This window comes from Apteryx mantelli, chromosome 1 (assembly GCF_036417845.1).
Source record: "Apteryx mantelli isolate bAptMan1 chromosome 1, bAptMan1.hap1, whole genome shotgun sequence".
Classification (NCBI taxonomy): domain Eukaryota; kingdom Metazoa; phylum Chordata; class Aves; order Apterygiformes; family Apterygidae; genus Apteryx; species Apteryx mantelli.
Window position 1 is genome coordinate 24,210,615 of NC_089978.1, and position 144,179 is coordinate 24,354,793.

The following is a 144,179-nucleotide window of genomic DNA, read 5'->3' on the forward strand; positions in this document are numbered from 1 at the left end:
ACTGAAGAGTCTGGTCCCGTCCTCTCGACACCCTCCCTTCAGATACTTGTACACGTTGATAAGATCTCCTCTCAGCCTTCTCTTCTCCAGGCTAAACAGGCCCAGCTCTCTCAGCCTTTCCTCACAAGAGAGATGCTCCAGTCCCCTAATCATCTTTGCAGCCCTTGGCTGGACTTGCTCCAGTAGTGCCACATCCCTCTTGTACCGGGGAGCCCAGAACTGGATGCAGTACTCCAGATGTGGCCTCACCAGGGCTGAGTAGAGGGGGAGAATCACCTCCCTCGACCTGCTGGCAACACTCTTCCTCATGCACCCCAGGATACCGTTGGCCTTCTTGGCCACATATTGCTGGCTCATGGTCAACTTGGTGTCCACCAGCACTCCCAGGTCCTTCTCCGCAGAGCTGCTTTCCAGCAGGTCAACCCCCAACCTGTCCTGGTGCATGGGGTTATTCCTCCCTAGGTGCAGGACCCTGCCCTCGCCTTTGTTGAACTTCATGAGGTTCCTCTCCGCCCACCTCTCCAGCCTGTCCAGGTCTCTCTGAATGGCAGCACAGCCCTCTGGGGTATCACCACTCCTCCCAGTTTGGTATCGTCAGCAAACTTGCTGAGGGTGCACTCTGTCCCTTCATCCAGATCATTGATGAAGAAGTTGAACAAGACTGCACCCAGGACTGACCCCCTGGGGGACACCGCTAGCTACAGGCCGCCAACTAGACTCTGTGCCGCTGATCACAACCCTCTGAGCTCTGCCATTCAGCCAGTTCTCAGTCCACCTCACTGTCCACTCATCTAACCCACACTTCCTGAGCTTCCCTATGAGGATGTTATGGGAGACAGTGTCAAAAGCCTTGCTGAAGTCAAGGTAGACATCATCCACTGCTCTCCCCTCATCTACCCAGCCAGTCATTCCATCAGAGAAGGCTATCAGATTGGTTAAGCATGATTTCCCCTTGGTGAAGCCATGCTGACTACTCCTGATCACCTTCTTGTCCTCCACGTGCTTGGAGATGGCCTCCAGGATGAGCTGCTCCATCACCTTTCCAGGGATGCAGGTGAGGCTGACTGGCCTGTAGTTCCCTGGGTCCTCCTCCTTGCCCTTTTTGAAGACTGGGGTGACACTGGCTTTCTTCCAGTCCTCAGGCACCTCTCCTGTTCTCCATGACCTTTCAAAGATGATGGAGAGTGGCTTAGCAATGACATCCGCCAGCTCCCTCAGCACTTGTGGGTGCATCCCATGGGGGCCCATGGATTTGTGGGTGTCAGGTTTGCTTAAATGATCTCTAACCCACTCCTCCTCCACCAAGGGAAAGTCTTCCTTTCTCCAGACTTTCTCTCTTGCCTCCAGGATCTGGGGTTCCTGAGGGCTGGCCTGAGCAGTAAAGACTGAAGCAAAGGCGGCATTCAGTAACTCTGCCTTCTCTGCATCCTTCGTCACCAAGGGCACCCACCCCATTCAGCAAAGGGCCCACATTTTCCCTAGTCTTCCTCTTGCTGCTGATGTATTTGAAGAAGCCCTTCTTGCTGTCCTTGACAACTCTCGCCAGATTTAATTCCAAATGGGCCTTAGCCTTCCTCGTCGCATCCCTGCATACTCTGACAACATTCCTATATTCCTCCCAAGTGGCCTGTCCCCCTTTCCACTTTCTGTATACTTCCTTCTTCTGGTTGAGTTTTGCCAGGAGCTCCTTGCTCATCCATGCAGGTCTCCTGCCTCCTTTGCTTGACTTCCTACTCATAGGGATGCACCGCTCTTGAGCCTGGAGGAAGTGATGTTTGAATATTAACCAGCTCTCTTGAACGCCCCTTCCTTCTAGGGCCCTAACCCGTGGGATTCCTCCAAGTAGGTCCCTGAAGAGGCCAAAGTTTGCTCTCCTGAAGCCCAGGGTTGCAATCCTACTTGGTGCCCTGCTGCCTCCTCGCAGGATCCTGAACTCCACCATCTCATGGTCACTGCAGCCAAGGCAGCCCCCGACCTTCACATCTCCAACCAGTCCTTCTTTGTTTGTTAGTACGAGGTCCAGCAGCACACCTCTCCTTGTTGGCTCCTCCACCACCTGTGTCAAGAAGTTGTCACCAATGCTCTGCAGGAACCTCCGGGACTGTTTGTGCCTAGCTGTGTTGTCTTTCCAGCAGATATCAGGGTGGTTGAAGTCCCCCATGAGAACCAGGGCCTGGGATCGTGAGGCTACTTCCAGCTGTCTGTAGAAGGCCTCATCGACTTCCTCTTCCTGATCAGGTGGCCTGTAGTAAACACTCACAACAGTGTCACCCATGCTAGCCTGCCCTTTAATCCTTACCCATAAGCTCTCGACTCGCTCTTCATCCACCCCTAGGCACAGCTCAATACATTCCAGTTGCTCTCTCACATAAAGAGCAACTCCACCACCTCGCTTTCCTGGTCTGTCTTTCCTAAAAGGCACGTAGCCATCCATGACAGCACTCCAGTCATGCGAGCTATCCCACCATGGCTCTGTAATGGCAATGAGATCATGGCCCTGCGACCGCACACACATCTCTAGTTCTTCCTGTTTGTTCCCCAAGCTGCGTGCATTGGTGTACAGGCATTTCAGGGAGGTGATCGAGCATGCAGGTTTCCCAGGAGGGACACAAGAGGATCCTCCATAGCCACATCCCATGCGCACTTCCCTGGCTGCATTCACCTGCTGGAGGCGTCCTGACTTGAGCTGTCTTTCGCCAACTACCCTGTCACTATAACTCTCCCCTTCCCCCGTCCTTCCTAGTTTAAAGCCCTCCTTACCAGGTTGGCCAACCTGTTGGCAAAGACCCACGTGCCCCGCCTCGTGAGGTGGATCCCATCTCTCCCCAGCAGTTGTCGATCTTCAAACAGGGTCCCATGGTCGTAGAAACCAAAACCCTGTTGCCAACACCAGCGGCGCAGCCAGTCGTTAACTTGGAAAGTCCATCTCCTCCTCCTCTCATCCATCCCCCTCACTGGCAGGATTGAGGAGAAGATGACCTGGGCTCCCAGACCCTTGACCACCATCCCCAGAGCTCTGAAATCCTGCTTGATGGTCTCCAGTTTGCCCTTGGTGGTGTTAGCGCCCACATGGAAGAGCAGCAGTGGGTAATAGTCTGAAGCGTGGACAAGCCTTGGCAGTCTTTCCATGACGTCTCTCACATGAGCTCCTGGCAGGCCACAAACCTCTCTAGACATGAGGTCAGGTCGGCAGATAGATGCCTCCGTCCCCTGCAGCAGGGAGTCCCCCACAACAATCACCCGCCGCTTCTTCTGGGGGTTCCGGCAAGGCACAGGGTCTGTTGTCCCAGGTACTTCCCTTGCAGCCATGCCCATCTCCTCATCCTGGAGGGCACTAAACCTGTTCTTCAGCTGCAAGTCTTCAGGAGGAGTAGGAGCCTTTCTCCTCCCACGAGCAGTGACCAGTTTCCAGCCTTCTTCTACGATGTTATGATGTACCGTTTCACACGGCACAGAGCCCTCTGGCAACTCCACTGCTGTGAGGGGTTGGGACTCCCGAAGCTGCACAGTCTCCGAGAATACCCTGTCTGTCTCCTGCTCTGCTTCTCGGATGCTGCGCAGCCTACTGACCTCCTCCCGTAACTCCCTTACCTGATGACACAGCTCGCCAACAGCAGCACACCTCCTGCAGGAGGGCTGGCTGCCAGCCCAGGCCTCCCGGAGAGGCCCCAAGCACTCCCTGCAGCCTGAGACCTGGAGAGCTGCATCTACTGTCAGAGGGTCGGTCTGGGTCCCAGCCTCTGACACAGCAACTCCAACAGCCGCTGGGGAACGCGCTGTGCGGCGTGTCTCAACCATACTTGAGGAAGCGTACACCACAGGGAACAGGAACGAAGGTACCTTCGTGCGCCCTTCTGCGCAAACTGCTGTGCAAACAGCTGCATCTGCTCACTGCACTCTAGGCCTGGCTCTTATATAGGCCTCTCCCCAGCACTGGCTAAGAGGGTGCTTGATCTGCCCTAATCAAGGGCCACCTGGACCAAAGGCCCCAGCTCCCTCTGGTCAGGGGCAACCAAGAGAGCTCGTAAGCAGCAGCCACTCCTAGCCAGAGCTTTTCCCAGGAGAAGTCAAGGCCTCCTGCAGTTGTCCTTGCCTAGCTTCCCCTTTCCTGTTCACAGCAATCACCTTCTAGTTTCTCGGGGGTCCTCAGAAAGCCCACAACTTCCAACAAGATCCTTAAGTTCTAGTCAGAGCCCAAACACTGCTGCGCAAACTGCTGCGTCTGTTCACTGCCTCTGTTAGCTGCGCTCATTTGTGCACGGGTTTCAGTATCACTGTCAGACCTGCTTGCAATTTAGCATTTTCAATACAACCTGGCTTGCAAAGAGGCTCAAACTGTCATGGGAAAACACTGGTGGCAGCTATATGTAAAATGCTGTCTGTGCTACCAACATACCTACCACTGCTGCTTGTATCAGTGAAGGAGCCTTTTCTTGTCATCCTTTTAGTATTTCCACCTTCGAATAACAGAATCCTCTACCTTTATATTCTGGTAACTTGTAACACATCAATCAATTAACTGAAACATTGGTTAACCACAAGGACCTGAGACATCCCAGGGCTAGCATGCCCATCTAACAGCTAGACTATTATTCCAGGTTCCCTTTGATGGTTGCCTGGAGAAGTTATCCTTCTTTTCCCGGTACTTCAGTGCAGCTATTGATTTTCTAGAAGTATTCACTAGATGAGAGGGTCATATTCGTTACAGTCAAAGAAGAAGAAGAAAGTTAGCTTTGCTAACACCAACGCACAATCTTCAAACTCCTGGGGAGCGATGAAGAGACCCATCCCCGGTCTCTGCAGCATGGAGTTCACCCCGAGCTCCTCTTCCCTCCCAGCTGGTGGCAGTGAGCCGAGGGGCTGTTTGTCTTTCGCTTGCGTTAGTCAGACATATGCGCGGGGCTGACGTAACGTGGTTACTGAACCCGCTGATGTAAACCATACTGGGAGGATCCTCACAACATGGCAAGTGAAGATTTATGACTGGAAGTCCAAGAAACTGCCTACTCCAAACAAGCAGACTGTGAAAGAGTGGGTGAATAATTCATAATATTACATGGAAAGATATTCATGGACGCAACCGCAAAATCTTTTCCATGGGTTTATCATCAGCTCTAAATATAAATGACTGCCTACTCAGTTCTTTTTGCCTTTGATTGCAGCTGTAATATTTGCGGGCTTTTAATACATACGTTTAGTCTCAAAACAGGAACTGCAATTTAATGGGTTAGATGAGCACCTAAAGAAATATGAACTATGGCCAGATTTGGCTGCTTCTGATCTCTGCTCAGTGCAGCCAAGTGGGAAGCAGAGACAGCTTTCAGCTTGGTGTTTCCCCAGGCAGTAAGGCTGCAACAACACAGTTCAAACCTGGGATACAGTAGAGCGGTCTTGGAGATGGATGGATCCATGTTATTTCACTTGGATACAGATGCTGACCTTTATTTCAGCTACATCTTCCATGGCAGAGTGCTGGGAGATAAAGTCAGGTTTAAATTCCTGGGATATTTGCTTATACCAAGCGTATGCCTAGTTTAGGCTGTTTTTAAGCGTGTTAGGCACTAGCAGAGCATTATAAGGCAGACTGACTAGAATTAAGGCCCTAGCACTGTTACCAGAGCTAACATTTTAATTTCATATCTGGAATCAAAATAACCTGTGATTATTTACCCCTGCCCCACCTGTGGCCATCCTCCCTGCACTGATTTTTAAGGGCCGTTAGTGGAAGCTTCTCAGAAAAGACCCAATGTAAATGTAATGAAGGGCTGTAAATAGTCCGTAAAAATGAGCACTGATGTGTGTTTTGATAGAGCTACTGGTGGAAGATTTTTTTTTTTTTAAAGGGAAAATATGAACTGGGACAGAAATAAAATGAGATTCAATCTAGAAAAGCACAGTCTCCCCTTTACAGGGGCAAGTGTTGTAATAAAATTCCAAACTGTTTGAAGAGCTTGGGAGGGCAGAAATGTTAAGGAGACATCCCTGGGATTTGGGGCTGAGTCACTGACACTTGGCAGGGAGCTGATTTTTCCATCTTTAACTCTCAGATATGGTTTTCACTCCCCAGTATCTCAACACAAATGAAAATTATGAAAACTTTAAAATGAAAACTTTAAAATAAATAACCAGTGGACAGATTAATTTTATGTCTCCCTCCTTTACTTGTCTGCCAGCATGCAAGAAGCTTGGAGAAACACGGTGGCCTTTGGGACTCCTGCCCCTTGCTCAGGTTCGGTTCAAAAGTTGGTGGAGAAGCAGCAAGGAGGGAAGGCGGATGGGCAGCCTGGGAGCACGAGATTTGGTCCCTTAGGACACCCAGCAGCAGCAGGGAGTGTAAGGCAGAAAATCCAGGGAAAGCTTTTTCAATGTTCAGTCCATCAGATCATGAATCCTCTCTGCAGAGAGGATAAACCGCTTGACACAGCGCGTGGAGACGCTTCCTGAGGACAGCAGGAGCGCAGCAGGAGTGCAGTCGAGATCTGCATTTCTGAACCAGCAGGACACAGCAATTAGTCATTGGGGTCCAACGTCCCACCAACACTGTCACTATCTAAAGGAAAAAGCAGTCTGCTTGGCTCTTCAAACTCCCAGAGTAAGCATCGCTTGCCAGTCTGCCTGCACTCACTGATCTGGATTTTGTTCTCGCTTTTATAGGAGGTGTCAGGGAACAGGTAAATGCATTTGCCTCTAGTTACAGACCTGCAAAGCTGGGCAATGCAGTCCTCCACGGGCCACAGCTGGCCACGGTGGGGATGGGGATGGGGGGTCCTGAGCCCCTGCCATGGACACTGACCCTGGGGGGCGATGGGCCCTTGGACCTCCTGTTATTTGGTGCATCGCGGGTCACCCTTGCGGGCTGGATGCTTCCATATTGCCCCGCCACGCTGGCTCAGGTGGCTCTGCGCTGCTCAGTGCCTGCCTTTTCCCTTCGGTGGCATGGAAGATGACAATGTGATCTAGAAAACAGAGGAAGATTTTCTAAACAGAAGCAGACATTTTCCCTCCCCCCAAAATTTTAACAATGAACATGGACTATATTTACTCTTTGAAACCTCCCAGGCGCTATACTTGGCTTGTCAAGACCACTATACAGTATAAATATGAGTCCCCAGATAACATCCACTCCACAAGAAATTTTAAAATCAGCATGTTGAGGATTTCTGACTTGGAGAAAATTTCCAACATTTGTGTATTTGTTCCGAGCTGGAATAGAAAGGAAATAAAAATCCAAATATCAAAATCTCTTCTGAGCTGGTAACATCCATTTTGACCAATGCAACAACCACCAAAGCAAAACAAAAGGTTGCTTTAGCTAGCACCAGTGCCCAGCATCTTCATCCCACCTACAAATTAGAAAGTGCAGTGTGCTTGTCTCTGCTTGAATACCAGGTAATTAGCACATCGCTACAGTAATGCTGCACAGGCACCAGCTGGAGTGATAAATTACAGCTCAAGAGCTGATTTCCCAAACAAGCCATGGCACGCACACAGCCCAGGCTAGCGCTGGAGTCCGTCCAAGCAAGGAAGCAATGCTACTGACATCGGCTGTGGGGAAATAACAAGTACAATTTTCAGTAACTGTTTATAAAAAAGATAGCAATATATTTTTGTGTTTCCGTGTAATTGGAATGTGTCCTCTTAACTTCACCAGAGACTGGTCTCAGATGTACAACAGCTTAAAATTAATGGGACTTGCTGTAAGTTTAGGTGATTTTAACCAAATGTTACTTTATTCATTCATCAAGGGAGATTTGTCAGGGGAAGAATACCACATTTTGAATTATCACTGCAGAGAGAGGTGCTGACAACTGCGCTCAGATTTTTACTACCTAATTAGCAGCATGCTGGAACTGCACCTCCTCTCATTACTTGCTATTATAGACTCATTTCATTTTGTAAAGAATTAGCGCAATGTTTATAGAACCCTTCCTTGTGAGTTTGCTTCTGGGGCTTTTTGCACTGCTGTCCTCCTGTTGGCTGCGAAGCTGTTCACCCTGGAGCTCCCTGGCGGAGGGCAAGAGCCAACATTTTGTTCCCACAAGGAAGCAGGGGGCAGGGAGAAGCACCCTCCCGTGGCCACCTCCGGGGCTAGCCGGCTTGAGGGAGCGCTCGCAGAGCCGGGCTGGGGAGGCAGCTGGCCGCTTTGTCCCTTACGTGAGGCTCAGCTTGTCCTTCCCATCCTGTGAACAATCACTGCTCAGCAGGTGACTGGGAAAAAATCCACCTCTCTTCATTGAAAAACCAGTATGTACAACTGGAGCACTGTTTGGATTTTAACGATTAACTACCCATCACAAGCACAAAGATGCATGCTTTTCAGGGATCCGTCCTGCATCCGTTCATTACTTGTAGTCTGACAAACAGAAATTCTCAGAATTGGTTGCATACTTTTTGTTAGGCAGAAAGTGGTCCTTTAACAAGCACTTTTTATCATTGTGGAAGTGATGAGACAGGCCTGCTGTTAAAACCAGGAGCAGCAGTGAGACAGCCATACACATAAGAGATATTGCTACACCCAGAGTTTGTTGTATCGTGACTTTTCCTCCTTGCCTTAGCTGGCAGCTGGTGAGTTTCATGGGTGACATGATGAAATAGCCATTGCGAGGGTTTCTGCAAGCTGCTTACCCTCTGGCACGCTTCCCACCAGGGCAGCACCTGGAGCCCGTCAGCTGGAGCTGCAGCAGGGTGGACGGGGTGTTCTGGCTGCCAGAGCCGCTTTTCCGGGAGCCCTCTGGAAGACTCTGGGCCTCCACCACAACTGCAGAATTACAGAAGCAGAAAAATCCAGTGTTCCTGCCATGCAAGACAAAACATTACAATGGCAACAGTGTCCCATGAAGTCAAGAATTAAGAATCCTGTAGATTCCTCATTCCCATAGATCCTCCCAGAGAAGGAAGAAAATAAAAGAATCAGGAATAGTATTGAACTAATATCACAACACAAAACATGCTGTTTCCATCACTGTCACGGGAAACACTTGTAGGAATCTGACAACAATTAGGAGCTTGACAGTAATGAATTCCTCCCATTTGAATGCCTAACATCCTCCATATATAATGATTGTTATGACTGCCATTCCACAGCATAGAGGGCCCCAGCCCCTCTGGGCTTGTGCTATATAAACAGATACTAATAATGTGGTTCCCCCTACAATCTACAGATAAGATCACAACTCACTGGGAAATATAAACAGACAGGAGAGATGCAAATTGAAAATGAGAAAATGATGATCAGTATAATAAGCAGCACATCAGATGCCCCTGAATCCCTTGGCTCTGTTTAGGCATTATTTTACAGGTGAGTTTCAGGGATAATTTTGCTTAGGAAGAAGATAATGAAGTGATCTTGCTGATGTGTTTAGTTTACACATGATTAGTTTTTAAGCAGAGCACTCATACTATGCATAAAAGGAGATGTAGGAAAAAGTACAGTGAATTTGCTAGGAAAATTAAGGTGATATTGTTGTTGAAGCAGGAGCACACAGAGAGACAAGCAGACCACTGATAAACAGAAAGACTTATAAATAAAGCAAGTAGCTTTTGTATAGCACAAAAAAAAAACATTGCACAGGAGAAAGGACTTCCAGGTAGGAAAACAGAGTAAGTGGTAGTATCCTCTACGCTAAGCAACTTCTGCTCAGCTCAGGCTGCAGGGTAACTCCATGTTACAGAGAATAGCTTAAGTCTGTGAAACAACTGCAGCTATCAAAGGTGGGAATCATAGTCACAAAACAAATGGTGGGCTAAGAGGCAGTCTTCAATCTGTAATAGAAAGCTGAGAGTCCATCTTTCCTGTGTTTTTGATAAACATCCTGCTGCTGAGCCCAGGCAAGGAGAGGCCAAGCACTTTCTTATTTGAGAGCAGAGCGAACAAGTATCGGACTGACACTAGGGGAGACGCAGAGGGAACAAGAACAGACCAGGACTTGGACATGATGGGAAGAATTGGGGCTGGGATTTGAGGCAGAGGATGAGGGAGGAGCAGAGAGTGCAACTGCATGGGTGAAAAGACCTATCTTTAGAGGCAGGAAACGTTAGGAGATGAGGAATAGGTTGTAAGAAAATTGACTCACACACGTAAAGCAACCGGGACCAGAGTCAGGGAGAGGAAGGTGAAGCTGAGCAAGGGGAGGAGAGACCAGGCAGATGGGAGAGGAGGACACTGCTGGCTAAGACTGACCAGACACAAGAATACCATGAGAAGGCTGAAAACACAGTGAGAGGGAAAGGTGCTGAGTTCAAACAAGGAGCCTAGTGAGAAATACTAGGAAGAGGGACCTTCAGTGAAGAGTCATGTGTGATACCACTTAGATGTATCACACAGGAGTAGCTGGATGAAATGTATAGCTGTGATATACAAGAGGTCACATTAAGTAATAATAGTTCTTCAGCTTTAAAGCATTGAAAATGGGATCTGGGCTCTTCCCAGGGGTGCATAGTGGGAGAATGAGAGACAACAGACACAAATTGAAGCAAGAGAGGTTCAGACTGGGTATAAGGAGAAACTTCTTCTCAGCAAGGACAGTGAAGGACATGCAGTGGTTGCCCAGAGAGACTGTTCAGTCTCTGCCATGGGGGTTTTCAAGACCCAACTGGAAAAAGCCCTGAGCAACCTGACCTGATCTCAGAGCTGACCATTTTGTGCAGGAAGTTGGACTGGAGACCTCCTGAGGTCCCTTTACACCTGAATTATCCTATGAGTATATGGAAACACAGTTTTGGAAAGGGAATAGTTTCCACACTATCATCGACTGTCTCTGCTTAATTCCCCAGGGCTAAAAGCAAACAAGCAATGGCATAAGAAAGCAATTGAAAAAATGGACTATGGGAAAAGGGGGGACTGGAGCAAAGAAGGGTTAAGTAGAAAATTTTCTCCTCCAGCTTGGGGAATCAGGAGCTTGTTCCCAGAGTAATGTATTTTCTTCAGAAAATCCCTATAAAGCCCACTTGCCACCTTACATGGTTCATTCCTTTTCATACCAAACTGTTCAGAGGATAACCATCCTATTGCTTGCTCTATTAGCTCAAATGTCAGGCTTTTTGAGTTTTCCCCCGCATTGTCTTTTTTTAAAATCCAGAAATGAATGAATGTTATTAGCCACATGAATGTTATAAACCCAATGAATGTTATTAAGCTTGTAAAGTCAAGCATGCAAAGGGTAGAAATGGGAGGAATGCAACCTTAATCCTGTCTCTTCATGCATATGCAATAACATCCACTGAAGCCACTGTGGCATGTGAACACCTTGAACAATCACAGCCTCAAGATATTTACATTTAAACCCTCATGACTACTGAGTAGCTGGAGTAGCTAAGGGCTCTACTTTTGCAGAGAAGGTAGCCCTTGAAAGTCAGGGCCCTACAACACCCAGACTCTGCACTGCTGAGCTGAGAGCTTAGATCTCAGCAGACTGGAGCACTGTAAGTCTTGGCATCTCCTGCCACTGAAGAGTCCACATAACAAAGTTGCTCCAGAGTCCTAAACTCTGGGCTTCCCCTAAATCTGTTAGATGAGCTGGCAGGCAAGTAAACAGGTTGCTCTCTTAGCTCTGCAGCTGTTTCACCACAAATTGGTGAATAAGATTCCCACATAATGCTTCAGTTTTCACAAATCATCAATTTCTGACACAATCATCTCTGCTGGAAAATCATCTTTGCTGGAAAATTCCCACCCAATTGTAGCTGCAATATTATATGTATTAATAGGAGGTGTCCCTCTTCCAAAAGTGTCAAACCTCACTCCTGTAAATTTTACCCTAGCCATTGCTAGTTTGGGTACCTTCATTACTGTAAGTTTCAATCAGAGAGAGAAAGATTAAATTTGAGAAACTTTAGGCACATTCCATGAGAGCTCTGAAGATCATGAGTAGCACTTTGGGTTTGAGCCAGTATCTTACGGGAAGCTAGCACCGGGATCAGAGTGCTGGGGCGTTGTGTTTACTGTGACTAGTGCTGCTTGGTAGGTGGCCTGCTGCATGATCAGCAAGCTGGAGCTTCTTCAAAGCTCCCTCCTGCAATTCCATTGTTTGCCCAAGCAAATTGCTGGATTTTGCTTTTGACACCAAAAGAGAACAACATGTTTCAACAGAATTAGATTCCCTCTTTTCTCATAGCTGCTTGTGCAGCTCTGTTTTTAAAATGTATGTATCACTGGCATGAACTTAACTACTTTTCCTCACAACAGCACCATGAAACAAAACATCCCTAACACAGAATTAGCTTTTAGTGAAATTCCAGGTGACAATCAAATACATAGCAACATATTATATGTGGAGTTGTCTTGGAAGGAGTGGTTTAACTAGAGTGTTTAAATTCTACAGCACAGTGCAGTGTTCTTCCTGTAAGATATGTATAGTTGTATGTGGAGCCCAAGTAACAGGGCCAAAGTAACTAAGGTGACAGCATAGTCTCTTAGTTTCTTTACTCTACATTGCTTGGTAGTAACTAATGGTTAGTTCCAGGGTAAACCATGAATTGCCTTTTCATGAAATCATGATTTTGGATAAATGTTCCATATCAATAGCATTTAATTTTGCCTTGTTCTTGAATAATATGGGCAACATTAATCATTGTTTCACAGTTTATATAAAACTGAGTACACATATTGTGTACAGTGGCCAGTATTTGCCTTTGTTTACCAGTTCTAATCCAGCAACAGAAACAGTAGATTTAGTTCTTATTCTCAGGGCTCTTCGAAAAGAGCATAAGATAGACATTAGGGAAAAGTCAATATTTGCATCTGGTAACCAAAGTATAATTTACCAAAAAAAAAAAGGTTCCATTCAGACAGCCATTTTATAGCTCAGAATTGCACTTGATTAATCAACATCATCAATGTTTATTGCAGTATTTTTATCAAATGCATATACAATTTCACAGAATTTCATGTATATGTTTATATAATTATCATTTTTAAATTTAGTTAAGGGGGCTTCTCAAATACCATGTATTCTTATCAAAAACAAAGAGCCTAAGGTCAACAAGACAACAAACCAAAATAAGCATGTTTCTCCAAGTGTTATTAATTCAGTCCCAAAGATTTAAAATTCTGTATGTAATAAAAGAGCTCTTAGTGAACTGGGAATGAACTAATCATAACTACATTTGGCTGCATTGTTCAACTCAGTTCCAGCTTGAAACTCATTCATTTGAATATAAAGGAATCCAAATTTATTGTGGAATCTTTTCTGCAAGCCCTGAACACTCTCTGAAAGAGCCTAGATTAAGTTCTTGTGAAAGATTTGTGCAATTCAGCTGAACACAGTGCAGTTATTAGCAAAGACTATTCAAAGACTGTTTTAAAAGACTATTTAAAGAAGATAGAACTTTTCTCCCACACTAAGTATGTGAGAGCTGTTGATGTTGGTATTTTTGTATGAATAGCATTAATCATTCACATACACAAATTTGTGCTAACATAGGTTTGAATATGCTTTGCTATTGTGCCACACTTAGCAATGGTCAAAGCTTTAGGAATATTGTATTATTAGCTCCAATGATTTTAAGAAAACTAAAATAGCATTTAAATGTTAAATTGTTCAATGCTAAAAAAAATATTCAGAAGGGTAGGTTTTTAATTGATATTGAGACAGTTTCAGGCACTTGAGTTTCAAAAGTTTTTGTTTTTAAATACATAGTCTGCCTTCCAGTATCAAAGTAACATTCTGAAAACATCCATGCTTAGAGATAATGTAGAGTTTAAGCATTTGCATGCCTACATTCAGCCTATATTTGCATGAAAATGTCAAAATGTTTTTCATTCCTCTTCATGCTTTAGGAGAAACATCAAAGAACTGAGGAATTTGTAGAAAAAAACCCCTCAAGTTGGCCATTAGCAAAAGTCAGTCATCTACATGTAATTATGTAGACATCCACAACAGACCAATCTACCAAATAAATGGAATACTAATGTGACAGCTGACTTCTAATCTCCAAATTTTCTTTACTATAATTAAAAAAAAATAAACAGCAGCAATGGAAAACCAATGTTGATATAAGCAGTCTTAGAACTTGAACTAACCAAACTTAATAATTTGCAAGTAATATTTCAGTAAACTATTAATCACAGAACTTTAGAACAATTTTTAGGAAAGGTTGTGAATATAATATATATATATATAAATAAGAAACTGTTCAACAATAAACTGTGCCACTAGGAGGTCATATCCTTTGATAAGTATATAGACATGAATCTGCTTTTCACAAGGCTGACTGGAATTATTTTTTCCTTCTCTATAATACCTGGAAAATTCTCAGGCATGTAATGATCTCTTCCCCCCCACCCCTTGCTTGCCTTTTTTTCTTATTACTTTGAATGAAAAACATCTCCAGCCTCAAAATTCACATAGACCTTGCTTGCAGAATGGGAAGAATGCCTCACTACTTTTCATTCCACCAGAAAATTAATTTGTATTGAATCAGCATCTCCAGGATGATGCTTAGGAAGAGTTGTTGCTTCTTAAGGATACAAACGCTCTTAAGGACTATTTTAAAGGTTTGTTCTCTCAAATATTCAAGATCACAAACTTTCAGCATTCCTTGCTTCTGCAGGAATTACTTTTGCACTATCCTATCTGTGGTCCAGATCCACAAAGGTATTTAAAGTACGTAACTCCTATTAAATTTAATGATAAATTGGATTTTTGTAATCGCTCTGTATGCTGACCCCTGCGATCTTGTCCAGCCCTTGAGGGAACTAAACAGAAAACACAGTGCTTCTCTTAGTACTTACGTAAATAGCCATGAAACATCAGGAAGCGCTTTCCATCCATGCACTGCCAACAATGGAAATTGGAGTCAGACCATGGCTTAATGAGCTAATCTCCATGAGCAGATGCTAAATGCCCCTCAGTTAGAAACCACCAAGCAGAGCAAGTTAGAACAGGGATTACTTGAATATAAAGAATGCTGGGGATATGCAGAAGTCCTAGAAGCTGCTGTACCTGCTGCACAGAAACAGAAGAGCAGACAATCTACTTGTGTAGCCTTTTTCCCAGTCTTACATCCAATATTGCAAGGAATGCTTTCTAAGATAGAATTCTGTGTACTTCATGTATGGGCAAAGTGCCAGCCTGAGCAGTGGTTGGAATGCTAGACTGCAGTGGAGTGAGTGGCAGGTAGGCAGGAGTCCTCCAAGGAAGATTTGTGACAGCTCTCAAACACACAAGTTTTCATGAAAGCAAATACTGAAACAGGATTGGATCGTTCAGGACTCTGGAGAGTAATACTCAGTGTTTTCAGAAAGCCAAGATTTCTTTTTTTTTTCCAGGATAAATGGCAATTGTTTTTTCACATTATCCCTTCTCAGACAATTTCTAAAATTGAAGTTGACATTTGTGCAGTTAAAGAGGCAAATATTCACGTGCTCTAAGTATCATCACAGGTATATTCTCTGTGAAAGTCTTGGTTGAACAAACAGCTGGGTCTTCCAATGAATTTGAATATATTTGACATACAGCATAAGCATTTGGATATACAACTTTTTGGACATGCAGGCCCCTAATAAAGACCATCTCTAACAGCCTGCACAAAGAGCGGTCTGGTAGGATGCTCACTGGGTCCTGCTAGAAATACATTGTAATTATCAAAGGTAGTGATACCTCCTTGATATCTGGATCATAATGGGTCTTAACATAACCTGTTATTCATTCTAATAGATCTCTGTGTCAAATGGTCCTGTCTCCACACTGAACTTTAAGCAAACTGAAAAATAATCTGAAGGATCTCTTTTATAAAATAAATGCTTCCTTGTTCAAATATTTTCCTAGTTCTGTAACAATCTTAGGGAGAAACCTAGAATGGCTTTCTGAGTTGCTTTAAAAAGAGGAAGAAAGGGGTGCAGTGAGGTTGCATTTGTTCAATGCTGTGACTGCAAAAAAGTCTTTTTGATATTGAAGAAGAGCAGGAAAACTTTCACTACACTGGCATGAGAAGACAAAAAGCTCCAGATCTTTTCAGTGCAAAAATCTTACACGTTTATCTTATCTCTGAAACACAGTTCAGTAATTTAGCAAACATTGCCTGTAGCTGTGTATCAGCAGTCTCCCTTGACATGAAAGATGCACAGAGAAGACTGACATGCAATAACATTAGGGTAATCAGTTTCTAAAAACAAATAAATGTGTACACATGGAAGTATGTAACTGGAGCTGAGCATCATTAGCAGTATCTTATATGAGCTGATTAAAGCAGCTACTACCATAAAGCACCATTTGTGAAATAGAGTTGAAATAACAATCAAAGCTCAAAGCAGTTGATACACACTTGTGTTATGATGACAATCATACTCCAAACAGCTGGTAAGATCCTTGACAGCAGTGAGATTTCTAGACATCCATGGATTTTGAATCACTTAATAATATAGCATGCTAGTAAAATATTTGGAGATCTTAATTTTTTTCTAATTTAAAAACAGTAACAGAAAATACAAAAATAAGTATTCCTAGTGAATAGCTGAAAATGCTCTGTAGATTAGACCATTAAAAGATTATATTTCATTTGACTGACATGTATGCATGGAAGTTAGTCTAAATTGTTCCTGGAAGAGCATTTAGTAATGCAGTCATATCAACCTGATAGATTTATATACAAGAGGGAGGTTTTGAATATAAACTTAAATAACAAATTAAACACACACATACTTATAAAGATATGTCTCTCTAATAAGCAATAAAAGCCTAGAGTATGGCAGGCCATTTTGAACAGATCCTAAATTCCTCAAACACCAGAAATCTGCATTAAATGTAACAGTTTATCTTTCAGAAAATGCTGCTTTTATAACTAGTTTGTTACTAAATAATTGGAAAGTTGCTTCTCTTTCTTCTCTGAAAAATCTATGCTGTATATTTTCTCCCTTGGATTACCTAACCTGTGGAATGCAGATCAAGGACGAAATTTATGATCCCTCTGTAATTAAGGCTCCCTAATGTTGCCAACAGAGAGCTCTACACAAAAAGCTAGGTAGACAGTACCTCTGTCCTTTTCTGAGCCGTTAAAACCTCTCATGCAGGCAGCAATCACAAGATATTAGAGGGAAAGAATATAATTTATTTGTACATTTGGGAAGAAACTGGAAGATATTACTCAGCTCTTTTCAAAACTGGTGATGTCTGCAAACAATCCTCCGTATATATCCAACACATTCTTATAGAAGTTCCCCAAAAGGGATTCATCAACTGCAACAGCAGATTTTTAGGTTTAGACTAAAAATTATCTCACTTCAGGAAAAAAAATAATTGGGAAGAAGCAGTTTTCCAGATGTTTCTGAATACCAAACTAAGTTTATTTTTGCCTCACCCCACTCCATCATTAAAACTGAAAACAATAGCTTTCAGAGATCTTTGTATTTAAAAGATGAAGCATGTGTTTGTTTGCATGGTAGCTGACCTGCGTAGTTCAGTTATAACAATCAATCAGCAGCAAAGCTGCAGCAAAATGAACAACTCTTGAATACAGATTATGTAGAATATGAATTGAGTACTTTGGAGGCTGAAGAGACCAGTGTATTATACATCTCACATGATACCGTGAGAGGTTAGACTTTAAAGCCTTACAAGAAAATTACAGAAAAGAAAATGTGCACATTGTATAATCGGGGGGGGGGGGGGGGGGGAAGACTGAATTTATAAAACACAAAACCTTAAGAACAACCCAGACAAACAGGGGAGGAACATCTTGGACTGTAAAGCCACTCTTTCAGAGTGAACAAACCATATCTAGATTATTCTGCAATGTGACACTGCAACCCATGGATTAATGTTTACTAAAACTAAGTTTTCTCCTCTTACAGATAAAGTTAACTGAAGAGATACAGGTACTGCTGCTGTAATCTATTAATACACCTAAAGGGACGAAAGCTAGTTTCAAATAACTATTCTCAGGCAACTTAAAAAACAAACAAACAAAACCCCCCACTTTTTTGGTATCCTCAGTTATCCATGCATTTTTGACAACTTTTAAAATTTCCCACTGCCAGGCTTTCAGCCCAAGCTGAATTCTGTCATTGAACAAAGCCAAGAGTCAAATAGAAAAAAAAGGATGTCACCTCTTCATGTGTATAAATAGACAACATTTTGTGTATATAAAAAAAATCATCCTTGTTCTTTTATAATCCATGTTGTGTAGGCATAGTATGCTCAGAGATAACTATTGATTTTGAATGAGCAGTTGGCAAGAAAATTACAAGGATCTGTTTATTACATTAACTGTACACAGTTAGTAAGATTTTTCTTGTAAGGGAAATTTCTGCAGAGAAAAGAAAGAAGGAATGCATCTAAGTAATTTCTGTTAAATGAAGACTGAGGATTTCAAGATTTCACATATTAAAATTTCATTTAGTTAAACGGATGAGCTTAATAACAAGTCTGTATACGATCATCTTAAACCTACAGCTAAGAGACTGGAGCAAATAGCACAAGATAAAATTTCTTTAATAAGGGAATTATGGAAGTAACTAGAGGCCCCAGACATTTCAGGTTTTAAACTTTACAAATATCACCACGAAAAAGTAACCAAGCAATATGAACTTTCATCTGTATATGCACCCAACAGTGAATATGCAATAGTGCTTGTGTAAACAGCCACAGCCACATGGGAAACAAGGCAGGATGTCCTGTCTGGCTTCTAGTTGCTGCTCCAGAAGGATGCAGGTCTTCTGCAGATCTCATGTCATATCTGCCAGTCTTATGTGGATGTCTGAGGGTGTGGTAGAACATCTGAAAGGGCATCAAATCCCTATGTACTGACATCTGAATGTCACCTATTGATATTCAAATCTGATTTATGACTGGCTTTTGAAAACACAATTTAATTTTAACCTTCGTCCATGTACCTAAACACTACCTGAAGTCACTACTTCCATGCAATCAAAGGCCATGGATGTGGTCTTCCCAACTACAAATACGGCAGGATATAAACTGTTTGTAAAACCAAAAGAACGTATATTAATTACAAACAGTAGTGTATACTTCAAGTAAAGAATGACTTGCTACTGAATTGTAAATGGATACTGTAACCAGCTGCATCTTTTTCTTCTGATGCTGGACTCCAACTCTTTGGCCAGTCTCTCTCCTATGTAAATGCCGTAAACACTCTCATCTTCCTTTCCTTCCCTTCTCCCTCCCACAAAGTGGGGATCCAAAAAATCCCTTACGTAATTCAGATACATATCTTATAGAAAGGTACCTTTTTTGAGGAAATGAAAGTCAAGAAAGAATGGTATTTGAAAACACTCCCTCTACCTCAAAAACTAACAACTTAAAATCTAATTCCAGAGAAGTACAGTACATCGAAAACATGAATGCCACAGAACGATTCTCATAACAAAAGATCTAGAAAAATATGTGATGCAGCATGTACAAACACACCTGTCCCTCCATGGCTCAGGGTAGTTGTCTTAGTGCAGGAAATTCTAGATACTTTTTGTAGGTTTGAAAACACTGTAAAGCACAAAAAGCAGCTGACTGACCATCAGGGATCTACAAAGGATACAGTACTTACCTTTAGAGAACATACTTTATTTAATAGAAGTTTTTGCTCCAATATACAAAATAGGGGACTCTAGTCCCAATTAACATTTACATAGTTACACAGCAAATCATTTCCACCATTTACAACAACTGACAACCCTCCCACACTTCGCATTGCATTACAACCAAGAAATAATTCTGTAACACTTTACATACCAATCAGTTATATTTTGTACTTCCCTGCTTTTTTTCCCCCCACTCTTTTTTAAAGTAAATTGCAGTTTCTGATATCAGTTTAATCAAGAAGTTATGATTATTTCAGCTGCACTGGAAGTAAAATGAAATATATCATTTGGAATACTATCTCAAAACCCCTATACAAAATTAAAGTCAGTATTTTTATAAAAATACATTGCAGGAGTAAAACAAAATATCTTGTGGCTACCAGTGAAAACAAAAATGTTTTAAATATTATTATGGTATAAAATATTTAGCTACTAAACTTGGCTTTTAACTACACACAAAAAAAAAAACCCAAACCAAAAATCAATGACCAAATATTTGCCAATTAGGAAAAAAGTAATGTGACAACTCTTTTACAATACTGTACCTTTAGTACACAAAGGACTTCATCCTTCTAACATGCACCATTATCCAACTGCTTTACCCTTTAACCCTTTTTTCACTGAAAGCTGAATAAATAAAATAATTTAAAATAATTGGAATCCTTTAAATCCAATCTGTTATATTTGTATGCATCTCCCACAGTATTCAAGCTTTTCTTTAAAATGCTGGTAGTTTAATCATGATACATAATTTTATATAAAAGAATTATAACCAAGCCAGAGCTTTAGAAACTTTGCATTTTATAAAAGCAATTTGTTACAGTATGACAGTTGTTAGATAACCCAATTTATTTAGTGACCCTGTTAAAGATTTGTTCAACTGAATGTATAGGTGAAGTCATTTCCTGAGCTAAAAGATACAGGTAAGTAAATAGTCAGTTATAGCAGCAGACAGGAGACATTCTTTTAAAAATTTTAAACAGTATCAATAAAATAACCTCAGAAAACTACGATAATGTAAAAACTACTAGCTGAAGAGGGGTGATGAGGACATCCAAGGCCTGACTGCCATAATCTGGAATGCGTATCCCATGATTCTCCAGAAATTACATTCAGTTACTGTCAGACAAAGAATATTGGTAAGTGGAAGAATGTCAAATCATAATAGTTCACATTTAGTACATATAAGGTGTTGTATCAAACCTATAGCAAGGTAAACTGTTTAGTTTCAGAAAAATTCACTCTACAGGACCTAAGTATTGTTATTACTTTTAAAGGAATGTGGTATCTTCAGTTTCATGAAATTCCAAGCTTATTTCTTTTTATTACTCAGACATTTTTTTACATTTGAGGCCTTGAGTGTTTTTTGAGATAGTCACCTATGCCACTGGTAACTGAAGTGGATCCATTTTCTGGAGAAGGAATAATATTCTGAAAACTGTTTACTTTGATCGAGGTCATTCTAATTTGCTTAGCATATGAATCATTAACAAATAATTAAAGATCTATAAAGACCATTATACCACCACTGCACCATCATTTTCTTATGATATGCATTCTTAAAGTCTTCTATGTAGTAGTTTGACCACTTTTTTTCCCACTCACTAATGCACAGAGAATATTCTAATTTAATTAAATAAAGTAGCACACTTAGATACCAGTTCCTCCAGAAGGAAATCTCTCTTCTGTGTTATTCATTTTTAAAGACATTGTAGGCATTGCTTTTAGAATTTATATTGGCTGTTTTTTTAACACTTAAAGATAATTAGTTTTAATTCAAATCAATATAAAAAAATTCCAATACTTGTTAGAATAAAGGACAACACACAGGATCCTCAGAAGTTACAATAATTTATAAATAAAAATAAACTATTACAAACCAAATCTTTCCCCATAGGGAGATTAAAAGCCATAATCTTGACTGATTGTTCCCGATCATACATTATAAATAACGTAAGCTTCTTCAGAGAAGCAAAACATACTTGCCTCCCTGACATCAGTTCATATTTTCAGTTAAACTACTACCATCAAGAAGGCAATTGTGTTGGGCCCAAATATATCTTCTTGCTTATACACTAACCCTCCCAACCTCATTCTTTCAAACTTAAGTACAGGAAATGAAGTTCACAAAAAGTCCTTTACCTTTTATACAAGAAGTCTGTATAAAATATCAGATTTCTAATACTCCTATTGCACTAATCTGGCAGTGCAGTTAGAACCTGATTCAAATTCCACTGAAGTCCATGAAAAGTTCTCTAGTGACCTTAATGGGGTTTGAATTAGGACCACAAAGATAATATCAGCTATTGAAAGCTCCTGCAAGAGTGGCTGGTATCTCTCTTTTTGCTTACGGGATGCAGTGGAGATGTGTAGTCAACATGATACCTGAGCAAATAAAATGAAAATGATATGAAGGTTTTAAAAATCTCAAACTCTTTGCTTAGTTGTGTGCAAACTGTGCTACTGCCCCTGGAGCTTCCTGCATTCCTTTCTTCAGTGCTTGCTCCATTCCAAGATAGTCAGAGAAGAAGCGAGGCATAAAAATCTCTCTTCACTACAGTTCCCCCTCAATCCCGAGACTGATAGAAGAGGATGTAACCAGACTCAGAGTTCTTTGAGATGTCTGATGTCAACCCGTAGAATTCTTCAATAGCTTGTGCATCAATTTTCTGTATGCAAAAAACCCAAAATTTAAAGTAAGAATATCTTATATAACACATACATTACATTAAGTTCCACTCTAAAACCTGTTCTCAATATCAAACAAAAATAACTTTCACTTGCTTCAGAAAGTAATAAAATCCAAGTAATTCTTAAATCTTTTATGCTTTGGTTTCCCTCCCTCCCATCAACTGCACAGATGGTATCATATCTCTGTTTTTTAGTATTATGTGAATCTGTTACAAATGCAACTTTAGGTGCAGTACTTGAAAAAAAAAAAAATCACAGAAAAGGAAGTTTTAAAGAAAATACTATCCCACTGAAACTTTAAAATCAGTATGAAGAATGTATGTACAGACTGTCATTACTAAACTAAACAGTGTAAGCCAATAAACTGCAGATAAGAATAAAGAGAAGGCAGGGAAGGAATACTAACTTTTTCTAAGTTTGTCATAAGCAATGTTTGCCTGTGATCATATTAGTCTGAAAAGCCTCCTATAACAAAGTTTTTTGGGGAAAGATGTAAAGCTACTAGAAGGTGAAAAGAGTATGGTCAGGTTTTCACTGTCAACGTCTTTGTAAACAAAAGAAACTGAAAATAAAAGCAAACTCTCTTGTCACATTTTAAATCAAGGGCAATTAGGCTACAGACAACAAAAAGGTGGAAAGATAAAATTTTCCTTCACTTAGGCAAACTTCACATTTAATCTCATTCCCATTCTTCGGAATGAGTCATTCCAACTTGAAGAACCATGTGCCTAGCAGGCAGTGAGATATTTTAGATCTACGAGCAAGAATATTCTTTCCTTCTTTGAAACGGCTAAGAGAAAAAAATACATTACTGCCAAGTATTATTGCTTAGAACTGGAGAGATTGTCCCTAATGTTTGTGAAATGATATGAGATCTACCACAACTCCATTTGCTCTCCTTGTAGGAAAGCAAACTTTTGATACTACAGAAGGCATTTCAATTTACAGTGTATCTTGACAAGATACAAAGGCAATCCTTTTACTTTCCCTTGCATGAAAGGGAGTTCTTAACATGACTTGCAGGAAAGAACCCCTCAATATGCTTACTTGTCCTGCCACTTAACACAGTAAGTCCAACTCCTGTCTCACCTATTTTTCTTCTTTTTAATTATGCAGTTCCTGTGTATTGTAAGGAAAAATATACAAATAAGGTCAGAAAAAGAATCTGGACAGCACAGTCATACCTCTGTCCATGCATAAGCATAGACAAGGGGGAGGCACGAAGGAAGATGACAGAACAAGAAAAAAAACACCTGAGACAACATAAAAGAATAGGAACACCAGCAGTTTCTGCTCTTACTCTCCAAGAATAAAAGGTAACTCATTAAACTGAAAGATGACAAAGTCAAAACTGGTGAAGGGAATACTGCTGTTCCAAGAAACTAGTTAAAAGTCATTTACTACAAGTCCTTGATAAAGATTTAGAAACATTCAAAAGAATTTTTTTGAATAATAAAGAGTATATGGAAGCATGCTTAATGTTAATAAGATTATCAGAGACAAAAGGCTCCCTGTTTCCAGGGTTAGCTTTTAAGTTTCAGGGTGAAATCTCAGAAACCTGAAGCTTCTGCCTATTTTGATATTTGTTTCACCTTCTTGTGAAGCAATCCAGGATATTCAATATAACAATGTGACTAAGCCATTATCTTAAATCATAAGGTCCTAAAAAAAACATGAACAAGTGATTCCTCCAACAAATCATTCCAATTTAACTCAACTTATCTATATCTTTATTTGCCATATGTTCTGGCCACAGGAGTAGCTTACTGAACAAAGGAGAAAGAGGCTGTCCATACACAGAGAAGCTTCTCTCAGGTATAAAAACCAAAACACAATTCAAACTATTGTAGTTTGTAGTATTGTAGTCACACCATAAGGTGAAGCTCTGCACTCACAGTTACCACTCAATTACATAGGGGTTGAACCCTCTTCTCATTAGCATACCAGTCCTTCTACTTTAGGTAATCACACATATATGGGTGATACAAGTGCTCTGGTTAGTAGGGGGAAAAAAGGCCAGGGTTACACAAAGCTTACCTCTACAATATCATCATCAAAAAGCAACCAAAAATCATGACTCTTCACTATTGCAATATAATGTCCTCTATTAGGGCCACTGTAAAATAAAATTTAAAAAAAGGACATAAATCATAACACATACGTATGCACAAAAGTATTTCATTAAAGTGTTTTTTTTCTTGTAGAAAAGCAACATTTAACAATAATTAAAATAGATATCAATACAGTTTCTGTTTGCATGTTTCTTTTCTTCTTTCCCCACTTAAATGATCTTCATAGGAAGGTCTTGCCTATCTCTACATTTAATATTGTGCTTAAAAAAGGGATTATAATTCCAAATGAGGAATAAGCAGCACAGGCATCGAAAATATAAATGAAGATTAAAAAAAAAAAAGAGAGAGAGAAGGAAAATCAAGAAAACATTCTGATGTTACAAAAGGATGGACTAAATTCCAAACCATTTCTTCATGAAGAAAAACATGTAGAGCTGCTGTTCATCTACAGTCTCAATCAGGAATCACTATAGCTGATGCACAAACAAACAAAAAAACTCCACTCTAAAGGAAAACTAAATTAAACTGATAGCTCAGAAGTCTGAAGAATCCTCACAGCAATGAGAAGGGCTTCCAATTAAATTAAAACAGTTCTAATACACAGCACTTTAGATTATGACAGACAAGAAGTCTCTCCACAACTATTACAGGAAAAAACCCTGTATCTTAATGCGTCCTGTATTTTAATCAGATTTCAGTCAAGGAAACAATACACTTTCAGTTGTAAGGTTCAGCTAGTTCTGAAAGTGGACAACTACTAAACAGTTCTGAACTCCCTTAACTGACTAATGGCACTCATACAATTTTTCTTATGTCTAGATTGGGGCAGGAAGGCTACCGTCTGTGAGTGACACGTATGTGTACTTGACCATTTTGAGGGACCTCAAAAAGCTGGAAGAATGAGCTGACAAGAACTTCATGAAGTTCAAGAAATGCAACGTCTTGTACCAGAATAACTTCATGCAACACCACAGGCTGGTAACCAACTGGCTGGGTAGCAGCTCTGAAGAAAAGGGCCTGTGGGCCCAGGTGGTCAGCAAGTTGAGTTGATAGTCAGCAGCACATCACTTTGGTGATGGGGCTGACCGTATACAGGGCTGCACTGTAAGAGCACAGCCAGCAGCAAAGTGATTGTGTCCCTCTACTCAGCACTCTGGGGCCCAGAACTAGACATGGGATTCCAGACATGGGCTTGTCAGTATAAGATATTGATAAACTGGAGGAGGTCCAGCAGAGGGTCACCAAGATAGTCAGGGGACTGTAGCACAACATGGATGAAGAGAGACAGAGGGAGCTCGTTTTGTTCGGCCTAAAGAAGATTAAGTGGGGGATCCAACTGCTGTCTTCCACTACCTAAAGAGGAGGGGTTATAAAGAAAACAGAGCCAGGCAGAGCTCAGAAATGCACATTGAAAGGACAAGAGGAAGAGGTCACAAACTGCAGCAAGGGAGATTCTGACTGGATATAAGGGGGCGGGGGGGGGGGAATCCACAGTGAGAATGTTGATGGTCTGGAACCCATAGCCCAGCGAGGCAGTGAAATCTCCTTCCTTAGCGATTTCTGAAATTTGACTGGACAAAGTCCTGTGCAACCTAATCTAATGTCAAAGTTAGCCCTGCTTTGAGGTTGAAGTAGTTGACCTTCCAATGTAAATTATTCTATGATTCTAGATGTTAAATCATTTCCCCACTTAGGGTGTGTGGTTTTTTTTTTTTTATCTACTCAGTAAGTAGTTTGTACTGCAGCCCTGATTTTAAGACTTAAAACAATAAAAACATTTGTTGAACATAGCAAAATCTAACACAAATCTCCCAGTCATACTTTGAAAGCAAGAAAACAACCTAATCAACAAAATTCATACTTCAGAAAATGTTGCTCAGGTCTGTAAAAGAAAGAAATATTAAAGGAAATGCTTTATAAAGGAACATCTGTTCTACAATGTTTTCCTTCTGAAGAGACTTTTTTTTAAGAGACTTTTAAATGCTGTTAAGAGTTATGAACAATTTTTTATTAATAAAACTTTTTTTTTTTTAAACATAGTTAAGCTCATACAAATATCCTTTATGTGAAATACACTGTTATTACCTTCCACAATGAACTACCACAGCAACAAGGTCATACATTCTGTCAGGATTGGTGGCATCTCCTGAGGTGTTAAATAAACGAAGCTCTAAAGGAAAAACTACTCTATAAGAGAGCTTTGTGTATCGATGCAGCTGATCCATGTATTTAAATCTCTTCAGGTGGAGAGCTAGAATCATAGGCAGCTTTTTTACTTTCATCCTGAAATTAAAAAAAATAATAAAAATCTAGTATTTCCAATATCCAGCGAAAGTGCTGACATTGACAAACAGAAAACTCGTCTACTAAACTCTAAAAAAATTGTGCAAGCCTTAAAAGATGCTCAGATAATCAGCTGTTTAACAAATACTAAGCATGTCCTATGTTGCAAAGCTAACAGCAGTTTGTTTTGTTGCTTAAGCTAAGAGTAGATTTTAACAATTGAGAGAACTGCAAACGTATTTAAAAACTGAGCTAAAAAAAAGAGCCATGATCAACTCATTTAATAACTTAGGAATAACAACCATATAGCACAGAATTCAATTTTTCAGCTTTCCTGAGTTCCCAAAAGCAAAACCTACATTCCACTTCCTATACAGTAGAGGTATTGCAACAAAGTTGTTTCAGTGATCCTGTTCCATTTGAATTTCCCAGTAAACTGGCCAAGTCAAGCATTATAAAATAAGCAACACCATTTTGTTACATGTATTACTGCAAGTTTTTATATCAAATCATTTAATATTGCTAAGGGATACAAATAACATACTGTTACTCACCTTACCTCACGCTACCCAAACAAGATAATGTTAGGCCCTAGCACAGCAGTTTTGTACTTATGTTGGAGCATTATTTAATGGAAGTAATAGCTAGAAAGTGTGAATCTGGCTTTACTGAGGGCTCACTAGCCCCTTTTCCCAATTTGAGACATTGAGATCACTCCTCAGTGCCTACAAGTCCTCACCAGACAAGCACAGCTGGCGTGGCAGTGAATAGTTTTCTGCTCACAGGGTGATAAATTTGCCCATATTAATGGAGCACCCAAGCTAGAGTGCTCTGCTTCTTGGCACAGCTAATTGCCTCAGATCAGTACCGTGCTAAATTTGTCAAACTGCCTTCAGCGCCAAAAGATAGCTCAAAAGCCTCAATACAGCCCAGTGAAGGTTTCAGATGTGTCTACTAAGACCATACAAGATGTCTGTACAGCAATCTTTTTTCAAAAGAGGGGGTTGTGGACAAAATCCTTGGAAACTCACTTTCTTTTCTTTTCTCTCATTAAATTTACAGTGATAGTAACCTGTAGGAAACCCTATTAGACTCAAGTTTTCTCCATGGCTTGCAAAGGAATCATCAAATGAAAAAAAAAAAAAAAAAAATGGAGAAGGGCAGATAGATGACAGAAGAAACTATTTTTAGGGAGAGTTAATATATTTTTGTTATATTACTGAGATATGGGCATTATTTCTGGTCTATTTCCAAAAAAAAAGGCATACATTTGTCAAAGGTTCTTGAGCTCAGAATAGGTAGTACTAATAATATGTTACCTTTGGAATAAGTAACAATTTTTGGAAAGTTTTAAACAACCAATTCCTTTGACTTGAATCTACTATCTCTACAGTTCTGCTGAACCGACTATTTTGCATTAGTGTCTGTCCATGCACTATTCTTTTTAAACATATTCCTTGTTTAAATTCACTGCAAAAATTCAGTTCTCTTACTGTCTCTAACATTTGAAGGTAAACATTTTTTCAAAATGAAAGTCCTCTTCTTATAATGCAATTGTGTTTGACAACAGGAGCTCTTTTGCTGGTGAAGAAATCCACCATACTACTTTTGCTAGTTGAGTAGACACTATCACAGATAAACTTCATATTATAGAAATGGAAGAAAATCATCAATATAGTGCAACTCAGCTTAAGTCCCATATGAAAAACAAAATATAAACAATAAAAGCTGTGTTTTGCCAATACAGCAGCACCTACAGCACAGGTTTATGTCAACACAGCTTACACTGGTCAGGGATCACATTACCTCCCACACAATAAAAGAGCTAAGCCAACAGAAAACAACAGGATAGCCCTGGCTTCACAACCCTCTAATACACACCAATTAGTAAGCTTAGGTAATGTGTCAAGGTAGACTTTGCAAAAAAGATATGCCAAAAGTCATGCATTTAATCTATGGTAAATCAAATAACTGGAATCAGTGGTATAACCAGCACAACATGTCAATGTTCCCATCCCTTCAACTCATCTATAAGCAGTCAAATACTTCCTCAGATAACAAATACAACACAGTACACAAAATCATAGTTGTTCAAAGATGTAAACAAGAATAAAAGCAACATTAGACAGGCAAGAAATGTTTGGGAAAAAAAAGGAGATCAGGCTTCCATGGAGTTTCTGCTGCTTTTCAGGAGCATTGTCAAGCAAAAGTTTAGCACACCTAATTATGCACCTTCAAGAAATCAGAAACTAAGTTAACATAAATGTAACATTACGAGCTTCATTCTGACTGGATCAGAAAAAAAAGCCGTATGAAACTGTCTCTTACAGTAACTGTAAAAATTAATCTGCTTTAATCTGTTTATCAGTTTTTCCTATCTTATCAAATTTCCATGAAATAGGTTTTATTTAATTTAGAGAAAGCCAAATTTAAAAAATCATATGAAATCAGTGATTTTTCATCATTACCCATAATCTTTGATTAGTGACTGTTTTTTTGCACTGTTCTTTTTATCTTGTTTTTGGGCTTAAGACCATTATATTTCTCCTTCTTAAAATAAATTATGATCAAAGGCCTCTCAAAATGCTTTACATGCATTCTTATTACTCCTGCAAGTAGGCTCATTGAATTCAAGCAAGAGGAATGCAACCAAGTTACTCTTTAGTAGAAGAGGAGTGAGGACAATTAAGGGATAAAGAACCCTTTTCCCTGCCCAATACACACACATACATAAGGAAATTCAAGAGTTATTTAAAGGTAGGGGGTTTTTTTCCTCCATGGTTTGATGTACCTTTTATGTGCTTCTTGCTTACTGCGACACTCTTCACAGTAATATTTGTATTCACTGCACAGAGTTTCTGTATTGCTGAAACCCCTGAGTGTAAAAAAATAAGAATAAGAAAAATAAGAAACTAGTATCTATAGCTTTTCTTTTGATTTTTTTTTATTTGAAACATAGAGCCATTTAAAAAAGTTATAAACATATGATTTTTACATTCTAGTCTACATAGGCCAAAAATTTGCTAAGTCAAATGAATGTAAGCTTATTTTTTTACTTCTTGCTTTCATCTTGTAAAAGATGAAAGACAAATTAAGAGAGTTCAGACTTTTGTATCTACCTTAAACAATGAGTGATGGAAGTATTTTGCTCCACATCAACTGAAAGGTCTAAGAAGTCTTCATCTTTGCTGCTTATCTGCAGGAAAAAAGGTCCAACATAGTACAGATAAAACTAGTTATACTGATTTACCTCGGTTTTTCAGCACCACTTACTTTTGAGAGAATGTATCTTTTACCTTAGAATAGCCTTTAAGCAAATTGTGACAAGTGGCTTTTGTATTTAAGAGGTTTGTTAGATCTCTAATTTTGTTTGGAAATCGGAAGATGGAAGTGTATATGTGTCTGTGGGGGGAATATAATGCCACTTATCATTTTGTTGTGATTTCAGCTCTTTAATATTAATGTCAAGTTCCTTCTATACCTCACTCTTTTGAAAGGAATACAGTCACTGGGATTCCTCTTCTCTGTAGTGCTCTCACCCCTGCTCTTCCTCTATGATTCCTTCTTACTGGAAGATACATATTTGCCTACCAAGTGTCCCTAACAGATAGCCAGATATAGGCTTCAAAACATGAGTGCTAGAATCATCATGCTCTTAAACGAGCAACAGAAAGCAAATTTTTTGGTAAATGAGAGCTTGGGACTTGGTCTGTCTTGTGCACAGCTATTTCTTACAAAAAATATTAGAAAATCAATTAAAATACAAAAGAAAACCCTAGAAGCAAAGGAGAACTTCCATCACAAATCCAGAATGGTGATGGGTGAAATCCACATAATAACCATGTTATTAAAAGGTTTAGGAAATACCAAACTGCAACCTTAACTTTTGTCTGCTAGTGTTTCCCCTCCACATCTAAATATACTCGATGTCACTGATGAGAACATCTGCTGCCTTGTATGACTCCTAGGTACAAAAGTGAATGTTTTTAGAAAAGATGCCTGTCTGCAGTTTCTTGACGGAAAGGGCAGAAATGAAACAGCTACAGGAAAATGAATATAAGTTCATCTTTAAGACATGTGAGATTTAAGTTCCCTTTTCAACTTAAAATAAAGACACATTTGAAAATTTGTTCTTTGATTATCAAGAGATAAGAAGCATACAGTTACTAAAGGCAGCATACATGGAGGAAAAAAAAAGTGGTTAGGACAACTATTTTTGAGAATTATCATCACTGGGCAAATCCAAAAACTTATGAGATTACATTGAAAGTTTCTGCTAACATCTGTAATCAGACTAGGGAAAGATATCTCCCGCTCTTCTGCAGCTAATCTGTCAGAGAGTATGTATATGTGTTCAGAAAATATGCCACTAGGCCAGTATACATCACTTCTACAGCATCATTTAAATGCTGAAGCGTAACGGTTAGTCTTCTAAAGGGATCACAGAATATCTATGAAGACATCCAAGATATTTTTAGGATTGAAAAAAGCCACCTGCATCTTCAGCGTGCCATTCTCATTTCCCCAATTGTTTGGGGATGTCCTATTGTTTAGGCACGTGAAGATGAACAATTCTTCAAAATATCCCATTGCAAACCACTTACAGAATTATCATACTTGAATTTGGAACATTAAAAAGTCTGAGTGAAAATCATCTTAGCCTAGGGATTTAGAACAGCTCAAAAAGAATCAGTAGTTCTAGAAAACACTCTGCTGCAGCCTTCAGCTGGAATTAAGGAGTCCTGTGATCAGTGTTATTCAGACATGCAGTTAGATACTTCTTTCTCTCTTAGTATAATCAAAGAAAATTCCATGGAACAGTAAAAATTTCATAGACAGTTTTATCGTACTTAGATTCTGGAAGGGAGGGTGGGGAGCAGAGAGGAGGATAGGGATGTGTTGTGCTTGGTTAAAAAGGAGATTGGTACTGAAACCAGAAGTTCACAACACAAATTCCTTCCATCTTAGTGATAATATTGATGATGCTGCCTTCAAGAGCTTCTCTCAGGTTAGCCAGTCCACTGAATACTTGGGATAATTAAGAACCATTAAAGATTCTATTGAAAGAAGAATAGTTGAATGGACTCTTTGCATCTATGTCGATAATTTAGAAATTGCTATTCTTTATTTTTCAAGGCTCTTCTGATACTAGTGTTTGAAAAGTTAATTTATGTTAACTCAAACAATTTTACTTTAAAAAAAAAAAATCACCTTCCATTCTAGAAAAAAACCCCAAACCCTCTTGTCTAGAAGTTCTGCTTCAAGTAGATACCATTGGAAGTTCCTTAGACTAGAACTGACTCATTTTCAATGCTATAGATTTCAATTATCTACATAATGACAAAAGGAGAGACACAGTCAGAAGACTTCATCACTTGCAGAATCAAGCCTTGATGTGTTCAGACAGCCATATGAGTTCTCCAAATACAGTATGAGCATCTGAATAATAGTGAAGAATTTGGGTGTCCCAGCATTCTGGCTATAGTGGATGATATGTTGTACTGACCTCATGAATATAATCTGCACTTAGACAGCTCAGCTGTAGTTTGATGTACAATGCTACACAGAGCACAAAACCCAGAAGGCTAATACTCACGGAGTCTGTATTTCTTTCAGATTGGAATTTCACTAGCAATGTGAATCAGCTCATTGAAAAAAAAAAAAAAAAAAAGCTTTTGTAACTGTAGGGTCCTATGGGTCCTAAGACAGAAACTATTTTTAAATGAAGATGAAACAAAGGGCATGCTTTATCTTGGGTTTAAAAGAGAGGCGGGGGGGGGGGGGAGATATAGGACATAGTTAAGGCTTCTACGGTACTCTTGTAAGACAGACCACTGAGATTTTTATTCTTATTGCCTTCTCTAAGTTTTTTGAAGTAGAACTGAGATAAAGAAGAACTACATGCCTTGCAGAGTTGCATTAAAACTATAGCAAGACCATCAGCTGAAGATAAACATTCTGAATATCAGTTTGATACTTTTAACCTAAGACCATTTCCCCTTTTTCTTGGTAAAAGTACTCCCCACATTTAGCTATTTCAAGTACTCAGATTTAATCTTAATCAAGTCAATTACATTATTGTCTGGTTTACTATTACTCTTTCCTTAAATCCTGAGGAAAACTCTGTAAAACCAATGAACTGCTGGATAACTTTTTTTATCAGTTAGCCACAAATTCATATTACTTCATTATACTGCCTCTCTATGAAGGAGGGAGAAGGCACCATAACAGGGAATCACATTAACAGCATGTAAAGACAACTTACAATCTTTTTTGTAACTTATGTTATAGTGTAGCTTGACCCAAGACATAAATCTTTGTTAAAGAACCATTTCTGTGTTCTTTATATTCCACTCTCCATATTCAGATTTTAAATGGGGAATGAATCTTTAAACAGTCTATTAACCTTTTAGATCAAAGAAAGACTAATGAGACTGTGTGTCCTGGAAAGAAGGTCTTTTCTATAATCAGGACAGTCAAAAGCACAAGGAAATCTTGCCATGCTGATTTTAATAACATTAAGTAGCTTGGGCCAGTTAAAAGATGATCATTCGCACTTGAAGAAAAGATATATTGTATTTTATCTTTAAGTAAGCATTATTTTCCATATTATTATATTCCAAAATATATTATTATTAAGTAAACATTATATTCTATTTAGGCCAAAAATATACCAAAGTTATTGACTTATCATTAAAAGGAACTAATTCAACCTTTATTACTGTGTAATCCTCTACATGAACTATATTCAAGTACTCCTGAGAGTTTAAGTCATATCTCTAAACACTGAAAGACTCTAAATACCAGCAGCTTCCAGTAAACATTAAAACAATCATATATGCTATGTTTGAAAATAAGACACTCTTCAAAGTAATATTACTCATTTAATGTGTCTAAATGCATATTTAAGTGTAACTGGTTTTTGAATACACAGAAGCTGATACATTGAGTAGACAGAAGCTGATGAGATAGTTTCAAGATTATTAGGGCTTGAAATATAAAGGCCCAAAATATATTAAAAAACCCAATGCGTATTAGAATATTTCGGCTTGGAATATTCTTTAAAATGCAACTGGCCAAGGAGGCACAGCTGTAAACTGACATGGCATATCCTGTTCAGCAACAGCTAACAGAAAACATAATATTGCAAATTAGAGCAATATTAGTAAAACTCTCAAAATTGTGATAGGTCTAATAACTAAAAAAATGCTGGTAAAGAGCAGAGCAGCATTTTGAAGTTGTATTAAGGACTGCACCTAGATCAAAAGCCTGATAGGAATAATTCACTTTGACATAGCAAGGAAAAGTAAGGACTGCAGACTAAGCTAAATTCATGTTTCAAGAAAAAAAAAAAAAAAAAGGTTCAGTTCGAAAACTAAAAAAGAACCAAATGACAGTTGCTATAAAATAATTATTAAGGAGGGGAAAATCTACCAGAAGAAAAAAGAGAGGATAGTTAGAAATCAGCGCCTAAAATGCAGTAGTCTAACTGAAGTCTGCAGTCGTATTACCTATGACATTAAGAAGCTATTTTCTTTGACATAAAAGAGAAGTGAGATTTCTGTAAGATGGAGGAAAAGACATATGAAATATATAGATTTAATCTGATTAATTTGTCATTTCCAACATCACACTGAAATATGTGCATTATCTAATTTCGTTAAGGAAAATAGGTATGAATAGTCATACAAAAAGTACAGTCAGTCATTTAGCTTCTTACAATATCCAAGGCACAGACCATAACACAATTACTGTAATTTTCAGATTGTGCTGCTTTTTATCTTTCTCAAGCAGGTAAAATTCAATTATAAGTTTTTCTGAAATACATGCTTTTTCTTATTGCGGAACTCAAAGAAAATTTTAGGATAGCTCTTTTTCAAAATGGGCGCTTATTTCTTAAATTATAGCAGTACAAGAATTCCTGTGGAGAGAAGTTTAAGAAATAATTACTTTTCCTACACCAAAGTTACATTCTTTGAAAATCCCAATCTAATGTCTCAAAGCTAAAGGTAAATCACAATATCTTGATTTCAATGGCTTTAAATTTAAAAACTAGAAATCTGTGAAAACTGATTCAGAATACCTATTTCCAGAAAGTATGACTAAGTATGATTAAGTCATTAAAACAGTAAGTTTGGGAAAAAAAAAAAAAAAAAAAAAAAAAAAAAAAAAAAACCAACCTCCATATCCCCAAATATCAGGCTTCATTGCTCTTAGAAATATATCAAATTAATCTAAATTTTGAAGTTGTTTATGACCATACTGACAAAATTCAACTAATCATTTTCTTAAAAATTGACCAATAGTTTTTTCCTAGAATTCATGCATTAGCTGCTGAAATTGTCTCAATAACAAAGAAAAAAACACGAATGCTCATACAAACATAAGACTTCCAAAGAAAGAAATCAGTCTAATATGTTAGTTTGTTGAAATAAATGAGTTCTGAAAACATGAAGAATTTGTTTTACAGAGTAGATACAGACTTACAGTTTCACAAGTAAGACATCTAGTTTCATTAGTTAATGTTCCCTGAAAGATTTCATGAACCCAGGTTGGGTCTGGTGGGCTGTTATTTTCATTGTCGATGTTGCCATTAGGTAGGCGACCATTTTGTTTCTCTTGTTTTCTTTCCTCTTGCAAGATATCCGCAATTGTATTTAATAGATAGTTTAAGAACTCATGTGCATCCTGCTGCATGTAGTTATCAAAAAGTTCTATAAGATAAAGAACAGATTTTTTTTTAATTAGTTTGTTAGTGCTCTAATACAAAATAAAAAAAGTAAAAAAAAAAAAAAAACACCTTTCAAAAGTCAGTCTTTACTTCAGGTCTTGAATCATACATGACAATCCAACACCATCCTAAGATGAGTACTTTACAAACTAAGCAAAAAATGCAGAAGGGGAGGGGAAATCAGCTTATATTTACAGCAATATCTCAACTCAAAAGAATTCTCACAGAAGGGTTCACTGGTAAAACTAGGGCATGATTCAACTACCTAAATATAGGTGTACCTATAGTGCCATCTGAAATGTCTAGCTTATTCAGTCCAGCCTCCAAATGCCAGTCCATAACAATTTGGATCTTACTGGTGCCATGTCATATCAGCCAAGCCTAGGTCAATGTCTTGGATAAAACAGGGCATCTCAAATGGCATTAGATGTTTATATTTGCACAAATGCACTGAGGACTTTCAACAGGAAACGTTTCACTTTTTATATGTTCTATCAGAGGAAAAATATGAACAATAAATGCTTTATTTATTTTCACTTTTATGGTTGTAAGTCAACTGCTGCTCTGTCACAAGTACAGTGTCATGACTACTAGCAATGAAAATAAGATTAAAGCAAAGAACTGAAAGATAATGGGATTTTTAAACAACCATCGTCTTACTCAAAGCTCTTTAAGTAAGGCAGTATCTCTAGGAGCCTTGCCAAATTAGTCTAAAGACCTAGCCAAGGCAACAGCAAACAAGCTTCTGATTAGGACTTCAAGTAATAGATCCATCTTTCAAGATCTGAAAAATTGCTTCTGGAGGTTGATATATGTATATCATTCTCATAAGTCTATTCTCTTGTTTATGTTCAAAACGGTACCATCCTGAAAACATCGCCTGTTATAGTCCTTCAAGATAACACCTTGAGAAGTCCTTTGCCTCCAAAGCTTCACTATAGGAGTGGATTAAGAAAACTATAAAGGCTATAAACCAGATTTAGTAATAGCAACTTGTTCTCTCTTCCTGAGCAGGAGCTGGCACAAGGAAATCTAGTTGCCAACTGAAAAAGCACCCCATATCACTGGCTAATACCATGCAAATCTTCTGAACGCGCAATTATAACTTGCAATTTGCTTTTAGTTCAAAAATGTACTAAAAGACTTGTCTTCAGTGAAGGGGTAGTTCCCAGGATTGGAAAGATGAGTGAAAAAGATACTCAGTGAAGCCTAATTTTTTGAAGTGCATATTGGGACTACATGGAAGCTTTACTATCATTCACTCGATGGCATCTGGGGGTATACTTCTTCAAACAGAAGAAAAAATCCTGAGCAACTAGCAAAATAGGGAGAATTCAATGCTTATCTAGATCACTTGGAGAAGTTAAATAATGCAACGAGTCAGCCAAGCCGATAAAACAAGTAGCCTACTTAATGAACTGCTACACTACTTTTGAGTAATAAGAATAGGCTAATTCTGAATCTAGCCAACTGTAACCCCTTTATTTAATTGAGTAAGTACAGGCAAAACAAGAACTGCAAGTCTCTTGAGGTAAAACACTTACTTCAGAAGTTCTTCAGGGCTATGTGCCCAGTCAGTAAACTGACACGAAGTACAACAGAATGAATTCCACACATGACCTTGCTATTGTTCATTTTATGATTAGAAGAGCTTTAAGCAAACATAATGGTATACCTTCAGCTGACTTCAAGCTGGCAGCTGCTTCTTAGCATGCTAAGCTTTAAGACCATTAACGAACATATACTGGACTCAGACTTTGGCAATAAAGAATAGCAGGATTGTAGTGTGGAACACGTAAAGATTATGTTCTCAGCCATCGCTCCAGTCTGGCTGGATTCTGACCAGTGTATAATCTAGAGTTGGTATTGCATACCCATCTGATTTCTTTTTTAATCTAACTCTTACTTACAGCACAAAATTATATACCTTTACGATAAACACTTAATAGCATATATAATATCTATGCTTGACAATGTAGCCATTTACTTCTGTAAGAAGGGTAAGACTATCAGCATTAGAAGAGACCTAAAAAGCCAACAAGAGCTGAACTTTCACATCTGATCTCCAGTCATGAAGATTTCACCTTTTCCTGCCTAGAATTCTAGTGTTATGACATAATTAAGCATTAAAAAGTAACATTTTCTAAAAAGAACTTAATGGCTCCTGTGTTTTACTTTCAACTTTCCATTTGAATTGACCCCAGCACTTGCTGTGGTTAGTAATATTCAATATGATTAATTTGTTCTGTAAGTGCATCAAAATACAATTATATTTACTACATTTACTGAATGACAGTTTTCTAATCTGTGTAGGTAAGAGACTGCACATCAAATTAGAAGTTTTTTAACATTGCCAATGTCATTATTACTATTCATGGTGTGCATTTTATGGGGGTCACTTAAAATTAGGAATATCATTGTAATATTTTATTCTTTGTTTTTACTTACAGAGATGGTCATCCTAACATTTAAATTTTTTTCAGTCTGAATATATGCTCTCAGAGAGATTACAACAGTATGAACATTTCTATTGCAGCAATGGTAAATATGCTACCTTACACTATTTATTTAAAGTTAATGGTTACTTTTTAGTAAGATTTCATGTTATAATTTATTTAAAAAGTACCCAAATCAAGTAGCAGATTACAAGCTTTCATTTGTATTTTAATATAGAATTATTTTCTAAAATACTTTGATCAACAAATACTGCGGATAAACTAAGAAATGGTAAAAATCTGTGGAAATCTCTAGAAACCTGGGATATCCATAACTCTAAGAAAATTAAATAAAACCGCTTACTGCTTCTAAAATGCATTAATTATTAAAAAAATAGTTGGTCAAGTTAAGTACTGCATAAATCCTCATTGAATTTAAAAATTTGTTCATTTTTAAAAGCTAGATTCTTGCACAGATATCTTACTGTCCTTTCCACACACCCAATTTGGGAAACTAGTACCTACATTCAAAGAGTAATTTTTTTAAATACAGAATAAAAGCTTTACAGTGAATTTTGATTATAAAAGTACAATTCTTAAAGAGGCAAAATTAACAAGCAATTTCATAAGTAGCCACTGACAATACACTCAGTTCTATGTGAAAAGAGACAAAGATTCTCTCTCAAAATGGCTCCAGGTTTACGTCCTTACTCTAGGACCAACTTCTTTATATTGCAACACCAAGAACACTTCTTATGCTTAGCAAATACATAGGTGAATTATTCCACTATTTCAACTTCGGAACTAAATCACAATTGATATGATTATTACACGAGAAAGAAAAATATTACCATTTTCTTTTCGTAATCTTGTTATAAATTTCTTGGGAGGTATCACTCCAACTTTCTTCTTCTGGGTGGCTATACTGTGGAAGAGATCAGCTAAGCATGTAAGGAGATTTTCTTTTTTTCTTGGTTGACTCTTGTATGCTAAGACTTTGTCTCGAAATGGGCGACAAAAATAAAGTGCCTGAAGAACTGAATTGCAGTAGCATGTATTCCCAAACTGTAAAATAAGAGAGAGATTTATTAGCTTGCACTGTATTACTGTAGAGATGAAAAATTAAATCCAAAGTATAAGAAAATGCATGAGCAGGGACAAATTTTCTGCAAGTCATTTCTTCTTGACTTTAAGATAGTAAAGAATATTCCTGGTTCACAAAGGACAAGTATACTGTAAGTAGAAGTGAGAAATACCTCGGTAAATTTGAACAATGTTGTTTTTTCTTACTTGTAAATTTAACTTATTAATAATATTTTGCATTAACGTGGATCAAAATGTTCAAATACCAACAATTTTACAGCTCCCAAAATACGTCCAGAATTACCCAGAAAACCTATCCATCTATCACGTCAGCCGTAACAGTAAAGAACAGGCACAGCATGACCTTGTACTGTGAAGAAACTCAGCTATAAATTAAGATAGCTTTTCAGACATTTCAGAAATTGGATTCTCCAAATCTTATTAGTTGTGATCAAAGTCAGAAATAACTGCTTTACCCTGTTCCTAAAGTGTCAATTTCCACTCCAGGGTGACAGGATTCACATTCAAGAACTTTCTTAAATCACTGAAATATCACTAGTTTAGGATTCAAAGCTATGGCATAGGTGGTAGTCTCAAAATTGAGACTGAAAGAAAAAGAATACACAATTTGGACATGCGTATTTTGATGGAGGCAGGCCCCTGAACTGAAATGGGGGAAAAGAGTCAGCTAGAAAAGTATCTGTAACCCTCTTTGTATCAAGACACTCCAGATGTTCCTCTCTCCCAGGCTCCTTCCAGCTGTTAGGCACTCCTTCTCTCCCCTTGATCTTTTGATCACTGACACTGTCTCCAGCTCACCCCAACACTAGAAACTCCCACTCTACGAAGGCATCGAGAGTGGTCAGTGGATAGAGTTCCTCTCACTGCATGCTGCTCTCTTGCAGTGGAGCCTACTACCTAACATTGAAAGTGTCAGAAATTCTTTATAAGGCCCTCAGCAAACAATCTAGCCTTTCAGCTGCACTCACTCAGGCTGCAAATTGAAACACACACCTACTACACACATTCTGTAAAATGCAAAAGTAATGTTCATATTTATCTTTTATATAAAAATGTTAGCATATACTGGTAGCAAATTATAAGGCTATATTGTGATGGGGCCACTGTTATATAGGAAAAAGAGTGCATTTAGGGGTATTTTAAGAGCCAAGTTCTTTCAATAGAAAAAGAGGACTGAAAGCTTTTAAATCTAAAGAATAACAGAGAAGTAACCATTTTTCACTATCTCCCAGTTGAGACAATGACCAACAAGAACACTACACATAATTTAAGTAGAAAACTGGCAAGTAAATAATTGTTTTTCATTTTTTTAGTTAAAGAAATATGAAGAACTGCTCTGTAAATACCCAAGATGCACAGAAAGAATGAGCAATTAAAAAACAAAAAAGAGGAGACATTACAAATTCTTAAGACCACCATATTAAAAAAAGTGAGGAAATTAACACCAATTATTTTTATTTTTTAAGCTAGAGAGAATGCTTATTTTAGCTTCTTTGTGGCCCAATTCTATACTCAAGTAGGTCACTGGTTTTAAGAGGAGAAGACAGTTTTTTTTCTTAAAGGGAAGCAGATAACGTCACACAGTAGTTTATGTCAAAACATTTAATAATATAAGCTGATTATTTATGAGTTTCTAATTAAAAATACCCATAAAAAGAGAATTATATTAAAATGTTAGAAAGTTCTTAAAATCAAATCAAATGGAAAAAGTGCTATAATTTCTGCAGCAAGTGTCAAAAGATAAAAAGGCAGCAAATTAAAAATTTCATAACATTCCAATTTTAAAAGGAAGCAGTCTGAGGACAAATTAATTAGAATGGCAAACATGCAGTGAGAGACAACCAAAATGCAAAGCAACAAAGAAATCAGAACACTGAAAGAAATTGAGATGGTTAAGTTTAATGATTATACGTTAACCTACATGCCTGTAGATAGGAAATAAAAGGAGATTTGGTTCTTAAGAGGTTTTCTCCAACCAAATTCAGAAAGATAGTAATCAATAGAAGATTGTTTGACAACAGACTCATGAAGAAATTTATTACTTCACTTTTTTTTTTATATCTAAGAACATCAATCTTCATAGCTTCAAAACTTAAAATCTTTTTAAAATGTAAGTTTACTATTATTCAGAAATTATAATGACTTTGTAATACAGATAAATGTGGTAAGATCTGCATTTATTACCTTCCTTTCCATCTTTGATTCCAATACAAAAGCACATCCCTAATTTCAAAAATACCTAAGCCCTTGTTCCAAGTCTCCTTGTCCTCCCACCATCTACTGAACACTGCCAATCCGGGCCTTTTTGACCTCTACAACATACATCCCTTTCTAATTCTCCTTCTTTAATCCTTAGCTCTCCTTCCAAACTGAAAAACAGACACCTTTCTTCTCTCCTCACTTTACAATTAGCACTGTCTCAGAAGCACAATACTTGTAAAAAGATGAAAGCGATCCACTACATAATGGGAAGCTTGTAAACATAAACTGTATGCTTTGTAGTGACAATCTGTACACTCCAACCACTCTGAGATATGAAACTGCACAGTATGGAAAGGCCATCAAACTATTTAAAACACAAAGGATATTTAGCTAGCATTACTCAAAATAAAACAGTTGGAAAATGAAATGCTTGTGAAGTCTGTCTCAGAGAAACAGCAGAAAGAAAGCAGTAAGACAGGCCAGTAAGAAACAGCAGTAAGAAAGGCCACCATAGTAATTTTGTATATTAATCTGTCAGTCTGTACAGGATACTGGAACTTCTCTATCTCAATCAGAGAAAGGTAATAGAAACTGTGTACAGTGGAGTCATTTTAACTAATGCTTTCAACTAATTTATTGCTTGCCTCCTTGTTCCTGCGAGGACCATCTTAAAACATACATATTTAAGAAAAAAAAAAGTGTCTTTTTTCTGTTCATATTGTTCTTCTGCTCTAAATTCTGAGAAATCAGATTATTTTCTTTCACAAAAATACTGCATACATTGTTTTCTCCCCCCCCCCCCTTTTTTTAAAGCCCAATATCAAATTTACAACACAAGTCTGCCTGGAAACAAAAGGGGGGGGGGGGGGAAGAGCAAGACGATCAGGAAAGTTGCAACAAACTGAACTCACTGCAAATAGCTTATGGCCTTACAGTTTACCCTTTTGATGCAATACACAACTGGGGGAAAAAAAGTTGTTTGTTGAACCATACATATCTCCAAGAATGATCAAGAGACCTACACAAATGTAGATCTGCTTAGAGCACTGTTTTGGTATACCAGGATGGTTCCTCCTCCATCTGATACATCAGTGATTCTCACAACTGCTGTTTGTTGCAATTCTTCCAAAACACACAGATCCATTGCAGGAGCCTGAATAATCAAACTTTCTGTTCTGGAAGTCTGTTAAACTCTGAAGAGGGGTCACCTTATCAGATTAAAAATGTTTGTTATTTGATACTCATTGGATAAGATTATGAATTTAATTTGTGCAGAATACAGACATTTAGAGTTTGCATTACTGAATTTTAGAGGGAAAGAAGAATGATATGCAGACCTGATTGTCCATGTGCATTCCCATAGTTTCTGCACACCAAATTTCTTGAATTTTCAGCTGGTTCAGAATGAATTCAACTCCTACACCTGACATTCATGGCTGACATTTTTAGTAAAATGGGAACTAAAAGGATACTTCTTTCTACCTGTTTACAAGTTGCCAGGGCTACTTCAGAACTGCAGTAATATAATGCAGTGCTGATGCTGCATTTTCATGATCTGATCCTCATGGTCCCACACTCCTTTCCCTTGCCAGCTGCATAATCCTCCCTCCTACACCTTCTGCCAGCACTGTAGTTTGTCTGACCTGGAACAGAACCATTTCAGCTTACTCAGCTGGTAGAAAACTATTCAACCAAGGCAACGAAAAAGAGGAGAGTCTGGCACCTAAGTAAGCTGAAATGGCTCAGCACAAGGACAAAGGTGGCCAGAGCTGGAGAAAGGAGTGGGAGAGGACTGCATAGCAGCAGTTTGACTAATGAAGCCTGCAACTGTTCCCAAAGAACTTTAGAGGAAAAAAAACATGACAACATGAGCTGTATTTGGAATGGTGAGACTACAGCTTTGGTAAGTATCATCGAACATATACCATATGATTATTAACGTGTAGCTTAAAGATTTGAGCCACGTCTACAGAGGCAATTGATACTTGTTGAATCTCATCAGTAAAACCTCTATTCAGGTAAGAAACCTTTCTTTGACCTGACATCAGGAGTCACTCCTACATGCTCAGGCTCTCCAGATGATGTTAGCAATGCTAACTTTATTTTTCTGTAGTTAGCATTTGGCTTGACATGCAGAGAGAAGGAATCAGCAGCAAGTCTGAAGTACACTTTGACTTGCCCCTGACAGGGAAAATTAGAATTAGGTGAATAAAGTGCTCATGCTTAGCATTTTTAGGGGAGTCGCTACCTCAGATAGACAGTTCACAACGATCTTCAGTTTAGTGGATTCAAATAGCAGTACTTCATGCTAATAACATTTTCATCTTACCATGCATCTTAAATATTTTCTACTGAATTCATGAACGGTATTTGTCCTTTTAACTGTAAGCAGAGTTTTCTATTTAGAGCTTTCACTGACACAATCAAAAAGTCTACTGACCATCTGTTCTTCTGCATGCTTCCCATAATTGTCCTTTCTTAATTCTTCTTTTACCTCTCAAATTGTTCTTTCAGCAAAGCCTCTGAATAATTTCTGGATTCCCCCAAAAAGCTGAAGAGGAGATAAGAGGGTCCTTCTACCCTTTCTTCTTTTACATTATATCTGGATAATCTCCACATTTATGATTCACAGGTCTCTATTACAGAATCATCACCTGTATCTAAAATTCTGTCCCAGACATTACAAATGACTAGCTATCACACAGTTGGAACAGAGCTATTGATTTCCACATCACGTGGCCTTTCTCAGTTATTGTGGACAAAATTAGGACAAACAAAATTGATAAATGAATTAGAAGAAATTAGTAGTAAATGTTAGTTAACCTCTAAAAGCCTCACTTCCTGTAATTGCTATAAAACGATTAAAAAAATTCAATGGAGATGAAATTTGTGATTGCTATCACTTCTCAATCTAACAGTTCATTACTCCTAATTATCATCAGCTCTGTCATTCCTTCTGAATAGGAAACTGGCTATTTGCTAGTAAAGAGACTGCTACCTTTCCCCCTTCCTGGCAGATTTGAATTCTGCAAGTTTATTACACATGTAATGGCATCCAGATAATTAATAGTAAACACAATCAGTATAACAGATTTGAAAACCATTCAAGCAACAGTATGACTGAACTGCCTTAGCCAACCACTGTATTTGAAACACACAGCACTAGTGTGCCACAGACTTAATAGAATCCCATTTCACTTTCAGTTACAATTTGAAGAAGTTTCGTCCATAAAACTTCATTGTTTGAAGCTAAAATAAGAAATATCTATTGTCCTGTTCTACACAGGAAATTAAAAGAGTACCTTGAGATATCTGAGCTGCTGATCTCTTATATACATGGCTGAGGGCAATGACTTCAAAAAAAGACAGAGCTCCCCTCAAATTTCCTACTGCCTCTGGATGGCAGAAAGACAGAATTTGTTGTCTTCATTGTAGAAAGCGTATCTTTTATTGAAACTTTTCTTACGGCTACAAAGTATGTTGGGCTTCAGGATTAGCAGTTCAATAGAATTTTACTGTTTCATTAATTCTTAATATAATATCATACTGTGTGTGCAACTACAATTACAACAGATAGACTGCATAAACTAAAAGATTGGTTTTTTCTATTAAAAAGCTACAAAGTACAAAGAACATAACAGATTTTAAAAAAGTAAATACAGGTTTTGATGAACTGAGGCATATACTCAACAGTGTAAACATTTAGTCCTATAAGATGGCAAAGAAGAAAAATACTAGTGGAAAAATAACAACCCACTCCTGGACAAGTTTAATTGTTGACAAGAACACATTTTACATTCAACATTTCTTTCTTTAAACATACAGCAAGTAGGAGATAGGAAACAGAATACTATTAATATATACCAAAAGCATGGGCCACTTCATACCAAATTCAAAAAAATTTTTTACTTTTTTTTCTCTGTATTTTGGATTAATCTGTGCAATAAATCAAATATTTGAAGACCTTAAAAAGTTAAGGTGGAAATACATCAGTATATTTACCCAGTTTAACATTTGAATTTAAATGGTTAACTTAAATTTGGAATTTCTCTCTAATATGTGATCTGCAGGTTGATCTGGTATTAGTTTGTTTAATGCATGAGTATTTGGGTCATTTTAATAAGCATTTGGAGAGACACAACCACAGAGGAAGAGAAAGGCTTAAGCTAAGCCACTGTTCTAAAAATGTTAAAGCATTATTAAAAGACAGTGCCAAGACAGGAAAAGGCTTTTGCTCATTGCCATAATTCATAGTTCAAATTTTAAAAGTGCCATACTCTCAAGAGAAAGGGAATTGGTCAATGGAATCATCAGACAAGATTCATTTGGGATATCTGACTGTATAAGATTATTATGAGGATGCTGTAAGTTTTCAGGTCTGTCTTTTGTATTTTCCTTTCTCCAGATGCATTTCTATGGCAAAAACAGGGGATACATTCAAATCTAAAACGTGACAGTGGGAGCACAATTGTACCAACCAATATTCTGGGCATGAGTTAATGTTAGCAGTTTTTGTATGTATAAAAGAAATAGTGCAATGATTCTCAATCCATTTGGAAATATGTGCAGAGAGACATGACAAATCCTCTGGACTGAAACAAGAGACTAGGAAAACAGGTTTATCTGTCAGAGTAACGGATTTGAGAAGAGGTAAGAACTGCTTTGAAGGAAATGAGTTTACAAGCTTAAACTCAGCTATGGAACTAACAGCAAGTGTTAACAGTTCAACTACAGTATTTCATCTTTTCAGAGAAACAAAGCCATATTTTGAAGGTATTTCAACCTTTCATGAAAAAGGAAAAAATTACTAATTTAAATTACTAATTTAAGTGCACATTCCAGAAGCCTGTCAGTGCTAAGAATGTAGAGGTAGAGATGTATGTTGTAGTAGCAGAACAGTATTATAATTCATCAGATTCATTAAGATGATGGCTCATGTTAAAATCAACCTGTTTTCAATATGTACTTTCTGAAGCCCCGAAAAAGAAAACTACTTAATAATTGATTTCAGACAGAATCATGAAACTTCTCGTAACAAGAATATTACATTTTAATTTCTGTTATTGCTTGTGAAAAGTAAGTTACACCTGAAAACTTATGATAGAATTGAACAAGATTGTTTTTTCCACACTTCTTTTTCCCCTTCAAGGTCAATATTTTTTTAACATTTCAATACAAATGGCAGACAGGAACGCTTCATATCATCAATGGTCTTCCACAGATTTTTTTTATTTTAGTGTATTTATTTACTTAAATTGGCATATTACCAACTGCAAGCTATATATTCTAAATATTTTTTAAGACTTCTACATTTTAATAGCAAGACAGTGATTTAAAGAAAAATAGGCTATAATAACTATAATGAAATAAAGTATTAAATATAGTCCAATTTCAACAATTATTTCAATATATTGAATACTGAAATATATTTCAATACATTAAATATATTAAAAGAATAAGTCTTTCAGTGTTTTAATTATTCACTCAATGAAAATCTTGTCATTTAGCAAATTCACTTGTGTAATTTTAAAGCAATCAGGTTATGCACTGAAACTTACATTAACCAAACCAAAATAGTGCTCATTGACTGGAAATTGTTCCGGACCAATCTCTTTCTCCAAAGCTGAGGCATTGGCGCCCTAGAAAATTAAAAGCGATAAAATATTAGTGTTGCAGCTATGTACACAGTGAGTTTAACCACTTGAGAAAGATATTCTGAGTTTTTTCCGCAAGGATAAATGACTGCCTCTGAAAATTCTAAAATGCTGAACTACAGCCACGAGTGGCAGCTCGTACACACCGCTGGCCTGTGAAACAGTCACAGCTTACATTCTAGCCACAGTAGACATCTGGGGAAGAGAGACAATGGTCAAGAACAGCTATGTTTTCTACAATGTGTACTGAGATACAGTTATGCATTTCACTTTGTATTTCAATCCTGATTCTTACATTTGCATAGTTTTACAGTTGCCTGGGTCAAATGTTTTTATCCTCCAAACAAGATGTTGTTTTACTTTCTTTTACCTACAGGAAAAAAAAACCCACCATACTGGTCACAGGTACAGAATTCGTTAACACCAAACCAGTATCATCAGATCTCAGACCACAGGACTTAGGGTTTATGAGTTAGGTTCACTTCCTAATACTGAAGCAATCCCTCTAGTCAAGAGGGAGGAAAACAAAAATAAATCAGAGAGTAAAAATGAAGAATGGATTAAACATCTTCCCATTTGTACCCAGAAAAGATGGAAATAGAGTTTGCGTCCCAGCTCAATAATCATACATGGCAGATTAACTAAATATATTCGGTTAGTCCTATTCCTTAACGCAAAGACAAGCTCTTAGGAAGGGAGATAATAGCCAAGAATGCAGAAAAATTGGTTCTTTGAGTTCTCTGTTGATTTACACTCTCTAGTTGTTTAGATTGGTGACAAAATCATTTCACACAGATCTGAAAGTAGACAGGTCACCCAGCAAGTCTTCTTTTCCATATGTCTTAGATACTCATAATACAGAGAAAAACCTAACACACTTCCAACACCAGCAAATTATTTCAACATAATCCAAAACCTCTCAGAGATTTGTTTCTAAGTATGTTCTATTCAAAACTATCTCAAAATAAGTGACACCATTTTTATGTACTTTCATGCAATTACACTGTTTTGGTGTGCTGTATTTATTATTTTCAGAGTGCAGTTCCTTGAGTAACAATTGCACTTATACAGTATTGCAAAGCAGCTGATAGAAGGCCAAATGGTGAGCTCCTCTCTACAATGGTAATTCCCACACTGTGTAGTACATTTTGTAAAAAGTTTAGAGGCAGATTGTTCACAGGAAACAAAGAGATGAGTCTGTTTCACTTGCACTAAAACTATATGATGTTCAAAGTACTCTGTTAAATACCTTGCATTTTGTAAATTTAATGGCAGCACAATGCAGCAAGTGTTGGTGCACATTAGAAATGCTGCAGATTTTGCCCAACAAATCTGTTGTTTTGATCCTCAAAAAGAAGGCAGAGGAAGTAACTTTGGTTACTCTGGTTCCAACATATGACTTTTGTCTGAACTGGTTCAGTAAACACTTGATTTTAAAGGAAGGAAAATGAAAAGGTAGGAAGAGGGAAGTATAGCAACATAATATTTTATCCATCAACAGTTGCCTGTAAACCAGTTTGAACAGAAGCATGACAATTCTTTTGAAAAAAAGCTGAAGTCCTTTTCACAAATAGATTATCAGCATAGCACACACAGCTTCCATAACATAAACAAAGTATTTAAATCCATTTGGGGGACTCTAGCTACATCATTTTTAGACTTGTCTACTAGGTAAAACAATACTTTTCACAGAGGATAATAAATTGCTGTATTTAAGTTTCTCCACAATAACTGGCTGTGAACATGGCCTTACCCAATGGCAAATAACTATTAAAAAAAATTAAGAGATGCACAAGCCCTTGCTCTGGAAAATTCAGAGAACAAAAAGACTTTCTATGAAGTCTCACACTAACTGCTTTTAGAGAGAAGCAATTGTATCCAACCCTAAATCTCCTTTGTTGCATACAACATTCATTGCATACAACATTGAAATATATGTATATATATATCAATACACACAGACACACATACATATATTCCCTATAAAACTAATAAATGAACATGAATATTCCAGTCTAAAGTCAGGTCCAAGTGAAGCTAAAATAGCCCATACTATACAGCAAAGAATCTTAAGAACAGACAGGGCTCCCTCCCAACAAGTTCTTCACCTATACCAAAGATATAGCAAATGGCATTGGGCATTAACAGAATAAAGTTAAATCAAAATCACAGAGTGCATTAAAAATAGCAGTCAGGATTTCACAGATTAATTACAGATGGGGAAAGGGGACAAAGTTAAAATTATGACTGTATCAAAATGCATAAAATTAAAATAGAAGCTATATTACGTGGAATCTACCATGATGTGATTGCAATACTGCAGAACTAAGACTGGTTATACAACGTAGCTCAGTAATTCTCAAACTGGAAACACATTGCCAAAGGTCCACTAGGAGATGGCAACTTTAATTAGAACAGAGCCAAAGATAACATAATTCTGCACTTCACATGGTCAGTATAGCTCCACTCCATTCACAACATGGTCCTGGACGCTTTCTCATCAGTTATATTCTCTGCAGTTCTCCAGTATCACATAGCTTTTCTTTTACTGGGGACATGACTGCAGTGCTTACTATTTTAGAAGCTGTTCTCAAATGGCGATGCTGGTGGTAAGGAGAAGGGGAATAAACCCTCATTTAGATCAAAGCACGCCATGACTTCTGAATATTTGATTTTGCAACCTTAAAACAAAACAAAATTGAAATACAGCCATAAGCTCTGTCAAGGTAGGTATTATTTACAAATAAACCAGGAAAAAAAGGAACAGAGAAGGCCTTTTACGCCCTATTGTTATAATCTCCAGTTCATTAAAAATAAATAAATTCAAGAGCAACTTTTTAGAAAATGCTTCCCCCTCCTCCCCCCCCCCCAAAAAAAAAAAAAAAGCCAGGATGGACTAGTTGCTTTATTCTGTCTTTGGAATGAAGGTGATTATGGTGTTAAACTTTTCTGATGTTTCTTTTTTGTACAGATTCGAATACCGTATTTAGATCTCTAGCATAATAATGATTCTGACTGGCCAATAAATAAAACAGGTTAACATACTCCTATAATGTTACTATTTTCTGATTATTCAAGGCTGTTCATTCAAGGCTTAGATTTTCACTTAATTCCAGAGCAAGGCATTATCTATGTTTGACTGTAATTGTTTATGAATATTTTATTAACACAAACCAGCATGGCTGTTTTATACCAATATAAAAGCCCTCTAACTACTTAGACTGTCCTCTACAGCTCTCCTTTTGTCTGTAATAAAAGAAGTCAATCCTCCCCTCGAAGTAACAATTTATACTGTGCATAGTGTGTTAGTTGCAGAGAGTGGGGACATAGTACGCAGCTGGGGCTTGAAAGAGTATGCTAAAACGCATGTTAACATGCGATCCAGAAAAGCTTTTTAAAAGCTAACTAGCCTTTTCTAAGAAATATTTCCCATTCTGCATTACAGTACATATTATCAATACCATTTGAATCTTCCATTATGAAAATATGGATGTAAAGGAAGAACTGTGATACCACCAACTATTATGGTACCATTTGATCTTTTGCGCAAGGGGTCAGCAAAGGTTTGAGGCAGAAGTAGAGTCTATCTCCTACCAGCCAAGATGGACTTACTGGGCTTGGGACCTAGAATTGGGAGACTTCAGTCTATGATGCATGCTGCAGAGTACAGAAGTACTTCTTCTGCCATTTAACTGAGATGTGGGAAGATCCCAGAATGATCCTCTCCCCCTTTGGGGCCCACTGAACAGCCTATACAACAGGTGTTCAGTCCCCACACAGTACCTTGGCTTTGACATTGTGCAGTGGAGAGAAAGGAACATCATTAACTCTGGTTAGTAAACCCCACCTCCAGTTTCTGTGCTTCCACTCAGGAAGGCAGAGGGACCATGCAGATGGTTTATCCCAAAATTTTAGAAGTGGAAAGGAGCAGAGGCACAACAGAGATCAAACAAAAGCTAATATTTAACCTATATACACTGCATTACACTATTCTCCTTCCAGTCCAGAGATAATTATACTGGCATACAGAATATATATTTGTAACAGTTAACACAACATAGCTTTATAAAGTGAAGATAAAACTTCAACTACTATGGTGTGTATAAAGGCCATAATATGAAATCTTAAAAACACATCTAGTTTGGCTTATTACAGCTTACACTGGAACAGATAATAATGCCAAAACATAAACTTCATTTGATTTAGACCAGTTAAAGCAGGTGTTAAAATAGCATATGGAAAACAACACTACAATGTAACAGATGTTAGAAAAGATCAAAATTTTGATTATGACCTATTAAACACAGATTACTTCAATACAGAAAAAAGATACAGCAAACATATAAATCCAATTCCATAAAGAAACAAATTTCAAGTTCTCTATATATTTGATAATAATTGTAAGGATAAGTTACACTACATTGTTTTCAAGTCACACAGTTCGCAGAAATGTAAAATAATATTTGGTTTTGTATGAGCTTCAGTTTTGTAAACTATTCTGTTCTAGATGCTACACATGCTGCTATGAGTTTTAAAAGACAAGTCTCAAAAATAACAGAGCTTTATTTTGTTTTTAATCTTAACACATTAATCCTGGACAGATTTCAAGATTCGCCTAACTTCTATTTATTATTGAACATGATCCTGGAAATGATGTTAAAGTACCAATGGTTATAAAACAGTATTCTCACACATAATGAAAGTTAGGTGTAAGTGTGAGCTACTGTACACTTTACAAATCATTAATAATCTTAATTTAACCTTGTTCAAGTCACTGTTTATTACCTCTCTCCCCCACCAAGTTAAGAAAGAGGCTATATTATTGGATTTATCAAATATGCCCTTAGCTGCTAATGACTTAATTCAGGGATAAGAATCCATGCTTATCATGAGAGGCCCTAAACAAATAGTTTCTCAATTTTTATTTTCAAAAGAGCTTGAGGTTTCTATAAATTAACACATTTAACATGAAACAAATGAGTGTTTTTATTTCAGTTTAGTGGAATCAAAGGCCAGAAAACACAGTGGGAGAGGAAAATATTCTATGTTTGTTTAATTAAGTATAGTTGATTTCCCCTAATTTGCAAGTTTTATAAATATAGATTCTCTCAAAGTTCAAAAATAAACTAAGAAATTAACCCAGGTACATTTCAATGCGAAAGGAAAAAAATGGTAAAGTGAAGATATAAGCTGCATTTGTTGCCCCTTTTTTATTTTTGTAGCAAGCTTAAAAAAAAAAACCTGTTAACTACTATTTCCTGGCTTTTACAAATGCCTTTTTTCACTGCAGCAGAGGTCACACTATTTTGGTGCTACATGCAGAACTAGTACTCGAGACAGCTAATGTGCTTAAGCCAATAGGAGCAGACCTGTAAAGCACATCAGTTGGTGCTTATGATCTGACATACACATTATTTCAATTTCAGAGGTTTTTCACCAGTCTGGTTCTACCCAGCTCTGGAACTGAACACTCAGCTGTGACTGGAACACATTGCCCAATTTCATTTCCTCCAAGAGGAATCTATTTCGTGCACTGTAAGACCACTCTAAAATCAAAACCAAACTGTGGTACAAGAGGATGCCTGGAAGAAGCTCTTCAGAAGTGCACATGCCTTATTTGAACTAATACACTAACATAAATACACCCACTCTATAGCATCTGTCTAAAGAAAAAAAATATATCGCCAGGCTATATTAAAAATACTATCTAAAAACATGTCAGCATGCAGGCAAACAATAGCAGTTTTAGTGTCCTACCTTGTCATTATCATCCAGTCTAGCTGAAAGAAGTTCTCTTAAAAAGACCTGATCATAACCAGTCTAAAATGCTTTTAAAATTATACTGGTGTTAGTCTTATCTTTTCTGGGACAGGGAAGGGGGATGATCTATCCCTTTCTAGGATAAACAGCAGTTGATAAAGTCAAGAGGCCATCTTTTCAGTAGTTTGCTGTAACACACTTTATATTTTAGCTTTAGAGTTGTAAATTTCCCATGTAAAACTAAAAATTTTACCTTTTAAAAGAAATTTTCTATCTCAAAACTTATACTTGCCATCAAAATTCTAAAGATCCATTTCTCCCTTCATATATACTCTATGCCAGATTATTCCCTGCAATACTCTCTGCCTTCCCCAAGAAGCAAGAAATAACAAAGATAAGTGACTCACGTAACTAAGTCATGTTGCATAGGTACACATAAGCCAAATTTTTCAAATATGTCCTAAGCTATAGGTAACTAAAAGAAAAACATAAAACAGAACTTTTCCTGGTGACTAAAAGACATTAAAAGTAAATAGTAAACTTTGTACCCAGGAATAACAATGTTTTCCTCAACAAGAATAAAACATTACTGAATTCTGTCACAAAACATTATGAGTGCAGAATTAAACTAATTATTTATAATCTGTAAAAATAAATCTCAGCAATATAAGCACTCATTTAATTATGCTTTCACTTTTTTTGCCAGGTATTAGAAGACTCTTCCTTGTCTGTGCTACTACTGAAGATGTACAGACTTACATAGCCTATTCTAAATAATGCACAATACTGTGGCTAATGAAATCTTCTATTAAAGAAGAAATATGTATTTCTACTCTTCTAATCATGTTTAATCAGAATGTGTAAATTCACGTTTTCCCTGCATTTATATAATCAGGATTAAGAACAAACAATATAGCTATATTAAATCAGTTTACATTTGTTGTTTCAACAGAAACCAAAATGCAAATGCATTTCTTATGATGCATTTCTTGCCCAGGAAGCAGAAGTGAAATATGCTGAGTAAACTTCAGTAATCCTCGTTGTTCATTTATCTGCAAAAAAACATGCTTTAATAGCACCTGACTTTATCGATAGAGTTAACTATGAAATACTTGGGTTTTTTTCAATTCATATATTTAAAATACTTTTAAAAATGTTATTATCTTAACTGATTAGTTTAAGACATTGTCTTATGTATTTTATACATATGTACTTATGATACTTATGTATCTTATTATGTAAGATTGGTGGAACAAGGAAGATGACAGTATAGCATAAAATTACATTCTCTTCACATTTCGAATATCTACCACACCTGTGTTTTTGAGCTCAACTGAGCAAACCTCTCACATATGAAGCAGGGACTCCAAGAATTAGAACTCTGGGCTTTGTTTTTTCATGGAATGGATCTTCAAAACATGCAAAGACCTAAGGATGCCTCTACAGTTCTTACGAATTTGCTACTACACTTGCAATGGACTTTGTTTATTATCTTCAATGCAGAAGGAAGTCAATGGCATTGCTAAAAATAAAGTACTGTCAATAAGATAAGTATTATTTATCTTGTATATTTCAAAAAAAACTCCTGGGGTAATATTGTTTATGATACCAGAAGCGTTTGCTTTAAGTTCTTCCAACTAGATGGATTTTTGCCAGGTTCAATGCAAAACATTTCATAATGACATTTACTAAGCAGATTCCCAAAAGATGAAAACTATTACCTTCATAGATTTTTAGTTAAGGGTTGAATTATACTAACAGACAATATAGGAAGTCTGTGAAAAGTATTTAAGAGGATCAGGAGGTGACCTTACAAAAACTTTCACCAACTAAATACATGTATAGACAGTTTGAAGCATTATACTCATCTTCTAGAATCAGACTTACTTGATCACCCAAAATGCAGAGCATAAAAGAAATATAAGAACACACTTGCTCAAATGGTTTCATTAATAAACTGCACACTATGCTGTGTTTCATGTACCCTTTTAAAAGTTAATTTAATCTATGTAATTCCTACTTGATAAAAACAAGCATGCTGCTTTTATAATTCACAAGTTTCACATAATCATTAAATATTTTTGAGTTTATGAAAAATGGTAAAAGTGTTTTCCAATTCAGGTATATTTTTGTTGATACATCATTCTGATAACACCACTAGAAAAAAGATCTAGATTTTTTTTTTTTTTTAAGACTGAAAGAGTAGACAGAGTAAGGACCTTATTTGAAAGATAACATTTGTTAAACACATTTAACTTTCATAAACTTCCTAAGCTAGGAAAGGAAAAGTTATCAACACAAGGCTCCTCTTTTCTCTGGAAAATTTGAAAAAGGAAAGTAGAGGACATCAATTAATGAACAGATATCCTTTAAGTACATTTTTATAGAATCACCCCTACAAGTTTCAATGCAAATTAGTTGTTTCACTAGTTTAAAAAGTAAATATAAAGACTATGTAAATATTCAGGTTTTGTGTATTAATAGGATCAATTAATCCCACTGAAGCACCTAAAAATTCTCACTGTTGGCAAGATTAGAGTCGAAGGTTGTATTTCATGATGTTTTCATGCTCAGAATGAATATACATATACATACAGGTATAAAAAGAAAAAAGGGCATTTGTATAATTGAAATTATTCTAGCAAAATGACAACTATGTAATTCTCTGTGCTCTATGGTATAAATATTGCTTTACAGCTACGCAGCTTCAGGAATTTTTTTGTTTCATGTGTCTCATATTTGACATTTTTATATTAATTTAGACAGTCAAATCTGTATTTTGATGTAAACTATAACAAATTTGCATAAATTAACTAGACTATTTAAGAGTGTCACAAACCCAGTATTTTAAAGAGCAAACGTACAGACTCATCTTCTGTTGTCATATTGTAACAGGTTACATCTATGAAAGTAAAGATGACAAACGTCACAATCATGCCTTGAGTCTTAGTGTCATATTCACCATGGGAAATTCTGATTAGAACACCAACAGATGAGCTCTGATGAACCTCCCTGTAGTGGTTTAAGGTCTTATGCCAACTGTCTAACACATGCTTCTCCAAAATTTAATGCACTTGCAACAGAATCACCACAACAAAACATGTGCCTACACACTCCAGTACACTGATCAAGGTGGATTCAAGTCACAATTCCAGAATGAAATGGAGTAGCTGAGACACAGCACATGTTCCTTCTTGCCAACTCTGTTACATGAGCAAGTCAGACAGCTGGGTAAAGCAATACTGTAACACCGTTATTTTCTCTGTAAGCACAAGTCAGAACCCTTACATGTGTTACTTTAGTCCTCTCATCCTCTGCTTTCTTTTCTATCACCTGCTCACTTTGAAGCTGTTTTCCTACATGACTTTTCTGTCCTTGCCGCAACTCTCAGTTCTCATTTCTTCCAGCATGCCTCTTCCTTCCACTTTCCTATGGAATCTGTTAAACTGATCATCAATTAGCAGATGGCCCAGTTAGAAGGGACAGAAGTGAATACATGGTAGTCATTTCTGGCTGACTCTGACAAACTTAAATTTACATTAAGTGCAGATTTCACAACCAGGTTTGAAAATCCTATTGTAAACATATAATTCCTTGAGCAGTAATTAAGCCCATATATGTATACATATCTTACAATTAATTGCAAGTATAAGCTTTTCTTGCAATTAAGCATTTTTATAAAATTTCTTTCACATGACGTTTGAGATAGGTAACTGTGTGCACTGCAACCTTACCTCAGCTGTGCACTTACAGGGTCTGTTTCCTCTTACCAGCCTTTTTCTCCCATAATCTTGTATGAAGTTAAGAATCTTTGAGACCTCTTCAACCTTGTCAAATGTGACTGAAATAGGCAAAAGGGTACTAGTGGGACAGGGAGACAGGAAAAGGACAACAGCCAGCCATTCAGTATGACTCCCTAAGTTTTATTCCTTTAAAAAACAAGCCTAAAACCAAAAATTTGGATTCTAAGATATGCACAGACTTCTGATACAGAACACACTGTTACATTATGCAATCCAGAGCCAAACTACAAACTGTGTGTTTGATGTCAGTTTTCGGTGTCTGAATTAATCACTGAAGACATTCTGTGACACTTCAAAACAAAGTACACTGGCCTGATATATAAGACACTAGACTGGCAGATAGAGAAAGAAGGGAACATGTAGACAAATACCTGAAAGATGAAGCAAAAGATTTTAATGTCTAATACTACAGATTTTAGATTAGCATCATTTTTAAAATGCTTTAAACTTTTTCAGGTTGTGCTAACATAATTACTCAGTTTCTTGAAAAATAAGTACTACTACTACAACTTCCTTTTGTACATCTGAGTCTGATATATTCAGACTGCTGTCTTCTAAGCTACAAAGTACATTTCTACTCTTTACTTCAATCACCAAAAGACTTGATACCTTTCAGCTGCTAACAAGCGTTTGCTAGATTCTAGACAGCAGAAGCAAAAGTCAGAAATACTAGATTCAATCTCTGTTTTATGATGAATATAGCTTGGGGCACATCTTCATTGCAGTTAGCATGGGTTACTTTCCTATTTCCTAGCCAGGCATAAAACCCCCATATAATTCAGTCAGGTAAGACTTTCATTGCAGTTTAATGCATGGATAAGGGTAAAAGGACAAGTTCTACTTTTACTGGAAAAGCATAAAGAACAACAAAAAACCTTTAACCTCATTCATTTTGCAGCAAGAACAGTGACTAAATCACTCAAGGACAGAGCTTCTCCACAATCTTCAGCCTTGTAATTAAGTCTTACTACAGCACAAAGAACCATGGGAGTGGTAACTGTAGAAAAAAAAAGTCCAAGGAAGCCCAAAGATGGGATATAACACTAGAAGAGAGTCTTTTAAGATGACCTATAACATCATTGTTATGAACACAGGAGTACAGATCAATGAACTAATGAAGAGAAGATCATCTGAAAAGGCACTGTGGCTAACAAAGTAAAAATCCTGGATATTGCTCTTCCCTGTACCCACACAACCTGCCAGTGCTGTAAAACCTAATTTATTACTTTCTAATATTCAGGGCTTGAACAAAAAGGATAAGATGCCTAAAATATAAGTGAGTCAGAAGAACTAAAACTTCAATTTGGATACAAAAAAGGAAGTCATGAAATGCAGGCCTGAGATGGAAGAGCTTCTTCAACATACGTAGTTCCCAAAAAGCTGTTTTACAGATCGTAAGTGTACATACATGTTAGGTTTGTGTCAGCACAAATCGTCTCTGGACAAAAATAGCCTGTTACTGGTTTTGTACTAATCAAACACAAGAAGAGAAGCAAAAGCTTGAGAGTTCTTGTAAGAGACATGGGGAAAAGGTGAGGAAAAACCTCGTGAGAAATTTCAGAAGGTTATCTGGGAGCTTAGTCAAACAGTGGATTGACACAAAGAATAATTGCCAGAAAAAAAAAAAAAATCAATATTTATATTCATTTTTTTTCCACAAAATATATACTTTAACATGTTTGTTAGAAAAGATTTGCCTGACCCTAAACACATTGTTCTAAACAACTTCAGAGTAAATATCAAGTCCTTTTCAGTACTATCCTTACTGAATTTTTTTTAAGCACAATCCTACATTATCTATTAAGTATTAAAAAAGGTTTTACTCTGGGCATCCCTTGCTAGCTCTCCTATCACACAGCACTGTTAAAGCTCAAGCATAGAAAGGCATGGGAAAAATCTTATGCCTGGAGTTTTTCACCTCAGTGCACATGATTATGATTGGACAGATAATACCTAACTGACATCAGAATTTCAGCTTCATGGTTATAGACACTTTAGTTAATCGTAAGAAGATTTTTAGTTGAAAAAAATTGTTTATGGATTGACATAAATAGTTTAACGTCATTTCTAATATCCATACATAGAGAATAATCTTAAACTAGCTGCTTGGCCAGTCCAGAGCTGTAACTTCCAAACTGTCTATAAGAAGAAAAGTGAGCTCCCACACCAGACTTAAATCAAGGAACCAGCACTGAAACTACATTGTCACAAAGATGATGGCCAACTGTGGGTGGAAATATGTTAGCAAAGACTGCAACAAAATGGGACTGCTCCATTCTACAAGGATCAATCACATTGGCTCCTCAACAGCCTCACCTAAAATACAATTACTTCAGAGAATGAGAACTCCTGAAGTATATGGTACACATCCTACAACATTTGGCCGCATAAGGATCTTAGCATATAGCTCATGAGTACAAGAAGCCTGACCCTCCAAGTTCAAATGAAAAGATGTGATCTCCCATATCACAAAAAAACAAGACTACAGCTGACTAGCAACCACCTGAGCAATTTTAGCCCATGAACTTACAGGCATTCATTCATTTAAAATACTCTTGGGCCACCTTTGAAATGACTGCTTGAGATATTAAAGCCTCTTTGCAGCAAGATTTATGAAAATCATAGAGCACTTTACAATGATAAACATGTAAGCATTTCCCATTGTTTGACATTAATGTATGTTATAATCCCAATTTAGCAAAGTAATGAACTGGATGAGAGAGTGCATTCCCTTCCTCTGTGGAAACAGATTTGGGAACCAGAATTTTCATTTGTTCAAAGAACAGGTAGAAGAGAGCACAGATACAAGATCTTTGACTATGACCCATCAACACATCTTATCCATGACAAGTAGAAACTATCCACAGCATACTTCCTTCCTTAAATTCAGCATCCCTACATTAGTGAATCTATTCAGTTCCCGATCCCTCTTAAAAAAAAAAAAAAACACTCCGAGAGTCTTATTATATCTATGCATCTGCTTATAGCTCTAATTTATAAAGAGAGAGTGTAATGAAAAGCAATCACTGAAATAAGTCTTCTATCAGGACCCGGATCGATGCAAACAATTCAAATTACATGCAAGTGCGTGGTGCGTGCTTGGCTAAACAGATCACACGGAATGCTAACACTTTTCCGGGTAACTGGAGAAGCACCCGCCTGCTAATATGCAAGGCAATTAGAGCGCCACAACAATAGTAAAGTACTGTAAAAGCGAAAAACAATTACAAGGTGGATCGAGAGTCGGAGAGCACTTGCAGAAATCCTGTCCTAAAAACATATTTGCACTAAGCAATCCCGAACTCCAGCCAATGGTCCTAAAGCTCCCCCTCCCAGCTTTCGGCACACTTCGGGGGAAAAGCTGTGTTGAATAACCACGCATTTTATCACCTTCATAACCAGGATTCCCCTTCACACCTAGCCCAACCCAATCCCATCAGCGTCTGCATCAAGATCCAGCCTCCCAAATCCGATTAACCACGCTCCACTTCCGATCCCCACCCACGGTCGCGGGTGGGGGACACCTCCTCGCCGCTCGCCCCGCTCTCTCGCCGCCCCGTCCCCCACGCCGCCGCACCACCCACCGCCAGGGCGCTGCGCAAAGCCGGCCTCCCCCGCAGCTCGCGCCCGCCCCTCGCCTGCCTCCCCGCAGCCCCTTCCACCACCCCAAAGGGACCCGCCGCGCCCGCGCCCCCACCCCCCGGGGAGCCGGCAGGACAGGGCTGGCCCCGGCCCCGCGCTCACCATGGTACAGATGGAGGCGATTTTGGAGACTGTCATTAGGATTTCCATCCGCCCAGCGCCATCTTCCGCCCAATCACAGCGCCGAGCCGAGCGGAGCCAGGCTGGGCCGGGCGGGAGTAGGAGGAGAAGGCGAGGCAAGGCAGGCGACGGAAGCAGCCCTCGCCGGCCCCGCCAGCGCCTGCCGCGGGGCGCACGCAGCCCAACGGCCCTAACGGCCCCAACGGCCCGGCGCGCGACTCCCAGAGAGCGCCAGACCCGCTCGCTCCCTCGCTCACCCCCCGCCCCGCGCGCGCGGCCAACACAGCGCGGGCCCGCACGGCCCGACCCCGCCTCCCGCCGGGCCCTAGCGCCGCCGCGCCCGCGGCCAACCCCCCGCCCCGGAGCCCCGGCGCCGCCTCGCGCCTCGCGCCCGGCTCCCTCGCCCCGCCCCCCCCCCCCGCTCGGTTCCTTTGAGACTCTGGCCCCGCCCCTGCACCGCCTCCCTCCGCCTGCGGCGCCCGCGGCGCCGGACACGCATGCGCGGCGCGGAGGGGGGGGCGGGGCGGACCCGCCCCGTCGAGCAGGGACGCGGGGTGTCTCGTCGTGGCGGGCTCCGCGCCCGGGGCGGCCGGGCCTGGCCTCGGGGCCCGCCAGGGCCCCTTTCTCGGTGTTTTTAGCCCTCCTGTGTTTACTTTCCCAGGTGTTACTCTTTACTGTGACCGTAAGCGTCACGTTTAATTCTGTTAGTGGAAGGTGCGACTCGCTCAGTGAACAGCTCCGGCGGGGGATGTGCTCGCAGGGCTGCGGTCAGGCGCTGGCAGTGAAACAGGGCCGTGCCGGGGGGCGCGGACGGGGTTTCGGTTAGCCAGTTTAACTCCCTTTCGTGTGCTGAGGGATGGACGGCACGCTGTGAGGAAATGGAGATGAGGAAAAGAACTGGGGGGGCTGGCGGATGCTTCCTTGATGTAAGTGCTGAATGACTTCCAGGGAAGGAAGGAGTTACCTGGAGGGGTGGGGAGAATAAGTAGACATAATTTATAGCCAAACAGCAAAAGCAAATTAAAAAATAGAGCTAAACCTTCTGCCTCCTATCAAACTTAATCAGTCGAATGCCAAACTAACTTCAGAGTAGCTTCTGACATCTGAATAGCAGTTGTCTTGTCAAAGCTTTTCCTCTGGGATCCCTCACAGAAAGAGGGGGGCGCAGAGAGGCACGCACCCAAGACAGGAGTATGAATTCCTTCCTTCCTTCCTTCCTTCCTTGCTTTGTCTCTAGATTACCAGCTCTTTGGGTTCACTGGGTCTGGGATTCTCCTGCCCCACCTCAGAAATCTCCAAAATAGAAGCTGACCTGCAAGGTACCCATCTGTATCACTTAAGAGACTTAAGGTGTCTACTCTTGAATGAGATGAATCACTTCCTATATGTGCCTGTTTCTGTCTGCAGACTATATCGGAAATTTGGATGACCATGTCAAATGCTGATGTCTGCATTATAGAAATCTAAGGTTGGCTGTATCCTACCTTTCTAAATATTTGGGAAATATCTAGCAGATTGAGATATATTATTCTTAAGAATAATATGTAGCCACGTAAGGCATGTATCATGAAGACATCCTTTCACTGTGAAAGAGTTATGCTTAATACCTATAAAATTAAATTATGTAGTTTTTATGACCTTCAGAAGTAAACAGACTTTAAAAATACTTACAACTGTATTAATGGAAATACAGAATAACAGTTTTCCTTCAGCTAAAATAGAAAGAATCTGACTTTAAAAAGTTTTATAACTGAACTCTTTACTGAACCTGAAATATAACCTCAAGCAATCTTTTATATAATATCTGTGGTCTAGAAGTGCACATTTCAAAAGTATAGTATTTGAGAAAATTAATGCCTCTTGGATAACTGCATTCAGAAACTGTTGCCACAGAAACCATGGGGGAGGACAACATCAAGGGAATGAGAAAGAAAAGAAACAAAAGAAGTGGCTTGGCCATTTATGAGCAAAAAAGGGAAAAAGGACATTCGTCCTGCTAGAAGTGTCAAACCATCAGATCTTCAGCAATTCATCTGCAATTCAAAGCTGCAATATACATATGTAATATGATTCCTTGCAGTATTAATCAGGTATGCTACAAGAGATATTCCTGTGTAACCCAGAGTGGACAAAATATTCAAAAAATGACACAAGGAAATATGACAGCATGCCATCTCCCTTGAGCAAAACCACAAAATGTAATTGCACTATTGGACAAGTTTGTAAGATTATCTGAAAGGTAATTCAGTTTGGAAGTAATTATATGGCACCAAGTGGAATTGTACAGGTCAAAGAAAACTGCAGGAATCAGGATTAGCACTCAGATGGAAAGTCAGAGATTGTCTTTAAGCTCCTTCCTGTCCATGAGTTAGAGAAAGAAGACAGAATATACTTGGTGTGAACTGTGCTTTCTGTCTGTAGTTCCAAGAGACAATTTAGATACAGTGGAATATTGAACCATATTTCAGAAAGAGTGGGGGATGTATGACTATGTTAGCTTGCATCTGACAGGTATGGGGGCTAATCTCGGAGGGAGTCTAAGCAGAGGAGCTGGGAAGATGTTAAATTAGTAACATAGAGCTTGATAAAAAAATGCTGTGTAAACTGAGATGCTGTGTCATGAACAAACTGAGCTCATGCTGCATAGAATGGGGGAAAATACTGAAATACTTTCTCTTTGACTATTAAAATGACCTAAAATCTGAGGAAACAAGTAAGAGAACTGAAAATTCTCATTTAATTCCCATCATTAAGCCCCTTGAGGTGATTGGAATCATTCATGAGTTCAACATTTTGATTATTTGACCTGCTTAGGAAAAATAGGGTGGGTAGACTAGGGGTGTTTGTGTGTATGTGCTTGTGTATGCTTGAGGAGATAGAGCTTTAAAAAGTTTGTTACAGAGTTACTATAATGTATATAGACCGGTATGCTAACTAATCCTATCTGAGAAAAATATCAATGATATCTTGTATTAGTGGGGAGAGACAAAATCCACCTGACAAAATGGGACAAGAACATCTTTGCCAACTGGCTGGCCAACCTGGTGTGGAGAACTTTAAAGTAGGAACAACAGGGGAGGTAGATTATGACCCACAGTTAAATGAGGAAACAGTGGTTAGGGGTGGTAAGGGCATTGAGGAACGAGAGTAGCAGAGTATGGATGCTGGACTTTAGGAGAGCAGACTTCAGCTTATTCAGGGAACTGCTAGGTGGGATCTCCTGAGCATCAGCTCTGAGGGGTAAAAGAGCTCAGGAAAGCTGGCAGGAAAGCACAAGGATGGTCTATCCTAATACTCAGGAAAACAAGTAGATGTATCAGGAGACTGGCTTGGCTATACAGAGAACTCATGACTGAGCCCCAATGCAAAAAAGCAGTTCTTACAGGACATGGAAAATACAGGACATGGAAGCAGGGATAGGTTGCAAAAGAGGAATTTAGAAACCTTGCCTGGGCATGTAGGGATGATGTTAGGAAAGCCAAAGCTCACCTAGAATTGATGCAAGGGTTGTCAAGGATAACAAGAAGAGTTACTACTGCTACTTCAATAGTAAAAACTGAATAAAGAGAATGTGGACCTGTTGCTGAATAGGATGGGTGATTTAGTGAAGCATTTGCAGATAATGCTGAGGTACTCAATAGCTTCTTTGCCTCAGTCTTCATCAGTAAGTTCTCCCAGGACTCTGTGCTTAGAGGCAGGGTTCAAGGAAAAGAACTACTAGCAGTGGGTGAGGATCGAGTCAGGGATTACTTGAGAGATCTTGACTCTCCATGGGACCAGATGGGCTGCATCCAAGAGTATTGAGAGAGCTGCTTGATGTCCTTGCAAGGCTGTTCTCTATCACCTTTGATAGATCATGGAGACTGGGGGAGGTCCCCAGTGACTGGAGAAAGGCAAATGTTTCATCCATCTGCAAAAAGGCCAAAAAGGATGATCATCCAAAAAGATGATCTGGAGAACTACGGGTTGATCAGCATTACTTCAGTCTCTGGGAAAACGATGGAGCGGGTCCTTTTGGAACGCATTTCTGGGCACAGGAAGGAGAAGAAGGTGACTGGAAACAGTTAGCATGAATTTACCAAGGGTAAATCATGCCTGATCAGCCTGATTGCCTTCTAGAATAAAATGACTGGATTTGTGGACAATGGGAGAGCAGTGGATATCATTTGCCTCAACTTTACCAAGGCTTTTGACTGTCTCTCACAATATTGTTGTATCCAAATTGGGATGTTACAGTCTGGAAGGTTAAAAAGCTGGCTGGATGTTTGAGCTGAGAGGGCAGTGGTTCATGTGTCATACTCTACCTAGATGCTGGTAAAACATGGAGTACTGTCCTGTTTAACACCTTTACCAATGACTTGGAAGATGTGACAAATTGTACTCTTGTCAAGTTCGCAGATGACACCAAATTGGGGGGGACCACTTGATATGTTCAAGGGCAGGGCTGCTACCGAGAGGGACCTAGACAGGCTGGAGAAATGGGCTAACAGGAACCTTTTGAAATTCAAGAAGGACAAATGCAAAGTTCTGTTCCTGGGAAGGAAGAACCCTTGGCACCAGTACAGGCTGGGGACAGCCTGCAGGAAAGGCCCTGTGCGTTGGTGGGCAGCAAGGTGAGCATGAGCCAGCAGTGTGTGCTGGCAGCAAAAAAGGCCAACAGCATCCTGGGCTGTATGGACAGGGGCAGAGCCAGTAGATGGAAGGAAGCGATTGTCCCTCTTTACTTAGCACTTGTTAGATCACATCTAGATTAATAGGTCCAGTTTGGAGCTCTCCAAGGCGAGACAAATGTAGATCAACTGTAACATTCAGCAGAGGGCCACCAAGATGGTCATGGGCTGAAGCATTTGCCCTACAAGGGGAGGTTGAGGGAACTGGGCTTGGAAAAGGAGGTTTCAGCAGGACCTTATAGCAGCCTATCAGTACTTATGAGGAGATTATCTAGAAGATGGAGCCAGGCTTTTCACAGTGGTGCATGGGTGGGAGGATGAGAGACAATGGACTTAAATTGAAACAAGAGACGTTCCAACTGGATATAAGGAGAAACTTTTTCATGATGCAGACTGTCAAGTGTTGGAAGATGTACCCAGAGCGGTTGTGCAATCTAACTAAAGCCCTGAGCAATCTGGGCTGACCTCAGACCCAGCCCTGCTTAGAACAGGAGGTTGGACTAGAGACTTCCTGAGGTCCCTTTCAACTTGAATTATCCTGTGTTTCTGTGATTCTAAGAGAAATCACCAAATCATCTTAAAGAATAATTTACTCCTTTTTTTATTACTACTTTTTTACTACTTTTCTCTAATGTGTCAAAATATCAGTTATTTCTGGGAAACATTCACTTTGGAGACATGTTGGAGGTCCCATGAGGCAAGTAGTAAATTATCATTGGAATTTCTAGAAATCATAGTTGATAATTGTTTAATACAAAACATACTGCTACCAGCAATTGGCTTCTTTTTTTTTCAATTTTATTAAGACCAAAAAAGATTGATGGTGGAGGGATAAGACTTGGGGCTGGACATCAGTGGTTGCCTTCTCATTAGCAACCTGTTCTATATTCACTCTGAACAGAGAACTAAGTGTACTACCACCCCCCATCTACTAATGGACCTATAGTATTGAGATGATGTATTTTGTTCCTAACTTACTTGGAAAGCTAAAGGTCATCTCAAAGCTAAAGAAAAGTTTGAATAAAGCTAAAAAGAGTAACATAGAAAAATGTCAACAAATATTAGATATTATTAAAGAAGACTCTATTAGACAGACGGACATTATTACCCCATTAAGAAAGAAAAAATAGGGGGTAAAAGCCTGTCCTGACTTAGTAACAAAGCAAAGGAAGTAATTAGAAATTGAAAAGCATAACAAAATGAAAAAGGCAAAAGATTAATCAATATGAACTAAAATTTCTGAACTATAGAAAATCACAACTGCATGTCAAAGACATAAAAAAATCCATGATTTGCAGAGCTAATGTCAGTAAGAACATGTTTCCAAGTATGTTGGGAACAAAATGAATCCTGTTGACCATTACTAGATGGAGATGGTAGAACTGTTAAATAATGATCTAGAAAAGAAGTTTTCAGTACATGTTTCTATCCAGCATTTGGAAACAAATAAGACTGTGTATTTGTTCTAATGATATACCATTAGGAAACAATAAAGGCATTCACAAGGATAACTAGGATAAAGATTATTCTAAATATTGAGAGAAGCTCTTGATGGATTAGTTCTAGACTATATTCCAGTCAATATTGTCAGCAATGTGAAAGCAAAACTTATGTTCTGTGAAGAAGAGAAAAAGAGTGGCTAAATGGGAAATTAAATTAAGGACATGGTTATCGTAAGGATCTGTATTGCTTGGTAAATCTGTCCCATTCAAATACACTGTGTTTTAATATAGGCACAAGTATAGTTACTTAAGAATATATTGTGCAGGCCATGCCTGCAGAGATGAGGGGCTGTTTTATGGAGCATGGTGATGGAAAAGAAATTAAGAGTTTTCAGTCTAATGTTATGGTACAAAAAAATAATGGAATCTGTGACTGTATAACCAGAGACATGGCAAGTAGAAAGAGAGACATTATTTCACCTCTATGTATGGCATTCATGAAGTTTCTGTGGTCATATTGCATTTGCCTCTGGTGTCCTTACTATCAAAAGAATGCTGAGAAATGATTTGAGGCTGGAGAAAATTCTTTGCAGAGAGAGACTTAAAAGGGTGCAATCTGTTCGGCTTATCAAAAAGAAGATTGAAAGGTGACTACAGTGCTCTTTAATCTAGCACAGAGAGAGAAATAATAAGAACAAATATCTATAAACTGAAGTCAAATAAATTCGAATTAGAAATTATACACATTTTTTAACAGTGGAAGAAATTAATGGTTGGAATATGCTGCCAAGAGAAATGGTACATCCGGTATCTCCTGAGGGTTAAAGAATAGATGGTTTTCTCAAAGAAATGCTTTAGATGAATGGATAGAATTAATTCTCTCTTTATATTTGTTGTTCTTATTATACAATATTTGAATTACCATAACACCTAGAAATGCAAGTCAGGGGCCAGAACCCATCACCTCCTTAATCACTCTGCAAGACATAGAGAGAAGACCACATTCCATCTTCTGAAGAGCTTATAGTCCAAAGGTACAGAGACACCAATAGACGCAGAGGAGCAAAGAGACAATATCACAAGAGTAAACTGCTGCTACTCATCCTGTGCCTCTCCTTGTTTTATAATCTTATGGTTTGGCAGGAGCCCAGCTTACTCTAGGGTGTGTGGGTAGGTTGGCTTTAGAAACTGAAGTGTAGGCTTGGTACAGGTATGTTTATGCCTGTATCTACGTCTGCCTGTAACTACAGATGGTTTTGCTGAGTCTGGGGCACATGAGGTTTTCACTGTTGTTGCCTGACAACAAAATTGGTCCCATCAATCTATTTTCCCTCTCTACTTACCAGTCAATCAACCAATCAGTCAGCCTGTTTCTGTAGTATCTGAATGCAGCCATGTTGTATCTGTTGTTGGACTAATATAAATGATTGTAAGATCAAAGGGTAAAAGGACCATAGGATAATTCAGGCGCAAAGGGACCTCTAGAGGTTTCTAGTCCAACCTCCTGCTCAAAGCTGGGTCAGCTGTGAGATCAGACCAGGTTGCTCAGGGCTTTGTACATACCTTCTTTCTTGTTCTAGAAACTCTAATTTTAGATCCAGACATGATAGCGGGGTTTTTGGTCATTGCAAAAATACCATCTGAATTCACCATCTGGATTTTTATTGACACACAGCCCAGTGGAGTCATCCACTGTTGTCATGATACAAGTGAACCAGCCTTGCTCTGGAAACACACCTTACCTTCTGGGCAACTGGCATTACAAATTTTGTTCTAGGAAGTAATATAGAATGAGACATAAAAGGAAAATTTCCCCAAATTGTATTTTGTATTTCCAAGAAAATGTGAAGCTCTATGTAAATTATACAGAACTTTGAATCTTAGCAGATTATGTGAGTGAAATTGGATCCTTCTCAGGGACAGAAGAGACAAACAGGAAATATATTTGGAAAGTCATGTCATACCAAATCATCTTCTACTGACTGATGGTTAAACAACTACATTAGTGAATTAATCTTTGTAAATTATGTTCAAGGTACGTTTTCATAAAATACAGCTATTTTCAAAATAGCTGTGCCTGCTGTCTGGGAGCCATGACAGTTGGGTGAACTAACCACATATGGGGGAATTCAGGCATGTAGTTAAAAAGGTGATATATTTCATTCATAATTTCAAAAGAGTAAGTTCAGTCTTAGTTATAATCATAAACAAGAAATTAATGTTATGTATTACTATAGAAAAATATACAAACAATGCAAAATTATAAAAATTATAACTATAAACTATTATAATTGTACAGTACATAAATAAATATTATTTAATTCTTTAGCACTTTTCATCAATACATCTCAGAATATTTTACAAAGAGAAATTAGAAATAATCATTTTTAGATCAATTTTATGAACAGAATAACTCAGGTGAAAGAGTTCTATGGCAGAGTAAAGTTTGTTCATGATGTTTTTTGCCTTATGCTCCTTTCGGAAGACCAAAGCTTCCTCAGTCATTGTGGCCTTTTTTTAAAAAAAAGCAGAAAGTAATATTTGTTTCTTGCAGAGTTCACACATGAGGATATTTTGATACTTTCACTTTCACAGCTCAGCTGATACTGAGAGTCTTGCCACATATATAGCTGACAAACGATTAACCTTTTGTTACACAAAAGGCTACCAACATATGAAAAGTTAAAAGAATAAAAGAGAAGGTAAAAATTATACACTACTGAACTGAATACAATTTTCTACCAACTGCACTTAAAATATACTTCAGTCAGAGAGGTGTCCAATATGACTGTAAAAATGGACATAGGAGAATTTAGTTTTGTTGAAAATAACAGTAGATTTCTAAATTATTTTCACTACTTCATCCTTTAGACTGCTAAAAGAAGATGAAATTCTGTCTGAGAATAAAGTTACAGTTCTTAATCAGAAGAAAGACTCCACTTGAAAAATGGGAACTCTTTTGAAAGATTTGATCATATTCTGCAAGAGAAATGTGTATAACCTGGGTGCCAGTGATCTCAATATGAGAGGATGTGAGTTAGGTGTGAAAACAATAACCATGTGTTTTTTTCACAGTGTTCTGAACAGCTGCAGAGTCCTCTCTGCAGGATCCTTTGCAGAAATAGGGCCACAAATATAGGTGGAAATAAGGCTGTTTAATATTGTAAAGAAATGCTTTCTGTAATAGTAACCTTTTTAAAATTGAGTGGATTTGATCCTTGAGACAGGCACTATGGGAACCACTGCATCGACTAACTTCAGTTCCTCCTTAGAATGAAAACCTCAAAAGTCAGTGACAGTTCACATGTCAACTTTAACTTGGAAAATCTATTACTAGAGGTGAGTAGTACAGGACACTTCGGTCTTTGTGTTCTCTATCAGAGTATCTCGCAAAGCTTCCCACTGCTGCCAGTGAGGTAGTATTTTTGTGAGCTTGGCATCATTTCTCCAAAAGTAAGATTAGCTGTCATGTAATAACAACACTGACTCACCATATGACAACAGGCAGCCTCCAAAGAGTCTTTGTATCATTTCAGTCTCCCTAATCAGTTCTATACAGTATTAAGATGCAAAGGAAGCTCAGGAGGAATTAGGTATTTGCCACCACAAACACCAGGCATACAGCAAACAGTTACATAGTGGAAAACCTGATTAATGAGAGGTGGAAAAAATACTGGAAACAACTTTGTGTAGAAAACAAAATTGTTAAAGAACATTTACTGTTAATAGCCTATGTTTTTCATGACACTAATGGGTGGTTCATTATTTTTGTTCTAATTGAAACATATGTCACAGCACTATTTTGTGCTTCCGCTGATCTAAAGCTATTGTTGAATTACATGTTGCAATCAGTTTTCATACAATGCTCTCTTTGTGAGTAAAACAGAAGTAGAATAATTTTGATTTCTTCTAGAAGTTTTATACCCTGGAAAACCCATAGTTCCCCTCTGTACTTGCAGATGGTCAGTTAAATGCTCCCATCTGGTTGTACTTAGAATTTAGTTTTCTCTACAAAAAAAAAAAAACAACAGCTATAAACACAGGTTATCCCATGAGCAGCAGAACTAACGAAGCTTAACTTCCTATGGATTTGTGCCCTTGGTCTTTACACTGCAGCAAGCCCAGCATCGCCTCTTTGTCCCATATGACCTCATTTCCTCCTTCCATTTCCCCTCTCCGCTTCCTCCCCCATTTCCTCTTCTCTCCCTGCAGTAGTGATTTCTGCCATTCCCCCTCTGTTTTCTTTGCCCCTTTTGCCCCTCACTTCAACTCCCTCTCTCCCCCTTGTCCCCTCCCTCCAAGTTGGATAAGAGCACCATAAGCTGTGGCTGGCCTGCAGCAGCATGTATTTTGCATATTCTAGTTAAGGACTCCATAGCATTTTGCAAATATTAATGAATCAACAATAACCCTGCTCAGTAAATATACATTATTATTCCCATTTTGCATGAGGAAAAGTTGAGGTATAGCTTGGTCAAGTTTATTGTTTATTTATTCTTGATTTCACTTAACTCACCCTTATGTTGTTCTTTTGTGGCTTGCATCTTTGTTCAGAGCAGCTCTCGTTGTCTCTTTGACGGAGTTGTCAGAGCATAGCCAACGCTCATTATTTTATCACAAGCCTTGTGATATGTGATAGTTCCCTTGCCACCACAGTTACTGGGGTCAGGTGATGAAGATGAATTGAGAAATTCACCTTTTATTTATTATAGTAAGTTTCTAGCTCATTAAGCTAGAAAACTCTTGAAAAATGTGATGGCAGAGGACTGAAAATGTTCAAAAAAGGGTGAGAATAAAATGAATTTCTTTTTATTTAAATATGACTATTTTAAAGCATTTGTATCTTGTGATGTCATGGGGTCTGTCTCATGATATGTGTAAGACTGCAGAGGCTAAAGGCAATTTTCCATTTTGGAGAGGAGGTTGGACTGCAAAAAGGCAAATCAGTGATGGCTGAACCTTCTGAGCACAAATTCAAACTTTGCTGTAGCACCTAGGAAAGGGAATATAATTGGGATTATAATCAAATATGAAGTGTTTTAATGCAAAGAACAGTATACTTTTTAGTCCTGTAGTTTCTGTATTTGATTCTTCTTTCCTTTTCTTTCAAGAAGTGGCTTTAAAGGTAGGAGAGGGTTTTCTTTTAGCATCCAGAAGATATGTACAACTAGAGTAAGACAATAATGTTTGCTGAAAGATTGTTACAGTCTACTGAATACTCGAGTTTGCGGTAACTCTGGTTACTTCATGCATTATTAAAAAGGGCATCTTGTATTCTTTGTATTCATAAAGAACAATCAACTTAATTTGGTATCCTTTGAAAATGAAATTAAATTTGTATTTACTGGAGTTCAGCTAATGCTAAGCAGAAAACATTCCTTTACTTGAAATAAAACTAGCAATATTTTGTAAAGCCATTCCTTTCCTTCCAGCAAGGTTCTTTGTCATTTCATGGGCAATTAAAAACAATAGTGTTAATGGCTCTGATTAGAACAATTAATGACAAATACAAATGACTACCTCAGATATCAATATATCAATACAATTTCCAAGAGTATTTAGATAATAGAGAGTGATTCCACCAAAATTTTTACTTTACACTGTTGTATCCATCAAGTATGTTGCCTTTTTAAATTACAGCAGATAAAGTTGAAAAGTTAGAATCAAAGACTCACACAGTCTCTGGCACCTCTGGAGGTCTCCAGTCCGAGCTCCTGCTCAGAGCAGGTCCAGTTACATCAGGTTGCTCAGGGCTGTGTCCAGTTGGGTTTTAAATAGCTCCAAGGACGTAAATTCCACCACCTCTCTGGGCAACCTGGTCAAGTTTTTGACAACCTTCATGTTAAAATTTTTTTCCTTATATCGAGTCAGAAATTTCCAACGTTTCTAACTTGTGTCCGTTGCCACTCATCCTGAGGGGCATCTGGCCTCATCTTCTCTACACTCTCCCATTCAATAGTGGCAGTCTACAATAAGATCTCCTCTTTGCCTTCTCTTCTGCTGGCTGGACAAACCCAGCTCTCTCAGGTTCTTCTCATATGTCCTGTGCTCTAGCCCCTTCACCATCTTGGTGGCCCTTTGCTGGGCTCGCTCTGGTATGTCCATGTCTTTTGTGTCCTGGAGGGCCCAGAACTGGACACAGCACTCCAGATGTGGTCTCCCCAGTGCCAAAAGGAGAGAAATAATCACTTCCCTTGACCTGCTGGCTACCTTCTTGCTACTGCAGCCCTGGATGTTGTTGACTTTCTTTGCAACAAGGACACACTGCTGCTTCATTTTATACCTGTTCTCAACCAGGACCCTCAGGTCGTTTTCTGCAAAGCCACTTTCCAGCCCGTCAGCCCTCAGCCTGTCCTGTTGCGTAGGGTTATTTCCTGTCAGCCCATTTCTCCAGCCTGTCCCAGTCCCTCTGAAAAGTGGTCCTGCCCTCCAGGATATTGACCGCCCCCTACAGTGAGGTATCATCTGCAAAGCTACTGAGAGTTAGCATAAAAATAACTTGTTTTGTAATATAGTTTCAGTGAGATTTCACCAGTGCAAAATGAAGTGTGTCATTATTATAACCGATCTTATATATGATACTTTTTCAGGTATTAAATTAGAGCAAAAAAACCTCATATTCAGCTCTGTTTAAAGCTGAATCTCTGCCCTCCAAAGTTGTCTGTCTTGAAAACCAATTTTCATAGGTTGAGCTTCTGTTAAAATTATACTTCATTGTGAATAAAATAGTCACATGGTGGAAATCAGATAAGGGAAAGGTCAGCTAAGTCTGACCCTTGCCAGTGTGCAATTTTTCTTATATTTGTTTTGCTCTGGCCAATCTATTTTAAGCAATTAAAGGCCAATTCTGTCCATGTCTGTTTATTCCTTATAGACAAAAATTCTTTGAAGATGCTGAGAATTTTCCCTGAATAAAAACATGAAGATTTAAGACTGACTTTGTGCCACTCAGATCACTGATAGGCCTGCCATTCCATGATGTTAGATTCAGAAATTTTACTCCTAGTTCCCAGCTAGCAAGCTAAAGACAATCAATGGGAGATTTACAGCCAGCAAACAATCTCAGTCCCAGGAGCTTCCTATTTCATGGAATGTGATCATATTCAGTAATAACAGAAAGTACCTCACAGATAATCAATACACTGCAAGTAAGCTAACTGCGACTATTGCATACAATTCTGATCGTTGATATTCGACAGATGTGTGGGAATGGGAGCAAATGCATAGAGTCTATTATGTATGTGGAGGCTGCAAGAACCTGGATTATTTAGCTTAGTAAAATGAAGGTATAAAGAGGATATCATTCTTCTGTGTAAATAATTGAAGAAAAATAAAAGGGGTTAACATTATTGCTCTTCAAGCTAGAAGTACACATAAAAGTACATGTAAATTCACACACAAACAAGCAAACAGAAAATAGCAGTATGATCTTAACCAATAAGCCAGCACTTCTTAAACTGTAGTTAATAGCTTCCCAGATGGTTGGGGAGGGCTCAAAGGGGATTGTGAAAGATCAGAATCCTTTTTTCATGTATTTTAATGATTAATTATTTATGTAAATTAAATTCATTATCAAAAAAATCCCAACAAAACTCCCAAATTATACAGATTTACTGCTGGCAGCAGCTCAGTTCCTCTATGACGAGGAGTAAAAAGTATCTGTAATTACTGGCTGTGCTAGCCAGGGAATGGCTAATCATCTTTTGTCAAAACAACTAAATATCCAGCTAAGCTGATGCTAACAATAGGAGGAGTTGTTTGGTCCTGGCTAAATGGGCTGGACTCGGGGGAGGTTACACAAAGACAGATGACCTCAAAAAGTAGTTCCACTTACAAGAAGATTGAAAAAACACTGCATTAATGAAATCAGTTTCCTGAAAAGCCACTCAATTGGTAAGGGAGACAAGAGAAGAGAGGGACACTAATTACTTTTAAAATGAGAAATTTATTAATGGATTATATTATTTAGTATTTGTGAGAAGTTGGTCTAAAGTTATGCAGCAGGTTCCTTACAATCCTGTGTTCCTGATGATTACTGTATGGTCAATAATGCAGTATACAATGAAATATATATACACCAAGAAGATGCAAAAGGAATACAATTAGGAATTAAGCATTTAGGAGCACAAGACTATACCTGTATATGCACACATGAACAAGTAGATTGCCACATTATTCAAATATTCAGTTGAAAGACATAATTTGTTCAATATTTCAGATTTTATTTGGCAGGGTCAGAGATAATGATGGAAAAAAGGCCATTTGTTTGGATTCAGTATAAATCTACCAGCATCTAGTAACATTTTGAATTAGCAATTAATGTATAAGTAACACCAGTGTAATGAAAAGTTTCACCAGTATGTGTGACTTATTTGGCACCATCACAATTCTTGGTCTAGACGTTTTTTGCCTTTTCATTTCTCTCAAAGGCACATTGTTACCATTGCCCATTCTTTTCTCCATGAAATGTCTGTCTCACTGAAAATTCTGTTCAGTTATTTTACCTGCGCTGGCACTTGTGCAATTCCGCAGGGAGCCTATTCAAGAAGCTCAGCTGTCCAATCATTTTTTGGTGGGTGGGTGAGGGGCTGCTTAGCCCCAAATTTTATTTATTTAAACACCCATGAAACTGTGTTCTGGCTTACATTTACAGAATGGGTTTTGTGGCTCAGGAGCTGGATTGATTACCAGAAATAAAAAGGTTGTTAGAGCTAGAATCATTGAGAGGCTAAAGAGATCTATGAAAGGGCACAAAAGCATGACCTTGAGATGCCATGTTAATGTTGTCCTTTTGGAAAGAGTGGACAGTGGAACTATAGGATCAAATTAAGAGATGACACAGATGACTCTAGACAGTAACTTTTTGATTAATAGAATGGGGTAAAAGCTGCACTTAGGAGTTACACCCAGTGTAACTGATCAACTTTACAAACTTGATTTCCAGTTTAGACTCTTGTTCTTTCAGTGCTATCCCAAGAGAAGCTGCAGATTTTGATCCTCTTTACATAACACCTCACCTGAGTTACTTCTGTTAAAATTTTGCTCCAGTCATAATCAGCTATCTTTTTTTCACGTAATGAATGCATTATGTGAAACATAGTTGAAACCCACACCCTACTGAAGGCAAATATAATTTTTCACCTCAAAGCCCTTTATAAACACTCATTAATTAAAATTCTCTCCATATCCCCACTGAATAACCTAACACAAATGGAATGTCACACTCTAGATCTCAGTGTGTATCATTTGGTCCTTTGAGCTTAGGAGCAAGCCAGATCCCACTGTGCATCAGTGAAGGATTCCTGACAACCCCATGTGCAGAATCATCATAGCTTATTTATTCTTTGGAATTCTTTTAAATGTCTGGCCGGACAGATGCTGCAGAGAAGTGGCAAAAACAAAATGGGGCTCTCCCAAAGAAAATCTCAGTATCCCGACTATGGAAACTTGGTAACTGGAAATGTTGTTTTTACATGTTTTTACAAAAATGAAAAACAAAGTGATGTTTATCTAGTCCCTGCTTCTCTGACCTGTAATAGGCCCTCCCATTCAAGTTCCTTTCCCCAGGCACCTTCAAATTTGCTCCTTTTCAAGTTGCTTTCCCTCTCTTCCTCTACATCCAATATGACTTCATTAAGAACTGGATTCCAAGGGAATGCAAATGCACAGGAAAACTAGGTCAGAAGACCAAAACCTCTCTATAGATTATCAGTGAAGTAGAGCTGGTTTTCCTGAAAGAAATCTTGTCAAAGCCTGAGGGTTTATGTTTTAACTCCTACTGCAACAATATAGTTCCTTCTTTGCAGACCTCCTGCAGAGACATTAATGATGAGGAAGGAAGGCAACAAAGTGTTGGTAAATGGTCTCAGGCTATCACAGTGTAGTAAGATTCCTAAAGCATATTAATGGGTGGAGCATCAGGCTAGGACTTTGTGGAGTTCCAGATCTTCATGTGAAGCTGGGTGCTGCCGTTCACGTTCGCCCTGATCTCAAGGATGGGGTGTTTCTGGAACAGAACCAGCTTCTTGCTGTAGAGCCTGGAGGGGAATTGAAATTTGGATCATTAAAGATCCAAAGGGAAAGAGCAGTTTAGGCTAGGTATTTGAGGGGAAGAGGCAGGGTAGCAAGGGGAGCACATGTGGTCTGGAATACAGAGCTGTAGGTCTCCTCTAGGTCTGCTTGGCTAGCTCTGGTTCCCTGAATGCTCACTCACCCCAAACCCTGCACAGCCATATGTTTATAAAGATAAGGACTTCTTGATCATATATTAAGATGTCCTTTTGTGAGTAACACACAAAGGCTTTGCAGTCTTTCAGTGCTTAGCAGGCCCCAGTTTTGGGAAACTAGGTAAAATTTTGGTAGATAGGATGGACTTCAAACACAGACAGCAAGGCCAGTGGGGACAAATTCTGTGGGGACAAATGGTGACACATAATTGTTTCTTTGAAATGCTGAGCTATTGAAGGATCCTAGGAATGTGCTAACCAAGATAAATTTTATGAATAAAATAATTTATTGAAGCTTTGAATAAACTTGTCATGTAATTTATTCTGAAAAAAAAAAAGGATGGGGCAAATCCTGAATGTCTTACCTGGCCCCAAAAGAAGCAAAGTTCAATTAGATTCACCGTTACTGCTCTCTTATGAAGTACATGCTATGTATGTGGAAATGAGTTTAAACATGTGGAGTTTCTTCCCCATTCTTTCCTGCTCAAAGCAGAGATTTTCTAAGTAAATCACTGGCAAGAGTAGAGGAGTTCAGCTCACTGAAAATGCCTGTCTTCCTTTATTCTGTAGGGTCTTTCAGGATTTGTTTTCCTGTTTTTACTTTGCTTGATGTCCTCCCTGAAATCTGTATCTCTGTTGCTAATATTCCTCTCCTCGGAAGAGCTGTTCAGCTCAGAAGTATGTTCACACTCGGAAAAGTTTCATGGTACCTAGGTTGAATGCATACTAAACGATACAGATTTTCTCCGTGTAGGTATGAGGTGGTGTAAATTCTGGGTTTTCCATGGTGCTGAGCTGGAATACACACAAAATGTTATAACATTTTATTCCAAGAGATTCTGTGTGTAGACAGAACCTCTGTCTGTCATAACACACTCTGCTAGCTAGTTTTGCAAGCAGAATCTGATAATGTATTTAATACTCCATATCCATTCTTGTGACCCATAAATATTAAACTAGCTTTCAAATGATGACAGAAAGGGCTTACACCTAAGTTTTGCAAGACAACATTACAATAACTGTAAAGTTAGTCAGTGGATCAAATATGTTTTTATATGCTGCTTTAAATAATCATCCCTCCTCTAAATTAAGTAAGTGCTTCTTTCGTTCAAAAAAAAAAAAAATCCCTGCAGTAGGGCAACTTCTAGCTGAGACAAGTTTTGAGCTGTCCTTACGTGTTGAGCTCAAGGGAGGGAGGCCCTCTTTTGACTCATTTCTGCCTACAAACAGCTTTCTATTCTAATTCCTGCCGGCACTAATATTCATGATGCACAAACACAATGAGTCACGGCTGTCAGTTCTGGAAGCTGCCAACGAGTCCACTTCGTTTTCAGGCACCACACAGCTGATGCAACCTGTGGCCACATAAAGACTCTTTGTTCAGAATCTGTACTTTTATTTATCTTTGTGAAAACATCTGTCATGCAAATTTGAGATTACAGCATTTAATAAAAATAAAAAACAGCAAAACACCTGGCCAGCCTCTTTACTTTTGATTGCTGCTGAACTCTGCTGTTTTGCATCTTCCACAGTGTTTTCCTGGCCAGGATTACCTGGATCTCAATTCAGGCGGCTGTGTTTGGCATATAATAGCGGCAGGTTCGCCCTGCTGGAAATTTAAATTTCGGTAAGCCGTTTTAATGGCCGAGAATAACTTCTTGGCTACTATATGCTAAATTACCAAACGCAATTCCTTAGGGACGGTGAACTAGTCACTGCACGACATAGCACACACCCCCAGGACCCTAGACCGCCATATAACTCCTCTCATACCTCCCCCTCCAACCCCGTTATCAGCCCTCGCGCTACGCCCGTCTCGCAGCACGGGTCCAGAGCCCCGAGCCCCGCGCCCCGCTTTACCGCACGCACAACGGCCGCTGGCGGCCATTGCGCCGGGGCCGCACGCGCGCAGGCGCATGCGCAGGTGCGCGCCGCCCGTGCCGCTGCGCTCAGGCGCGGGGCGGGCAGCCCGGGGAAGGCCCCGCAGTTAAGGGCGGCCGCGGCACCGCCTCTTTCTTTTCGGCTCGAGCCGCCATTTTGTAGACACGCCGGGGAGCCGCGCCGAGCGCCGCTCGCCGCCCTCGGGTACCTCGGCGGCCCCGGGCGGTGGCAGGAGGGCGGGCGGCGGGGCGGGGGCCGCGCGGCACCGGCTGGCGGCGGCGGGGGCCTCGCGCGGGCCGGGCTGGGGGAGCGGGGAGGCCGCGGCCTGCAGGCCGCGATGTGGGCCGGGCCGGGCCGGAGGGCTGCCGCGGCGGGGGGAGCGGGGCCGCCGGGCCGAGGTGCCGCCACCGCCAGGTTGCGGGGGGCCGGGAGCGGCCGGCGCTGGGGGTCGCGGCGGCGGGGCAGTTCCCCGGGGCGGGCCGCGAGGTTCCCGTGTGCCTGCCGGGGGTACGCGAGGCCGGGGCGGCGCCGGGTGAGGTAGCGGCGGGTCCGGGGCTCCTGTCGTGCGTGGAGCACAGCTTGGAGCTAAAAAGCTGCTACGCGCAGAGTGCAAACGCGGTTGATGGTATCAGATGCAGCAGTGTTTGAGAAACTAGGCGGGGGAGATTTTGCCTTTGGGAAGAGAGGTTGGGGGAGCAGGGCTTGCCCAGCCTGAGCAGGGAGGGCTTCGGGGTTACTAAGCAGCACCCCCAGTGCCTTCCTAAGGATATTGAGGAGACAGAGCCAGGCCTTGATAGGGGCACGTGGCAGGTGGACAAGCAAGAGGCATAAGCCGGAATGAGAGAGGTTCAGCCTGGATATAAGGGAAAACTTTTTCATCATTGGCAATGTCAGGCCTTGAAACTTTTAAGACCTGATGTGATAAAGCCCTGAGCAAAAGCTCCGGTCTGATCTCATAGTTGGCCCTACTTTAAAGAGGAGGTTGGTCTAGATGACTTTCTAAGGTCTCTTCTAATCTGAATTATCCAATGGTTCTATGCAAATACTGAACTCTTATGAGTGTCTGAACGAATAGTATTGTTTGATCTGATCCTGCAATTCAGAAGTGCTATTGTTTTGAGTAGGCTTAAAGGCTGATTTTTTTCTAAAATGTCGGAAGTTATCATTGGTTAGCTTTTTAGTGAATGAACTAATAACTGAATAATTTGCATTAATTTTCAGAGTAATCAGCCAAAATGACGAACACAAAGGGGAAGAGGAGGGGGACACGTTATATGTTTTCAAGGCCATTTCGCAAGCATGGTAAGTACAGCTTGTAATAAATGCACTGCATTAAGTTACTAACCTTTTCTCTTGGATGTCAGCTATCCCCATGTAGCATTTGAAAGAAAATGGCTTATAACAAAGGATATCTAACAACTTAGACCAAAAAATTTAGAACAAAAAACAAGTAAACTTCAGCAGCAGGTCTTATAACTTACATATTAGTATTCTGGTTTCTTAACAGTAGTAACAGTATTAATTCTGTCATTGCTTCAAAATGAATTTGAAGGGGGAAGTGAGGAGAACACGTCAAAATAGTCATATATACTTGAAATGTACAGTTTGTTGCCTCTTAGCAATGAGCAGTGATAACAACTATTTACAATGAAGAAGTAGTAAGTAGTTGGAGCTAATAGTTGTCTTCTGCATTAGGAAAGAGATTGAAGCTGTAAGTGTTCCTGAGTTAGCTGACTTTTTAAAAATCATTTGGTAGTGTGTGAAGAGAGAGTTACAGGGGAAAAAATGACTGGAGTTCTCGGTTTTACCTATCTTTAATTAAAAATTTGAGATTTTTTTTAAATGAAATGCTATGAAATACGTGATCTACGCTATTTTTATTTTTTTAGTGAAATTGTAAGCCTGATAAGTATCCAAATTTGTATCTCTTAACAGGAGTTGTCCCTCTGGCCACCTACATGCGCATCTATAAGAAGGGTGATATTGTTGATATCAAGGTATCGTCTGCAGTGCGGCATAATCATTTTCAGTTCCTGATTTCTTGATGTAGCCTTTCATATTATTCGTATCATGTCTCAACAGAAGTATGTGCTACTCACTTTTGAAACAATACTGGAATAAAAGTGCTGCTGAAACAACAGTAACACTTCAGTGTCACATATACTGTTGTATGTGCAATGTATACATTATATTATGCTCTGGTACTATATGTTTAGCTGAACAAATCAAGTGAAGAATGCCATATCAAATACTTATGCTACTATGTGGTGCCTATTAGCACTGTCTTCGCAGTGAACCCAACTGTCACTCTGATTTGCATCTCTTGCTTGGAAGAGCCATGGCCCATGGTGTGGTAGCAGTTGCTAAAATAAATGTGTATACAGAAGCTATATTAAACTAGAAACCAAGAGATACATGTGAGAATAGAGCATATATGATACTGCAGAAAAATAAGTGCAGTGTTTTTTTCCAATTACTTGGTACTTTCTACAACTGGTCATTTAAAATCAACTATACTTTCAAAATTAAGTTTTACTGAAACTTAAAGTTGCTGAGGAATCCTACTTTGAAGCCTTTAATTTCATTTGAAAAGCCACATTTTCACAACAGTTGCCCAAAATCTGGTGTGGGGGGTTGTTTGTTTGTTTGTTTGGGGTTTTTTGGATTTTTGGAGAACTACCTTGTTCAAGCATTAATACTTCTTGACATTCTGGAGCTTGATGATGATTGTCTCCTATGATTGCTTCACTAAAAGTAAAATGATCAAATCATTTCACCGGCACTGAAAGCAACCAGAATTGTCATAGAAGAATTTGGTAGTCTTCAGATATAAAATACGTTGTTGCAAATTTAAAAGTATGAATAAGATAGGAATATTTTTAAATCAGTCTCAAGTAGATGTGTGCTTTCCATTAACTTCTGAAATAAAAATTCATAACATTGCCTCTATTTTCTTCTGAATTAAAGCTTACGCTTCATTCTTGTTTTAACTCTTAACAGGGTATGGGTACTGTTCAACAAGGTATGCCTCACAAATGTTACCATGGCAAGACTGGAAGGGTGTATAACGTTACTCAGCATGCTGTGGGCATTATTGTAAACAAGAAGGTTAAGTAAGTAATGCAGTTCTGTTCATTGAAACTTTTATATTCAGAGAAGTTGGTCTGTAATGGCACCCTCCTTTCACTTTGCCAGTTAGACATTTTTTGTCTTGATTGGTCATTCAAGGTGGGTAAAGTATGTATCCTTTTATAACCCAAGCAAATGGTGGTCATTTGTCTTGGATCCTGTCAGAGGAAACAATTCTGATTCTTCTGAGCAGCACTTAAATCAACAGTACTTAATGGAGATTTTCAGCCAGTTATCATACTTATACTGAGACCTATTTTAAATAGTACCTTGTAGCTATGTACAGCTGTGTTTTATACAGTTTAGTCAGAAAAGGACATATTCTTTTTCCTCCCAGAACTGGAGTGAGTACAGTAGTAATAGATATGATCTGTATGCTACAAGGTTAGAACTACTCGTTCTTCAGAGTTTTAATCTTCAGCTGTCAGCATATTGTTGTGTATTAGTATGCTTTCAGTTACATAAATTATATATCATTTGCATGCAGTCCATCACATCTGCAACAATGTATTCTGAATGATTGCTGTTTAAAGAAAAATGATTTATAATTGAGCTTATGAAGCTACTTAGATAGCAGTTATAAAACTAGCTTTGAGATGGCCTTTTTTGTAAGTGCAGTAGGTTAAAACCTGATTTCTTTTTTTAGAGGCAAGATTCTTGCCAAGAGAATTAATGTGCGTATTGAGCATATTAAACATTCAAAGAGCAGAGATAGCTTCCTGCAGCGTGTGAAGGAGAATGAAAGGAAGAAAAAGGAAGCAAAAGAAAAAGGCATTTGGGTTCAGCTGAAACGTCAGGTAATGTTTTTATTATAGTTGACACATTGTTGATTCAGTTCACCAGAAAAAAACATACTTAAACCAAATCAATTGAACAAAAATGTTTTCTTTCAAAACAACAGAGGGTTATGCTATAAAACTAACTCTTTCTGTTTCCTTTCTAAAAGAAAATATGTTAATGAAGCTGCTTACAGCATTCTGAAAAATCCAGGTCTATGACAGATTGTGTTGGAGTTGTCTGATGCTACCACCCTAACTTGTGTTCAGTTCCCTTTTTTCACTTTTTTTTCCACTTCACTTATTTTTAAGTCAGGTGCCAGCATGTAGTGTATCTGCATCTGAGGTGCTATTTGTGTCTGCTGCCTTAGCAGAACTGCACCATCCCTGGATGAAGATGACATCCTTGGCTATGAACAAAAGGACAAGTGCTTCCTGTTCTGACATCACTTCTAGGGGGTTGCTAATCCCCAGTACAGGCTTTAATTGATTGCAGAAGCTCTGTTGGTTTTTGGATTGGGTGAATTTAGCTGCAATAATTTCTGTTCAGAAAGGAATGAATAACTAAACTGTAGAGAGAAGAAAATGATTCTTCCTTCTGGAACCACAATGTAGATAACTTCATGTTAACTTGAATTAATAAATTGTAGAGAGTAAAGCCTAGGTTTCTTCATTCAGCAATGAAAGTCAGGTACACTTTCTAAAAAATAATTTTAGTCTTACTGCTAGTCTTTGAAGCAAACTTTAAAGAGACTATGAGTGATAATATTGCTATATAAGTTTATATAATAGTGCATTAAATGTTGTCAAAATTAATTTTTGCATAAGATTTGCTTCGCGTGTCAGTTCTGTGAGTTCTTTCTCTTTTGTTTGCAGCCTGCTCCACCAAGGGAAGCACACTTTGTGAGAACCAATGGCAAAGAGCCAGAGCTGCTGGAGCCAATTCCCTATGAATTCATGGCATAATGTATGTTTAAAAAAATAAATTAAAAGTCTGGTTTTGGACAAGTGTATGTGGTTGTAGCTGATTTCTTTCAATAGTTTTTGGAACAGATGCTTCAGAAAACCTGTACTTCCTTTTATTGAAGATTGCTTGACTTGTCTCACATAGTGCTGGGTCACTAGATAATCTGCAGCTTTTGGTTATCAGTTTAGTCATTTATGTAGACTGTAAATCTTGGGGACACTGAAATTTGCTAATGCTCAATGATGATCATCCTTCTTTGATTACCTAAGTAGGTAACGTGAGAGGACATGGAATATTTCACCGGCGAACTGAGAGCATATAGCAAGACTTGTACAGTGTCATTTGAAGATTTATTTTTTAATGGGAATAGAGATAACAGGCTTCAGATCTCAGTTATTATAAGCCTTTGGTTAAAGGGCCTCAGATTAATACCAAAGAACATTTGGTTCACAGTTGTGGAAAACTATCCACAGCCATTTCTCAAAAGGTACACTTCAGTGTTTCATCATTGTAACCCCTAAAAGAGGGATCCCAGGCCAAGAAACATCCTTAGGAAAAAGTAGTAGTTTAGAAGCAAGTCTCAACTGCCTCTCTTTGGCATTTGTTTTTATTGTAATCAGCCTGCATAGCTGAATATTTGAATTTTGTGTGGAAAAGATTGGATGTCTGAATCTAAGTACCTACCTGGATGCTCTAATGCATTCTTCCCACCCCATTGATTTTATTTTAATACATCACAAAAAGGAAAATACCATAGGAAACTGAACCCAGTGCTATCTGCCCAGTGTTTCTTAATCAAAAAACCATCTTTAGCTAACTCTTATTGACCAATGCCATGGCTTTTTTTTTTTTTTTTGGAGTTTGAAATTGTGTAAAGGTTGCTAAAGAAACTGCTGAAGATTACTTGCTCAGTTAACTTTGAAAATACATAAGCTGAACCTTAACTCTGTGGGTGTGGATGACCTTTTACATTCCTAGGTGTGATGTAAGGTACTGCTTAGCTACCTCAAGCAAGTTATGCCAAACTAATGTCTACATGTACTACATGTATAGGGGGGTAGAATACTAAAAAAGCTAGTGACCTCAAGCACTCTGTAGGTATTGACTATTGAAAATTACCGAATAATCAACTGTAGGAAAAACTAATTGGTTTGGGAGTAAGAAATGGAGAGATGATGAGGCTTGCTTTTCCCTTAATTCTAGAGTTGCTTTAAGCAGAAGTATTGAACTATAGGTACTGATTACATTTAAATGAAGGGATTAAGCCCCATTTACAGTTATCTGACATTGAATTATGGGCGCTCCCATTCTCATGGAATGTAGTTTTTGGATGTGGAAATTGTTCTCTGGCTTGGCCTGATATTTAACGGTGAGAGGCTTTGAGCATCAGAGCTTCATAGTCACAGTGATCAGGTACTGCATTTGATGTTTCTCCAGACTCCCATCTTGGAAGATGGAACAGGCAGTATAGTTGGAATGACTTTGAAACTGCCTTGAAGAAGGTGGAGCAAAGCATACCCACTAGCAGGCTGATATGTGATATTTGTGACAGTTCTTGAATTTTGGCATCATATGTATTAGGTGTAGAGTGCACCATAGTTCTCTGAAGCAATACTGATGAATATATCTTAACTTTCACTGTTGTGGCTCATTCACTTAAGATCAGGTGGGGTTTTCTTGGAGCAGCTAGATGTGTATACTAATGCATAGACCTTTATCAGCTTCTTTGGCTTGTAAACTTTCACAGCAAATTAAAATGAATAATCAACTTGCAAGATAAGCCTCATTTTCCTTTAGGCTTGGCTTCTTGAGTTAAGTGGGAAGCTTTTTTGGGAATGATCTTTGGTATTCTCAGTTTTCTGCTTATGCGTGCATGTGTAAGTTATTTTGATTCTGTATGTTTTGTACTTTTCTGTCAAGATACTAGTGGTTTGGCCTTAGCATCATGATGGAGTGGTTAACAGTAACTATGAGTAAGTGGTGGGTTGTTGAAAATAAATTCAAAAGTCTAGAGCTACTTAAAATCAGGAATAGACAGTATGCAGTTTAGTGTCATTTCTGTGCTTCTGGAGACCCTGTGCATAGCAACATTTTCCCATGTAATTGGTCTCTGTTTTCAAGGTCACTGTGCAGACAGTAGAAGCTCATAAGCACGTATTTGGAAGCTGAGTGTGGGCTGGGAGGAAAAGAAGGAAATTCTTTCCTTGGTCAGGATTCCTAGAAATGACTGAAAATGAAATTGGGTTTGTGTGACAAGAGAATAATCTTTTTAAGGTTGCTTAATGTCTGAAAAAATACAAACTGACTAAAGATTTAACCTGTCATAGGTTTATAGACATTCCCTTTCAGTCACTCTCAGTGCACTGGTGCTCTTCCTGGTAATCTCAGAGGTTTGTAGAAGTGCAGCTCAGATACTTACAAATCTTGGTATCTGCTACTGAAGCTTGCTTCCCATGTGCTTAGCTGTCCTGTTTTTGCACAGTCCTGACAAAAGAGGGAGATCTATGAACTGAGAAGTTGCTTGAAAACCTGCCTGTTGGGATATCTTTGGTCACAGAGCTAGTGTCTAAATTGAAGTGCATCCTTCTTTATGTAAGACAATAATTTTAAATGTATACAGAACTTGCTGAATATTGGGGGGGGGGGGGGAGGGTGGTGGCACAGGGCATGGACAGGTATTCTGTGGTTTAGCACCTGTGCCTCTCTGGGTGTATGAAGCATTTTTCCTTAGTGGTTGCAGTTGTAAGTTCTTGCAGTCTTCAACATACTCTGTATGGGGTATTACACATTAGACCCATAAAAGAATTGTGGCTGTAGTCAGTACTCTGTTGTCCTACTTTGAGGCGGTACCTAGCAGGCAAAAACTTGTATCTAGCATGCCAGCTATGTGCTAGGTGTTTCCTCTGTCTTCGTACTGTGACAGAATTGAATTGTTTCACTCCCTGATACTTTGAATTGTGACAAACTTGTATTTAAAGCTATAAACTTGTGTTTAAAGCCCATGTACTTAGGCACACCCTAAGGGCTAGTGGAATTCAAGAATCTCTAGTTTAAAGGCCAGTCTCCCAAAAATGTTGTTAGTGTACATTACCTGTCTTTCAGGCTGCCTTCTAGTACATGCACTTCATAACACCCGAGCTGGTGGTCAGGTTCCTGTTATACATCACAGGTGGAGAGTGAAGAGCTTATGAGTAGGATTAACTCAGCTTCAGTGAATTGATGGAAAAGACTAAAGTGACAGCTGTGATTTAAGCCTGACTCCATTGGTGATTTACTGTCAGGGAGATAGTGTCAAAATTGCATAGCTGAACCCCTGCTCCTAAAATCCTAGAGGTAACAGTGATATTCCCTTTTGCCCACTACTCTGTGTGTTTTGGAAGCAGTGCTGCTCCAAATCTCCCAATGGCTTACAATCCTATATGCTCACATTCCAATGAAAGCTTAGCTGCTGGGCTGTGGCACATTGGGCTATATATATATATTTTTCCTCCTCTAACCCTTTTGCAGATGCCACTGTGCTGTAGAGGCATACTTAAATATTTGGTAAGACAAGGACAGAGCAAATGACTGCAAATGGCTTGGCAGCTTTGTTCCTAGGCCAGGCCCTTGTAGAAGAGAGATTTGATTAAAAAGTTCTCCCATGTCCTATCTGAATACGCCCACTGGGGAGGAAATGAAGAGAGCTTTTTCTCTGGCTTTCTTGGGTGGGTGGATCTAGAGGCATGATGGATGTGTTCTGAGAACATCTAGTAGATTGGAGCTGGTAGGGATTTGGTGAAATCTCTTCTGGTAATCTGGTAATAATGGCAGGACATCATGTATATGTCCAGTGATAGTTCTTTATGGGCTATGGGGCTTTCTTTTGAGCTGTTTGTCAGCTTCAGCCTCTTTAGCATATCACTTGCACCAAGGTCAGAGTTTTACTGAGGGCTGTGTAGTCAGTATTAGTGTGTGCTAATTCTGTGTGACCAGGAAGGATCAAAAAGAACAAAAAGCATTGGGGAAGAGAAACCATGTCTCTATGAAGGGACTGCAGGCTGAGGACCCCGGCAGGAAGCAGATGAAGCAAGCAAGCCTGAGTGGGGTGAGAAATATGCAGAGACACTCCCATCCCCATTCCTGGGGGAGGCAGATAAGCAGCTGACACAAAGACATTCTTTCTTAATCTTCCTGTTGTATATAATGCATAGGGGAGAAAGATCTTGAGGTTTCCTTCCTTGTCCTTCTCAACCCAATTCTGGGCTTGACATTTTCATGACGCTTCTGATCAAAGGGACAGCTGGCCATCCCAGACACAGGTACCATGCTGTGGGGTGGCCTAACAGGTTGCAGAGCATGCCAAGAGCTGTGCATACAGCTGCCAAAGAAAGTGATCCTTGCTGTTCCAGGCCAGGCAGATGAGCTCAGCAAGACACAGTGGGTTTCTGTAATTCAGGGAATGTAGGGAAAGAACATGGTTAAACTGGGCCTGGGCTTGTCACTGTCTAGGTAGCACTTCCTGGCTGGGATGCAGGTGTGTGTCCCACAGTGTAGGGAGACATACCACTGCAAATGTTTTTCCCCTTTGGAAAGAGTACCAGCATCCCCCTTGATTCAGAGGGTAGTGGTATGGAAGACAAATTAGAAGCATTTCATGTGAGACCTGCTGAAATGTCTGTGAATCTATCTATGGAGGTGCTGCTAAGGCCTGGGCAAGAATCAAGTTTTAGCTCTTGGGGTTTACATAGTCATAACCATCCTGAGTTAGGCACTAAGTAGGAACGTGACTCCCATTAGCAGCACTCATACAGGTCAGGAACCCGAAGAGTGCAAATATCTAATGTCTTAATTCACACTATTTGGATGATGACCTTGGAGGCCTCAGTCACCATTTTGCCTATGCCTATCCCAAACTGATTAGTCATTGACCATCAGGAATTGCAGAATGTAAGGCTCCTCAGGGATAACGGCTGCACTCGTGTATGTGGGCTTTTGCTCCTGAAATTTCATAGGAGGGTGGTGCAGCCATACCAGCTCACAGCAAAGATCCTCACCAGTGCTCTTTCACATAGAAAAGCTTTGCACCTGCTGCTGGTTATCCCACATCCTAAGGATGATATGGTCCTGCCAACCTTGAACCCAGAGCTTCTACTGGACTGTAGCATCAGCTAGGACTCCCAGGAAAATACTGTGCACATCTTGTTTCTTAGAGGAAAGGGGACTTGGAGGATCTCCAGGTGTCCTTCCCAAATGGCTACTGCAGCCACAGAGGGAGTTAGTACCCTACTCACTCCTCCAAAAGTACCTAGTGTTGAATGTTATCAGAACTTGCAACCGGGAGGTGATCAGCAGCCAGACTGGTGTCAGTGGGAAAACAAGTGGGACTAAATCTTGTTTCTGTGAGAGACGCCTTATATAGATGATAAGGATGATGGCATGTGCAATCTGCAAGGGATGGGTGAAAAGTACAACTTGATGCTTCCAAGCAGGACCTGGAATCGAGAAAGCAAAGGCTTCTTGGGATAACTTTGAACTTCTTGGGGAGTGTTTGGCTCCACAGGATGGTAATAGATCTAATCTGAAGTAAAGCCTCTGTACCACACACGTGAGGAACCTCAGCTCCAACTGCTTCAACCTCCTGATCTGGTCCATTGCACCAAAGCAGTTGATGTAGACACAGCCTGTTGCTCCCTGGAGATCAGTTCCTTCACAGTGTTTCCTACCCAGTCAGAGATGCAGTCATCTCTGAGCATGACACCACTGGCTTTCCTTGGGGTGTAGGGGAGTGGTGGTGGGGGATGTCCTAAGGAGCAGGCAAAGCAGCATGAGCACTGCAGCTTCCCAGAAACAGGATGAGCTCCTCAAGTTTTGGGGACAGTGTTAAATACTGCTACTTTCACAACTCAGCACCTGGCAATCATCTGCCTGGAACGGACTCTTTAATAATGTTGTTTCAAGAGCACAATGAATGTACTCTGATAGCTCTTTTGTAGAGAAAAACATAAAAATAGCTTGTGTTTGCACTGTGTACGAGGCCAAAGACAAGTGGTGGTGCATGACAATGGGAGCAGATGACAATAACATTAACCTCTGGGAACCAAAAGCTTTTAATGATAAAAGAGAAATTTTGGTTACAAAAGAAAAAGGACTCACTGGCATGATGGGAAGTTTTGAAGTAGAAATTTTAGAGGCAGTCAGTTTGCAGGGTTAAAAATGGCCTTGATACTGTAGGAGTTCTTAATCACTGAAGTAATACAAATAATAAACAGCACTTATTCCACAATGTTTTTCCTAGGCACTATTGTAACTGCTGTTAATTAGCATGGTGTTAACTACTCTGAGCCATGTGTGACCCTTCTCTACAAAGTAAAGTGGAATCTTTATCAAGTAGAAAACTTACGGGGTTCCTGAGGCATAAGGGGGGAAACTCCTTTAAATGGGGCAGAACAGTTCTCTTTGGGCAGCTGGTCGGCTCTTTGGTGGGTGCGGGGTGCAGAGCCTGAGCTGTGCCTCTCTGCTCTGCTGACAAACTGCACCCATAGGAAGTGGAGAATGGTCCCTCCTCCCATCCTTGATCTGGCAGCACTGAGGATTTGCTTCTCAGGAGCATCTTCTTATGCTCTAGTAGACCAGAGCTGGCAACTGCATTCCAGTGTCCAGTGGCTCGGAGCTTGTGTCACTGGAAGGGTCTGGGACTGAGGCCTTACCCAAGACGTGCCTATCGGGGTATCTGAACTCTTGTGCAGACACAAGGAGAAAGAAAGAGGGAGGACAAGGGAAAAAAAGGAAGAAACATGACCTGTTGTCAGTACATGCATCTTATGAGAGCTGTAGCAAAGGCTCCCCTGGAAGGAGAGTAACATGCCTCTCTGTAGGCACCAGCCTGCTCCCCATAGGGGTAACCTGGCAGGGCTCCCCTGACCCGTGGAGTGGCAGTCTGTACCCCTCCACTCATCCTTCCCTAGAGGCCAGGACTATGTGAAATGCTCATTTGTAGCCCAGCTGCTGTCAAGGTTCAAGTTAGCTGCCTGCATGCAGGTGTCCAGCACCTCTTGGGTGCCCTAGGGCATCTGAACCAGGTAGGTGGGACACAGCAGCTCCAGAAGACCTGTGTAGCCTGGCAGCAAGGGCCCACTCAGCACAGCCCGGGTGGCCCTCAGCACCTAAGTTTATCTGGCTGACCAGAGCCCCTCTTCTTCACAGGCAGGAAGTGAAAAGGCCTGGAAACAGCCAGCTGCAAGCCCAGGCCAAGGGTGGGGAAGAAGGAAGGTGAATTTAAGCCCCGTCCTGGCAGCTCAATACCCCCCACGCAGCCCCTGAGTGCCCCCATGCCCAGGTCTGTGCAGCCTGGCTGGCATGGAGCTGGCTTCCCCGCGGTGCTGGACCGTGAAACCACAAACCCTCCCTGGGATTTGGATGCTGACGGTTGGCCCTTCTGGTCAAGCTCCTTTCAAATACTGTGTTACTGAAATCTTCCATGTTGTTTCCCACTGGCTTGTGTTATCTCTGTGACAATATTAAAAAGACAGCCCTTTAATGAATTATTTGATCTTGTAAACGCTTACATGCTTGCAAAACAGTGTGCTGCAGCGGCAATTTTACAGAAGCCAAGGCAACCATTCACAGAAAAAGATTTAAGCATAAACACAACTGTTTGCAGGTTTGAGGCTTTAACTGCTAAGTTACGAAATTAAGCCCTCCTGATGGAGCACCTTTCATTTCTGAAACTTGCATCCGTGCTGTGAATCTGCATGTGCGCAATCATACCAGCAACGAGAGGGGGATACGGCGCGGATGCGCAGAGAAGAGGCCTTCCCGGGCCCACGGCCGGTAGCTGCATTTCCCCCACTCCCTCGTGAGCCAGCGGCGGGCAGGGCTCTCGCCGCTGCTGAGGGGCAGCTCCCGGGGCTGGGGCGCGGAGCCGCCCCGGGGGCGGTGCAGACGGAGCGGCGCTGCCCCGTGGGCGCGGCGCGCTGCGCGCACGCCGCTGCCGGCGGAGCCTTTAAAACCCGCGTGCCGCCGCTGCCGGGTGCCGCCGAGCCGAGCCGAGCCGAGCCGAGCCGAGCCGAGCCGAGCCGAGCCGAGCCGAGCCGAGCCGAGCCGAGCCGAGCCGAGCCGAGCCGAGCCGACCCGACCCGACCCGACCCGACCCGACCCGACCCGACCCGACCCGACCCGACCCGACCCGACCGCGGGGCCGCCCCCCCCATGCGCCTGCCGAGCATGGCGCAGCCCTTCCTGCTGGCGCCCACCGCGGAGTGCGCCCCGGGGCCGCCCCGCGCCCAGCTCCGCCTGGCCGTGCTGGGCGCCCGCGGCGTCGGCAAGAGCGGTGAGTGCGCGCGGGGCCGCGCGGGGCCGGCGCCTGCCGCGGCGCCTGCCCCTAACGCGGCCGCTCTGTGTTGCAGCGTTGATCGTGCGGTTCCTGACCAAGCGGTTCATCGGGGACTACGAGCCCAACACAGGTGAGGCCTGGCGGGACGGGGAGGGGAGGGGAGCCCGGCGCGGCCGCCCCTGCCCGCGCAGCCCCGCGCGGGTGTTCACCGCCGCCCGTGTCTCGCAGGGAGCCTCTACTCCCGCCTGGTTCATCTCGACGGGGAGCAAGTGGCCGTGCAGATCCAGGACACGCCGGGCTGTGCCCAGGTACGGACGCGTCTCGCTCGCTCGCTCGCCGCGGTCCCGCGGGAGCCGGTGAAGCCCCGCGGCTGCGTCCCGGGCGCTGGTGCCTTCCCGCCTCGCCGGAGGCCTGCGACCGACGGCTTGGAGGCCTACGGCTGCCGCTACCAAGTGCTTTCGCCAGCAGGCGTTTAACTGTGAAGAGAGTGTGCTGTACAGCAGTTGACTTGCTAGTTCGTGGTTTGCATTTAACCCATCAGAGGTATCTGTTTTTTAAAAATAAGATTTAACTCCTAAGCCTGTAGACCATACAGGATTAGGAACTTTCTGGCAGGTTTTGCTGTTGGCCTCTTTTCCTGAGAAAGCCCTGAGCTATATTTAACTGTCTGAATTACTAAGAATAAAAAAAATGAACTGCAGCATGCTTAACTAAGTGATCCAAGAACAAGCATTAGAAGTCCCAGATTTTGGCTTGTCTGCTTAAATGAAATCAGTTCTTCCCTACCACTTAAGGGCTCAGCTTTTGAGCCTAAGTTTCTTAAAAAGGAAACAGCTGGGGTTAACGTGTCCTAAGACAGAGCTCAGATTTCTCTTTGGACCTCTTTAACAGTGCTATCTATGATATGAGCTTTATTTTCACAACCCAATGTGAAATTTTTACTCTGTCATATTGCAGGAGCAAGAAGACCCTGTGCAGATGCTGGATGCTTTGTCTAGATGCGCGAGGTGGGCAGAAGGCTTCCTCTTGGTCTACTCTGTCACAGACTACAGTAGCTACAAGTCAATTCGACCTCTCTATCAGCACATCCGCAAGGTCCATGCAGACGCGAGGACTCCCGTCATTATTGTGGGAAACAAAGCAGACCTTCTCCATGCCAGGCAAGTACAGACAAAAGATGGACTACAGCTGGCAAAAGAACTGGGCATCCTGTTTTTAGAAATCTCCACGAGTGAGAACTCCCACGGTGTCTGCGATGTTTTCCAGTATCTTTGCAAGGAGGTCAGCAAACTACACCACAGCAGCACAGACAAGAGACGCTCATCCATCATCCCTCGGCCCAAATCTCCCAACATGCAAGATCTAAAAAGACGTTTCAAACAGGCTTTATCTTCCAAGGTCAAATAAACCCCACTGAGATCAAGTCTGACTCAATAGACTTTTTATTTTTGTAAACTAGTTAATAAAAATCTTTATTTTTGTACTAATGCCAGCAATGTGGAAGTAAGTATGTTGAAGCTTGCAATTTTTTTGCCATTCTCTTTTGTTCGGTTGCTGCTTTTTTTTTTTTTTTCTTCAAAATAAAAAAAGAATGCTGCATAGCAACCAAGTAAAAAATCTCTGGTGGCTGGAGAAGGGGAATTTGCTCTGAGGCTTTGATTTGGTCTGGCATTTGCTGTTTTAGTTTGCTCAAATTACTTTTCTTCTTGGGCCTGTTTCCTGCTTGTAAAATTGGGATGATGATGATGTAGCACTCACCTGCCTTTATAAAATACTTGGAAAGCCTTAGATGGAAAGCTTTATATGGAGGAAAAAAAAGCATTATTAAACATGAAAAAATGAAACTGGCTGTAAGAATTCTGCTTATAGTAGGATCTCTCTCTCTCCCTTCAAAGACTCCTGTTTTGCTAGCATTTGTAACTACCTGAATGATAAGCTCTTACAAATGAATTCCAGTTTTTGAAGTGCTGTGCTGCTTGCTTTATAGATCTATCCCACCAAATAATCTCTTGAGCCCAATGCTTTTAATTTGAGGGTTAAGTTTCTCCTACAAATCATCGTGGGCCAAAGTGCTGAGCAATCTACAGCGATGACAAGTGTGTGGGATTGCTGCCGCTATCTCTGGAGATGTATGATAGGAGGGACTGATGCATAGGTTCTGCTAACAGAAAATAGCTTCAGTTAAAAGGAATCATATCTTTATTTTCCCCAGTGCAATTTTGTAGCTAATCAGAGATAGGATGGAACATTTACTTCATGTAAGCTCCACCCCATGCTAGAATGGTTTTAGTAACTGTGTGCTAGATATCTAAACATGGAATGTGTTTTGCACTTACCAAATATGTCTCTGAGGTATGTGCTGCAGGGAGATGACTGTGCTTTGCCAGTACCTGCTGTTTCTGTCCGCTTGAACCTCAAATGTTGAGGGCCATCTCCACTCCTGATGTGCAGAGGAAAGTTGTGGTGGTGGACATGGGAAGTGGGCCTGTGAGCAAGCTGACAAAGTTGCTGTGGGAGGAATCATCAGATGCATGTGTTAGCTCTGGGTGGTGGTGGATGCTACCAGCCGTATTCCCATCCACGGCCAAATGCACAGCCTAAGTCCAGGCACAGTACTGGTACATCTCCTCTTTAAAGATCCTGTGCTGCTCCACCAAAGGGACCATGAAAGCTGAAGGGACACAGCTCAAGGCCTGCAGGAACAGACCCTTACTCCATGTGCTGTGCTTGAAAGTGGGACTGCAAACTGGGTCAAAAAATCTTGAATTTAATTAGGGGATGTACAAAAATCATGGTGATGACCTGTATGAATCAAAGTCATGTTTGAGATGCATCTGAAAGGTTTCTTCACCATGAGAATTATTTCTTAAGGTGCAGGTCTGTGGGCTCAGGGGCTTGAGGGGAGCAGGGGAAATGTGGTTAAGGACAACAAGTACATTCTTAGCAGACTTGAACTTACTGCACAGTCATGGGGAAATTTGAAAGGGCTAAAAATCAAAGGGGTTTGAAAAATCAGAAGTGAGTTATTCATCCATCATTTCATTGTACTCCAATCAGGGATAACAAATTATTTTCAAGAGAAAATCCCCCTGTGATATGTTTTTGACTGCTTTTTTTAACTGTAGCTTTTGTCTCTGGGAAGTAGCTTGGTAAAATATAGTATGCAGCACGAGTATTCTGGGTTCCTTGAGATGATGGAGGTCGATTTCACACATTCAGTACTGTTACTCTGGGCAGGTTGCTGAAGGTATTCAGCTCATAGATGTATGTAAAATATGCTAAAAGGGAGGAAACATGTACTGGACCTCTCTGTATCTCCTGGCAGCCAGCAAAGGCCAGGTAAAACAGAGCGTGAGGCAATGCCTGACCCCTGGTGCCTGGTGTCCCGAGCGAAACCGGAGCTCAGGGCCCTGCTTTGGTGCAGGGGGAGACTTCAGATCCAGCTCCAGGTTGTGTTTTCTGCCATGGCAAAGCCGTTTTATGGAGCTTCTGCCTTTCCCCTGCTTCTGGCTCCTCCTGGCACCCCTCTGACCTTTCTGCGGCACCTGTGGAGGAGCTGTGTGGTGCTGCACAGTGGCGAGAAGCCCAGAGGGCCACCCTGCAGTGGTGGGATGGGGTGATGCGCTGGGCAGGACCCGACTTCGCTGGCTGCAGGGCTGCAGCGCGGCGCACTTCCCCGTCTCCCCCCACTGCCTCTGGGAGACCCTGAAGTCCTCGTCATCCAAGCACCCATGTTCAGGAGCTGTGGCAGGAGGTACAAGCGCCCCCGTCCCCCTCGCACGCCCCCCATGGCCCTGATACTGCAGTCGGTCTGGCCTGGGTGTGCTGTGGGAGCAGGATGAGGCCCTGCCGGGGACGCAGTAGAGGGAATCTGAGCTTTACATCCCCATTAGGTTTTGCCCAAAACAACCCCAAACCTATGAGGGAGGGCTGGCTGCTTTTAGGTGCCTTTCATATAAGGCTGCAGCTGAGCTGGGGAATCCCTGGATCGCTCTTTTGGGTACAGGTACACATTTTATCTCAGTAAACTTTTCCTCAGTTTGGGCACTGAGGCCAGGTGTCAGAGTGAGCCGACACGGAGCTGCTCAGACCATGCAGCCCCGGCCGCACCGGCCACGCGGAGAGCGAGACGACTGACCGCCGGCTGAGTTTAGCCTGGCATTTCCTTCAGCGCCGAGTGAGCGTGAGACAGAGGGCCGCGCAGCGTGCAGGGAGGGAAAGCCGCCTCTCTAGCGCTAACAGGGGAACTGAAAGCTGTTTTAGCTGGGTCGCCACCACTCGCACCCTCCCTGCCAAATACGTGCCACCACCAGTCTCAAAGTGGCCCCCCGGCTGGAGGCCAGGGAGGTGTCCTGAGCATGAGTGGGGCTCGGCTTGGCCTTCCTCTTTGATCAAAGCAAAATGCACGTCTGTCTCCTTCCTCCCACCACCTCCGCTACGAAACACAATCACAGCAATTTCCCCAGATAAGAAGGATGAGTGGGATTTCAGAAGCAGGGACGTGTGCGGCATCACGCACTGTTATGGCTGCTCCTACATCAGCATCCCTCCCCTGTTGGGCTATTTTGTCTAGTTATCTCCCAGAACTGAAATCATCCAGTAATGCTTTAAGACTTCAGGAATTTTAAAATAGCTGCTGCCATCAACCTGTTCCATGCGTTTTGGTTCAGGAGCCACAGCTCCCTACATAGCGCCAAGAACATTTTCTCCAAAACGCTGTAAGGGTGCTCCCCTCGCTCCCTGCTCCAGCTGAGCAATCTTCTGAACAGGTTCAGAATAAAGTCCTTTAGGGAAAGTTGTCCTTTCGTGGCAGTTCTTGCATCGGCACATTACTGTTGGCTCCTGCCAACTTCTATCAGATTCACATCGGTAAGAAAGCAGGATTTCTTCCCTCCTAAATCCCAGGGTTTGAAGACAATTGTCCTTTTCAGAGAGCAATAGTTCTGGGGATGATTCTGTTGCTGTACCACTGCTCCAAAGAACTATTCAATCCTCTGAAGAACTATCTTCCAGAGATATGTTCAGAGTGACATACGTGAAAAGCTTATTACAAGTTAGAGCAGGGCTCTATTAACATCAGCCCAACTTTGATTTTGGATACCCAGTGACAATTCAGACTTCCAAAAAACCCCATTCATTGATCATCTACCTGGCTCTCCCACTGCTCTCCTCTTTCCCCATACCTCATAAGGAGAACAAATATTTTTCTAATGAAAAAGATTTCTAGATAATTGATTTATGAGGTTTTCTTACTACATTCATGGCTTGATGCTCTTGACCAAAAGAAGTAGGATCAGATGTATGAATGAGGGTTGTGACTTGTTATGGCAGTGTGTATTTTGGAGCATAACCAGTTATATACTCTCTTCCCACACAACTAAAAAAAAATTAGGATATAGATATCAAGCATCCATTTCACTGACCCATGACATTTCACTGATAACTGAAAAGCACTGTGGTAAAATTTGCATAATAATTATAGAGCTCCATAGGTGTTACAGTTGTGGTTTTTAGAAACATGCTTGGTTGTTTGCTGTCCATTTTTCCTTCCTTGACTGAAAATAGCTTTCCATATGGGAAATCATCAGCCAGAAGCCCTCATGCCGTGAGCAGCTCTGAATAGGTGGTTGCTTTAGTTACATGCAGAGTCCTCTGGCCTTTGCTGGGCGAGTGCTTGGGCAAAGGGATCTGCCCTTGTGTGCAGGCTTGCAGGGTCATGGTTCAGAGAATTATATTGCTCTCTTGATCTGTGCACAATATTCCCATTAAAATGTATCTGGCCAGAAAATTGCACAAGGTTATTTAATAGTTCAGCCTGCATTACTAGGAAGTGGTAATTAATTCTTAAAGCTGGAATAGTTCTCTTCTAAAGTATTTGGCTCTTTTCCCATTACTAAAAGCATCCTCCTCTCAGGTTTCAAATGGTCCTTGTAATCATTTCATAGTAATTTTCCCCTTTGGGATGGTAAGCCAATATCAGCAAACATTGTTTCTCAGCACAGCACTGGGAAGAGGGAACTAAACTCTCCCCACCAACCGGGGCAGTAAGGTGAATTATGAGCTCCATCCCTGTAACTGATTCTTCCTCCTCGTCACACAAACAAAACCTAGTGCAGGCAAACCAACACACCTTCTGTCTGGGGCTCGCAGTCCTGAACCCTTCCAGGAGTCTTTAGAAACATGGCTTGATTTGAACTGCCCTCAACAAGGAGACCTGCCATGGATACCGTTTCTTTTAACATTAAGAAAACCTAAGGTCTCTTTAATCCTAGGAGACAGAAGTGGCAAAGCCCAAGGAGTGCAGAGATCACGAAGACATCACAGCAATAGCAGTGTTGTATTGGAGCGCCCCTAGGATTTGAGGCAGCCAACTAGGTGTTGCCTATCTGCAATACAACAGCAGGCAATGAACATGGATGTAATTAGGTTGATTTGAGGGGAAAAAAAAAAAAGATTTTGTTTTGCTGGACTCCAGAGGGGTTGCACTCAGCTGCTAGGAAGGGGCAGGTTGAGTGGCCATTCGCAATGCCCAGCACCTGTGATGGGGACAGCTGCCTTCCCCCATTGTCTCCCATCCCTCGGGAGTTGATCTACTGCCCCTCTTTGCTCTCCCCCCGACAAGCAAGGGTTAACACTTCCCACCTGCACCAAAATCTCCCAGCATTGTGGCCTGCTCAGCAACCGAGGTGGGATTCATTTCATCTAAACGGACACATCTGTAACATAGATAACAGCATTTGGGTTCAGCTGCCTCTATTGTCAAGGGAGAGAATGAGGCACATCCGACCATTTTCAGCATTCCGTGAGGAACTGCGTCTATTCCCTCCCTGAACGTGTGCCTGCCCAGGCCCTGTCTTTAGCAGACCCCTGCGGACCTGTGCAGTCCAGACACTTCTCCCTTCAGTGTCTTCAGAGCAGTTGCCCTTTCTCCAGCCCCCCCGATTTGGCTTTGGGAAAAGCTGTCCCAGGGTTTAGCCATGAGGTAGCTGTTCCATCAGCACAGGCAGAAGGGAGCTTGGAGGATTTTATATCAGAACCATGATTTTTTTACCCTTTCCCTCTCTCCCCTTCATTTCTCAGTATATATAAGCTAAAAAAGAGAGCTTATTTAGGTATAGTGGATTCTTCAAAGTGCTTAGTATCCCATACAAATGTCTATGTCCCTGCAAATTAAGGGTGCTTAAAAGACAGCATTGATCAAGAGGGGATTTTTCTCTCTACCCAATTGCTGCTCACATATAGTCTATTAAAAGAGCTACTAATGGACTGTTTTGTGGTTGTTGCACAACAAGGAAAAAAGGCTTTTTCCTTTTATTTACAATGTGAGGATGAGCTACAACACCTGCTCTGTGCTAGTGGCTCTGGCCACCCAGAGGGGAAAAGAGGCCATATCATTTTAAGGAGGGCCTTGAAAAAGCAGTGGAGCTTCAGGAGGGAGCACAAGCAGGTGCCAGTATGCAGACTTCCCATGGGTTTGACTGCACCATCCTTTAAACAGGTAGCAGCAAGTGCAGGGCTGATTTCCTATTAAAGGGGTATATAAAATGTCGGGTTTGGAGATAGTTTCCTAACACACAGAAAATGGATGAAGCATGACTCCTTGAGTCCCTTTTATATTTAAATAGGGAGATACAAACATAAAAGGTAGCCTCAGTACCATGTGCCCATCTCATGTCAATAATCTTGGCATAGAAGAGCCTTCTAGATTAAAAGAGCTATTAAAGGGCTATTGATGTAGGCCTTTGCTAAATCAGGCATGTACCTTGAAGATAAAATATGCATCTGGTTGTTGAGGTACCTGCTAATTTTAGCTCTGGCTTTGAATAATGGAATAACATTATTAGTCTGATGTAAAACTGTCCAAATTTCTTATGCAAAAATGCCATCTCAGTTGTGAAACAGCATCCTTTTGATTTTGCCTAGATACTAAAGAATAGCGGTCAATAAATATGCATGCAATTAGGCTAATCTGAGTGAACAAAGAGAGATTTTGCTTAATATATCTAAAATTCCATGAACTTAGGCATCAGCAAATGCAATGAATTGTTTTCCCTGTCTTTTGATTGTTTCAGGGATTTCTGAACAAGCTTGCTTAAAAGATATTATAGTCAATTTACCTTTGCTAATGAGATGTTCAGATAGGAAGCTGATAAAATATAAGCAAATCTGAAGCAGAACTGAGATAGTTTAGTTTGGGCAATGAGCAGCCCTTTCTTGCTGCCTGTGTCTTCCTCTTGCATATCAAGGGGAAAGAAATGTCCTTGACACTGGAGGAGACTGGCACTTTCATGGCTGCATCTCCTTGGGGACACAACAGAAGAGAAGCAGAGATAAATGCAGGCCCAAATCGTTGTTTCTCATCTCCACTGCCTGGATCCATACCTTGCTGCATAGACAGGTTCCTCTGAGCTGCCTTCCTGTAGGAGCAAAACTTCAAGGGAACCACATTCTTATAAAGGAAACCTGATGATTATAAAAGCATCTTACAAAAATGCTTAAGTGGAGGGTACCATGGTACAGTCCACCTTTTGCAGTTTGTGCCCTCCTTGCTCTTCACCGTCCTGTTAATATGGAGCTGAGCTGGAGGACGTGACTCACAGTCACAAGGCTTTCCCTAGGAATCATAAGTCTCACAGGTTGTGCCTATAATGCTACCTAAAAGAGGGCTAGTGACTAAATCTTAGTCCCAAGGCCAAGTGGACTGGCCTGTACCCACACTGCTTAAAGCTAACTCCCTCCAGATTAGCCAGGTCTGAACAGCATTCAGCCCTCGGTCCCTTCTGGGCCCTCTAAGATGCTCAGATCCCTAAAGACAATTTTTTTCCCTATGTTTTCTTTTTCAGTTCAAAATATCCAAAACGATATGAGGGCTGTGTCTGAGCTTTTAAGATGATATAACATGAAACAGGCTTTGCATTGCATGCCTGTGTTGCATGAGGCTTGTGGAGGTGTCGGAGAGTGCAAAGCCCAGCAGGGGGCTGTTAAGGGACTGTGTGGCGGGAGCGACCTAGCACAGTCTTTTCCATGCTGCCTTTTGGAGAGGGCCTGTGAAATGAGCTATTCCTGGAGCAGTGGCTGGGCATGGGCTGGAAGAGAGCTGGCTGCAGCAGCCCAAAGCAGAGCTTGGCAGTGAGCTATCAGTGGAGTGAACGGTCAGAGGTCCAGCAGAAGCTCATTCCATGACCCTTCTTTAGGCACCTGTATAAACAAACCTGTTCACTTCAGGAATGATCGAGTTCTTGTTCATAGCTTGCTGCTAGTGTGAAAACTTTGGCTCCACTGTCATTGTAATTCCCCTTGAAGCAGTTTTAGGCCAGTATTAGATCACCCCTAAGCCTCCTCTTTGCCAGACTAATCAAACCTTCAGTCTGTTCTTGCAGATCATGTGCTCTAGACCCTGACCATCGTGGCAGCACTCTCATGGGCCTTCTCCAGTTTCTCAACATCCTCTTGAACTGGGGAGCACAACATGGGACACAATACTTCTGGGGCAGCCTCAGCGATGCTGAAGAGAGGAGGGTAATAACTGCCCTTAGTCTTTTGGTCATACTCCTCCTAATTCAGCCCAATATGTGGCCCAGTATAAGACTTTGATGTCTTATATTAAACCTGATTTCCATGAAAACCCCAGGTCCTTTTCAGCAGGGCTGCTACTTAGCCAGTAGGATCCCAGGCTACACCAAGGCATGGGGTTATTCTGCCCCAGCTGCAGAGCTTTGGACTTCTCCTGTTGAACTCTGCAGGGTTTCTGTTGACGCAGGCCTAAAATTTCTCAAGGTCCTTCTGGATTGAAGCTCTACCATTTGGTTCATCAGCCATTGCTTCTAATCTATTACCGTCTGCAAATTTGCTGAAGGTGCCCTCTGTGTCACCATCCTGGTGAATGATGAAAATATTGAACAATATCATATCCAGTGTCATTCCCTGGGGTACTCTGCTCATTACTGGCTACCAGATGGCCATCACAGCATTGATTAGTACTCTTCGACCTAATGGTCCAGCTAATTTTCAGTCTGTCAAACATTTTGTTCATCCAGCCTATATTTGCTCAACTTTTTCATGGAAATGCTGTGGGAGGCTTTCCAGTTGTCAGAGCTGTCCCTGATCACCATAAGTTTGTGCTGATGATAGACACCAGCCGTGCTGTCACATCAATAAGCTCTTTCAGCACCTGCAGGTGAATCTCATCTGGTCCCATGGATCTGAATACATACAGCTTCTTCGGTAGTCCTTCATTTGTTGCTCCTCCTGTTGGTTGTCCCTCTCCTGCTCAAATCATGGTGGTGCATGTGAGGGTTTGGGGGTAGGCTTTGTCATTGAAGTCTGATGCAAAATAGACATTGACTACTTTGGTCTTTTGCTTATCACCTGTCAGTAGGTTTTCTCCCCATTCATTAGCAGACCCACAATTTCTATTAATTTCCTTTCGCTCCTAACATACCTATAAAGTCCCTTCATGTTTCTCTTTGTCCCTAGCCAGTCTTACCTCCAGCTAGGCTTCAGCCTTTCTGATTTTATCCCAAAGTGCATGAGTAATGTTTTTATTCTCCTTCTTTGATGCTTGTCCATGTTTCCACTTGTTGTAAACACTATTTTTGCATTTCAGTTTATTGAGAAGCTACTTGCTTAGACAAATTCCTGGTCTTAGACAAATTCCTGGTTTGCTCCTGAGCTCTCATACTCCAGCAATGGCATATTCCTGGGTCACAGTTGCACTTCTCTGACCATGCTTTCAGCTGGGCTTAGTGCAGCAGGTCACAAGCAATCCTCCTTGTGATCCCACTTTCAGACTGCAATCCCCCATCTATTTGCACTCTGGGCCCAAGGCACCAGTTCAGATCTCACCTCATTTTTGAGAACCACAAGCTTGGTGCTCAGGATCCTTCCTCCCTTCAAGCCTTTCCACAGCTTGGCTCCCTCCCACCTGCCTGTGGGCCTTTGTCTTCTCTCCCCCCCATGTCAGCTGTAGAGAAGACGAGAAGCAATGGATCTAAGGTGCAGCATGAGGATTGAGGCCAGAAATTAGGAAATGATTTCTCAAAGTCTGGACAGTTAACTATGGAAATGGAGTCTGGTAATTGAGCAAAATCTCACCCTTCATAATTTTAAAGAATTTTTTTTAGAGATATATACACAAAAAACAGCAGCAGAGAGAGCTGTTGCTGTTCTGGAGCTGGCAAAGCTGGACATGCTCCTTAGTCCTGTTCAGCCCTGGTTTTCTACATTCTCTTCCATGCTCTGTCTATTTTGTTCAGCTGTGAGTCCTTGCCCATTTCAGCTCCTTTCTCCACATGGCCAGGTCCTCAGGACCCCTTCCCAACCCTCCAATTTTCCAGACTAGAGAAATGCATTTTATTCTTTGATTATCAGGAACTTCCACCTCTCTGTGGCTTGAAACACAATACAGCCACATGAGTGGGTGCCTATGAGAGCACAGCCTAGCACAAGGACCTTAGAGAAATGACCTGTTATCTTCACACGTAGATACCGAAGGCTGCCCACCTGTGAAAAGAGCTTGTCACAGCGCCAGTCGAAGAATGGGAAGGATCCACTGACAACCGCAAAGAGGATTTGAAAAGATAAGGCAGAGCAAACCTCTCCCAGAACTCCTTTGCAGCACGGCTCCTTCCTGGCTGGCCGTGGGGCTGCAGCTGCAGAAACGCAGGACCTGGCACGCTCCCCTGGCCACCTACAGCAGCTGCCCCTAAGAAGGACCACCCTAGCACTCAGCGCTATCCTCGGTCCCCACTGTGCTCTGAAGTGTGGTGATTGGCCTACTTTTGGACACTACTGATGGGCATTTTTAGATGACTTAATTTGGAGGCTCACTCAGCAAATACCAGCAGAAATCCATTTTAACTGTCATAATTTCCACTCTCGAGTGAGTCCCTTCTGGTTTGTCTCCCTATGTCCAAAAGCAACTGAAGAAACCAAGCTGCAGTCGGGACACTTTCTCCCTACCCAGTTTGGCAGTATATAATGGAAACATTAAACCATTTAATTAACCATTATCAAATCCTAGATGTGGGGCTCTGAACTTGTTCGAGAAGAAAGCCCTTGGGCTCAAGGTTGAATCTTTGCTTCCCAAAAGGAGGTTTCAGGGGCCACCACCCCCATAAAGACAGGAGCTGCCCCTACCTGCACTACCGACTCTCTGGTTCCCGGAAAACTGTTGCCGGAGCCTGTGCTAGGCAACGGTTGGGCACTCTTGATTTCAGCATATGTTTTTCTTGGGAACAACAGTGTGATCTAATCAGATTCACAAGAGCGGTCCAGATCTGAAGTACTTATGGAAAACTGTAAACAAGCTGGAGTAAACATAACAGTAACACCCTTTCCTAGTCCCCCTGCAATTCAGATTTACTGTACAGATGTGACAGTAAACGATTTAGCTGTCTTGAGTCACAAATGTGGCAAAAGTATCTCAGCCCCAGTTAACTAAAGCCAGACGTGATAAAAGCAAAACAAGCCCCCCAAACACCACATTTCCTAATGAAATCAATGTATTCCTTTGTGAATTTGCATGATCTGCAGTTTTAGAGTTCTTCAAAAGTAGTTTATAAAAATATTTACCCATGAGTGTTTATCCTAGTGAATACTCAGGATTTGCTGCAAAACTGTAAGCAAGGTGAGATCTTCTAGTTTTGGGCTAGTATTCTGCATATGGCAAAGGGTGAGGGAAAGGAAGATGATGTTCCTTCTGTGGGGTGAGTATTGTACATGTAATAGCATGCAGTCAAGTAAGTAAATTATGGACCTTACAACACACTGCTGTAATACTTTACTTAAACAGCCCTTAAGACTGTTAACTTGAACATCAGGAGGCCTCCTGCAGTTTGCCGACACCAATTTTTGTCCTATGGTAACTTTAGAGTAGCAAACTCCTTAATGAAAGGTTTCCCGAGGAGAAAAGAAACTTGGAAGATTTATATTTTTCCTTCCTGCTCCTGACCATAAACTCTGTATAATCTATCTACAGGCAGGTAGACTGAGAGAAGATTTTATTACTGGCAAACACTGACAGTATTTCCCTGCCTGAATAATAAAGACAGATCTGTGTAGCCATTGCTGCCTACTCTCAAGAAATTGCAGCTTCCCTCAACTAACAGAAACCTTTCATGAAGGCAAGCCAGACTTCTTCTCTTATTTGTTTTTTCAGATTATTTCTAGCATTGTATTTTTTTTATTCACAGTACAAGTCCCATCAAATCGGTTTTACTTAAAAATCTCAGCTCCTTGAGAAAAATATCTGAGAATTTCTGCTGCTATTCAAGAACAAATTTCTAGCTGTTGTGCTTGGAAAGAGAAGTGATGGACTGTGATCTAATGTGACCCAAAGGCTCAGAAAATGAGAAGGCGCCTTGAGCTCCAAAGCTTATTTTTCAAATCCTATGATTTTTAAATCAATCTATTGATGAGAAAATAGAAGTAGGAAGGAGGGAGGATGAACTGTGGTGATTTTCTCACTTCTCCTGCTTTCCTGTACTTTAAAGAAATGGGCATACAATCAATGGGAGTGAGCCTGGGACAGTTTTATAAGCAGAAGTCATTAGCCATGACAGCTTTGGAGCTGAGATTCATAGGAAGACAGCTGCCCTCCCAGGGAGCTCCAGACAGAAGCCTGGGGGACATGTGCCCTTTGATATTTGGTGAAGAAAATGCACCTGGATGAAGGGGCCACAGAGTAGGACTGAAAAGTATGTCCAATTTACATCATATGTTGTATCAAATTAGGAGACTTTCCTGTTAAAGAGTAGACATGTCATAAAGTAAAGAAAAAGTGTATGACTACAATGTTATGTGAAAATGCCTGGGTAGCCTGATTGTGCCTTTGCAAGCTGGGGAGAGGGATCTAGCTGAAAACCAGCAGCTTTGGGGTGCAAAAACCTTAGATTAAGAAAGGAGGCACAAGGGAGTTCAGGAAGCTTTACTTGAGCATCCAGAAGAGTGGGTAGCACCGTGTGCTGCCCCTTGTTTTGCTGGAGGCTGTGACTGCTGAAGACTGAGGAGGAGGAGCTGGTGGCTGGGAGGGTGGTGGGGAGGACATGTGCGGGGTGAGCTGTGCCTGGCTGCATTGCCTCCCTTACTTAATGTAATGTCTTCACCAAGAAATCCCAGTGGAAGACGTTAAGTAATTTTTGCTATGTTTTGGGAAAGGAACCGCTGGTTAGTGTGCATCATCCTGCTTGCTTTCCTTTTGCCCTTTTCTTCCCTCAAAATTGTTGAGCCACTTGATTCATCCCCCATGCTTGGAGGAAATACAGCTCACTGGGGACTTGGACAGCTTTGTTTAATCTTTCCAAGGCTTGGAGGCTTGAGCAAACTGTTACTAGCAACATCTACAATTTGAACCAGGCCCTTGTTGCTATCAATCAAAACCTGACAGAGGGTCACACTCAGCTGGGAGAGCCAGAGCAGAAAGCTGAGGAAGGAAACCTGCAGGAAGCACAAACTTTTAGGGAACAAGCCCAAACTAGGGGGTTGCTGACTGGAAAAGGTTGCGGGGAGGAGGACAGGAGTTACTGGCACTGGTCCAGCACTGGATTAGAGAAATAAACCTCCAAGGAGGGTGGGATGTGGGGATTAGTCCTGTCTCCTGCCAACCAGCTCAGTGAGTCATAGGGATCAGAGATGCAGTAACAACCATGGGTGGCTCTTACCTTGGGGCTAGTGGGGTCCGTCCTCACCAAAAATTCATAAACCTCAGTAAAGCCTTTCTGAGTCTTACTTCCCTCTCTAGCACTGAGTTCAGACCCACAGAACACCAGAACTGGAGGCAGGCACTGCACTAAGAGGTACCTTTGCCTGCATGGTGGCCCTCTGTAGGGATTTTGCTGTCTGTCGGCAATATCACAGAGACAGACATGTGGCAGCTCAGGCTGAACACATAAGAGGACACATGGGAGAAAGTTACATGATCTTTTGTAAAGTAAAGGCTGTTTTCTTTTTCTGTTTTCCAACATATAATCACTAAGTATTCTTATCTTGTTAGCATTATCTTGGTAATGCATAGCCTGTATTGTTCTTGTTTTGTGCAATGTTGCTCTGTTAAACCTCTGTTGAGCCATATGTACGCACAAAATTTTCTTTTGAGCTCCCCACCAACTCAAGGCATCGAATTCAGAACTGCTAAGAACAAACTCCTGGCCCCTCACAGTCAGGTGCCGGTGGCACAGCCCCTCAGGAGATGCCACCTCCCTGCCCGGCCCAGCTCTTCTCCCTGCGGCTTTCAGCTTCTCAGCCCCTTGCCTGGGGGCCTGGTTCTCCCCACTGCCCCCAGTTTATCAGCAGGGTGGGCAGCCACCTTCCAGCCCGGGCAGGGCTTGGGTGCACAGTCCTGATGCACTTCCCTGGCACTAGGTATTGGAGTGGCATTTTGCTGTTTGCTGTGGGGGCTGGTATTTTTTTTCCTGGAAAAAAGAGATGAAAGAGAAGAGTTGATGGGTCAGCAGTAATTGGGTTTGTCTCTGCTGCAGTAGCCTAAATACTTGATCAATGGCCCAGCTCCATGTCAAGGAAGTGCTTTTATCCTGTGGTAAGACACCTCTCTCATTTTTTCTGCAGGAAAAGGTCTTGAGAGGGCAGCTGCCAGGAGCCTTTGGGAAGGGAAAAACATTTGCACACATCTGTTGGACATCCTACACACAATTGAAATTGCTTAGTCGGGACACTGATGTTTGGAAAGTGCCAGATTTACTTGGACATTCCTGCTCTGGCCCCTCACACCTCACAATACAATTTCTAAGTGCTGACTCACATTTATTTTTTCTTCAGAAGCCCCATCATCATTAAGCAATCTTAAACAGTGTTTCCAACTCAGGCATGCTTGACCTTCCCTTCAGAGACACCTCTGATATGTAGTTGCTTCTTGGTTTTGTCAGAGTTGGTTTTAACGTCTGTGGAGCCAAGGCTTCTCTCTTTCTGTCAGTAGGACACGGTGGCCTCCACACTCAAGCTGCTTCCATTTTTCCTCCAGAAATTTTAGCTGGTCTGATGAGGGATGATGTGAATAAGGTATTGGTTTAGCTTAAAACTTCTCACAGATTATTTTCAAGACACCAGTCAAGTTGCAGCTGGCCTGTGGCTTTTAAGGAAAGTGATATAAAATTTCTGCAAGACAGCTGCTGATCCTTGGTTGAGCAGCTGAGTCAGTGGAGGCTGTGAGCTCCACTGGCTCAGCTGGGGGCCAGGGCAAAGCAGTCCCTTCCATGGGGAGTTTGTTGCCACCACTTCCCTGAGGTAGTTTTGTGTAGCCTATTTCAGCAGTAAAACTGCACAAGGGCTAGTGCAGGCTGAAGCCTGTCCAAACTGGGCTAGCTTAGGATAGATTTTGCTTTGCAAATCCCGAATGCGTTGTTTCCCAAACTGTGGAGGACACAGGGCTGGAAGAACCACTCTGGCCAGACAGGAGAAGCCATTGCATTCACACAACCCAGAAGATGCTCTCTCCTATGTCTGGGAGAGCACAAGATGAACTGGGAAGTGCTGCCTTGGGTGATTTTATCATAGCTTCCCTGTAGGGGCAAGCACCATGTATCTTCTGACCTACTTCCTTAACCCATCTGCCAAGGCAAAAGCATTACAAAGACAACACGTACCCTGAGCTGTATTCGGAAAAACTTTTCCAGTTCTTGAGCTCCTCTCTGCCATCCTCTGCTGACTAAGCTGCTGTCAAGAGCAATGGTTGGCTTGTGGAAGCAGAGATCACAGCCATAGGTGTGCGTGTGTTTGCTCTGGCTCTCTCCACCCCCTGCACTGCATCCCTACATAGGCATTTGGTGAAGAGGCTTGACACAAGCATTTTCCACTTAAAGCAGTGAGACAGAATCTTGATGATGCCTTTTGTCAAGCAGCTGAAGATGAACAGATTTTTTTTTTTAAAGCAGTTCTACATGTTTTTTTCCTCCCACTAGGTCAATTCTTCACCCCACGTTTGGTGCAGTGGGAGCTCGGTACTGTGGAGGGTGTGATCAGCACCGTAATGGACATGCCGTGCATCTTGCTTCGTTTGTACTGTCAGCAATCACACACCTGGTATGCAGATACACCCACACACTGCGGGAGGATTTGGCTTCTTTTCTTCCTCCTTGTAAGAAGTGCAAGTAACTGGTAGAACTAGATTGTCAAACTGGCTTTGGTTTGCCTTTGTTTAAAAGAAAAACCTCCCAAACCTCCAAACAATCCACAAGAAGAACAATTAAGTGTAAGGAATGGATCAAGAGACTCTGAGGAAGATATTTTTCATAGCTTTTATCTTCTGTCTCTTGAACTTTTGATGTTTCTATGTGGACATTTTGCCTTTCCAACATCCAGTCAATTCTGGTATTTGAGCTGCTAAACTCAGAGCCAAGTACTTTCCAAAATGGTAGTGAATTGCTTCAGTTGCCCAGGAGAGCTCAGCTTCCCTGCTTGTTTAGCTGAGCAGCTGGTCCAGGAGCTGTGATGCCGATTCTTTCTGGGTACAATGCTTTTAATCCTGGAGGGCCCTAATACACTATGCAGATAGATGTTCTGGCAGTATCCAACATTCCTGAAAATTGTTCTCTCTGCAGAATTACATCTCAGAGCTTGAAACCTTTCCACTTCTCAAGACTGCTTGAGAAGTAAAGCATTATTTAACTGAGCTGTGGTATCTGACCTTTAGAAAGCACAGAAGGTTGTACAGGAGACAAATCCACTGTGAAGGCCTAAGTTCAGAAATGTAGGCTTTATTAGAAATATGTTTTTATATTTTCTGCAAAGATATATTTTAGTATAGACATAGATAAATTTCAGTTGTGCTTAATGTGCCTTCTCATTTTTTATTATTTTCAGATTACTCCCACATACAGTCTGATAGCTATGCTGCGTCTTCTTGCAGTCACTGGCTGATTGCATCATGAAGATCTCTGTTCTAGTCACAGCCATGTGTAGAAATGAATAGAAAAGTCAGAGTTTTGCACAAAGAGAATGTCAGAATATGGATAGTTAGGTCAGCTTTTTTTGTGTGTGTGAAAACTACCTTCATTTTTCAGGAACAGCAAAGTAGTAGTAAAAACAATTTCACTGATTACGTTTAAGAATGAGACCCAGGAAAAACAATCTATAAGAGACACAGTGTAAACCTGTTTTCATGCTACTGCTCATTTCACAAAAGCTTGCTTAGCAGGGCACTTGTGGCAAGCTGAGGAAGAAAAGGGTTACATAATCTGCACCAAGATGACAGAAAACACTCTAAATGTTTAGCTTGTTTTTTGAGAACAACTAAATCTTCATTGATTTTTCTGGAGATAAAAGCTGAACATACATAATTGAAAAGAATAGCACCAGTGTGAGTAGAAAAAAAAATACATGACACATTACATTGATTTAGCCATTATGTTGTACAGGCTGAATGGAATACAGCAAGAAGAGCCATTACATGTAGTTGTTGCCAAAGGTGGCCTTGATATTTACAAGTACTCACACACAATTACAGCTTTAAGTACAGTAGTAAGCAGTAGAGCTCTGCCCTCCCCTCTTTATCTTTTAAGTCATAAAATTGCATACAGTGCTTCTTAGTCATCCAAACTATGCCACAGAGGCATTGCTGTGTTCCTTTTTCTAGGGGAGGTACTGAAAGGATGGGGAGGAAAAAAACCTAAACAGATAAAAAGAGGAAGGAGGAAGGCTTTTTCCATGTAAAAGAAGAAATGCTCATCCTAGTCTTATTGGCTGGGGGCAGCTGAACTTTCCAAAAATTCTCTAACTCCCAGTTCCTGGGGAAAGTACTCAAGGTACCATTTGAGGCAGAGTTTGAATCTGGGTTCACCATTCCCAGTTTCACATTTTGGGCAGTGGAGCATGACCAATCCCAATCAGCTGCTGAAAAATCTCTCACTGACAGAAGAAAATGTTATATGAGGACTACTTAATCTCCATCCAGTGATTTTAGGGAAAGAGTTGCCACCGACTGATTCTCACCTCACTTTTCCTTCCCATTGGAGAAGGAAACAACCCAAGTTGCCTTTGACTCTTTAAAGATACTGTTTTGGGGAGAGAACTGAAAGTTTCAGGTGTAAGGGATGGGAAACACTGCATGCATCTCCTTAAAGAGGAATATATTTGCCTTTTGCCCAGAAAACCCAGTAAGTCTTATTTAGGACCAGATCGCTGGTTCTCAAACTTTTATGCTCCTGACCTCACCTGTATTTGTACTTCTTTGTTCAGTTCTGGGTTTTCAACCCTATCCTACTTTCAGGATCATGAGTCAATGCCTAATAATGAACCCTCCTTTGAAAATGCAAGTCTAAATCTATGCCTATGGCCTGAGGACAGACCAGCTATCTGTCTTCTGAACACCCATAATCCGCATGATTTTGTCCGTACTGCTAAATGCAGTGGACTGGAGACTGATCATTGTCCTCGCTGCCAAGCTGTTCTGGGTGTCCACACTGCTTAGGCTAGTCCTTCTGTGGGAGATTTTTCTTGGAGACAACTAGTTGAAGTGACTCAAAATAGAGCCAGGGAGCAAGCTAATAATAATTACAATTACAATAGTTAGAAAGCTAATAATTAATAACAGGAAAATAGTGTGGATGACTGGAGGTCCAGTGTTTGAGTTCACTCCCTGGCTCTCTCTTACTTAGTAGTGTAGGTATATCCTTTAAGAATGTTTTTTCTTATGTTTTTAGTCCACTTGTTTGTGTTTTTCATATTTAATCTCATCCGTAGGACAGTTCTGCTGGGGCCGTCTGTGGGCATTGATCAACGAAGATGACAGTTTTTTTTATAAAGCTAGCAAGTTTTACTGCAGCTCCCTTGCATGAGGTCATGGAGACAGACAGCCTGCACTAAACGTAGCCTTGTAAGAGTCACTCACACTTGAGTGAAAGTACCACTGGTGTTCAACTTCTGCCTGGTATACAAAAGAAAGTGATGGAGGTCATAGGATAAGGGAAGTGCCAGATGGCCGCCTGCCCACCTCCTGACTAACCTTACTCAACCATGCCCTACTCTATTAACTATACCTGGGAAGGAATGGAAGGATGGATGGATAGATAGATGGATAGATAGACAGACACATACACACATACACATACATACATACCTAATCTGTTTGATGTATTAATTGTCTGAACCGTTCTGTTCCCAGGGTTCGTTTCTGTCCTTAGAACAAAGCAGCAGAAGAATGATGAACTAGAGCTGTTATAAACATGGCAGAAGGTGGAGATGGGTAAGATAGTCCAGTCATGGACTATACTTTCACAATTGCCTTTGAGGTTGGAAGGGATACCACCGCACGCACGGTAGAACTACACTAATGCATGGATCCAGTCTCCAGGACTCTGCATCTTGTGGGGAAGTCCCATCAAATTCCATTTGACTCAATAAAATCACTAGTTGCTATCCAAGGCAGTAACTCATGAGTCCACTGTTTTGCTACCAGCACTTCCACGTTTAATCTACAATAAACCCACACATTACACTTGCCTCTCTCTCCTTTTATGAACACCCTCTCTCAGTAACCAAGGCAGGAGGCCTGTACTGCTTGGCAGACAAGTTCCTCTGCTAGAGCAATTTGTGCATTGTTCAGGGAAGTTTCAGGGTGAGAGTCAGGGCCTTGAGTGCAACCACCTCCCTCCTCCCTAGGGGTTTTGCTGCGACTGCTCAGGGCCAGCTCTGATACGGTACAGCCTCATAACCTCAGATCTGACTGCTGTGAGAAGGGCAGTCTGGAAAGAACTGTGAGAAGCCTCCCTGGGGACCTCCTTGGCTTTGTTCAGGGACTGTATCTAAGTTCAGGCATGTGCCCATGGTCCCTGCCCGAGCTGAGCTGCAGGTGTGCCTGTGCCTGGCCATGTGCCTCACTGAGCCCTTGCTCTTGCTGTTCTCTGACAATGAGTGCTGCACAACTCAGGACATGAAAACAGGAAAAAGCCGGTATCTTTTGACCTATTTGCGGATGTGAAGTATGTGCAAATCTGTGAGATACGGAATTATCCTACTTTGTCCCAATAACGGTCCCCTTCAATTAACCATACTGGATCTTGTGACACTTTAGCTTATGTAATTTTTTGAAAATATAGCTGTAGAGTTGCAAGCTCCCGAGCTGCTACTGCTGTATCCCAGCCATGGAATCCTGTTTTTGTTGGTCTGACAACTGTGCAATAAAGACATCATTCACTCTGTAGTGCTGTTGTTCCTATCCAAGTGGCTCTCATGTCTCCTCTCCCTTATTGTCCTGCTGCGAGATCTTTATTGTGGGGAGCTAAAATAGAACTAATTCATTGTTTGCTAACAACTTCAGTGTTTGCTTATCCTCGGTAAAATAAAGAATTCTCCTCTAATGTGGCCCTGGCCTGGTCCTCTCTGAGGCCAGTAGAACTTCTTTTTGATTTGAATTAAGCCTCAGATGCAGAGGACAGATGCAGACAAAATTAACAAGCTCATCTTTCAGATGTGTTTTACAGCATTTACAGAAGCGCACTCTGGCTAGTGGGGCTGATCTTGGCAAGGCTGCTTTTCTGCTTGCATACTAGCTCTGCTAGCATCACTGAGGGTGTTCACAGCCGTGGGCTCTCCTCCCAGAAATGAGGCTGTTCATTAGCACATGCTTTGCTTGCTGGAAGTCAGTGTCTGCTGCAGAAGAGCTGTAATGTGGTTCATGAGCAAGCAATTGTACCTGAAAAGTTTTATGAAACTGTAGTAAATTTATTGTCAGAACACTGCTGAAAGATGTATTCAGCAGGCACTGACAAAAACAGAGGAATTTCCTGGTCTAATACTGCAACTTGAAGTACATGACATAATTTTAATTGCAACTGATGGGTTTAGGGCTGGTAAGCCCTCCTGACAGTGCCACCAGCTGTAACATTCTTATGCCGAACTATCAATCCCTGTTGATTCAGCTGGTTGGCCACTGTTTTGGGGAGAGATCTCCTGAGTTTCCAGGCTGGCTGCCCAGGCTCCTGGATGTCCAGAAATTCCAGATGAGTGGCCACTGTGGATATACTGTGAATCTGTGCTTCCCTGACATTGGAGAGTAATTGTGCATGTTTAACCCACTGGGTCTATTTCTTTTTAGACCTGCCAGTGTTGGCATACAGACTGGAGTGACATCACCCCCTGGCAGGATTATAGCCTTGCCTGCAATGGCTCTTAACAGTCTAGCAAAGCTGACAAAGTTTTGCAAAGAACATCTAGATTTTCATGATGTTTTCAGTTATTTTATCAGAATTAATTCTACTTTATTGACTGAGAAGCAAAACCGTTGACTGTTTTGACTGATTTGGTCTGGTTCATGAAAACATGTGGTTTTAGAGGGGCCTCTGTTTTTTAAAGAATGTTCTGTGCTTGAAAGCCGCTCCTCCTGGGCTGCATCCTCCATTCACTGCTATTAGAGCTGCAGCAATTTATACACAGCAGCTAAGGAAATGGCCCAGTGACTCCTGGACAAGGAACTCGGCAAGGTTTTGCTCTCAGCTTCCCTAATGCATCTCTGCCCACATGACTTTTTTGCTGTAACTAAGTGTAATTTGCAATAAATATCTGCTCAGGTAAAAAACAATCACCCACTTCACAAAAGGTCTCCAGTTAAATTACCCGTGTTTGTGTAGGAGTGTTTTCTTTTTTGCTGGCAAAGAGTCCTTATAAGGAGTAATAACACTGAAGAATCTTTTAAAGAAAAATGTTTATCGAAGGTTTACTATTTCACAGGTTTTACTGTAGAATCATTTACGCAAAGCTGTGAGTCACAAGCTGAAGTTCAGTGTCTGAAATTGCTGGCAAAGTGAATGAATTTTTGTGCATGGCAAAGAGATCAGTAATCTGCATGCATTACAGTCAATTTATAATTGCTTTAAAATCACATGGTAAATGATTATAATTAGGACAGGAGCTGTTAAAATCAAGAACAAAAGAAGGCCAAAACCTGAAGCTATTTACTGATACATCCCTTTCCCTTTAAGGTTTATGAAAAACACATTATAACTCATACCCAGAAAGTACAATAAAAATAATCAATGACCCTTCAAACTACTTTGATGTCAGTAAATTTGGCCAGAGTTTCTGTGAAGTGTAGCATTTATTTGCGATATGTGTCACAGGGACCTAGGCATAAAGATCCAGAATAGACAGGTCTTGACAATAACTTTGTTGTCCTGCCTGGATGGTTGGTCATACCTAGCAAATTGACATGACCTCTATCTATGGCTCTTCTGCTTCCTGCTTATCTGGGGTTCACAATATCTATTAATAAAGAACTTCTTCCTCAAAGACATTCTCTGTCTAGTAGCAAGGAGAAGAGATTCCTGCTTGCAAAGGAAGCATCAAAATGGGTGAAAGATGCCTCGGGAAAATACACATCATTCTTCACAGGGATGACTATCCATCAGTCCCACAGACTGGAGTAAGACTGAGACCACAGCTAAGTAACTGGAAAAAAACAGAGTGGATCAAAACCTTGAAAAGAGATATTTTGGTGATAGAGGCTAAAACCAGCCCCACCCTCACAACAATACAGACAAGTATCACTGGTCAATAGGTTAATGTGGAGGTGATATAACACTGAGCTCAGCCAACACAGCCCTGAGCTGCCCAGCTCTGGACTCTTACTACATGTGCTGCCCCCAGCTGCAGCACCTGCAGCTGTGGGCCATAGTCCCCCTCTCCCAGGCGGAGCAGAGACCCAGCACTCGGAGGCAGTCCCTTCCTGCAAGGAGCTCCACACCCCAGGACATGACAAAGTGGGGAGCTGGGAGAGATGTTGGGACAACACTGAACACATGCAAGGTGGTGATACAGCACATCAGCACCTTCAGTATTGCCCAGCTTTTTGAAGCCATCAGGGCAAAGACAAGTTTTTAAGGGGTAATTTATGGCTATGGTTATGGCTGCTGCTCTCTGGATATTTATGCTCTACCATGATGGGCAGAGTGGGAGAAAACTCCCTTGTGTATGTGGGTACCAGAGGTTGGCAGTACAGCCTGACTGGGGAGCTACACACCACTGCCAGCAAGTGAGCTCCCTCCAGCCCCATGGGATTATTGCACTTTCTGAAGATAACTCTACGCAGAAGAAGGATGGTGACTCCAAAGTGTGTAGGCATAACTGAATCAAAATGGTGAACTCACCCAGTTTACGGCAGCTGGTACAGATCATTATTTAACTGAATCAGAGCAGAGCAAATGCTTCCTACCCCATGAATCCAGATGAACCTGATTAATTCCTGGACAATTTTGTCGTCAGTAGATTATATTTACTTTTGATTTGAGGATTTTTTTGGGGCTCCTTTTTTTGTATGGTCAGCTGTTGTGCTGAGCCTACCTTCTCACCTTTCTAGGCATTTCCAACAGTGACATGCACTTTTTCTTGGCCATAAAGGTGCCATTTGGGTGGTGTCAGCCCAGGGAGTGAGACCAAGGGCTAAATCCTGCCCAGGGAGGTTACCTACTCTATGCTGGTCCATGTAGCAGCAGAAGACCCTCTACTCTGTATTTGGGAGATGCCAGGACTCTGGTATCCCAATTTGGAGTCTGTTCTTAACTGCAACTTCCATCACAATATTTACCCAAGACAGGGCTTATATTTTCCCATCACAGATGAGACAGAAGTCACATCAAGAGGCAGTTACTGCTGACAGAAGAACTTGCGTATCCTAGCTGAAAGGCTGCTGAAGTCCCTAAAATAAGGAAGAATTATTCTCTTCTAATGACTCCTGGATGACATAACAACCCATCTTACCCATTAGTCTGCAGTTTACATGAGAATTGCTTTACGGCCCCTCTGATTTATGCTAAAACCAGATTAATCTGAGGAAGGACCTTTGCCTCTCTTTCTGAGGCTCTGACCCAGGAGAACTTTCTCCAGGTGGCATGTTACACTGTCTTTTCCCTCTCAAAAAGACGAGGAAGGCAATGCTCCTGTCAAATTTCCCCTTCTTTTGGCCATGCATTCTGTAATGAGAAGAACAGGAATGGTTCATTCATGCCTGCACAAGGCATTTCCCAGAATTCAGAATACTCCCCAGATGTTTTGGTGGAGAATTAACCCTCCTGAATAGCAGAAGAATGAATATATCCAGGCCCGGATCTACAGAGGTATCATATTCAATACAGTCAAGCAAGCACATTGTCATGCTTTGTAGCCCAGACCTGGCCTCCCTGTCAGATGTACAAGAACTGGAGAAACTTCAGTAGCATCAGTGCATTTTGATTGCTAGAAATGCAGATAACATAGGATCCAGACTGCTGCTATTTCAAGAAGCATATACAAGTCATTGCAGCTGTTCCCAGGATATGAAGTGTTTGGAGTGATCCTCGGAGGTCAAGGTGCCTACGCTCTGATACAGCTAAGCAGTAGTGATGCCATGCAATGTTGTTCGTCTTAACAGATACAGTTGATTTGATGACTGTGGAAATAGTGCTAGTTAGGGAGAACTGTGTTTGCTGTCAATCATCAGTGTAAATCCAGCTATCAGTAGCTTAGCTATGTGACTTGCTGGCTGATCAAGTGACAAATCCTGTTCATCTGAGGGAAGAGGAGAGCTTGGCATACAACTGTTTCTTTTGACATGGCAAGGAAGAAGTCTGTTGTGTCTCAGTTAAGTAGTTAAATGTAGGATAAGGCCAAGAAAGCAATGGATCTGAGGTCAAAACTACTAAGTACAAAGAGGCATTCTGGATTCCAGGTGCTTTGAATTTGTACATTTGTACATTAACAAAATGATCCTTAAAGGGTTGTGATAGTGTTTTATTATTTCCCCAGCTACATGTAAAACAATGTTGCTATCAATTTGCCCTTTGCACACATATCATGCTCTGTAACCCCCTGCAAGCATAAAGCTGGAAGGATGCTATACAAAGGCTTCGGAAAGTAACTCCTCTGTGAAGACTTAGAAGCAGAGTGGTGGGCACTGATAGGAGCAGCTGGCCACAAACTGGCCTTTCTGCCATGATGATGATCTGTGGTCCCTGAAGGTAGTTTAAAGCCATATGTCCTAAAGAAATGTTATCTGGATGACTTTATTGTTGGGATTGTGTGGTTGTCATTTAGGAGCAGAAACAGTGGTTGGAAAGGCTTTTTCCATTATGTTCTTATGAGAGTCCTTACTGTGTGTTTCTCAAGCCTGTCTTGCAAGGCAGGCTTGATGCATCATGTTACATTACAGTTCTGGTGTTTATTTCTTCTCCTCTTCTCTCCAAGTCTAGAATAAGATTAGTCTCCAGTGAGGTGCGCTAGTTCTGTGAGAGGTAAATGGTAATCGAGGACACCTTTAATCCAAAACTCTATAGCTTATCTCGGCTCTAGTCATCTGTTGGAAAGATCAACAATCAGCAAAACAGACACAGGGGATGGGTTATTTCCATTATCTATAATGGGTGCTCAGGGTAGATACTCATGAAGTCTAATCTTGGGTCCAGCATGCACTTGGAGCCATCGGACCTTTGTTTCCTTTTAGAAAAGAAAAGTAATACTCAATATAAATGGATGGGATATCTACATCTTACATGACAGCAGCTTAGCAAAGGTTCAGAGAGGCTTCCTATGACCTCAGCTATATCTAGCAAGTCAGTTAAATGTAGCTCAAGCACACTGAGTCAGGGTATATCATTATCTGGAGGGCCATTAAGGCTGTGATGCGCTGACAAGCAGGCGAGCAAGAAAGCCGCACTCTTCAACAGCTGAAGAGAATGTCCTTGGGCTGAGCCTCAAAGACTGAATCAGACTTTATTCCCCGAGCTTCTTGAAAGAGGCGAGATGATGACTATGGAAATAAAGGCCAAAGAGGAGCCAGACTGGAAGAGGTCTATCCAGACTGTCTATAGGGAACCACTGGACTTCAGGGTGCAACTGTTGTTGCTGGAGAGAAGGTAACCACTCATCTGCATGGGTTAAAAAGGAGGAACGCTACAGGTGAGATGTCACCATGGGCATCCCTGTCATATTTGTCAAGGAACATGTCTCATGGGTCAGTTATTCTGCAGATGTTTCTAATGCCTCTTCCTACTTGGCATAAAGAAGAAGATTCCCCAACGATATCAATGATACTGAATTATCCATCTAATAGGAGAGACACATAAAAGGGCATCCCTGTCCACAACATCTTGTGGAGGAAGTTATGGAGGAAGATGGCGTACATTTGTTTCTGATGACCAGCAAGTAATCAGAAAAAGCACACTGCTGAAATAGCTGTGATTATTTATGCAACATCATACGTTATTAGTTCAAGATATATGGACTTAGGTCAACTTTTCTACCTTCTGCCAGCATGCTTCCCACTCTCACATACCAACACAATTCCTGTGCAGGATGGATTTCTTTAATTTATCTCAGCTAAAGGCTACTCAGTTTCACTTATATTAAGGTTTTCCTTCAATGGTAAAAGCACAGATTTCTACATTTCGAATAATGTTAAGCAATTCTCAGGAAATAGATACAGATCTGGACGTGCTCTAGCTTTACCTAAATGGTCCTTAAGTAATAGGCAGCAGATGTTTTGAGGCAGAAAAAAAACAGCATTTCACAAGCAATCTCAAGTTCTGTTTATTTAAAGAAATGGACTTAATAAGTCCATTGTAAGCATAATCATAAATAGAGTAAACTGAAGGCATTTGCTATCACACTTTTAGCTGGAACTCTCACAGATTTTGTTTTCTTTGGAGTCCAGTGAGAGCTGAAGACCTAAAAGATGACCTTCATAATTCATTAATCATCACAAAATGCTTCCTTGAGGGAAAAAATATGTAAGATATGTGCAGAGCTGAAAGAGGGTGCCTTGCTTAACAGGAAATTTAAGAGTTTGGGCTCCTGGTCAAAGGAAGAGTTTTCATAAAGAAACAGTTCATGCAGCCTCTTCATACAGGGTCATTCCTCCTCTGCCCTGCTTGGTTCTCTTGGCCTCATTCTTCCTGCTTGCTCTGCAAGGGTCAGCAGCTCACTTTTCTCGACAGGTCAGATGCGATGGGTGGGAACATGGCGTGCCTTGTTACTCCAGCGATTGCTTAGCTCTAAAGCTGTCATCTCCACCAGAGCCTCTCCCTGCCCTGCTCTTCCTCAGCCTGCTTCCAGCACAGCCTGTCTCCTCCTGGGCCTCCTTTTGGCCTCTGGCTACATCTGTGCAAGTAAACTAGAAAGGGGCAGGGCACGGGCTTTGGGCACTGGCTTGCAGGTGTCCTCACAGTGTGGATGACAGCACACTCCCTGACATGGTTTTGACCCCTGATGACTACCACTCTATGCAGTAAATGCCTAGGCGTAGTTCAGGGGACAGCATGGGCCAAGGAATATTCCCAATAGACCATATAGACCTATGGACCCAATGAATCACATGGATCTATACCTCTGTTGCAGGTGAGGGCAGCTTAGCTAAGTGGATGCAAGCCATGCTGTGCTGCTTGCTTTCAAAGCCCAGAGAAGAGGCCCCAGTCATGTTCAGTTCACAAAAACAGTCACAGTCAATTGTGTCCATCCTTCTTCTCTGCTCCCCTCACACTAGGCCGCTCTTAAGAGCTGAGACAACCTGTTCTGGTACAGAAGAGTCAAAAGGAGCAATCAAGCACTCAGGAAGGTAACTCCTTTGGCCTTGTGTGTGCAATAACATGATATTTGCAAGTTCTCAATTCACAATTAAAGAAGTCTGACAGAAAGAAGAGTCTGGGTCTGCAGTTGCCTTGAAGGTGAGACTGCCCTTGTGCTGTGTGGTTGCTTCAGGTATCACAGTTATCTCACCCCTCCAGCGCTCCCCGCAGCAAACCTGGGTCTCACTGTTGTGTGCAGAGCTACAGCTTCTCTGGTCCAGCAAGCCCATGGGCTGTCTGCAGCCGGGGCAAGGGAGCAGCTCCCCTAGGACGCACCATTTTTCATCAGATCACTGGAGGTCCTTTACTCTTCTCCCAAGTGTCTGCCTGCTTGATCTCACTAATGCAGATGAACATTGCAACTGCTCATGTGCTCACCTGGACTTTAAACACACTGATACAAGTCTATAGAACTAGCATTATACTCCTCAGTCCATACTTGGGTATCTAAATAGAGCAGATCAGTCTTCAAAGACACTTAGCACCACAGATTTCCCTGTTTTTGTCAGAGCTGTTCAATTAAGAGGAATCAGAATGTGATTAGCACAGTACAACTTTCATAATGCATCAGTTATCTTGGGGTTGCTCTCTGTTTCCTGAAGCAAGTTTTCTTTTAGCCTACTTTGCTAAGGAAATGAGGCTCTTGCAAAACCAAAGCTGAGGCACGAGGGCATGTATGCGGACATTCCTCTTTAATACTGCAATATCAAACTATGACTGACATGAGCCAATATGTCCCTGAGCCAAAGTGTCCCAGAGCTTGTATTTACAAGTTTCATATTAATAAATGGCTAAGTATAGGAGAAAAAGAGACCCTTTGAATGTCTCTGTGAGGGAAGCAGAGGCCAGTCTCTTTGTGGATAACAGGGAGCCCTGATGGGAGAGGGACATTAGAACTTCTTCAGCCACTGGAAAAAGTTTTGGAATTTGCACAAAATAATCCAGTCACAAGAGAAGCCCACAGGAAACCAGTCCCACACTTTCAAGCTTCCTGCTAGCCACTGGGAGCTGTTCACCCATATTCCCACCATAAGTCTTATCTTCTCACAACCAGACTGACTAGCAATTTCTACCTCCCTGCTTACCCATCCCCATTTGCTGCTGGGAACAAAGAATAAGGCAATTCTTGTAGGGCGTTTATCCCCAACACGGGTCTCTAAACCTATAGCCAAAGCCATCTTCATTCCCACTACTTGTCCAATTCCTTTTTTTAAACTAGGTAGAAGATAACATATATGTAACTTGGCTTGGAAGAATGTACGTTAGCTCAGAAAAGTTATATTACTCCAAAACATCCATAGGAAGGAGAAGCATGGATAGCAAGAGTGCTTCTGGAGACACAGAAGTGATAGTGGGCAGCAAATTAGACATAAATTTGCAAGAAAACACACTTTGAACTCCACACACACACATGCATCAGGTCATGGAAAAATGAGTAAAAAGTCCTTTTTTCATGAGTTCGATCCAGACTGTACAGAGCATTCTGGTCCCACTCCAGCACAGCAGCTGAGCAAGGTTTTATTTTAAGGGCATGTGTAACCTCAGTAAAGTAAGTAGGATTACTCATGTGCTTAAAGTTAAGCATACGTTGAAAATTGCTTCTCTGGCTGTGGGCCAGGGTGCTTAGCATTCAGGTCGTCCTTGCTAACTTCTGGTCTGCTGCTTCCAGAAGTGCACATTTGGCTCTGACAACAATGCACTGGTAGGATGACCGAGTCCAGAATAAAGCAACAGTGCTAGAAGACCAGAGGGACTGACTTATAAGGGAAAATCATAGAGCTAAATAGGGTTTATCTAAAATATAACACAGTGTGTGGGCAGATATGAAAATACTCTGTAGCTATCTGAGGAGAGTAAACACCACTGATAGAGAAAAATTGCTTTAGGCAAACACACTAGCAATATAATTAGGGTAAATAAGATGAAATGAAGAAAAGGAAAATTTAGATTAAACTCTAGGAACATTTTATTGATGAGAGAGTTTATGTTGTGAGGCTGCTGTCTACAGCTTGCTAACTATTGCACTTCTGCTTCTCATAAACTCATCAGTCTAGAATTGAACAAATTAGCATTAATGCTGCATTTTTTTTCTTTGTTTTATTTTTAATTGAAATGTTCTTGCATGGTTTAATGTATTTCTGTTACAAATCAGACCAGTCAATGCCACCTCTATGAGAAGGGAGATAATGGACCAAATTCTGCTCTGAGTTATATCAATATCAATCTTTGTTACCTTTACTGTGTTTAGACAAATGATGTTAGAGCAACGGAGATCAGATGCCGTTCCAGGCTTTTTAGGTTTAGGTGATGTAACAAATTTTGGATCTCTTCATATTTTTTTAATATTTCAAAGTCAAAGAGCTTGTTCCATCTTCACATAATTAGTTTTATAATCTAAAAATACTTGACATTTTATAAAGTTATTCAAACAGCTCTTTTGTGTGGTGAAGCAAACCACACACTGAGATTTTAATATGAGCAGTCTGTCTAAGTCTTGTGTGTCATCAAGGGAGAACCAAGTAACTATTCTGATGCTTTAATTCTGAGGGTCCACACCTGTGGACTTTGTGTTTCAGAGAGCTGATGGCTTTATCTTCACAGACGACATGTCGTTGGGTTGATAGGCCCCTAGATCAGGATCCACAGGATAATTTGGTTCCAGCAGGAGGAATTCAAACACCCTTGTTTGTCTAGACGATGGTGTCTACAAGAGTCTGTGATGAAGCCATCATCCCTCAGCAGTACTGAATCCTGCTTTAGGTGGGGACTACCCTGCTTCCCACATCATTAGCTTCTAATTCTGCTTCTGTTTCTGCATAGTAGAAGTGTGTGCTGTGGGGACGCAGGCATCCCTAATATCGACAGGGGTCGTAAAGGTTCCTGGAAGCCAGACTCACGGGCAGTCAGAATAAGCTCCTGGCAGCAGTTAAGGGAGAAATTGTTACCATGAGCAAAATTAGCTCTTGTTTCCCTATAAAACTTCCATAGACCTCTTGGAGATGCTGCAGTGTGGTCTAACTGGGGAGCTGTGTAAACCTGTGAGGCAGAGGACAGGCAATCCTGCCCTGGTGCCTGAAGCGCATACTGGTGGTATCTGAGTGCTCTGCAGATGCTCCTTGTGTCCAGCTGGAGTTAAAAGACCAGCTCTCGTTTTAAAAACAGGAAGCGCATTTTACAGATTGATTCATTGCTGCGAGTAACTTCTCCTGCTATTTGCATCCTTGGGATTGCTAACACAAGAAGCTGTGATGCAAGCAAGGTTTGAGGCTTTGTTTTTCTTCCATGGTAATCCTTTTCTTGGCAGAAGTGCCTCCCATCTACATAAGCAGCTGGTGCCTGAGCAAATAATTTAAGTGGAGTTCAGTTTCTGAGGAAGCTTTCCATGTGCCCCTTACTGTAACACTCCATAAACACTGGTGTCACTGTGAGATTGGACTGCAGTTATCATTGTGTTTCATGATAAACACAGATGGTGTTTATATTTAAATATGCCAAATGTGGTAATGAGAGCAAACTTTGAGAGGATTTATTTTTATGTTATTTCCATTCTGGCCTCTGATAATTAAGGCTGCTGTGACCTGCCTTTTGGAGGAGGAAAATATGTTTATGCTATGCTATTCAGGTTTCTAAAATAACTGAGTGATGTTTTGCTTGTTTTTTGCTGAAGGACACTGAGCTCCTGCTTCCCAGGAAGTTTTATTGCCCAGTATTGAAAACTGTAGACCAAGGTTTACAGAGATAATCTGGCCATTAGCTTACACATGTCTTAACTGCTTCTAAAACACCCCCTTTTTCAGAAAATGAGATTAATCTAAGAGCTGGAAAAGTTTTATTCTCTCCTATGTAGGTCCTTATGCTGTGGTCATGCAGTAGCATTGGACACCAGGGAGCAGTGTGTTCAGCTATACATCTGTCTTCTGGCACATGTCTCTTCTCTCATCTTCTCTGTAGGTGAGTGTGTTGGGAAGTCCTGTTTTAGATAAACACTGACACATACAAATATGCACGCAAGTGTTCATGCTAGAGGCAAGATTTAAGAAACCAGTCCTACAGTCTGTGAAGAAGGTGACTATTTCACAGCAAGCTTGTTGCACAGGTATGAGCATCCCTGGTCTCCTTCTCCCCTAATTAAAGGAGCTCCTCCTCCTGCAGAGGTGAGCCAGCATTGCTTCCACCAAGAAGAACCTGCTTCTCTGGAACACAAATACAAGACTTTCTCCCAGATGATGCTGTTGAAAACCTGGAGTAAATCCATGCAAGTCTACTCTGAAAGGGCAATCTGCCTGTCTGAACTGGAGGCAGAAAGCACCCCTATTTGTCTTCTGCCTTTAGGCCAATGCATATCAAATCTTTCAGAGCTAGCACAGCCTTGTGCCACTAGCATTTGCAGTGGGCACATAGATTGAAAGAAATGGGGTGTGACATTTTAGTGGGGTCAGCTTGGAAAAGATGCTAATGTGGCATATCAAGCAAGCTGTGACAGACGGCTCCGGGGTGCCTTTCCTCCAGGGTCCCAGGTTCTCAGGATTTAGATTTTGATCCTTGTTATCCCACTGTTTTATTGCACTAAAGGTCACAGACTCACAGGCACCTCTTCTATTATCAAATACAACCTGTAGTGGAATCTCTTATACTGGGCTCTTGAATAGCTCTGCCTAAATGTTGCTTTTCTATGAGATGACTGTGGGAACCAGTATGGTCTGAGATAGCCTGTTGGTGCAGAACTATTGCAGGGGCAGCAAACTAAGCACATTAGAAGAGAAAAGCATCATTTCTTTATAATATTTTTTCAATTTAAAATCATCTTTGGGTGACTACAGAATGAAAACAGGTTTTTAACTATGTGAACTAGCATCTTTAAGGAAAACTAAAGTCTTAGTGCCTATTTTGTGCATTCGAGATAAAAACAAAATTAAATGTTTATTCTCCCTTCCCTGGGCTTGGAAATATAGTTAGGAAGAAGCTAGAGTGGTTATTTTCTTCTACAACTGCTACCTTCTAAATTGTGGCCAACAAGAACTGTGTTACTGTACTGTTAGGAGTCTATAGGACAGCAGTTATGTTAGAGACAGCTGTATCTATTTTCTTCTCTACTTCAGTTTGGCGTCTATATCTGTATCTGTGGATTTGAACAAGAGGTCTAATTCCCTGCACTGTCAAGCATCTTCAGCTTCCACCTTTGAAAAGAAGCATAATTACTTACAATGCCTGACAATGGAATAGGGTATTGAACACGAAGAGTAAAAAATATGGGCTTACATTGCTAGCTCAGCGTCACAGCATCAATCTGCAAGACACCCAAATGCAAATTGCAAGGAAGAAACTGCTGGTCACATTGATTTCTTTTTGGACACTGTAAGTAAGGCTATAGGGTGCTGCTGGTCTGTTGAGTCTTTCTTTTAAAAGTTGACCCAACCAAGGAGAGTGACTGACTTATTCTTTTAGGGTCAATACAAAAGTCACTGTTGAAATAACGATTGAATCACTTGAAAGAACTTGGGCAAGGTAATATCTTTTACTTAGATTTTACTAGATTAACTGATATAGGATTACAGAATCACAGGATAATCCAAGTTGGAAGTGGCTTCAGGAGGTGTCTAGTCCAACCTCCTGCTCACAGCAACGTCAGCAAAGAGATCTGACCAGGTTGCTCAGAGCTTGATCCAGTCGAGTCTTGAAAACTTCCTCAAACAGAGACTGCATAACCTTTCTGGGCAACCTGTGCCAGTGCTTGGGTGTCTTCATTGGGAAAAATTTTTTCCTTATACACAGTCTGAACCTCTTTTGTTTGACTTGTGCCTGCTGTTCCTTGTCCTCCCACCACACACTGCTGCAAAGAGCCTGGCTTTGTCTCCTCAGTACCCTCCCTGCAGGCACTGGGTGCTGCTGTCAGGTCACCAAAGCTGTGTCTGCTCCAGGCTGGACAAGCACAGCTCCCTCAGCCTCTCCTCCCAGGGCAAGTTCCCCAGCCCTGACCATCTTGGCGGTCCCCACTGAACTCACTCCAGTTAGTCGATGTCTTTTCTGTATTGTGAGGACCAAAACTGAATGTGGTATCTAGATGTGGTCTAATGAGTGCTGAGTAGTGGGGGGTAATCACTCCCCTTGATCTACTGGCTCTGCTCCTGTCAACACAGCCCATATAAGCAACATATAAGCAAGGCTGAGCAACAACTGGTATGCCTTATGTTTTTCCGTAACTTGTCAGAAGTGGTCAGTTACAGGGTATTTCCTGCCTCACAAACCTTGCCCCATTTCCACCCCATGGCAAAAGCAGCACTACAACTCCAGGCTACACTGTCTTTCAGGCTTCCTGACAAAAGTGCAGATGAGTTTTTCATGTTTAATCCAGTCAGAACTTGATTTTAGGTTCAATCTCAAAGATTGGAAATACCCGGACAGTCTACTAGGATGTCAGCCCAATATCTGCTCAGCAGACTGTGGTCAACCTTCTCAGGATGGTCCCAACATTTTTCCTCGAGAATCCTGTGATGATAATGCAAAACTTGGAATGACACAGTACAAGAGGGATGTGGCACTACTGGAGCAAGTCCAGCCAAGGGCTACAAAGATGATTAGGGGACTGGAGCATCTCTCTTATGAGGAAAGGCTGAGAGAGCTGGGCCTGTTCAGCCTGGAGAAGAGAAGGCTGAGAGGAGATCTTATCAACGTGTACAAGTATCTGAAGGGAGGGTGTCGAGAGGACGGGACCAGACTCTTCAGTGGTGCCCAGCGACAGGACGCGAGGCAACGGGCACAAACTGAAACACAGGCAGTTCCATCTGAACATGAGGAAAAACTTTTTCACTGTGAGGGTGACAGAGCACTGGAACAGGTTGCCCCGAGAGGTGGTGGAGTCTCCTTCTCTGGAGATATTCAAAACATGCCTGGATGCGATCCTGTGCAATGTGCTCTAGGTGACCCTGCTTGAGCAGGGGGGTTAGACTAGATGATCTCCAGAGGTCCCTTCCAACCTTAGCGATTCTGTGATTCTGTGACACGTTTTTTAAAAGGAACATTGGATTTTGGTTGGTTTTGCAATGACTAAGCAACCAAAATAGTTTCAGCCAAACATTAATCCTAAAGAAATGAAGCATGAAGGATTAAGACATGGAGATCATTAGATTTTCCATGTCATTTGATTTTAAACAGTTGTTATGAACTAGGGGAAACAACAGAAATGACTGTCTTTTTGTAAGCTAAATTTTTGAGGGAATGCCAATTGCCCTGCGGCATCCTGGTCTGAATCCTAAAATAGGCTATTAAAGTACAGTGCAGAAACATGAAAAATATTTAAAGAACAGTTGCAAGAGATTTTAATTAAAATCCTTTTCTACAAACAGAGAAAAGAGGTCACAGGAGACCAGCATCGCTCAGGAGGGATGGAATAAATATTGCAAGCAATGTGCAGGGAACTTTTACAGAGCTGCAATCAAGTAATGAAGACGACTAGGTCAGAAAGAAAATAAAAAACAACGAGGTTTTAATATGCGGGAGCTTGTGTCGATATCTCAGATTTTACACTGCTGGCAGGGAAGGCAAATAGCCCTCCCTTGGTAAGTCCTGGCTGCTGGTGACACGGGGGCTCTGCGCGGCGAGGGGCGTGCGGCTGCAGCCCGCGCCCCGCCGCGGGGCCCGGGAGAGGAGAGGCCCCTTCCCCTCCCCTCCCCGCCCGCGGCCGCCCCGCAGCGGCTGGAGCGGGGCGGCCCCGACGGGCGGCCGCGGCGGGGGCGCTGGGCTCTGCCCGCGGCGCTCCTGCCCTCGCTGCCAGGAATTTCCGTCCACATCCAGCTCCGCTGTTTGTGGAAAACATGAAACACGGTGGCGTCCTCCGAGAGGAGGAATTTATTCTGTAAAATAGCTTTGTTTAAATAACCCTTCTAATTCTGCAACGATGTTGTCATTTCCCTATTCCTGTCCTGCCCTATGTTCCCTGACTGCTAGCTCCATCTTGTGGCGTCTGAAATGGTTTGTTTAAAAGTAAGAAATAAAAGCAAATGTTACGCTCCTGTGCGTTATTCCTGCCTCACTCAGCAGAGAGCTATCATCGCCCTCTGAACACAGCGGATTTCAAGGTTACACTGTTTCTCCCGCTACAGGAACGGAAAACACTTAAAAGGGATGGACAAATCAAAACCAGAGAAAACTTTATTCTGTCGTTCCAAGTATGATTATTATGAACGATCAATTAAAATAACTTGCCCTCATTTCTCTGTTATCCAAAGCAGTCACACGACACTTTCATCCAAATCCCTGGCTATATCCTAGCTGGGCAGATTTCCAGGGTGTTCACGTAACTGGTATGCTAGAGAATACAGCTGACATTTATGCAGTTGTAAATTCCAAAGGACTTTAAAAGCAGTAATTATAAAGCACTGTTAAATTATCCTCGGTCTGGGAGGTGGCAGCTGGGGCAGGTGTGCAAAACATATAATGGGAGAAGTGAGGATTTTGCCAAAGGACAGCTGACTAAATCCTACTGTAAAAAAAAAAAAAAAAAAAAAAAAAAAAAAAAAAAAAGAATAGGATCCTTAAATGCAGGAGCTTTCCTTATAAGATCTTGTCCAACAGAACACCACAAAATAAGCTGCATTAAAGTTCAGCAAGTCTAGTATTCCGGATCAGATCAGATGTTAAAGCCACTAAACACTTCTTCCGCATGGCTGGTAGTCTGAACAAATCATTTTTTTCTGCATGATTTCCATTCTTGTATCTCTAGAAGGAGTTTATTTCATAATTCACATGATTGAGCATAACATACCACATTTGTATCACATGTAAAATATACTCCGCTTGTTTATAGTCTTCCAATTTATAGTACAAACTGTTAATTATGGGGCAATAGTGATTAACAGATAAGTTAACACTTACTTTGGAGCTTAGGGAAGCCTTATTGGAGCTTAGGGAAGCCTTATTGGAATGCTGGATCAGATGGCAGTCATCTGGAGATAATTAGATTAGAAAAATTTATAACAAATAATAAAGGCAAATTAACTGTGCCTCACAGCAGCAACCGAGAACTACAAATCTGCAGAAGATATAATCAAGGAGGAGTGAACTGAGGATACTCAAAAAAGGTATAGGAGACTGAAGAAACTACAGGCCCATTAGGCTGTGCTCACTAGTACGCAAACCTGAGAAGAAATTATGAAGTGCTGAATGAGGAAAGCCAAAGAACTGGATGGAAACAGGAGTAAAAAGCAACACAGGCCTACAAAAGATAGACCATGTCAGATTAACCTGCTAACTTTTTTGATAGGGGAAATACAGTATTTAATCTCTGTGAGCATCTCGCTTAAGCCCTATGAGAAATTACCAGGTAGCTTGTAGAAAATGGGATACAGTATGGCACATGTGAAAGGTCAGGTTTTGGGCCAGCAGAAGATAACTTGTGGTGCTCTTCAAGGACTGTTCTGGGGATAGGATTTCATCAGTGGCAAAGGCAGATCATGGGCTCTTGGAACTGGTAAGTGCAGATGCTTTGCCTGTACATAGAAGGATCTGGGTGTTGTAGGGGAAGAACTGGTTGGACTTGGAGACAGGAAAAACTGAAATGAGATGGTATTCAGTGGTATCAAGTAAACCTCCCTGGGAACAGATGCTAAGCAATTTAGAGACGTTTATGAGTGCTCATCTTTTGGGAAGGGCAAACAGTGAAAAAAAAGTGGTATCACAGTCTCTGTCTACACCCATATTTATGGTTGATCTTGAAGAGGCCTTTCCCCAGCCTGAACCAGCTCTCCCATCTGCAGCTCACTTATCCCATAGTACACATCAGCTGTGCACATTATTCTTGCTGGTTTTCCAGCAGGGTTCATCCTGCCTCAGCCTGTTTTGGGAACTGACTATAACTGTGGACAGGTGACACTGTTAGTGAGGACGAGCTGCAGTAACGTTTATGACACTGCAAAGACTGCAACAGCGATGAGTGGGATTATACTGTAGGATTGCCAAGGTACTGCTTGTATGGTCTCTACAGCAGCCTCACCTTGCCTAAGCATTCACAAATCATATGCCAGGTGCCAAAAAAATAAAAGAGTTAAAAATCACAATATTTTAAGGAATAAGTGTTCTTTGCTTTCTTTTTACCATTGAATTTGAGCTTGTAAGTACTGTACTTACAGTTTTTTTCTTTGCAGCTACATGGGTTAAGAACTTGAAATTAAGTAAGCAAGCTTAAGAGTCTCATGCAAGAACCAAGAGTATGAGCAATACTGCTACAGTTACAGACTTCTAGCAGATCTATGCCTGTGTCCATGCACTCAGTGAATTGCATCCAGCCAGGGCAATTTGTTGAGGATGGATCCAAGTGTTATTCCCTGAAGCCTGACTACAGGACTAGAGTATTGCGTCACACCAGAAACCACCAGCCTGGAACTGCTTGCTCTTATAGAGAACCCAAATATTTACTTTTTGCTTATTATTTCTTGGATTAATTATTATTCTGTTTTCTGGAGGCAGTTAGGTATGGTAACATGGTTTTTTATTAATTTTAACCTTCTATGCTTCCAAAGATGAAAAAGAAAAATTAGAGAAATGATCATTAGTTTGCCATTTTAAAAGAAATCCTATGACTAGCTGCTGTATCTTTCTGTTAAGAAAAAATCATTGGTTTTGTTTCCTGTGTTTAATTGTTTTGGATTGGTTGTGAATTTTCAGTTAAAGAAAACAGATCCAGAATCTAATCTTAATTACAGGGGGGTAAATCTCCACTCAGATTTAAAGATTTCCTACAGATTTACACTGCTGTACTTGAAAAACAATTCTTGGCCTTTTGTCAAAAACTAGAGAAGGTTTCTGATATGGTAAATACATTCTTTATACAATTATAAAAATTTTATTGACTTTTACCTTGGGTCAGGTAAACAAGCAGTTATGACAGCACACAATCTCAAGTACTGTTTTATTGGCACAGTTTTATTTAGAGTCATAAAAATATAAAATGAAACAGAAGATACCTACTGAAAGAATTAATAGTAGAAGTGAATACTATCTTTTAAAAGTCGTTGGTTAATGCTAACTTAAATAGGGTCCACAAAAAGCCTTGAAAATCTTACGTTTGGTGCTGTTTCTCATTTTCCCTTTGGAAAAGCAGGGCTATCGAAAAGCCGTAGTCAAGTTGTGAAATGATAATGTTACACATCAGTGCAACAGCATGGAGTCGCAGCCACGCTGCACACAGCCGCAGTAGCACCGGTCGGTAGATGTCACCCATGCACCAGGTACTAAGGGACAAAATGCACAAAATATGCAGAACAGACACGCGAAATACCACCTTGCCGGTGCGCGCCCAAGGAAGCCGGGGGCATTTTGGCTTTGGAGGAGATGGGCTGAACGGGGAAGCTCCTCTGAGCGGTGCTGGAGAGCATGCTGAGGCTCTGCATGCAGTGGTGACTGCAAAGGGTGAGCCCGAGAGGGGGAAAGGTCTCTATTAGCTCCTACAGGCATGGTCCAGAGCCCTGATGAGCACCACTGGCTCATCCTTAGCAACTCACCAGCAGGATTATGCCCTTGGGGGAAGATTGCTCAGTTGGTCTCCACCACCCCTCTGTCCTCCATCCCCTGCCAAGGGGGTGACAGGGCTGCAGATGTCCCTGGCAGACAGTCACCCTCCACCCCCCTGCGGCAGAGCAGCCACAAGCACCAAAGGACTCTGGCTCCCTCCCAGGATGTAAAGGCTTGAGATCACCAGCCCCATATCAGTCCTCTTTAAACGCATATCTTATGGAAACAAAACTTCCAGCTTGCTTTTTTTTTTCCTCTGAAAATCAATTGAAAGCAGCTCAGCGTTATCCAGTTTAATTATTAATAAGCTCTGAACTGGCTAATGGTGTTTGCTCAGTCTTTCCATAAAACATTTAAAAACAAAAAACCCACAATCCCCCCAAAACCCAGTCCCTAAGAGTCTATTATTAATTCTAAATATAAGCATGCTGTTCAGCCCCTCGGTTTTTGCTGCAAGAGGTATAGCAATAGCCAAGCTTATGCCCTGCTCCATTTATCAGGAGGCAATTTGGGCCTGGCTTGTGGTTTTGATGTGACTGTGCTCTGACAGAAGGCTACTGTTTTGGCTAAACACCTGCCTGAAGGTAAAAATCTGCCTTCTTGCAAAGGCATGGATGTGAGGGATGCTGGAGGCGCGTGCCGACGTCTTGGCCAGGTGGGCATTGCATGTTGGGGTGTGGGGGCATCCGGGGCTCCCACATCCGCCGGGGCCGAATGCGCCTCCGTGCCCCCTCACCCCTGCTGGTCCCACCGGCATGCTTTCCCCTCCCACGGGCACTGGCTCAGCACCATGTGTTTGGGAAACCTCCCTGCTGACGGCACCAGGAGTCTTCCCTGGCACTTTGGTTGCTCCGGAGCAGGCACTGGGAGCAGGCAGAGTGGAGGGAAGTGGGCAGCTTTTCTAAGGCCGTCTGGGTGCCTGGAGCAGGCCTTTTGCAGCCCACAAAGCCTTTGAGAGCGGCCTTCCAGGGATTTTGTCAAAGGTCTGGCGTTTTGGGTGAATTTTGCTACATGACCAACCCTCATGTTTTACCAACTAATGGTGTTTCCTGAACAAAACTTGGGCAACTTTCAGTCTAAAGAAATGGGAAGTGCTCGACAAGTCCTCTCCTCACAGGACAGATGTGGTGGAGGCAGTGACAAGCCAGCTTTGGCCCTGACATGAGCAGGGAGTCACCTGAGTCACCTTCCTTACGCCCTCACAGCTCTGGCTGTCGAGGCGGTCGCAGTTGCAGTGCGTGGGCATTGCTGACGTTGGCAGCCTGTGGGCACCGGCACCTGGTTTCAGGAGAGCTGCCTGTGAGTCCAAAAGCCTCCGTTCTCTCCTGTGTGTGTGTTAGGGGTTGCAGAAGTGAACACCATTTCTGTTCATCAGAAGTGGAAACCGCGTCAGTTGAATATAGCAGTGACTTTGGCTGTCCCTCCGCATTTCCTATGGAGAGCTCCGGGGTATGGAGGATGACCAGGCTCAACTGTCCAGGGAGCCTCTGTGTAACGCTGTACTCAGGGGTGCAAAATCATGGCCTTTTGAGCCATTTGAAGGAGTTTAATCATTAAAATACAGGACAGAAAAATGTGAATCAAAAAAAAGAAATCAGCCAAGCAGCATGAGACATGATCATCCCTGCTTAAATCAACTGGATCAAAGGACGTCATTGATATTCCTAGCTTTTTTTTTTTTTCTTTTCGTGTGTGTGTATGTCAACCAAATAGGAAGAAGATCTTCTACTGCTCTAACTCCAGCTAAATAAGCCCCTTCAGCATCCATGATCACACATGTCAAAAGCTTCTGGATGGGATGAGCTCATTTTGTTTTCCTGACAGAAATAAGAAATTGCCAACACAAAGCAAACAAACATCACTGAAGTGATTCAGTCCTGCCATCTGCATGTACTGACGCAAGAGGACTGAGCGTGTTTTCTGTGGAAAGCGAGCGCGCTGGCTGCTGATTTCACAGCAGCTTACCTTTCTGCTGTGGGTTTGCCCAGTTTGGTTTGGTGCCAAGCAGCGGCACAGGGCCTCCCTGAGCTGTCTCTGGGAGGAGGAGAAGAGCGGTCTGTTGTTATGATCCCAGTGATTCACAGACAAAGCTTGTAGAAACCATCTTCCCTGAGTACAGGTGGAAAAAAGAGGAGTGGGCAATTTCTTTAAGCAGAAATCCCTGCCTGTTTTTCCAGCTAACGCATTGCTCCGAAAGGGTGCTGTTTAGTAACTTCTCCTAGGCCATATTCCTTCTTGTTTTCTGACTACCTCTCACCCACAGCTCCCACCAGCTGGAGCTCCTGCTCCAATATATGAGCCAGTTGTAAGGAAATACCTCAGACCACACGGCTCAAATCTGCCTTCCTATTGCTCCCAGATCTAATTACATAAAAGGTGATTTAATTGCTCTTTGCCTAAATGAAGGATGTTGGGCGTGGCCTTCAACCAACTCTCTGTCTGCAAATGAAAAACCTGCCTGATAGCCTTGTTCCTGTGTTTCAGCATGGTGACAGGTCTAAGAAAGCCAGAAGAGCATGCCACCCTCTGCTACGCTGCCGGGGGAAGTGTCCCTTAGCCCGGGGCGGGGATTGCAAGTGGTCCTCTCTGGGGCTGCCCCAGAGAGCCCTGCATAGCAGAAAAGGGCAGCTTGGTAAGGTATGCAGAAGCGGGTGAGCTGGGTACATACACTATAATGGATAATAACCATTTTTCAGTAGTAACTCACAAATATTATTAACATTTATATTTGCTTGCACTGAATACATTGTGCTATAGGAGAGGAAAATATGGGCACCACCCTCACCTCGCAGAGAAAGCCAGATGTGCTGTACCTCCATGGGGGATGTGCACAGCTTTGCTTCTGCTGCTGCATTTCTTAAATACCAGCCCCAAGTTTGTAGGCAGAGATAAAAACCTTTTGACAGACAAGTTACCATGGCTGAAATGAGTAGGCAAGATTTGGGGAACACAAGGCTGTTGCACGTCCTTTATCTCAAGCAGCTCAGCGAAGCCCTCAGTCTAGGAAGGCCTGAAGATGCTTCCACGAGGTGGGGCTCTCTCCCCAAATTTTGCGGCTATTTTTGCCTCTCTTTTCGGCTTCTCACTCAGGGGTGCTGAGGCCTGTTGACAGTGGTCCTTGAGATGGGAAGGGACATAGGATCAAATTGTGATTGGTGAGTGATTTGGGATGCTCAGTTTCAACCTTTCTGATTTCCAGAAAATGCTTAGCACCCACCTCTGTAGCTTGAGCCCTTTGAGTAACTCAAAAGGCGCACTAAAAATCAAAAGCACTTTTTGTAAATAAAAGCATTGAGCTAACAGTTGGACTGGACCTGTAGAGGCCAGATCCTGCCCTGTGCAGAGCACCTTTCCATCCTAGATACCAAGGATATTTGCTCATGGCAAGACACTTTACTTTCAGGTAAAAGGATTTTCTTAGCAGGGATTATTTGTTTCAGGCAGTCAGTCTCACAGACACAGGCATTTTCTCCATTTCCTTGCACTCGATACCAGTCATGTTAACATCCCAGTAAACGTGTTTTCTTTTCAGCTACAGTGCTTGTAACAGTATTTGCCTGAATTAGAGTGAGTTTGCTCTGCAAACTGCATTTACCTTTCCCAGATACAGAGCAGCTGTTCCCTGTATGTTCTCGCAAGGTCCTTGTTTGCATAGACTTTTGTCAGCAAATATACCCCCCAAACAGGCCACTCACTTCGACTTTCCAACACTGATAGGGGAGTTGTGAGCCCTGGCAAGACACCTTCATCCTTGTCTTTTAATTTCATTAATAGGCGCCTACCTTCGAGACGGCGCCAACAATGATTTGTTCATGCCATCAATCATGATGCTGGGGTTGACTGAGTCTTACAGAAGTGTAAAAGAAAGAGCAGATATTATTAATTCTTCTTTCAGTGAAAGCACTTCGATCACACTACTGACACCCTCTACATATCCTCACCAGCGTAAACACTAAGGTCATCAGCTCCCAAGTTAGTACTTGACAGAAAACTTCTCCACCACGGCTCCGCACACGGATGACAGCATTTACTGCATGTCAAGTGGAATCACGACCTGTGAAAAACCTCAAAGCAGGGGTGTCTGCTTTGACTGATGGTGGAGGCAAACTGAGCTGTGTGGGGGGTCTGCTTTGATTCTCAGCAAGCAGGGCTAAGCACAGAGCGAGAGCTGGCTGGAAGTCGTGCAATGACAGAAAATTTCAGGCGCAAATGTCAATCTGCAGGAGTCAGAATATTCTGCAAAATACATTCATTTCAGTGTCACTTGGGCAGATGTCCATCAGATAAGACTGTGATATCCTGACAGCTTACCTTTCAGGCAGTGAGGCAGCCCAGACTTCCAGGATCTGCTAAGCCAGGGCTACCCTTGACAAATGGACTGATTGGGAGCTGAGGACCTGGAGGTTCCCAAGCCCTGTAGACGCCTGTTGCAGAGCTGCAAGCCTGAGCCCAGGCTCTGGAGGAGTCAGAGCTTTGATGCCTGGCAAAAACTGCCTCTCACTTGGATTATCAGGTGTGGAGCTGTCAGCACCACCATCAGGGTTGTGGAAATGCTGATGAGGAGGTGTGTGCTGGGGTTCTCATAGCCCCCTGCTTTCTTGCTGCGCACTCAGGAGCCTGAAATCCTGCCTCCTGAACTCTGGCTTTCCAACTGCATTTGTGTCTCCCAGGACTTCCAGCCCTTATGCCTAGCTGGAGATTAACTTCTAAAGAATGCAATGATTATTTGAAATCATTGGCAACAGAAGGGCTGAGTTGCCAAAGGGTGTCACAGACTTCAGATGTTGCTTTCTTTGTACAAGAAGGGAATCTTCCTTTCCCTGCTAAAGGAAAGAGAATTTCATGAATAGATGTGCATGGGGAGGAAGACAGAGAAAAGTGAAGAAGGCAAAGACAGCCATCAGATGGAAGTTTTCTGTGGCTTTCACCTCCCTCTTTCACCACATAGTGTACATCTCCAAGATATGTGCTGGGGCCCCAAGAGAAGTCCTTCTCTTCCCTTCAATTCTAAGTTCAAGAACTGCGGTTCTGGACATCTGTGGGAAGAACCATTCTGATTTTGGACACATGAAGTGTCAAAACACTGTTTTCCTCCATTTCCTGATCAGCTTCTAATGTCACAGTTGTGCCACAGAACATTTTGATTTTGAAGTGGACAAAGAGGAAACACCAAGTGGGGCTTCATGCCATCTACTGTGGCAGCCCGTAAAAGTGCAATTGAGAGCATCTGTTTAGAACCTGTGTTTCTCACAAAGCCTGGGGAATAGATGGCCATGAAAGGGTTTAGTCAGAGCATTAACCACCACCAGTGGAAAGAAGTTAAGGGCTTCTTTAGACTGCTTACTAAAGTTGTTTAAATTAGATATTACATCTTTCTCCCTACACTCGCTGCGGGGAGTTACGGTCTTGCAGCTCTGCAGAGTAGGTGATCTGCCTGACCCACCACTCTCTTGCATTTAGTCACAGGAGTAAGTGGTAAATGCAGCTGTAAAGGACGTTTCCAGAGTATGAGAGGGAATCTGGAGCAGAGTCAGGGACTGAACTTCCATCCCTTGAGTCCCCACTCCATGCCTTAACCTGAAGCCCATCATTCCTCACAAATAGTCGTATCTGATGATTGAGCTATGAAAATGAAATTAAGAAAGGAAATTACATGCTGACTGACACATGAGAAACACTATCCTTTCGCACAGAGTTTCACTAAACCACTGCAGCTATGGGGCAGAGGGATCCAGGCATCTGAGATTTATGTTCTGGGCCAGTGGACACATCGATAGCCTGAAGAGTGCAATAAGGAGATTTGGCATGGTTTAACTGAAGGCCTCACTGGAACATACTCATGAAGGACCCTGGTTTGACAGCTCTGGGGACTGACACCTTCTTCATGCAATGACATCAAGTAAAGTTACTGGCTTTGTCTCACCTACCCTAGCTGGCCACAACTGGGGGTCTGGCTCTCATCTTCCTGTTCCTGAGGAAGTACACGTTTACTACCCCATCTGCTCTCAGGGGCAGGTACACCTACACACATAAACACCTGCACTCTTCTGACCCCAAACAGAGCTGCCAGCTCTTCAGGCCATCCTAGCAATGTTTCTCTGAAATGTATAAAAAGAAGCTAGAGTTTTCATCAAAGTCAAGTTGTTGCCCACAATAAGAATGTGGGTTACTACAGTGTCCATGGTATGGCTGTTTCATACCTGTTGCAACTAATTCAGCTGACCCCAGGTTCATCAGAGACCAAAAGTAAATTTTCTGTGGCAGAGGAGTGCTTGGGGAAGATCATCAAGGGCAGGTCTATCTTTCAGGGAGATGTGGGGCATCCATCATGCAGTACACTCAATACTCGGTGAATCTTCCCTGGACACGCTTTTATTTTCCTTGCTCTGAGTTTCCTGTTACAGGGCATCTCCACTGACTTTTAGCTCGAGAGGGCTGGCTGTAGCTCCATTTAAACTTCAGAGTACATGAAGGAAAAACATGATTCTCTTTCCAGAAAGTGCCTGCAGCAACCCCACCCCGACAAGTTGGCTTGATACTATCTAAAGTCATTTAACCAGACATTGCATGAGTAAAGAATACTATACATCAATCACACACAAAAAGACAGCACAATAATACTTCTTGACTTCATCTCCAATGGTTTGAGCTGTTGTCCTTAGCCTATCAGGGCAGGGGCTTACCTCCCCATTTCCTTGATAGCAGTCAGGCATAAACTTCTTACAGCAGTGATTCAGGCCCTCAGCTAACTCTTCACTCATTTCCAGGTCCAAGAATATTAATCCAGACTGTTTTGAACTGGCCACGGTTATCTCAGAGGCCTACTTCTGTCCATGATCCATTGAGAGATGAGGATGTGGCATTTATGATAGACTTGGATACAAGCTGTTCTCAGGTAAGGGCTGTGGTCTGTGGAGCTGTGTTGGGAGTTGGGCTGAGCCTAGGAGTGCAAGTGCTGATGACAGAGCAATAAAGGCTTTTTTCTCCATGGATCATCCAATGCCAGGAAGAAACCATGGTGATTTTGTTCCTATTAAATGGAACGGATGATCTAGGTAGGGGCTGGAGCTGGAATCCAGAGTCATTTCTCACTGAACATTATTAGTTCAAAACAACCTGCATCAATGGAGAGGGATAATTTTTGCTCTGTGATGAAAAGTAACTTCAGTTCCCTTTGGGCAAGTGTTTACCATCACAGCTGGCACTGGTAGATGACCCAGCAGGCTCCCAACACAGGTCTACATTGCTTGTAGAGGCTTGTAGCTCAGACTTACCTGGGACCCCCTCAGGGCTGGAGCTTAACAAGGTCTTTTTCTGGTTCACATATCTAGATCTGTCAGCAAAGGATATTTTAAAAGCAGAACACTGAGGTTGCACAAAGATCATGTGGCATTTCTTGCCCTAGCAAAGAGGTTATCTTAGGTGGAAAGCTCTGACTCTGTATTCCCAAAGAATATAATTCTATGCCATAGACGTAACATTCCACTAGATGTAGTTTTAGTTCCTACAGGTGCTGGAGCCTTTCCAAGGAAGTTTAAGGTTCATATTAAGGGAGAGAGCTGCCTGTCTTTATGATCACTGTCTTCTGATTATTCAGGCCTGTTAAGCTGACAGAGCACCAGAGACACATTATAACCAAATGACCATGTCAGGAAAACTGAGCCAATCATAATTTAAGGATATATCAAGCAATCTACCAATGAGGCAGAAAACCTGCTTACCATGTTATCGCCTCTTATCAGACTGGGATTTGCTTTGATGAAACAACTCAGTTTAACAAGATAGTCGATGAAGAAAGGTGGGGGAACGTGGGGACAGTCACATAAGCACAAAAAGGCTTTAAAATGAATTAATGAATCCAGAAAAGGAGAATGAAGAACTAGAGAAGTGCTACGCGAAACATGAACTGTTTGCATAGTCTTTAGGAGAGTTATATTTACTGAGTAATCTTGGTTATCTACAGTAAATGCACATGGGCAGGGCATGTCTCTTATTATGTGTCTGAAAAGCACCTGGCAAAATGACACATAAATACCACTGATTATAATTTTGTATTAATAACCACAACCATAAAAGCAATGGAAGATGATGTCCTCATGCAAGAAATCCTTCAAAATAGCAGCTGGTGAAGTTTTAAGCTAGTTGTCCATAAGGATGTTGACAGTATTCAAAAGAATATATGGAAACTGTATAACCTTGGTGTTAACTTACAGCATAGCTGCAAAGAGCATAGAACATATGTACCACAAGCTTCCATTTTAAAAAGAATAGGACCCACTTCTGTAATGGAAAGGAAAGGAATTTTTTCATTGAATTTTGAAAAAGCAGAACGTGGTGCTGAGAGAAAAGAGATTTCCCCTTTTATAATAAAGGGAAGTTTAGTAGTTCAGGATTATGAATGTTAACACAGAATAATACCAGTCCAGAAAAACACTGCTGACTACAGAAATGACAACTAATTTTTATTAAATTAGTGTAAAGACAATATCAGAAAGGTTACTTTTTTATTATTCTCTTGGTTTTGTATGGGTAATGTCATTCAAAGACAATGGCTATCAAAGGAAGTTTCAGAAACATCACTAGGGCAGCAGGTAAACTCATTTGTTAACCTGGAACAGTAAGAGTGGTCATATATTGATTGTGTAGCTTTTTAAAGGTGGATGAAGCTCCCCTCTGCTTTCAATAGGTGAAGAATCATAGTTACTGTGCTGGGATCAGTGACAACCTGTGACAATCTCACTTTCTCCGGCTGAGTCTTCAAGCTTCTTAAGTCAGCCTCCATTAAAAACATATGGTTGATGCAAAAATGAGGCAATGACTTTGAGCCTTCAGGACTAACCAAGGTCAAAAATCAAGAAACTCACGTTTAATACTCTCCTTCTTCCAAATCTGATATATTCAAGTACCCAGTTGCATCATTCTCAGATCAGCTACTTTAAAGAAAAACACCAATCTTAATGCAAGAGGAGGCCTAAATGCACTTATAAACACAGGAATATATCTATTGATATTTGACCCCACATTTTCCTGTGTAACAGAGGAAATAAATAAAATAATGCCTGGGCAATCTTCTAAAGAAGGTCTAGGAAGACCCTTCATAAGAGACAGAGTTATATAGTTCTTTTCTCGAAGATGAAAGTTTTGTCCTCAGTGTTTCACTATGCTCATTGTGTTGCTCAACAGAGGAGTGACCGTCAACATGTCTGAGCAAGCTTATGTCCCAGCGTGGCTGGTTAGATTCCCTTGGCCTTCCTTGTGTTTTCCATTAGTGAAGAGTATTCTCCCTTGGTTCCCATTGCCATGCAGAAGGGAGCATACAACAGACCAGCTGCCACAGTTTGCCTGTCCCAAGTTTCTTCCTTCATTTCAGTGATGAGAGAACTAAACATTTACAAACAATCTGTGCATGTTGGAGTGAAAAAGCATCGAATACCTGCCCAAGTCTTGCACACTCCCATCACAGGAACACAGGCCTATTTTTGTGTATGGTTGTTACCAAGCAGATATTGATATGCTATTTACAGCTGGAAAGAACTTGCTTTTCTCTCTTATATACAAGGCCTTAAAAAAAAATAGAAGCACTGGGTATTGCCATCTGGACAGTGAGTGAGACAGTGGCAGCCTGAAGTGATTGATCGACACTGAGAGGCAGTGAAAAACGGACCAGTGTTCCAATATTAATGGCATTGATTTCCCTCCATGGAGATCCATTAGACACTCTGGAATCAAACACAGCACCTTCCTGTACCATTTAAAAATACAGTTCAGATTATATACTAGGCATTTAGTACTATCTACATACCTATTCCCAGGCACGTGGCAATCTCTGTCTCCCCATTGGAGTGGTAGGCAAATCCCTCTTTCCCGGGCCCCGTTTCTCGCACAGAGCAGAAGGCAGCTCATCCAGTGGCACAAGCAGTGATGCGTCTCACAGGCTGTGAACTGGAAGCAAGGTTGAGCAGGTCACATTGCAGAGGGGGTCATTTTGAGGGGGCCACAATGGCTGTGTCTAGACTTTGGAGTAGGTGTGCTCTGTGAGATGCCCTGCAGTTTCCATCCCCTTCTTATGCAGGCAGGTGAACTGCTGGCATGCAGAGTGACCTTCCTCCCTACCTGCATGTCTGGGCTTTCTTCAAAAAGAAATGAGTGTGCTGGGAACCCAACTTTGATCCTGACAGTCAGGACATGGCCAGAGTTTGTACTTGGATGATTAGAAATGCTCCTGGATTAGACATAGCCATTGCCTTTTCTGGAGAATCCCTGTTGCACCTGCCCGGTAAAACTAATCCATCAAGAGAGAGAGCTTTGACACATGGTGGGTAGTGGTGGAAGCCTATACCAAAGTGTGAAGAGGACGTCCTATGTTATGTGGTTTTCACAGAAGACCTTCAGCTTCAGGTCAAGGAGTAGTTACAAAACCAATTGGGAAGGATTTTGAGTGATTACGGGTGGGAGGCAGGAGGAGGGAAAGGAAAAGCCTTTTCATTCAAATATAAATATTGCTTTAGCTGAAAGTATGATAGGGCAGGTTGTCACACTGGGAAGACTCAACTGCAGAAGGGCTTTCCAAAAGAGACCTGGTGACAAGCTCCAGGGCCAGGAAGAGGTGACCATAAAGCAGGGACAAGAAGAGAAGTTTGTTTGGTGGATTGCCAGCAACTCCTCCTTCCTCCCAAGTTAGTCCTATTTTGCAGCATCTTCTCCTCAAGCCGCAGAAGTCTTTATTTTTCACCCTCCACAGAGCTATTTTTTTCCCACTTGCTATATAAATTGAGCTTATGTTGTTCACTTTCAGGCCTCCCACGGCAGGCCAGGATGTACATGCAGAGCACAGCCACCAGGCAGCTGGCTCAGAGCACCGGGGCAACCTGTCACCTCCACTGTGTGACCCTACACAGCAGTGAAGGAACAGTAAGCGGCTGGGAATGTAGGGGCTGCAGCTGGGGACACACAAGACCACGGTTGGGGATGCACAAGGATGCGGTTGGAGATGCATGAGGCCACAGCTTGCTCTTTTCAGGAGACCTTCCTGTTCCCCGTGTTAGATGCCTGGTGACAGCAGAGTGCCACGATCTATTTCAGGAGGAGGAAAGGAGGGGACAGCTCTGCCTGGACTGGTATTTGTGGTGTCAGCAAGGGGAGGCACTTGCAATTCTTTCCAACTTGTAAAGGCAGAAGATGTTTCTCATGATGGGGATATCAGCCTCAGGCCCTCACAGTGATCTTGTGGCCCTGTGGTGTTTTCCTTTAACTCTGAAGCTGCTCTTTGTGCCACCTTTTCAGCAAGGCTTAACTCCAGACTTGGGAACAGCTTGGAAAGCTGTTACTTCAGGGCAATACTTGCCCAGGTATTGTCCTCCAGGGACAATCGCTGCATGCACAGGGTATGAGAAGAGAACAAGGCAGAGCAGAGCACAGCACTGAGGACTGACACTAAACATTACAGCACACGCACCTGAATTAGTCAGGCTGAGCTCCCTTAAGTCCATAGACTGTAAAGAAAGAACTGAGCAATCCAATGGGGCCATTCATCTCATGTTTGTTACAGGCAGGTACAGTAAGTCAGAAGCTGTTTCCACTGACTGTAAAGACAGTGTAGATGTAGATCCACAGGCCGTGGCTGGTATCTCAAGTTCATTGGTATGAGCCCAGCCCAGAAGTGGGAAGGAAGCCTGTAGTAGAGCAGGCCAAAATAGTAGTTAGACTAAAACAGTAGTAACCATACATGGATCACTGGATAAAGCACTAAATGGTATTGCAACCATCCACATATCCATGCCTTAGTCACCATGAACGATTTCATGACTGATGACTTTTCCCTGGTGTAGGTATAGAGAACAACCAGTAATACAGAGAAATGACTGGAGGTATTGGAGAGAACAGCACTTCTTTCCCAGGGAGCCTGCTGAGGACCTTTAAAGTCTCATTTGCACACCTTAAATTGACACACAAGGATCACTGAGTTAACTGGAACTGGAGAAGATACAGAGGTCTCCTTTTTCCTCATCATGCCTTTGGCTGTGATTTAAAACACTTCAAATATCTCCTTATCCCTTTCCTATTATCCTTATTCTAGCTTTTCTCCCTTTACCTGAGCCTTGGAAATCATGTACTCAAAGATTATTCAAATCTTTACTAATTCGTCAGGTACATGTCAGACCATGGATTTACATTTAAGTAGGAAATTAGGCTCTTACTTCTGGATACTGTAGAAGTTAGACCTGAAGGGCTCATCCTGGAATAGTCTGGGCATCTTTCACAAAACATTGAACAGCTTCTGTGGGAAGTGAAGGCACTTGGCAGCTCAAAGAATTGGATCTGTAGTGACCTTTGCCGGTAAAATGTGATGGCTTTATTCTATCTACACTGTGTCAGATGCTCAATCCATTAGGGAGATCATAAAAGAGCCATATCACTTGCCTAGGCACATTAGGATCTGAAAGGTAACATATGTCTTTCATGCAATTAATTTGCTTTCAGACAACTAATAAATATTGGTAAACATTGGCTCAAAGAGAGCAATAAATTAAACATAGTGAATTAAACTTTAAATGTTCTGGAGGACTGTAGGAAGACCACAGTATAAAATAATCACTAGCTAATGTGCCATAGACAATTTGGGAAATGGCATATGATTCAGTGTGGAATAGTATCTTAAAACTTACTGATCCTTCCTCTTTCTTGCTCTCAAGTGTATTTTTGTAGC

At 41.3% G+C, this 144,179-nt stretch overlaps 3 protein-coding genes and 2 non-coding genes across 6 annotated transcripts; 4 read left to right on the top strand and 1 right to left on the bottom strand.

Moving 5' to 3' along the window:
- Positions 1 to 19,493: 19,493 nt before the first annotated feature.
- On the bottom strand, positions 19,494 to 60,273 carry USP12 (ubiquitin specific peptidase 12). Of its 2 annotated transcripts, none has more exons than XM_067290672.1 (9): positions 60,011 to 60,273; positions 46,608 to 46,688; positions 38,595 to 38,808; positions 35,065 to 35,291; positions 29,697 to 29,773; positions 29,369 to 29,452; positions 26,380 to 26,577; positions 24,260 to 24,338; positions 19,494 to 22,200 (listed from the first exon to the last, which is right to left on the bottom strand). In XM_067290672.1, exons 1-9 carry the CDS (start codon positions 60,056 to 60,058, stop codon positions 22,099 to 22,101), a joined length of 1,110 nt encoding a protein of 369 aa, XP_067146773.1. In that variant the 5' UTR covers positions 60,059 to 60,273; the 3' UTR covers positions 19,494 to 22,098. The 2 variants fall into 2 exon arrangements, with proteins under 2 accessions (XP_067146773.1, XP_013817591.1); XM_013962137.1 differs by lacking the exon at positions 60,011 to 60,273 and adding an exon at positions 59,657 to 59,670.
- Positions 60,274 to 78,348: 18,075 nt separating this feature from the next.
- Positions 78,349 to 83,165, top strand: RPL21 (ribosomal protein L21). Its single transcript, XM_067290690.1, has 6 exons — positions 78,349 to 78,451; positions 79,469 to 79,549; positions 80,183 to 80,244; positions 81,248 to 81,360; positions 82,023 to 82,173; positions 83,029 to 83,165. Exons 2-6 carry the CDS (start codon positions 79,483 to 79,485, stop codon positions 83,116 to 83,118), a joined length of 483 nt encoding a protein of 160 aa, XP_067146791.1. The 5' UTR covers positions 78,349 to 78,451; positions 79,469 to 79,482; the 3' UTR covers positions 83,119 to 83,165.
- Positions 80,962 to 81,038, top strand: LOC136991193 (small nucleolar RNA SNORD102). Its single transcript, XR_010883237.1, has one exon. It is a non-coding gene; the product is annotated as a small nucleolar RNA SNORD102 (small nucleolar RNA).
- LOC136991206 (small nucleolar RNA SNORA27) lies at positions 81,421 to 81,552 on the top strand. The gene has a single exon (XR_010883250.1). It is a non-coding gene; the product is annotated as a small nucleolar RNA SNORA27 (small nucleolar RNA).
- An 8,141-nt stretch (positions 83,166 to 91,306) lies between the features above and the next one.
- RASL11A (RAS like family 11 member A) lies at positions 91,307 to 93,274 on the top strand. The gene is made up of 4 exons (XM_067290702.1): positions 91,307 to 91,427; positions 91,504 to 91,560; positions 91,659 to 91,738; positions 92,388 to 93,274. Exons 1-4 carry the CDS (start codon positions 91,307 to 91,309, stop codon positions 92,835 to 92,837), a joined length of 708 nt encoding a protein of 235 aa, XP_067146803.1. The 3' UTR covers positions 92,838 to 93,274.
- The last annotated feature ends 50,905 nt before the right edge of the window (positions 93,275 to 144,179 follow it).

What these genes read in the sequence shown, in the direction of transcription:
- USP12 (XM_067290672.1), bottom strand. Translation starts at nt 60,058, where the DNA reads ATGGAAATCCTAATGACAGTCTCCAAAATCGCCTCCATCTGTACCATG. An exon ending in ACTATTTTGGTTTGGTTAAT is followed by an intron (nt 38,809 to 46,607) that starts GTAAGTTTCAGT and finishes CTTATTTTACAG; the next exon opens with TTTGGGAATACATGCTACTG. An exon ending in TCCATCACTCATTGTTTAAG is followed by an intron (nt 29,453 to 29,696) that starts GTAGATACAAAA and finishes TTTTACACTCAG; the next exon opens with GGGTTTCAGCAATACAGAAA.
- RPL21 (XM_067290690.1), top strand. Translation starts at nt 79,483, where the DNA reads ATGACGAACACAAAGGGGAAGAGGAGGGGGACACGTTATATGTTTTCA. An exon ending in AAGGCCATTTCGCAAGCATG is followed by an intron (nt 79,550 to 80,182) that starts GTAAGTACAGCT and finishes ATCTCTTAACAG; the next exon opens with GAGTTGTCCCTCTGGCCACC. An exon ending in ATTGTAAACAAGAAGGTTAA is followed by an intron (nt 81,361 to 82,022) that starts GTAAGTAATGCA and finishes TTCTTTTTTTAG; the next exon opens with AGGCAAGATTCTTGCCAAGA.
- RASL11A (XM_067290702.1), top strand. Translation starts at nt 91,307, where the DNA reads ATGCGCCTGCCGAGCATGGCGCAGCCCTTCCTGCTGGCGCCCACCGCG. An exon ending in CCGCGGCGTCGGCAAGAGCG is followed by an intron (nt 91,428 to 91,503) that starts GTGAGTGCGCGC and finishes TCTGTGTTGCAG; the next exon opens with CGTTGATCGTGCGGTTCCTG. An exon ending in ACACGCCGGGCTGTGCCCAG is followed by an intron (nt 91,739 to 92,387) that starts GTACGGACGCGT and finishes GTCATATTGCAG; the next exon opens with GAGCAAGAAGACCCTGTGCA.